At 42.3% G+C, this 144,179-nt stretch overlaps 3 protein-coding genes across 5 annotated transcripts; 2 read left to right on the plus strand and 1 right to left on the minus strand.

Annotated features, from left to right (window-relative positions):
* The first annotated feature begins 827 nt into the window (after nucleotides 1-827).
* Nucleotides 828-6,061, plus strand: GSTM4 (glutathione S-transferase mu 4). Its single transcript, XM_053454327.1, has 8 exons — nucleotides 828-890; nucleotides 1,032-1,107; nucleotides 4,210-4,274; nucleotides 4,360-4,441; nucleotides 5,208-5,308; nucleotides 5,385-5,480; nucleotides 5,677-5,787; nucleotides 5,877-6,061. Exons 1-8 carry the CDS (start codon nucleotides 858-860, stop codon nucleotides 5,967-5,969), a joined length of 657 nt encoding a protein of 218 aa, XP_053310302.1. The 5' UTR covers nucleotides 828-857; the 3' UTR covers nucleotides 5,970-6,061.
* Nucleotides 6,062-7,448: 1,387 nt separating this feature from the next.
* EPS8L3 (EPS8 like 3) lies at nucleotides 7,449-105,827 on the minus strand. Of its 3 annotated transcripts, none has more exons than XM_053454303.1 (20): nucleotides 105,635-105,827; nucleotides 96,167-96,208; nucleotides 81,785-81,861; nucleotides 81,235-81,299; nucleotides 80,046-80,201; nucleotides 79,818-79,961; nucleotides 79,648-79,724; nucleotides 71,452-71,564; nucleotides 69,933-70,045; nucleotides 55,492-55,567; nucleotides 53,614-53,684; nucleotides 44,477-44,551; nucleotides 44,247-44,395; nucleotides 42,828-42,933; nucleotides 40,229-40,263; nucleotides 40,027-40,117; nucleotides 37,707-37,805; nucleotides 37,527-37,612; nucleotides 36,287-36,419; nucleotides 7,449-7,645 (listed from the first exon to the last, which is right to left on the minus strand). In XM_053454303.1, exons 2-20 carry the CDS (start codon nucleotides 96,190-96,192, stop codon nucleotides 7,640-7,642), a joined length of 1,698 nt encoding a protein of 565 aa, XP_053310278.1. In that variant the 5' UTR covers nucleotides 96,193-96,208; nucleotides 105,635-105,827; the 3' UTR covers nucleotides 7,449-7,639. The 3 variants fall into 3 exon arrangements, with proteins under 3 accessions (XP_053310278.1, XP_053310279.1, XP_053310277.1); XM_053454304.1 differs by lacking the exon at nucleotides 7,449-7,645 and adding an exon at nucleotides 35,829-36,067 and having other exon boundaries at nucleotides 81,785-81,858; nucleotides 105,635-105,826; XM_053454302.1 differs by lacking the exon at nucleotides 7,449-7,645 and adding an exon at nucleotides 35,829-36,067 and having other exon boundaries at nucleotides 105,635-105,826.
* On the plus strand, nucleotides 27,663-31,820 carry LOC128472465 (glutathione S-transferase Mu 5-like). Its single transcript, XM_053454326.1, has 8 exons — nucleotides 27,663-27,789; nucleotides 27,931-28,006; nucleotides 30,017-30,081; nucleotides 30,167-30,248; nucleotides 31,001-31,101; nucleotides 31,178-31,273; nucleotides 31,470-31,580; nucleotides 31,666-31,820. Exons 1-8 carry the CDS (start codon nucleotides 27,757-27,759, stop codon nucleotides 31,756-31,758), a joined length of 657 nt encoding a protein of 218 aa, XP_053310301.1. The 5' UTR covers nucleotides 27,663-27,756; the 3' UTR covers nucleotides 31,759-31,820.
* Nucleotides 105,828-144,179: the final 38,352 nt, after the last annotated feature.

Here is a 144,179-nt window from a genome sequence, read left to right on the forward strand (position 1 = left end):
GGAGGGGAGGAGTGAAAGGGAGGGGGGGGGAGGGGTGGAGTGAAAGGGAGGGGGGGTGGAGTGAAAGGGAGGGGGGGAGGGGTGGAGTGAAAGGGAGGGGTGGAGTGAAAGGGAGGGGGAGGGGTGGAGTGAAAGGGAGGGGGGGTGGAATGAAAGGGAGGGGGGGTGGAGTGAAAGGGAGGGGAGGGGAGGGGTGGAGTGAAAGGGCACTTTTTTTTTAAATTAACCCTACTTTTCAAATGGAAAAGGTAATGTATGTAAAAAGTGACAATAACTGTATTACAAGGAACAGAAAATTAAACGCGCTGTTCAATTAATATCGGAATTCTAATATCTATAAAAGCGCATGCAGAAAAACACATTATTCTGAGGTATTTTCAAAATATAATCTTTCGTGTGGTCTAAAACCGGTTTGCAAATTTCCAAAGGACAAATGAATGTAGGGACATTACGTTTGCATGTAAGGAACTAAGTAAATATATCTGTACTACTGCAAATTGTCAACCCGAACTTTGTACGTTTCAAACATAAAAGTTGCATCGTCAGCACAGGGGTGTTGGATATGCCTTTAAAAAAAACGTGCACTTGTCAGATTTTAGATAACCTCCAGGAGAAAACAACAAAACCAGTACGTGTAATACTTATATCTATCCGTAATCCTGCCGCAATTACTTTTAACAGACTCGCTTCTCGGTGAAGCCAAGAGGCAGCTGGGGGTAGGGGCAGCTTGGCTTCAGCTTTCTTTCGCCTGATTGGCTCAGAGCCCAGATATCACATGATCTGTAATCGACTTTATTAACTGTGCAGTTTCACTTAGAGCTGAGAGTTCTCGGCCATCTGAAGGCGTAAATTTCACGATGTTGATACTAGGATATTGGGACATCCGAGGGGTAAGACATAAATAGATATATTGTATATAAAATGTGTATATATTTCGTAAGTTATACCGTGATAGTTAACGATTTGTGTGTGTAATTGACGTTTTCGGAGATACCGAAGCCCCTCCCCCTCATGTTGGTTTTTTTCTATAGCTGGCTCATGCTATCCGTCTTCTGCTGGAATATACCGAGACTCCCTATGAAGACAAACTGTATGTCACAGGGGACGGTGAGTTGATTTTACCTCTGCGTAAAGTAGTTAGTGTGTGTGTGAGAGTGATGTCTGGATCATGAACGAAACGTTCATTTGATCCGATTCTTTTTAGTGATCCGGATGAATCGGTTCAGTAGACTGAACGATTCATTTGTAGCAGTTCAGTCTGTGAATCATGCAGCTGTAACCTGATCCTAGAGTGAGTCAGCTGCAGAGCACTCAGACACAGACTCTGGGATCAGGTTACAGCTCATTACTGTATTTGCTCGATTTATAAGATGACCCCCCAAAATCTGAATATGAATTTATGAAAAAAAGCCTGAATATAAGATGACCCTATAGGAAAAAAGTTTTACCAGTAAATATTAATTCATGTAAACTATGTAAACATTTTTTTTTAATAAAAGCTATGATTGAGAAAAATATTTTATTTCCTTTTTTTTCAACCTGCCCCCCCCCAGTTATGCACATCTGCCCCCTGGCTTGCCACTCTGCCCCAGAAATGCCTTATACCCCCTATATGCCACTGTGCCCCATGATATGCCTTTTAACCCTCTAAATGCCACTGTGCCCCATGATATGCCTTTTGACCCCCTATGTGCCACTCTGCCTCCAGAATTGCCTTATACCCCTATATGCCACTCTGGCATTTAGGGGGTTAAAAGGCATATTATGGGGCAGAGTGGCATATAGAGGGTTAAAAGGCATTTCTGGAGGCAGAGTGGCATTAAGGGGGTTAAAAGGCACTCTGCCTCTGGAAATGCCTTATGCCCCCCATTTAACACTCCCTCCCCCTCCCTCCTCCAAACTTACCGGAGCTTCTGAGTCCCCGGTGCGTAGTCTCATTTGCTCTGGAAAAAACCTTGTCTTATAATCGAGCAAATACGGTAATTCACAGCGGAACAATGACTCGTAGTCAGAGAGTCGTTCAAAGATTGGAATGATTCGAATCCTACAGGGATCAGGATCTTACAGAGATTCGAATCATTCAGCGAATATTACTGATACCATACTTTTATAAATCAATACATTAATAATCTTCACTGCCCCAGGATTTAGATTCCCCTTAGTCCCCCCTTTTTAAATATAACTGCACCTTCAGTTAAATTAATTAAATTAGCCCTCAGTAATCAGCATTAAATTAACCCTAAAGACCCCATTAACCATAACTGCCCCTAAATTAATTGCATATACTCCAGATAAATTACCTAATAAGTTGGTATGGGTGATGGCGTCTTAAGTGTTAATTTAGGGGCAGTTATGGTTGATGGGTCTTTGGGGTTAATTTAGGGGCAGTTATAGTTAATGGGGTGTTTAGGGTTAGTTTATGGGCAGTTATGGTTAATGGGGTCTTTAGGGTTAATTTAATGCTGAGGACTGAGGGTTAATGTACCGTATTTGCTCGATTATAAGACGACCCCCCAAATCTTAATATTTATTTAGGGAAAAAAAGAAAGAAAAGCCTGAATATAAGACGACCCTATAGGAAAAAAGTTTTGCCAGTAAATGTTAATTCATTTAAACTATTTTTTTAATAAAAGCTATGATTGAGAAAAATATTTTGGTTTTATTTCCTTCTATTTTCCAACCTGCCCCCCAGTTATGCACATCTGCCCCAGAAATGCCTTATACCCCCTATATGCCACTGTGCCCCATGATGTGCCTTTTAACCCTATATGCCACTCTGGCACTTAGAGGGTTATAAGGCATATTATGGGGAAGAGTGGCATATAGGGAGGTTTAAGGCATTTCAGGAGGCAGAGTGGCGTATAGAGGGTTAAAAAGGCATTTCTGGAGGCAGAGTGGCATTAAGGGGGTTAAAAGGCATTTCACAGAGCACCCTGCCTCCAGAAATGCCTTATGCCCCCCATTTAACACTCCCCCCGCCCCACTTACCGGTACTTTTGAGTCTCCTGTCATGTAGCTGGGGCAGCGTGTAGACTCGCGCTGCAGCCGTAAGGAGGCGTGGCTAGCAGCGGGGGTTGTCTGCGTGCATCGTGCAGACATTCCCCGGCTGTCAGAGATCAGAGTTCCCCGCACCGGTTGAGACAGGAGGATCCAGATCCCCTGCAGCTGCGGGTAATCTGGATCTTAGTCGTCTCATAGTCAGACCCCGATTATAAGACGAGGGTTTTTTTTCAGAGCATTTGCTCTGAAAAAAACCTCGTCTTATAATCGAGCAAATACGGTAATTATTTTAATAAAGTTAACTTAAGGTGCAGTTAGAGGTAAAGGTGGGCAAACTAAGGGGAATCTTTAATCCTGGGGGCAGTGAAGATTAATTCTGTATTACTTTTATAAATAAATAGCGGTGTCGGTGAGAGTCTCTGAAGAGTGAGAGTCTCTGAAGGATTCTCTGAACGACTCTCTGCCTTCAGTGACATCACCAGAGTAGGCAGGCAGGAGGATTCATAGACTCTAATAAAAGGGGCGGGGCCAATCGTCCGTGTGATTGCAGGGAGGGACTGGGAAATAGTAACTCCTGTGAGTCACACTGAGTGATCCGAAGAATCGGATAATTTCAGTGAACGACTCGAAATGATCCGATTCACTTTACTAATCCGAACTTCCCATCGCTACTGGTTAGATAATGTGTATGGGCTCGCACGGACATAGCGTGTTTCGTATAGTCCTAAATTGTGCACCGTTGTTAGTAATGATGGCCCATTTTCTTATACGAGGTGCTGTCGGTGGCGTATTCTGCAGGGCTGGTTGGTACTCTGGCCACCTTTTTTTTGCATGCTTAATGCATGTAGAGCGGGTCCCTTCTCATATTTGGGAAGACAAATGGTGCTGTTTTGGGACTGGTTACTGGCAGTAGGCTGTGGATATCTAAGCATTGTGCTGTGCCTATGATATGGTCCAGGTGGGGGCACTGTGCATACTTTGTATAGATTTAGTAGAGTTTGTTACAAGTAACCATTCAGTGTTTAGCTTACAGAAGTAGTTTGCTCTGTAATGGAAATTGTGCATTTAACAATGCAATCCTGGCATGGCTGAACCACTGATACAACACATTTATTTTATAGTTTCCCTCTGTCGGATCTAAATAAAAAAAGATCTTACAAAACATGCAAAAAACAATGAGACTGATTTTACTATATCCTTTTTCGATAGCACCGGATTATGACAGGAGTCAGTGGTTGGATGGAAAGGAGACTTTAGGCCTGGACTTCCCTAATGTAAGTTACTGTGCCAGGTTGATATTAAACTTTATATGTGTTTAGACTTGAATGGATTCCTAACTGAAAAGTTATTTTCTTACAGCTACCGTATCTGTTGGATGGAGATGTCAAACTGACTCAGAGTAACACAATCCTGCGCTATATTGCAAGCAAGCATGGAATGTGTGAGCTACTGTTCAGCCCGTGCTATATATATATATTTTCTAATCTGGTCACCTTGATATGAACCTACCTGTATAAACTTTTCCAATTGAATTTTTTTTTTTTTTGTTTTTTTTTTTTTGAGTTGAACATTGAAATTGGTCATGCTCAGCAGAGGGGGAAGTAATTTCTATTCCAGACATATGCTGCATGGACTCAAACATTCTACCGTAGTGCCAAGCAAGAGAGCAGGAAGCTTACAGCAAATCAAGCTGGCACAGTGTAATTCTCCATGCAGGATCTGTGCAGCCCCAGGGTGTACATATAACAATTGCTAAATAACTGTCTGAGTGGTACAATGTGGAAATAATTTTGAGGACAAATATATATATATATATATATATTTAGAAGGGGCAGATTTATTTATTTTTTGTCACATTCTCTTTTCCATATTTGTGTCTATGTATATAAAACATTGTTACAAATCCCCACAGACTTCCTTGCAGTCTTGATGAGTGATCATGACAAATTTTAGGATTTTTTTAAAAAATATTTATGTATGCCTATACTTTGGTAGAAGAACGAGCTGGAAATATGAATTTAAGTAAAATGACACAGGAGATAGATGGTCTTCAATACAGTGTTCTAGTAGGTGATATTTCTTCAATTATTGTACTGTTTTTTTTTGTTTTGTTTTTTTTTTTACCTTTTTTAATAGTCTTTACACTATTCTTAACGTCATTTACAGACAGACTTCCTATTCTTTCACAATAAACTGACTCTTTCCAGGCGGTGAAACTGAAAAAGAGAAGATAAATATCTCCCTGCTCGAAAACCAAGCCATGGATTTTCGGATGGGTCTAGTTCGAATTGCTTATGACCCCCAATTTGTGAGTCTTGGGTAAGGGTAAAGGGATAAGCTATTATTTGTTTAGTTTTATTTATGCTGTTTTACTCTCTCTCCAGGAAACACTGAAGGGCTCGTACCTTGAAAATTTGCCTGTTGCCCTTGGCCGTTTTTCTCGCTTCCTTGGAGGCAGGTCTTGGTTCGCAGCAGATAAGGCAAGTCTATTTCATAATTTACCTGTGCTAAAACACATCCCCGATCACATACTACCATATAGTATTTCGCTAGCTGCCATCCAAGGGATTCTCCTGGCTACCATTTGGAAACCTGTGTAATTGTAAGTGCTTTTTATTGGTCTCACTCCTAATAGGCAGCAGACCCTGACTTTGATTGTCTTGTTTATTTTCACAGATTACCTTTGTTGACTTTGTGATGTATGATGTTCTGGATCAGCACAGAATGCTGGAACCTACTTGTTTGCAACACTTCCAGAACCTTCAAGATTTCTTGAACCGATTTGAAGTGAGTAGTTTCTTGTGCTTTGGATAAGGGAGTATTACATGTTTAGATAGTAGAAACTAACAGTTCTTCCCCCCCCCCCCTCCCCTCAGGCTCTTCCTACTATTGCTTCATACATGAAGTCACCACGGTTTATGAAGACTCCTATAAACAATCGAATGGCATCATGGGGCAATAAGAAATAAGTGATTTCATCCACTACTGTATCAATCAGACATTAGTTAAGTGGATAACCCAATTAATGAAACTACTAAAAATAAAGCCACATTACGTAGACTGTCTGCATTATCCTAAGTTTGTCACCCTGTGTTCAAATGGGGGCTGCTCATATTTTCTTTCATATGGCTGAATTTCTAGCAATAAACCAGACTGTTCTTGGCAGCCTCAAAAAGTGGGGTGCTGGTGCAAGCAATGTGGAAGGGCTTATCCACCATGCATTAAGGTAGGGGCAGGTGGAAACAGTGTACGTAGGAGAGCTGTGGCAACACTGGAAGGGGTTTCCAATAAGGAGCTGAGCTGGTCCTGAATAATATGGGGAAAATAAGACAATCATGGTGCAATATTGTATAAACACAATATTTTAAGGAAAAAAATAATAAAAAATACTCACAAGCATAGGACACAGTAAACATTCATTTTAATATCTTCCTTAAAAATCTGGAAAATCAACAGAACTCCAATGGTGCAATATCACAGTGAAAATATGAAATTAAATTGCACTTACAACAAACTTTGGCACAACCAAATGTTATGCACATCCACTTGGTGGTATAGGAATCCAGATGATCTAGATTACAATAATATAAGAATCCAAATGATCTCAGTCTCAACATGTTTTTTGCAAAACGCAGGTTTTGCTTCCTTAGGAGAGTTGTGATATGGAGTCCATTTGAAATAACACAAACGATAAAATATACGTATCTATGTTCCTGATTGGTATCTTGCCAGCTTTTATTGGTTGGGCACTTCCTGGTTTTACGTGATACACCCTCTTCTTTATGTATGACTTAAGACATATGTTGGGAAGGCAGACCGGCGTATGGCTTCATTAGAGTGCGTTCCAGCATCGGCGTAACGAAGGGAGAAAGCTGAGCATCCGCGTCATTAGAGAGGACCGCCCCGAGAAACACATTCCCCTGCACACTAGTCTTCTAGACAGTTGCTCAGAATGGGTCTTGCAGGGTCAGTAGGTGTGCACCATCAGTAAAGTGAAGGATATGCAGCTTTAAAATGGACAAGAAGAAGGGACACCAGCATATAATGTTGCATTGAGTTGCACTATTCTGCTGTGTGTGAATACTGGCTACTTTGGCTATAGAGGGAGTGGAGATGAATATAAAGGGGACATAATTCAGTCTCTGGTGTAATGGGATACAGTAAATCAGAAATATTTCCTGTAAAATTACAGCAATCAGTGGGAAGGATTATATCACAAAGTGCATAAATAAGGAAACTGATTAAAAATCCCCCTTTGTCATCAGATTGCTAAAGGGATATACTGTAGGTTCGTTCGGTGGTGGTAAGAGACCAACAGAGAAAGTCCAGCATGGGGTTTCTATGTGGTTTGGTTTTATTTTTTATGGATGGGCATTTCATTAAATAAGAATTTGTTGTTTTTCTACATATATTTTTATTCCCTAAATAAACTCATGAAGTGGTATTACAGATTAAAATAACTTTTGATCAATATCCACAAGCTGTAGGTAGGTTTCATAAATGAATTTAAGTAGAAAATACCCATTGTTAATATTTTTGCGGATTACATAAATCCATCGATATTAGAGTACTTCACTGACGCCTGGTTTCACTCAGTAGGAAAGGTTTTGTACAGCGTATTAGTTCTCTGTTCCGGATATCATATCTAAAAAGAAGAATGAAGAAATGACTGTCCGCTACAAAGTGATAAAAAATGTGTGCATGCTGTGGGAAAATAACGTAGTAGTCGTGGTACTGTAAATTAAAAAAATCAAAAACTAGATTAAGTGATAATTAGAGTTCGTATCCTTTATCCTATATGGGTATTTTTGTGAACAATAGGCAATGCCTCACCCCAAGAGCTGCTCGCACTGCATTTAGCTGAGTGAATACATGGCCCCCCTCTTCAGGAAACACACTTTTCAAGTTCTCTCGGCTAAGTTCCAGCAGCTGTTTTCCTTTCAGAACACCAAGACACCGCACTGTACTAAAATGAACCAGCAAGTGTACTTTGAATGAACTGTAAAATAATGTGGTAATAACCATTCAAAAAAGGAATGGAGAATAGACATGTGCTAAAGGGTAAAAGAGAATTTGGACACATTTTCCGGTTTGTTTTTGGCCCATTTGTTTTCGGGCAACGGATTTCGCTCCATGCCCATTAGGTTTAGCAAAAACTGAAAATTGTTGGCCTGTTCCCACATTCACACTCGTTTTCATTCGCTCTTTCTCACGCTCCGGCCACTTTCCCTACTCTCTGCCGACCTCTTCAGTTTCTGCATCTTCTTATTTAATCCTTAATCTGATATCTAATTCATCTGCATCTCTGCGGAGATAACTCAACGGGGAATTTCTGCCAAAATGGCCATGCTGTGGTGACGTCCTCCCCTATTGGTGCCAACTGGGGGCAATATGGCAGCACTTGTGGTGATGTGCGCTCACCGATCCTCCAATTGCTGAACCGAGGGCAATCTGGGGGCTCTTGCTGTGATGCCATCTCCCCAGCTCATAAAATTGCTTCCTAGTCAATAAATAAGACCGCTTTACCCTACTGTCCAGGAGGGAGGCCAGTTGTTCCCGCAAAGCCTGCGATTGCAACATTGTAGTCGCGTCTAACGTAACCTTATGCGATTGCTCCAAACGATGGATACGGTTAGTCAGGGCTGTAATGTCGGCTAGCCGTAGCTTCTTAAGGGTGGCACCAAGGTTTATAAGGTGTCCCCTGATAAAGGCTTTATGCGCCTCCCAAACTGTGGGAAAGGGAACCTCATCAGAGGTGTTATCTTTAAAATAGTTAGTAAGGTGGTCCGAAAGGTCAGCTAAGGATGAGGGATTATCAAGCAAATTTTCATTGAGCCGCCAGCACCAGGGTTTGCGGAAGGACTGAGACAGTTTGAGAGAGAGAGGAGGACAGGGGCATGATCACTAAACGAGCGTATACCAATGTCAGACGAGTGTAAGTGTAATAAATGATGATGGGAGAGAAAGAGCATGTCTATGCGAGTATAACGGTTATGAACCGCAGAGTAGAATGTGTAATCCTTCCCATGTGGATGTTGCGAGCGCCATCTACCAATTGACAGGCATGCAGGGCTCTTCTCACTTTCTTAATGTGTTTAAACGGTATGTGCGAGGATTGTGCTGAGGAGTCCCTAAGAGGGTCAAGAGTCATATAGACAACCATACCCTCCTGAAAGTCCGCAAATTTAGACAACATACGGCAGAGGAAGAGATGTTGGCCACGATTGGGCGCATAGACATTGCCAAGAGTAATTTTCTGATTACCCACAAAACCTTTCAGGAATAGGGCTCTACCGTCTGCATCCCTCCAGATATCCAACAGGCGAAAGGAAAGCGATTTGTGAAGCACAATAGCCACACCTTTACGACCGTTTAACTTTTTTAATGTTGGAGTAGGGGATAGATGAAGTGTGAGTGGAGGAGTCCCTATGCGGATCTAAAATCATATTGAGATGTTATGGAACTAGAATATATCAGCAAGAAACGCTTATTGCTTTAATGAACATAAGCTGGCCTCGACCAATAAAGGGTTACACCTCACGCAGATACGTGAGAGACGCAAGTAGCAGTGTATTCAGTTATCTATATTTTACTAACCGCAAGCGCCATCCTGGCTATATCTAGTTGCAGGAAAGTATCTAATATTTGCTTCTAACAGTTTTCTTCCTTTCTGCCTATTTCCGCATAGTTTCAGGATTAACCAATTAATAAGTTTTACGTAACCTGACGTCCCTCTTTCCGGGGACTATATAATCTATAATATAAACAAAATAAAGCAGAGTGATTTTGGACCTGACCCAGAGTGTGTCGTGTGTCTTATTTCTCTCTCCGTGCACGTACATTTATATTCATATAATTTGGAGCAGTTCAACAATTGAAGAAAGGCTTTATTGGAAAGCATCCAAAACAGTTGGCGCCCAACGTGGGGCTCGAGGAAGTCGTACCTGTCGGAGGTCCCTCCCGGGGAGAGTTCACCCCGTGAGCTGACGATTGGACCCTGGGACTGCAGCCCAGTTACAAGGTAAGATCGTTTCTTATCTACCTTGTGTGTCTCTCGTTACTCACATGTGTATTTGGAGGAGGGAACTCAGGTGGTTGACGCACCCTCGAGAGGCAATAAAAGAACCCCATGTAAATATACTGTCGTAGTCACTTGTTGAACTGTGGTGCCTCCCTTTTCTGGCAAGCACACTGTAGTAGGAAGGAATCGGTAAAGTGTTTCAAGTCTACACCTGATCAACCCAGTTGCTCTGATCCCAGACGGTGCCGTAAAACTAACACTATTTTGGACAGCCCAGTCGCCTGTCCCCAGTGCATAATATTACTACAGTGTGTGTGTGCCTCGCTCAGAAGGTTTCGGACGGTTGCGGACAAGGTTACGATACCGTTGCGGAATGGGGAACGATAACAGCGTTCCAAGTGGGTTCTGTACGCCCTCCCAATTAGTTGCTGACAGACGAGGGAAAAGATACATTAAGCAATTATCTAAGTTGGAAAAACAAAAGTACCCAGAGGAGGAACCTTATCAATTTGCACCTGGCAAAACCTCCTAAATGAAAAAGCAGGAAAATTAGACGACGACGGATTGAAAGATACTGTTAAAATCTGGCTAGATTGTAGCAAAGAATTTAAATCGTTAGATGGCGAAGAAATATATGATGAAAAGCACTCAAGATATCTGTGTAAAATTCCAATGTCTCATACGCCACCGCTCTATAATGGCGCCGAGTCGTCGAACAAGGGGTGGAGCTGCCCAGCCTGTAATGCAATGACGTCAGGAAGCCGTCGCCCCCTGTCTACTCCGGCTACCGTGTCTGACACAGACACCAGCGCCATCTTGTGACGCACTTCACCAACTGTCTTCAGTGGAAAATCCCCACCAATTGCCTGCCCCGCCTTCTATGTTATATCCGGTACAGGCATCGGGGCCATCTTTGTTAACTGACAACGCCCAAAATTCTGGCCTACCTCCGGCTCCGTTATCTTCTATGTCTATTCCCACAGTGTCATTGTACCCAGTAGTTAATCCGGATGGCACATTTGTATTACCTACCCAGACTACAGCACCCAGACATATGGTCCCAATCATGATAATGGCAAGCGGTGAGGAAACAAAGAAGGAAAATATATCTACTAGTGCTGTTATGCTTCCGGCCCAACACCAGGCTGAGGAAGGCCTACTACTCCAGGAAGGCAAAACACTAGAAAAACCTCAAGCAGTACTATTTCCACCCACTCCTCCTGTAGTTACACCCCCGGTACCTACACCCAGCACTACTGTCCCGTTAATGATGATGGGCCCGGACGACAGTGCAGAAGGGGAGGAAATAGATACGGCCGAGGGTGCAACAGCTGCCTGACCCAATCCGATGCTGACAGCGGTATGGTACTTAAAAAGGGAAAAAAGTTACCTAGACCGAAACCAATAACTAAACCCCAAAGAAGAACTAAGCCCAAACACCAGAACCAGAACACTCCTCCTCCACCTCCTCCTCCTCAGCCATAGGAAATAGGCGAGCAAATGGAGGAGGGGGACTCTATTTGCATGGCCGTCTCCGCCCCTCCTTCCGGCCCTTCCCCTAAGATCACTCTTGATGTAGCCGGAAAACCTTGCTCATTTCTTGTTGACACTGGTGCTGCTCGTAGCGTGCTTTGTGAGACGGATGCACACCCATCCTGGTTATCTGATATACAACTCCCCTGTAGTGGGTTAGAAGGCGTGGTTCAACACAACCCACTCACACGCCCCTTAACCGTCACAAGCTCTTCGATACATCTGCCTTCATCTACTCTAGCTCAATTTGTGGTCAGTGCCACTTGCCCTTTCAATCTTCTAGGAGCGGATTTTCTCAGCAAAATCCAAGCTAATATCTCTTTTACTGACAATGGAACTGTCACTCTCAATACTGCTCTCGCCCCTGAAGAAACCTGTATGCTTATGGCAGTAATACATGATCCACCTCAAGATGAGCCCCCAGACTTTCTAAACAAATTGCTTGACAATCTTCCAGCTATTTTGTGGGCCTCTGGACCTATGGACATTGGACGACTCAACGTCCCACCAGTACAAGCTGTGCTTAAGGATCCTAACGTTCTTCCATACAAGGCCCAATATCTTTTATCAGTGGCCCAACTAGATGCAATATCTATTCAAGTAGCTGCACTCCTAGAATCCGGTGCAATAATAACTACTACTTCTCTTTGCAATACTCCGCTGTATCCAGTCAAAAAGAAGCAGATCAAAGGCCAACCTCCAGTGTACAGGATGGTACAAGATTTACGCACTGTCAACGAAGCCACGGTTCTGGATACCCCTATTGTGCCAAATCCACATACTCTTCTATCCAGTATTCCACCTACGGCATCCTGGTTCACTGTAATTGATCTTGCTAATGCCTTTTTCTCCATTCCATTACACCCTTCGTGTCAATATCTTTTTGCATTCACACATGCTGGTCGGCAATACACCTGGACGGTGATGCCACAAGGAGCTCAAAACAGCCCGCCAGTTTCAGCAAAGCTATGTCTTCTGTGCTTTCTTCATGGCAAGACGCTCACCCGGAAGTTGAGCTCCTGCAATACGTGGATGACCTACTTCTTTGTGCTCCAGACCCATCCATGTGTCAAGAAACTACCCTGGACCTACTCTATTTTCTAGCTACAGCTGGCTGTAAGGTCTCCAAATCGAAACTACAGTTATGCCTTCAAAAAGTGATTTTTCTGGGACATTGTATTACCAAAGGCTGTAAACACCTTACAATGGCACGGAAAAAGGCCATCCTGGAGTTGGCTCCGCCAGAAACTCCACATCAGCTACAGACCTTTCTGGGTCGTCCCTGGATTCCCAACGCTTCTGTTCTAATGCAACCACTATATGACTGTATACCTCGAGAACTACCAGCAATTTTTTATTTAACACCAGAGGCACTGGACTCATTCGACGCTCTACAACAAATGATTGCCTCATCTCCAGCTTTAGGAATTCCGAACTATTCTCTTCCGTTCCATCTCTATGTTATGGAGTGGCAAGGCCATGCCACAGGCGTTCTTACTCAGATGCGCGGTGGTCGACATCGTCCCCTCGGATTCTACTCCAAACGATTGGACCCAGTTGCTCGCGCGACGCCTTCCTGTGTAAGAGCTATTCACGCTGCCAGCTGTCTTCTGGATGTCACTTCAGATATTGTCCTCGGACATCCCTTGACAATTCTAGCTCCACATGACATCTCAGCTATTTTACAACAGACCCAACCCAGACATCTCACTGCTCTTCGTCTCCAAGGGAGTCTGTTGTTGCCCGACAATGTTACTATTCAACGATGCAATGTTCTCAATCCGGCTGCCCTCCTTCCACTTCCAAGGGGGGAGTATACTGATATTCCGTCTACGGATTTTATTGATCTAGCCACAGAAGAAGATCTTCAGGAACAGCTACTGTGGCATACACAGTCATTAAATGTCGATTTTCCAGATGTACCACCCGAAGACAACCCATATGATTGTCTGACCATGATGCAAGCGGAAGTCGGTTCGCCTCCGAACATACAGGATACCCCACTCTCAAACCCAGAATGGACCCTATTTGTGGATGGCTCCAGATATGCCAATGACAAGGGTCGCTTCCATACGGGAATGGCGGTTACGACTGACACCACAGTACTCTACGACCGGCTCAGTCGGCTCAGGAGGCTGAACTAGCTGCCCTCACCGAGGCCTGCATTATGGCTAAAGATTCTACCGCAAATATCTATACGGATTCCAGGTACCCCTTCGGAGTTGTACATGATTTTGGAGTCATCTGGAAGGCAAGAGATTATATCACCGCAGCAGGGACTCCAATCAAGAACGGGAAAGCAATTGAAGCTTTGATGACTGCGGCCCTACTCCCGAAACAAGTTGCAGAGATCAAAGTCAAGGCACACTCACGGGCTGACACTATGGAAGCAAAAGGAAACGCCTTAGCAAGCAGCCCTCAATGAAGACTCAGCGGTCCCTTTAATGACGGTGACCAAGGAAGCACCAATGGAATTAGACTGGGATATTTTAATTCAATTACAACAACAAGCTTCAACCAAGGAACAAAATCAATGGATACAAGAAGGAGCATCTAAGGATGAGCGGGGAGCCTGGGCCAGAGGCCAATATCTTTGTTTACCCCGGACTTTATATCCTTTAGTCGCATCACTAGCTCATGGACTGACGCATCAGTCTAAAACCATTATGAAGGAGATTATCGACAAAATCTGGATCGCACCAGGAATCACCCCGATGCTAGCACGAACCACCGAATCATGTTTAATCTGTGCTCAGTGCAATACCGGAAGGATAGAACCTACACTATCCAAATGTTTACCAAATGCTCAATACGCTTTCCAACGGATTCAAATTGACCACATTCAAATGCCGATGTGTCAGACATTTCAATATGTACTGGTAGTGGTCGATGTGTTTTCCGGATGGCCAGAGGCCTATCCAGTACGAAACCAAACCGCACCCACTACCGCCAAGAAACTTATTCAAGAACTTATTTGTCGCTTTGGGGTCCCTGAGGTCATAGAAAGCGACCAGGGACCTGCATTCACTGCAAATATCACCCAAGAAGTGTGGAAGATTATAGGTTCACATCTTGCTTTTCACACTCCCTACAGACCCCAGAGTAGCAGGAAAGTGGAAAGACTAAATGGCATTATCAAGTCAAAAATGTTGAAAATGACACAAGAGACTGGTCTAGATTGGGTACAGTGCCTACCCATCGTACTTTTTGCTATCAGACATACGCCAAAGGCATCACACAAATTGATTCCACACGAAATACTTTTTGGAAGTAGCCCTAGGCTAGGACAGTACTTCCCACAACAGTTGCAAATGAATTATGAAACAATGGCAAAATATGTTATTGCTTTGACTACTCAATTATCTAATATACATGCCCAAGTTTTCTCTTCTATTCCAGATCCCAATATCTTCGAAGGTACTCACTCTCTATTGCCTGGAGAGTGGGTGGTCGTGAAGAAACACGTCCGATCTACCCTGGAGCCGAGATTCGAGGGCCCTTTTCAAGTGTTACTAACGACTTCTACCTCAATAAAAGTTGAAGGGAAACCCACCTGGATACACGCATCGCATTGCAAGAGAGTCAAAGGATACGACCCTCCAATCAATGACTCCTAGAATGCATATTCTGTGCATCCCACTATTATTATATTTTATTTTCCAACATACATGGGGAAAACCAGCCCAAGCTATCAGTCACCAGGGGGGTCGGGTAGCTATTACGAGAGATGCAAAACAAGCAGGTCCTCCCATTTTTTGGTACAACTCCAGTAGCACAACAGTAGCCATATACTTATTCCAATTTTGTCACATTATAGATTGTGTTTCTAAACGCTACACCAATGTATATACCGGTGTGATGACACAAGAAGGGGATACCACCGACAATTTTGACCCCGGGTATTGTGATGTTCAAATAGGAGAATGTGTTGGGTACATATGCTATGTTGGAGGGCAATGGGGGGACAACTGTAGGTATTGGGGCTCTGTAATAACTAATTCAGGTACCAAATGGGGATATAAGCTCCCTGAAGCCCTAGCCCTCAAAGATCAATATGGTAAATCATTGCACTCACGAATGACTCTCATATCCACCGGAACTGGTGATAACCAACGATACACCCTTACTATAGAGAATCCCCGGCCAACTGATGCTCGAAAATATATTTTCGTGATTTACAAATATGATTTTATGAGCGTCAAGGCCCCCTTCTATCTTAAAGATATGTACAATAGTTGAGAATGGAAAGAGCCACAAGGTAAACCATCAAACCAACCAGTTTCAAAACCACCGGAAATTCTATATAATGCCCTGCGCGCCATTCAATGTATGATAGCTATAGCGAATCCCATTTATGATGATACTGTAGCCATAGAAACTGGATATAATGATATTAATCTATGGCTCGAGTGGATGCAATATTCTGCTATTAAGCACAATAAGTCCAATTGCTATGTGTGTGGTAGAGCCCGTTCACATCTGGGTACAGTACCCCTACAGTCACTGTTATGTCTATTGAGTCTTTATACCAATACCAGTAACAAATTCACCGAATGTGAGAAATGGAAAAGAGAATATCCTCTATTAATCGAGGCTCCCAAGCTCAACGGAGGAATTACTATATATTCTGGCACATTTGTATTTCAAACACCAAAGGAACAGGCAAATTTCTTGGTAAATTCTCTAATGGTAATTGTGCTGAATACAGCAATTTGACCGGTTCCCCCACACAGAATCAAGACATCTATTGGCTATGTGGAGACATGAAACTGCGCACCAGATTAGAAGGTAGTTGGACTGGTGAATGTGCACTGGCCAAAGTTATAATGCCGTTATTTATAATGTCGGAAGAGCCAGAAGCTGTTGAGGCCCAGTCTACCCTGTTCCGTAAGAAACGCAGTGTCTCAAAAGCCCCCGAGGGAAGCTTCGACCCCCATGTGTATATAGATGCAATAGGAGTTCCTAGGGGGGGTCCCAGATGAGTATAAAGCCTGAGATCAAGTAGCCGCTGGTTTCGAATCCATTTTTCCCATTGTTCTAATAAATAAAAATGTTGACTGGATTAACTATATCTATTATAATCAGCAGAGATTTGTCAATTACACCCGAGATGCACTCCAAGGACTTTCAGATCAATTGAAGGCTGCAACCCAGATGATTTTTCAGAATCGTATGGCATTAGATATGATTCTGGCAGAAAAAGGTGGAGTCTGTCAAATAATTGGAGAAACTTGTTGTATTTTCATCCCAGTTAATACAGGCCCCGACGGAAAAGTGGCCGTGGCTATTAAAAAGTTAAATTCTCTAGGAGACGAATTAAAGCGCAACTCCGGAATCGATCATCCATGGGCCGAATGGTTTGGCTGGCTCAAAGGATGGAAACAAGCTCTGGTCCAGCTGGGAATAATTTTACTGATTATTGTGATTATTTAGTCCCTTGTCTTCGATGTCTATGCGATAAAATGCTGGCAGTAGGCGAGACTACCCCGTTAATGCTTATGTACGATGACACGATGCCAAGCTTTGCATCTTCTTATGAAACACCATTTAGTTCGATAGTTCCCCCTGACGGTAATCCCCGCCCCGTGTAGGGACATATGGATCCGAGGGACATGTCCAAGACCTGAAACCGGGATTTTATCCAATAGGGATAATTTGTCGCCACTGCAGGTGAAGAGGATGCGGGATTATGTCCGGTAGGATCTGTCAGGATTAGGGACAGTCGGCCATCGTATATTCAAGGGGGGACTGTTATGGAACTAGAATATATCAGCAAGAAACGCTTATTGCTTTAATGAATATAAGCTGGCCTCGACCAATAAAGGGTTACACCTCACGCAGATACGTGAGAGACGCAAGTAGCAGTGTATTCAGTTATCTATATTTTACTAACCGCAAGCGCCATCCTGGCTATATCTAGTTGCAGGAAAGTATCTAATATTTGCTTCTAACTGTTTTCTTCCTTTCTGCCTATTTCCGCATAGTTTCAGGATTAACCAATTAATAAGTTTTACGTAACCTGACGCCCCTCTTTCCGGGGACTATATAATCTATAATATAAACAAAATAAAGCAGAGTGATTTTGGACCTGACCCAGAGTGTGTCGTGTGTCTTATTTCTCTCTCCGTGCACGTACATTTATATTCATATAATTTGGAGCAGTTCAACAATTGAAGAAAGGCTAAAACAGAGATCACCCCCAAAAACATTAATGCCCTCCTGGAATGAACCAAATCTATTCAACATACTGCATAAGAAGGAAGTCTGGTTACGGTTAGGTGCATAAACGTTACCCAGTGTGACTTTGATTACCTAAGTAGCATTTCAGAAATATGGCACTGCCCTCAGGGTCCCTCCAGATATCCAAGAGCTTAAATGGAAGGGATTTATGAATGAGGATGGCAACTCCTTTCGTCTTCGACTCAGGAGCACTCGCCAGAAAGGCATGTTGGAAATATTTATTTGTCAATCGGAATTCTTTAGTAAATTTAAAATGTGTTTCTTGCAGAAAGGCGACGTGAGTTTTTTGGAGTTGCAAAGTGTATAGGACTTTCGATCTCTGTTGGGGCTTATTTAAACCTGTGAATGTCAGCAAGAAATCTGACGACACCAGTTCAATGAGTTGAGTAAGCAAGAGCTTCTTTATTCAAGTGCGCACAGGGGAGAGTCCAGTTCGCAGACTTCTCTCCCCCTCCTTAATTTTCTAACAATATATAGGCAAAGAAGCGCAAACAGTTATTAGCATATTGTCTAGCCATCTGTTGGTATATTTACTTTGATTTGCTGACACACACGGTTTAAAGAGGTGAAGAAAAAATAGCCCCCCCCAGCCATGTGAAATCTTTACTTACAGAAGGTCAAGAAAGGGACAACTTGTCCTTTGTCGTGGCGGACTCTGATTCTTTTCCAACAAGGCACTTAGAGCAAAGAAAACACACGAAAACATACCATATGTACACATTCTTCCGAGACACAAACAAGACATAAGTAAACTAAGAAATGAGGTAGACAGGTGATTGTAGTGTTATCTTATCTGCTATCAGCAGAATAAGCAATGAGGTAAAGATCATTGTGCTGACATCCAGAATCAGCAAAATTCTTCAACTTCCACACCTCTAACATTGAGTGAGGTAAATTTGATTAGATCAGGGACCATGAGGCGGATATCTGTAGGAACCCCGCCTAGACAGTGTCACCCCTGGAGCCAAAAGAAAAATAAACAAGAAAAACCATTAACACAAAACAAAACCACAACAGTAATCACATTCAACGATGCTTGATGCCGTAGCATCGAGTATTGAGCCAGATTACCTTAGGAAAGGTCAGAACCCGATACTTAAACCCAGGAAAAGGGTCAAGTAAGGATGCTCAGGGGGGTAGAGCAAATCTACCAGCTAGGAACCACTACCAAGGGTAGTGACAGTAGGTGTAGTCAGTGAGGGTGAAAAGAGCTGCATCCCGCTCCATCGAGCCCTGGGGAAGTGGTCCCCGACTCAGGGGAGCGTGTTCAGGTGCACCCCACTGGAGACAGCGGTGAAGTGCGTTCGAGACAACGTATAGGACCAACGTTTGACAATGCAGTTAAGGACCGTGTGTGCAGGCTTGTGAGTGTGCGGTGCAGTGGAGATGTATGGAAAAGTACAGCCGAAAGAAAATAGGTATAGAAAGTACCCCGGTCATCAGAAGGCGAATCGGTGCTGCATAGCGCCCACAATCCAAAACAAAAGTCTGTCTGTGGCCGTCATAACGGTACAGCTTCCAGAGGACAGAGAGGGTGAGACCCTACCGAGTGGGTATCCCCGCTCAAGGGGTGTCCTGTTGCTTGTGCCGCTTTCTCCTTTGTGGTCTGGGGGACCATTCCTGGGACGGATCTAGGAGAGTCGCTGGCGTAGTAAAGGATGGTTCCCAGTCAGTGACCTCGCAATCAGGTAAACCAAGGGCCTCAGTAAACTGGCGTATGTCGCTGGCATGTCGAATAATATGAGTAGTATTGCCTCGGCGGACCAACAGGGCAAATGGAAAACCTCATTGATAGGGGATGTTAGCCTCCCGTAGAGCTTGCGTGACGGGACGGAGCATCCTCCGTGCTTGCAACGTGAGTGGTGAGAGATCTTGGAAAAGCGTTATGGGGTGTGAGTCCCAGGAGCAGGCCGCATTGCCTTTGTAAGTGCGCATTATGTCTTCCTTCAAAGGATAACTTTGCAGACAGCAGATAATGTCTCGGGGAGGCGCCGCTCCCGTGGGTCTCTGTCGGAGGGCTCTGTGTGCTTTGTCAAAGTGGATGACAGTGTCATCGGCTTGGTCTCGCAATTGTGAGTTAAGCGAGTCTACTGTCTTGCAGATCCTCGGATGTGTATCTTCCAAGGAAGCCACGCGTCCCCAATATGGCGGATGTCCGCTTGTATGGCAGAGAGGCTCACGTGTATGCCCTGCGTAGCGTGGTCGATGATCGCCGTGATGTTGTCCTTGGAAGGTAGGGAATCAAGCTTGTCCTGCCATTACCGCTCCACCGAGTAGGCACGAGGTGGCTGCGAGGTGCGTTGATCCTCTACATCTGCTTCACTAACAGGACTTGTAGGCGAAGATAGCGGCCTGTCTGAAGAGTCGCGGGAATCTTGATCCGACGATGCATTAAAGTAGGAGCGCACGGAGGTAAGTGCTGACTTTTCTTTGGGTCCTGACGATTTCGGGGTGTAAAGTTTAGAATGTTTGCCCATTTTGAGGGACCTTGTATGAAACCGGAGCTTATTAACGGGCGCGATGTGCGGGAGCATAGGACTTATGCGTCCATCTTAGTTGCTGGTCGGCCACGCCCCCAGGGAAGTATATTTTTTATTATTTATCACTATCGTTTTTTTGGTAGTATCTTTGTTTGTCACACACTGTATTATTGCACGTGTACGTTCCATCACTAACATTTGGCATTTGAATATTATTTTTATTTACTGGAGCTCTCATTACACATACAGATACAATTATTAGTAACCTAAAGGGTCAATAATCAGCAATCAAATAGGATTTTATTAAATATATATTGATACCGATCAATAATCAGTGACCTAAAGTGTTGCTGATAAGTTATCATGTAATAATTATGTATTAAACAAATAGTAATGTTTATTTTGTATTAATAATTTGAATGTGATTTAACACCAATTGAACCAATTGACCTGGAAGTGCCTTTGACTTGTAGATCAGTGCAGTTTTTATTTACTATTATTTTTTAACTCTTTCAATGCTAGTTCTTCATAGGAGCATAGCACTGACAGTGATTTAGTGTAGAAACAAATATTAACCTCTAAAATTGCAGTCAGCCCAGCCCGTGAGGGGGCTTAGTGTCACTGTTACTGGTCTGCCCAGAATTCTGACAAGACAGCAGCAGTGCCTCGACAGTTGTGGCAACATGAGGGCATTTTTCTACCATGATGTACCTGGCCTGTCAACGGTCTTATCTTGTAAGTCTTTGGTCGCAAACAAACCTCCCTCCATCCCAAAGCACCGGAATGGGGGGGGGGTATCCGTGAGTAGTTGGGTCAAATGGGAATAGACACACAGGGTAGGGAAGAGGGCGGTAAACCCCCCCAGTCAATAGGGTATCTTGGGGTTTAAAACTGAGGGGACAAATTTGCACTTTTCAGGCAAGGAGTGTTAACATGTGAAGACATGCAACTGAAGTCACGTCAGGTCAGTCGAGTTAACCCTTACTTTGACTTGAAGAAGTTCCTCTTTTAGGGCTCACTTTTGTATGGACTGTTTTCAGGAACCCACTCAGAGGTGGCATTGAAGAAGCTAGGTATCTGATGTGATGTGTTAAGGATGCTTTGGGTTTTGCTATCAACTGATCTTGAGTTGGTAACAGGTTAATCTTCAAGACTGTCTCATGTTGATCCTCAGCATCCTGAAAGACTATTTCATTATTGACAGTATTGAGAAGGAATATTAATTACCCTTAGCCCCACTGTCCTGGTCCCTTTAGTCTTAATATGTTTGCTTTATTTCTTTCCACCTAGCCACTATTTACACCCCTAAAATTATTTGATGTTTTGCTGTTGCATCTTTGTTCTATGTTTCATGTTAATGAATGATTGCCTTCGTTTCAATTATTGACTGTACACAACAGCTGTGTCTGTACACGATTGGCTAGGCTATTGATGGTTGTGTTCTCTGCTCTGTGTACCTTACGTGTAATATGTATGTTTTGTCTTTGAATAAACTGAATTAAGTGGACACATGGAGCAGGACAGTCCCTGGCTCCCAGAGCTGGGAAATTCCCGGGTATGCAACAGTAGAATAGAGTGCAAATGGGCAAAATGGATGCCTTTATAGTGAAGTCCTGAACAGTGCTGCTAGGCATAAAAGCATTGGGAATTGTATACGTGCCCTAGGTAAATGTGAAACGTGGCAAATCAGCCATGGAGAGTCCTTGTAAATATGTGTAAAACACATAGTGTGTAAATACTTAAGGGGCAGCTTAATGCTCCTGATGCTCTCTGAGTAGTTTATCCACTTTTTTTTACTGAGGGTAATTTGTACTCCAAAACCTAGAACTTTTTTTATGTTTTTATGATATGTTTATTTAGTAATGATTCCCTTTTTTTCAATTTTACTGCAGCCATACACATTTTACATAATTTTTTTCAAGGACAGATCGGTCTTTCTTTTAATACCCCTTTAACTCCAACATTTACTATTAATAAAAAGAAAAAAATAAATACATGATTTTTGTATAACAACTGTCAGTAAAGGAGTTGACCAAAATACCACAAATATATTTAAATACAGTTGAATGGAAGAAAAAGTGCAAGCTCTTTGAATTCTATGGTTTTACATATCAGGATTAATAAAATCATCTGTTCCTTAGTAGGTCTTAAAATTAAGTAAACACAACCTCAGATGAACAACACATGACATATTACACTGTCATGATTTATTCAACAAAAATAAACTAACCAATCCCATTCCCGGGATCACAAAATACCCTTATTATAACCCCATCCTGAAACATAACTTTTATTAATATGTTTATTAAAAGGTATAACCAAAAACAGATTTTTAAAAACACCAGTGTCACCAGTCCTACCATGAAAGGTATATGTCACTGTAACAAAAGCTGTGTAACACTAATACCGTATTTGCTCGATTATAAGACGACCCTGATTATAAGACGACCCCCCAAAATCTGAATATTAACTTAGGAAAAAAAGAAAAAGCCTGAATATAAGACGACCCTAAAGGAAAAAAGTTTTACCAGTAAATGTTAATTCATGTAAACTATTTTTTTTAATAAAAGCTATGATTGAGAAAAATATTTTTTTTGTTTTTATTTCCTTGTATTTTCCAACCTGTCCCCCAGTTACGCACATCTGCCCCCAGGCTTGCCACACCAATATGGCACTGTGGCCCATGATATGCCTTTTAACCCTCTATATGCCACTGTGCCCCATGGTATGCCTTTTGACCCCCTATGTGCCACTCTGCCTCCAGAAATGCCTTATACCCCCTATATGCCACTCTGGCATTTAGGGGGTTAAAAGGCATATTATGGGGCAGAGTGGCATATAGGGAGGTATAAGGCATTTCAGGAGGCAGAGTGTTCTATTAAATGCCCCCTTAACGCCACTCTGCGTCCTGAAATGCCTTATACCTCCCTATATGCCACTCTGCCCCATAATATGCCTTTTAACCCCCTAAGTGCCAGAGTGGCATATAGGGGTATAAGGCATTCCAGCACTTACTTACCGGTGCTTCCAATTTCCTGCTGTATTGGCAGCGGGGGTTTGTCTGCGTCCGTCGCGCATACCTTCCCCGGCTGTCAGAGATCAGAATTCCCCGCACCGGTGCGGCACCAGTGACAGTCGGGGAAGGTATGCGCGACGGACGCAGACAACCCCCGCTGCTAGCCACACCTCCTTCCGGCTGCAGCGGACGTCAACCCGCTGCCCCAGCAATACAGCAGGAAGCACCGGTAAGTGTGTGTGTGTGGGGGGGTGTTAAATGGGGGGGGGAGACAGGAGGATCCAGGTCCCCTGCAGGGGTGCGGGGGATATGGATCTTAGTCTCATAATCAGACCTCTATTTGAGGTCTGATTAGAAGACGACCCCGATTAGAAGACGAGGGGTATTTTTCAGAGCAAAAAAAACCTCTGAAAAAAACCTCGTCTTATAATCGAGCAAATACGGTATTAGGTCATACATACTGTTGATGGCTGCAGTCCTAACAACAGAAATAATTCAATTATGACCAGTGACAGAGGCTTATTAAAAACTCAGACAAGTAGCCCCCCTGACATTTTTCGCTCTTCAGAGCTTCATCAGAGGTCTGGGCTAATAGCCAGCTAAAAAAACTTAGGGGCCAGGATTTTTTTTTAAACTAACAAAGTTTTATTTTCAACGAGAAAAATTAATGATGTCCCAAGGGAATCCCCCCCCCTTAAAAATAGGTCCACTTTCCTCTAACTCCTATTTTTTTTTTACATTTTCGCCTTTTTTCCCCTCTCTCCTCTTATGTGACGATCCTCTGCTCGGCACGAGGAAATCTTCTGTGAGCCCCGCCCCCTTGAGCATCACATCTTGAAAGGGGCGGGACAAAGAGCCTCACTGAGGCACTGCCACTCAGCAGCACGGTGTGTAAAAGCCGGCCGCCTAAAAAAATTGAATTAAATTTTATTTGGCGGCCGGCTTGCACACACCGTGCTGCATAGTGAGCAGGGCCAGTCTAGCCTTGCTCACGCGGGCCGCACATTGAAGTCTGCGGGCAGCAGCGGAGGTTACCAGAGAGGAGGATCCAGGTCCCCTGAAGCGCTGCAGGGGATCTGGATCTTAGTCTTATAGTCAGACCTCTATTTGAGGTCTGATTATAAGACAACCTCGAATATAAGACTAGAGGTATTTTTCAGAGAATTTGTTCTGAAAAAAACCTTGTCTTATAATCGAGCAAATACAGTATTTCAGCAACATAAAATTTGACTAAGGCTGGTGGTTGAATTAAAATACCAGCATCTGAAACACCCTGGGAAGTTTTTGATGGGGTAAATTGAATTGAGTGGCTTCAAAGGACATGGGACAGATTTGAGTACTTCTACTTCTACTGCTCTATAACATGCAAAAAAACCCCATAAAAACATTGGGTAATTCTAAACTCAGGACAAATATTAGAACCTATTTAGCAACTTTAAATTTTTTCTCCAAATGTTATTAGTTTTTTTTATAGTAAATTAGATGATACGCTCTTGAGAAAGCTCTTTTTGTCCTAAAAAAAAAACCCAGTATATAATTTGTGGGTACACTAAGTGAGAAAAGAAAATTACAGCTAAACACAGAAACGTTAAAAAAAGCCTTGGTCATAAAAGGTACAAAAATTTAAAAAACAGCCCAGTCCTTAGGGGGCTAAATATGCAAATATGCTCATGTGCTCACTCAAAACCTTTGCCCCAACTTGTCTGTGCCATCTGTTCCCCTTAAAAACATGTCTCTGGCATCTTTGCCCCTAGGCAGCTTTGTGCCATCTTTGTCCCAAAACAGCTTGTCTGGGCCCCCTAAACAGCCTACCTGTGCTATATCTGACCCTAAAGAGCATGCCTGTGGCAGTTCTTCCCCTAAACAGCCTGCCTGTAGCCCTTCTGCCCCTAAACACCCTGCATGTGCCATTTCCACCCCCATACATTCACTTATTTATTCACCCCACACACACACATTTCACCGGCAGATTCCCTTGGTCCGAGTGAAGCAGCACTGGGGCCGAGTTGATGTTTTTGCTGCCTAACACAAGCACATAGCTGTCCGCTGTGGCATTCGCACACTCTGTGAGAAAACTCTCTTTTCTCGCCCAGGGGAAACAGGAACCTGGGTGGGAAAAGATAATTTTTCTGTACAGAGTCTCCCTGTAGGCCAGTCTGACCCTGAATGGATAAATCTCTATTTAAAAGAAAGATGCATGGATTCAGTTGTATTTATGCAACATTTGCACATATGGATCCAGCTTTATATATCTGAAATATGCAAAGATGCGGCAGACTTAAATAAAAACAAATTATAGTGTCCTTCACTGAGTCCAGCAACTGTGTACGTATCCCCCAGGAACCATGTCCAAGCTATCCCTGTCCTTGAGTTAACCTCATTATGGCTTTTAGGGCTGAAGAACACTGCACTCTCATACCCAGCAAATATTCAGAGCTCTAAAGAGGGGTGGAGTTAAAGGGAGGGGTGGAGTGAAAGGGAGGGGGGGTGGAGTGAAAGGGGGGGTGGAGTGAAAGGGAGGGGGGGTGGAGTGAAAGGGAGGGGGGGTGGAATGAAAGGGCACTTTTTTTTTTAATTAACCCTACTTTTCAAATGGAAAAGGTAATGTATGTAAAAAGTGACAATAACTGTATTACAAGGAACAGAAAATTAAACGCGCTGTTCAATTAATATCGGAATTCTAATATCTATAAAAGCGCATGCAGAAAAAACACATTATTCTGAGGTATTTTCAAAATACAAATGCTCTGAAAAATACCCCTCGTCTTCTAATCGGGGTCGTCTTCTAATCAGACCTCAAATAGAGGTCTGATTAGGAGACTAAGATCCAGATCCCCCGCACCGCTGCAGGGGACCTGGATCCTCCTGTCTCACCCCCCCCCCATCATACACACACTTACCGGTGCTTCCTGCTGTGTTGCCGGGGCAGCGGGTTGACGTCTACGCGATCCGCGTAGACAACGTCCGCTGCAGCCGGAAGGAGGTGTGGCTAGCAGCGGGGGTTGTCTGCGTCCGTCGCGTAGACCTTCCCCGACTGTCAGAGATCAGAGTTCCCCGCACCGGTGCGGGGAACTCTGATCTCTGACAGCCGGGGAAAGTATACGCAACGGACGCATACAAACCCCCGCTGCCAACTCCACCTCCTTCCGGCTGCAGCAGAAGGCGACGTCAACCCGCTGCCCCGGCTGGACGCACCGGTAAGAGAGGGCTGAGAGGGGAGAGAGAGAAGGGCGGTGAGAGAGGGGGGGAGAGAGAGAGTGTGTGTGTGTGTGTGTGTTAGTTAAATGGGGGTATAGGGTGTGTGTGTGTGTGTGTGTGTTAAATGGGGGCATAGGGCATTTCTGGAGTGGCATTAAGGGGGCATTTAATAGAGCACTCTGCCTCCTGAAATGCCTTATACCTCCCTATATGCCACTCTGCCCCATAATATGCCTTTTAACCCCCTAAATGCCAGAGTGGCATATAGGGGTATAAGGCATTTCTGGAGGCAGAGTGCTCTATACAATGCCTTTTAACTCCCTTAATGCCACTCTGCCTCCTGAAATGCCTTATACCTCCCTATATGCCACTCTGCCCAATAATATGCATTTTAACCCCCTAAATGCCAGAATGGGATATAGGGGAATAAGGCATTTCTGGAGGTAGAGTGGCACATAGGGGGTCAAAAGGCATACCATGGGGCACAGTGGCATATAGAGGGTTAAAAGGCATATCATGGGCCACAGTGCCATATTGGAGTGGCAAGCCTGGGGGCAGATGTGCGTAACTGGGGGACAGGTTGGAAAATACAAGAAATAAAAACAAAAAAAATATTTTTCTCAATCATAGCTTTTATTAAAAAAAATAGTTTACATGAATTAACATTTACTGGTAAAACTTTTTTCCTTTGGGGTCGTCTTATATTCAGGCTTTTTCTTTTTTTCCTAAGTTAATAATCAGATTTTGGGGGGTGGTCTTATAATCAGGGTCGTCTTATAATCGAGCAAATACGGTATAATCTTTCGTGTGGTCTAAAACCGGTTTGCAAATTTCCAAAGGACAAATGAATGTAGGGACATTACGTTTGCATGTAAGGAACTAAGTAAATATATCTGTACTACTGCAAATTGTCAACCCGAACTTTGTACGTTTCAAACATAAAAGTTGCATCGTTAGCACAGGGGTGTTGGATATGCCTTTAAAAAAAACGTGCACTTGTCAGATTTTAGATAACCTCCAGGAGAAAACAACAAGACCAGTACGTGTAATACTTATATCTATCCGTAATCCTGCCGCAATTACTTTTAACAGACTCGCTTCTCGGTGAAGCCAAGAGGAAGCTGGGGGTAGGGGCAGCTTGGCTTCAGCTTTCTTTCGCCTGATTGGCTCAGAGCCCAGATATCACATGATCTGTAATCGACTTTATTAACTGTGCAGTTTCACTTAGAGCTGAGAGTTCCCGGCCATCTGAAGGCGTAAATTTCACGATGTTGATACTAGGATATTGGGACATCCGAGGGGTAAGACATAAATAGATATATTGTATATAAAATGTGTATATATTTCGTAAGTTATACCGTGATAGTTAACGATTTGTGTGTGTAATTGACGTTTTCGGAGATACCGAAGCCCCTCCCCCTCATGTGGTTTTTTTTCTATAGCTGGCTCATGCTATCCGTCTTCTGCTGGAATATACCGAGACTCCCTATGAAGACAAACTGTATGTCACAGGGGACGGTGAGTTGATTTTACCTCTGTGTAAAGTAGTTAGTGTGTGTGTGAGAGTGATGTCTGGATCATGAACGAAACGTTCATTTGATCCGATTCTTTTTAGTGATCCGGATGAATCGGTTCAGTAGACTGAACGATTCATTTGTAGCAGTTCAGTCTGTGAATCATGCAGCTGTAACCTGATCCTAGAGTGAGTCAGCTGCAGAGCACTCAGACACAGACTCTGGGATCAGGTTACAGCTCATTACTGTATTTGCTCGATTTATAAGATGACCCCCCAAAATCTGAATATTAATTTATGAAAAAAAGCCTGAATATAAGATGACCCTATAGGAAAAAAGTTTTACCAGTAAATATTAATTCATGTCAACTATGTAAACAATTTTTTTTTAATAAAAGCTATGATTGAGAAAAATATTTTATTTCCTTTTTTTTCAACCTGCCCCCCCCCAGTTATGCACATCTGCCCCCTGGCTTGCCACTCTGCCCCAGAAATGCCTTATACCCCCTATATGCCACTGTGCCCCATGATATGCCTTTTAACCCTCTAAATGCCACTGTGCCCCATGATATGCCTTTTGACCCCCTATGTGCCACTCTGCCTCCAGAATTGCCTTATACCCCTATATGCCACTCTGGCATTTAGGGGGTTAAAAGGCATATTATGGGGCAGAGTGGAATATAGAGGGTTAAAAGGCATTTCTGGAGGCAGAGTGGCATTAAGGGGGTTAAAAGGCACTCTGCCTCTGGAAATGCCTTATGCCCCCCATTTAACACTCCCTCCCTCCTCCAAACTTACCGGAGCTTCTGAGTCCCCGGTGCGTAGTCCGCCGCAGCCGGGAGGAGGTGCGGTTAGCGGCCGGGGTTGTCTGCGTCCATCTCGCATTTGCTCTGGAAAAAACCTTGTCTTATAATCGAGCAAATACGGTAATTCACAGCGGAACAATGACTCATAGTCAGAGAGTCGTTCAAAGATTGGAATGATTCGAATCTTACAGAGATTCGAATCATTCAGAGAATATTACTGATACCATACTTTTATAAATCAATACATTAATAATCTTCACTGCCCCCAGGATTTAGATTCCCCTTAGTCCCCCCCTTTTAAATATAACTGCACCTTCAGTTAAATTAATTAAATTAACCCTCAGTAATCAGCATTAAATTAACCCTAAAGACCCCATTAACCATAACTGCCCCTAAATTAATTGCGTATACTCCAGATAAATTACCTAATAAGCTGGTATGGGTGATGGCGTCTTAAGTGTTAATTTAGGGGCAGTTATGGTTGATGGGTCTTTGGGGTTAATTTAGGGGCAGTTATAGTTAATGGGGTGTTTAGGGTTAGTTTATGGGCAGTTATGGTTAATGGGGTCTTTAGGGTTAATTTAATGCTGAGGACTGAGGGTTAATGTACCGTATTTGCTCGATTATAAGACGACCCCCCAAATCTTAATATTTATTTAGGAAAAAAAGAAAAAAGCCTGAATGTAAGACGACCCTATAGGAAAAAAGTTTTACCAGTAAATGTTAATTCATTTAACCTATTTTTTTAATAAAAGCTATGATTGAGAAAAATAGTTTGGTTTTATTTCCTTCTATTTTCCAACCTGCCCCCCAGTTATGCACATCTGCCCCAGAAATGCCTTATACCCCCTATATGCCACTGTGCCCCATGATATGCCTTTTAACCCTATATGCCACTCTGGCACTTAGAGGGTTATAAGGCATATTATGGGGAAGAGTGGCATATAGGGAGGTTTAAGGCATTTCAGGAGGCAGAGTGGCGTATAGAGGGTTAAAAAGGCATTTCTGGAGGCAGAGTGGCATTAAGGGGGTTAAAAGGCATTTCACAGAGCACCCTGCCTCCAGAAATGCCTTATGCCCCCCATTTAACACTCCCTCCGCCCCACTTACCGGTACTTTTGAGTCCCTCTGTCGGATCTAAATAAAAAAAGATCTTACAAAACATGCAAAAAACAATGAGACTGATTTTACTATATCCTTTTTCGGTAGCACCGGATTATGACAGGAGTCAGTGGTTGGATGGAAAGGAGACTTTAGGCCTGGACTTCCCTAATGTAAGTTACTGTGCCAGGTTGATATTAAACTTTATATGTGTTTAGACTTGAATGGATTCCTAACTGAAAAGTTATTTTCTTACAGCTACCGTATCTGTTGGATGGAGATGTCAAACTGACTCAGAGTAACACAATCCTGCGCTATATTGCAAGCAAGCATGGAATGTGTGAGCTACTGTTCAGCCCGTGCTATATATATATATTTTCTAATCTGGTCACCTTGATATGAACCTACCTGTATAAACTTTTCCAATTGAATTTTTTTTTTTTTTGTTTTTTTTTTTTTGAGTTGAACATTGAAATTGGTCATGCTCAGCAGAGGGGGAAGTAATTTCTATTCCAGACATATGCTGCATGGACTCAAACATTCTACTGTAGTGCCAAGCAAGAGAGCAGGAAGCTTACAGCAAATCAAGCTGGCACAGTGTAATTCTCCATGCAGGATCTGTGCAGCCCCAGGGTGTACATATAACAATTGCTAAATAACTGTCTGAGTGGTACAATGTGGAAATAATTTTGAGGACAAAAATATATATATATATTTAGAAGGGGTAGATTTATTTATTTTTTGTCACATTCTCTTTTCCATATTTGTGTCTATGTATATAAAACATTGTTACAAATCCCCACAGACTTCCTTGCAGTCTTGATGAGTGATCATGACAAATTTTAGGATTTTTTAAAAAAATATTTATGTATGCCTATACTTTGGTAGAAGAACGAGCTGGAAATATGAATTTAAGTAAAATGACACAGGAGATAGATGGTCTTCAATACAGTGTTCTAGTAGGTGATATTTCTTCAATTATTGTACTGTTTTTTTTGTTTTTTTTTACCTTTTTTAATAGTCTTTACACTATTCTTAACGTCATTTACAGACAGACTTCCTATTCTTTCACAATAAACTGACTCTTTCCAGGCGGTGAAACTGAAAAAGAGAAGATAAATATGTCCCTGCTCGAAAACCAAGCCATGGATTTTCGGATGGGTCTAGTTCGAATTGCTTATGACCCCCAATTTGTGAGTCTTGGGTAAGGGGAAAAGGATAAGCTATTATTTGTTTAGTTTTATTTATGCTGTTTTACTCTCTCTCCAGGAAACACTGAAGGGCTCGTACCTTGAAAATTTGCCTGTTGCCCTTGGCCGTTTTTCTCGCTTCCTTGGAGGCAGGTCTTGGTTCGCAGCAGATAAGGCAAGTCTATTTCATAACTTACCTGTGCTAAAACACATCCCCGATCACATACTACCATATAGTATTTCGCTAGCTGCCATCCAAGGGATTCTCCTGGCTACCATTTGGAAACCTGTGTAATTGTAAGTGCTTTTTATTGGTCTCACTCCTAATAGGCAGCAGGCCCTGACTTTGATTGTCTTGTTTATTTTCACAGATTACCTTTGTTGACTTTGTGATGTATGATGTTCTGGATCAGCACAGAATGCTGGAACCTACTTGTTTGCAACACTTTCAGAACCTTCAAGATTTCTTGAACCGATTTGAAGTGAGTAGTTTCTTGTGCTTTGGATATGGGAGTATTACATGTGTAGATAGTAGAAACTAACAGTTCTTTCCCCCCCTCCCCTCAGGCTCTTCCTACTATTGCTTCATACATGAAGTCACCACGGTTTATGAAGACTCCTATAAACAATCGAATGGCATCATGGGGCAATAAGAAATAAGTGATTTCATCCACTACTGTATCAATCAGACATTAGTTAAGTGGATAACCCAATTAATGAAACTACTAAAATAAAGCCACATTACGTAGACTGTCTGCATTATCCTAAGTTTGTCACCCTGTGTTCAAATGGGGGCTGCTCATATTTTCTTTCATATGGCTGAATTTCTAGCAATAAACCAGAAATTCAAAAAGTGGGGTGCTGGTGCAAGCAATGTGGAAGGGCTTATCCACAATGCATTAAGGTAGGGGCAGGTGGAAACAGTGTACGTAGGAGAGCTGTGGCAACACTTAAAGGGTTTTCCAATAAGAGGAGCTGAGCTGGTCCTGAATAATATGGGGAAAATAAGACAATCATGGTGCAATATTGTATAAACACAGTAGCGTACCTAGCGGGGGGGGGTGGTCCGCACCGGGTGCCGCTCATCAGGGGGGTGCCAACTTGCCGGCACCCGGCACCCCTCCAGAGACGGACAGTAATGTCCGCTGCTGGAGGAGCAGACCTTTAACAGACCTCCGGCTACCTTGAGTGATTTTCTCCCTTGAACCCAGCTTAAAATCACTCAAGGGAGCCGGAGGTCTGTTAAAGACCTCCGATATCGCTCCCTTGCGATCCACGAGGCAACAGCTGCTGTGCGCCGGGGTCTGTTGTCAGATCCCGGCGCACAACACTGAAGCCGCGCCTACAGCTGTCAGTGCCCTCTCAACCGGAAGAAGACAGAGAAGACAGAAGAACTGAAGAAGAGGAGCGAAGAGGAGGCAAAGAAGCTGAAAGAAGAAAAGAGGAAAGGTAGGAAAGCATAGAGTGAGAGTGACAGTGTCAGTGTGAGTGGATTGGTGCGTGTGGATTGGTATATGTGTGTGGAGAGGGTAGATAGTTAGGAGGGGTAGAGAGGGAGAAGGGAGTGAGACGGGGTAGATAGGGCAATCATACTCCTATCATGCCAAGTCTGCAAGTACATCCTGGAATCTGGGTATGCCTGGGCATGATAGGAATGTGATTGCTGTTAACAATCATATATATATATATATATATATATATATATATATATATATATATATATATATATATATATGTATATAGTGATAAGTGTTATGCTGTACCACCATCAATGTCTGCCTCAGTATATAATGATAACAGTAATGCTGTACCACCTTCAGTGTCTGTGCTGGTATATAACGGTAGAAGCTATGCAGTTTTAAAGTGTGTGTGTGGGGGGGGGGTGCCACATACAGGATCCGCCCCAGGTGCCAAATACTCTAGGTACGCCCCTGTATAAACACAATATTTTAAGGAAAAAAAATAATGAAAATTACTCACAAGCATAGGACACAGTAAACATTCATTTTAATATCTTCCTTAAAAATCTGGAAAATCAACAGAACTCCAATGGTGCAAAATCACAGTGAAAATATGAAATGAAATTGCACTTACAACAAACCTTGGCACAACCAAATGTTATGCACATGCACTTGGTGGTATAGGAATCCAGATGATCTAGATTACAATAATATAAGAATCCAAATGATCTCCGTCTCAACATGTTTTTTGCAAAATGCAGGTTTTGCTTCCTTAGGAGAGTTGTGATATGGAGTCCATTTGAAATAACACAAACGATAAAATATACGTATCTATGTTCCTGATTGGTATCTTGCCAGCTTTTATTGGTTGGGCACTTCCTGGTTTTACGTGATACACCCTCTTCTTTATGTATGACTTAAGACATATGTTGGGAAGGCAGACCGGCGTATGGCTTCATTAGAGTGCGTTCCAGCATCGGCGTAACGAAGGGAGAAAGCTGAGCATCCGCGTCATTAGAGAGGACCGCCCCGAGAAACACATTCCCCTGCACACTAGTCTTCTAGACAGTTGCTCAGAATGGGCCTTGCAGGGTGTGCACCATCAGGAAAGTGAAGGATATGCAGCTTTAAAATGGACAAGAAGAAGGGACACCAGCATATAATGTTGCATGGAGGTGCACTATTCTGCTGTGTGTGAATACTGGCTACTTTGGCTATAGAGGGAGTGGGGACATAATTCAGTCTCTGGTTTTTTTACTACACCCTTTTCTTTTTATTTTTATTTCCATTTATATTTTTTATTTTATTTTCATTAGAATTAGGGTTAGTGTTAGGGTTAGTGTTGAGATTAGGGTTAGGGTTAGTGTTAGGGTTAGGGTTAGTCTTTTAGGTTACTGTTAGTGTTAGGGTCTAGAATTAGGGTTAGGGTTAGGGTTAAGGATAGTATTTAGAGTTAGGGTTAGAAGTAGGGTTGATGTTAGGTTTTTGACACATTATATATTATTTATATACACACATTTTATTTCATTATTTACACACTTACATACATTTATTATTTATATTTATTTCATATATTTGTTTTTATACATTTATTTATTTATTATATATCTATATATATTTATATAATTAATAATTTTTATATATCAATATTTTTATCAAATATGTATATACATATTTTATTAACATAATTATTAAATTATTTTATTATTTTATTTCCTACATACATTTATATATATTTATATACATTTATATATATTCATACATAATTCCACACATATATATATTACAGCATTTTTTAATATAATATAATATAATAATTTATTTTAGATATTTTATTGATACAATATATTCCTTATTTTTTATTTTCATCTATTTTACTGTTAGTATTATCCTGATTTCCAGGGGAAACACTTACCAGTTCTCCATTATAGGTCTGACCTTCTTTTTTATATCACATTTCTTTTTTATACCATATTTCCTTTTATTATATTATTATTCTTACACTACATTATTATTCTTACACTACATTTTTAAATAATTAGATTTTGGTATTTTCCATCCAGATACCTTTTTTCCTCTCACCTATATATTTATTTATTTACCGGTGTCCGTGTATATCGTTTACTAGTCAAAGACACACATATACTCATGTGTTGTTTATGTAGGTCTTTATTTATTTCTGTCTTCTGGTCCGCGGGTTCTTTTTTGTCTTTCCATATATATTCGAGCTCTATTCGTTATAAGAGAAGAACATAACGCTTGTTTTTATTTGTTTCAAATGAACTTTATTTATACGTCCTCGGAGCGACAAAGAACAAGTGCCGATAATGTGAAGAAAACAGACACAGCTACGTGATGATGCATTCGCAACACGTAGTTACGTGATGACGCAAATACACACAGACGCGAGGACGTACTTACAACCACTTTAAAAGCCGGAATTGGGGACATGAACCCACGGATTACACTTTGTTTTACCATTTGGATTTTATTTATTTGATTTTCTCCTGAAGAAGCCAACTGTGTTTGGTGAAACGCGTTGAGATTGCTGCTACTACCCTTCGTTGGAGTCTGAGACTACTACTTGCTTTCGCTGGACATTTTAATTGAGCCTTTTAGCATAACATTTTCGGTTATGCCAACATTTTTGTGAGTTTTACCAGCTTCTTTATATTAAACATAAGCTTTGTAATACTGCACCATTGGTCTCTTCATTTGCTTTCCAGATTTCAAGAAGATTACTTTCTATCTGATGGGCCTTCTATACTTATTACTTTTGTGAGTGCAATATATCATTTATCACATCACTATAGTTGATTGTATTACACTATTGTGTTGTTTTATTTTTTCCACGTTTATGCGCCCCTCTTTCTGATATTTCGTTGCTGTACACTTGTGAGGAGTGTTGTTCCAGGGAGCTGCAGAACGTGTAGGAGTATATTTTTCAGTATTATTTCACACTTCATTATTTCACTATTTATTTTCACGTGAAGGTGCTTTTTTCGTTCTTTGTAATGGGATACAGTAAATCAGAAATATTTCCTGTAAAATTACAGCAATCATAGTGGGAAGGATTATATCACAAACTGCATAAATAAGGAAACTGATTAAAAATCCCCCTTTGTCATCAGATTGATATAGGGATATACTGTAGGTTCGTTCGGTGGTGGTAAGAGACCAACAGAGAAAGTCCAGCGTGGGGTTTCTATGTGGTTTGGTTTTATTTTTTATGGATGGGCATTTCATTAAATAAGAATTTGTTGTTTTTCTACATATATTTTTATTCCCTAAATAAACACATGAAGTGGTATTACAGATTAAAATAACTTTTGATCAATATCCACAAGCTGTAGGTAGGTTTCATAAATGAATTTAAGTAGAAAATACCCATTGTTAATATTTTTGCGGATTACATAAATCCATCGATATTAGTACTTCACTGACGCCTGGTTTCACTCAGTAGGAAAGGTTTTGTACAGCATATTAGTTCTCTGGTCCGGATATCATATCTAAAAAGAAGAATGAAGAAATGACTGTCCGCTACAAAGTGATAAAAAATGTGTGCATGCTGTGGGAAAATAACGTAGTAGTCGTGGTACTGTAAATTAAAAAAATCAAAAACTAGATTAAGTGATAATTAGAGTTCGTATCCTTTACGACAACGCCTATTACACCCAGATTCCTTTATCCTATATGGGTATTTTTGTGAACAATAGGCAATGCCTCACCCCAAGAGCTGCTCGCACTGCATTTAGCTGAGTGAATACACGGCCTCCCTCTTCAGGACACACACTTTTCAAGTTCTCTCGGCTAAGTTCCAGCAGCTGTTTTCCTTTCAGAACACCAAGACACCGCACTGTACTAAAATGAACCAGCAAAGTGTACTTTGAATGAACTGTAAAATAATGTGGTAATAACCATTCAAAAAAGGAATGGAGAATAGACATGTGCTAAAGGGTAAAAGAGAATTTGGACACATTTTCCGGTTTGTTTTTGGCCCATTCGTTTTCGGGCAACGGATTTCGCTCCCTGCCCATTAGGTTTAGCAAAAACTGAAAATTGTTGGCCAGTTCCCACATTCACACTCGTTTTCATTCGCTCTTTCTCACGCTCCGGCCACTTTCCCTACTCTCTGCCGACCTCTTCAGTTTCTGCATCTTCTTATTGAATCCTTAATCTGATATCTAATTCATCTGCATCTCTGCGGAGATAACTCAATGGGGAATTTCTGCCAAAATGGCCATGCTGTGGTGACGTCTTCCCCTATTGGTGCCAACTGGGGGCAATATGGCAGCACTTGTGGTGATGTGCGCTCACCGATCCTCCAATTGCTGAACCGAGGGCAATCTGGGGGCTCTTGCTGTGATGCCATCTCCCCGATACTTCAATCGGGGGAGAGGACATTACTTCAAGCGCGATCATTTTGCCCTCACATGAACTAAGAGCAATAAGGTGGCACTTGAAGTGGAGGATCGGGAGAAGACGTCACCACAAGCACCTCCATATTGCCCTCAGTTGTCCCTTTCGATGATGTCCTCTTCCCCAATTGGAGGATCAGAGAGGACTTCACCGCCATTTTGAAAGCTCCCGCTGGGTCATGTCTGTGGAGATGCAGACAAAGATAGCAGATAGCAGATTAAAGATTGAAGAGAAGGGAGAAGATAGAAGATGGTCGGCAGAGAAGGTTGAGAAACAGAGAGCATGAGAGTGAACAAATGTAAGAGTTCGAGAGAGTGAGTGAATGTGGACCTCAGAATTTCAGAGCTTTTTTTCCTTTCGTTCTGGTCGGATTCGTGAAGGTCTGGCCTAATTTTCAGGGATTCGTACGAATAACCAAATTTACCAAACTTCTGTAAATTTGCAATTCGTATGAATCCAAATGCGCGATTCTAAAGGAGAACAAATGATAGCACATTAAAAAAACAGCTATCGTGATTGTGTGATGGCAGAAGGAAGAGACGAACTTACATAGTAGAAAAGCCCTTTTGTTTAAGCCATGCAGTCACATGCTCTGGGCTAGAGCTTGGCTGTAGTGACACAACACCTTCAGGAACCTGTTATTAAGAAAAAGGTAAAACATAACATCTTTGTCTTATATAGTTTCCCAGACAATGCTAGGTCCTGCCCTAGCTGCCATATTTTACCTACTTGTCCACTATCACCACTGTCCAGGATGTTACTTGGGATAAATCCTTTATGTTGCCGATTATTCTCTACCATCCACCACTGCCTTCTCTGGTCCAGGACCTTCAAGAAAGATTTTAGTATTATGATACAAGCAACCAAAAAACCTGACAATTATTTATATTTTGTGTACTAGCACTTTGTCAATATGTGTGATTTATTTGGTGATATTGTAAGTAATGTATGATTTCTGAGTAATGTGTAATTTCAATGTGTGTTTTAATGCTCTCCCCTTCTTACAAAGGCTGGTGTCACCAGAGGGACAGAAACAATGTGGAGGAATAATTGTAGAAATTAAGATCGCTGCTTCCATGGTAAACATTAGAGGTGTGTTTCTTATATCTACAACACACACATATATATGTACACCATTACTTTGGTTTATTTAGTCTATGAACTGCTAAATGTGGTATGTGGGAAAAGTGAGGAGGTTTTTCTGCAAGAATATTTTGGAACTGTATTACATGCCCTCACTATGCCAATGATTAAGTTGCTTCTAAATCAGTCAAATGCAAAAGCAAAACTTAGCAAATGAGTAGCCAGTAGAGTTAAGGGTTAGCGCATCTGAGTAGACTCAATTGAGGTTGCATGAGGTTGATTAAAGTCACATGCTACTACTTCCAAAATAACACTCCTATTTACAAATGCAAGGGTATGCATATTTAACCCCTTAACGGCCAGAGACGTGCCAGGCACAAGGAGTAATAAAAACATCACAGGGAGTATATTGCTCTACCTACCCACTCCCATGCTTTGCTCATTGGGTTGGTATTATTAAACATTATTAAACAAATCCGCCTATGGAAGGCAGAGACCCAAACTCGTGCCTCGCTCTCATCCAATTTCAGGTTAGACAAGAAGTTAAATTATTACTATTACTATTATTTGTTGTTTTACATAGCTCCATCATATTCCATAGTGCTGTACAATGGGTTGACAGGGCATAACAAGTAGCATATTACATAACAACTTGACTTACAGAAACAGCAGGGGACAAGGGACCGTGTTAGGGTGTATTACACAACAGGTGAAAGTGCCACTGCTAGGGATAGACCAGCCACACTAGTACTAGTACTAGTGTCTACTAGGATTAGGAAAAGTAAGGTAAGGAATATGGAAGGAAGGGCATTAATGTGGTTGTAGGTGTCCTTAAAGAAGTAGCTTTTGAGGAATTTTTGAAGGACTGAAGGCAGGGGGAAAGAGAGAGGCTGAGAAATGGCATTCCATCTGCTGGAGTTAAAAATAATTTGCCTTGCTCCATTTCAGGCAGCTGCTGGAATTAGGCCCTTCCACCCCGCATTGTACCTCAAAGTACTGCTAGAGATTAGGCTCTGTTACCCCACATTTCCACACCTCTAATTGCAGGATACTCTGGGGACTGAGTTTAGCTGCTGCACATACCTTAACCAGGATCTGTGTCAGAACTCTGTTTTAGCAGACCCTATCACCAGTTGCCACCCCAAGTACGTTTCTTCTACTAGTACCGAGTGTAATTTAAACAAATATTTGGTTTTGTAAACACCAGGATGGGAAGGTGATTAACTTATAGGCTTTAGAACAAATTAAGCAAAAAAACAAAGGGACGTGCACAAAACAACCAATTGGAAGAGGGAGATCATTGCACACTATCATGGTGGGGAAATGGTGGCTCATGGGGGAGGGGGACTTAAAATTAAACCTAAAAAAATCCCTGCTGACCTCACCTACTCCTAAAATCCCTGGCTAGGTTAGGAGGATGAGGTCACTATAAGCCCCCTTTGTGCACCTTAGGGTACAAACTGTAAGAAAAATAAATCACCTTTTCAGCACAGGGTGGGGAAAGAGCTGAGGCAATTGTCGTCCCTTTTCTACTTAATGAGGGTCCTGGGAACCCTGTTTCTTTTTTACTATTTATTTTTATATTACCTTGTAAAGTGAGAGGGGTTTTTAACGCATTACAACTAAGCTTCATCCTGCATTTTAACTCGCACATTAATGATTTTAGGAGTTGTCTAGTTTTCAAACACTTGCGTACATGTCCTCTCCTGAATGTAAGTTTTGTTGTAAATTGTGTTTAGTAAATCAGCAAGTTGAGTTTTTGTCAAACATCTGACATTTTTTGCAAGGACTTGCAAACACATGTAGGAGGTGAGTTGAACTTCTTAACGAAAAAGGAATTTGCAGAAATATGTTACTTATTGGTATATTCACGCTTAGCAGCGCTTAATCGTTGCCACGAATAGACATGATTGTCCCTTGAGTTGTTAAGAACTATAGCATCCTTACTATTACACGTTTGTCTTACCTTCACAGTGTCTCCTTTCCTCACAGACAGCTCACGACTATTTCTTGCCTCAAAATCACAGAGAACGTGCATTATAACTGGTTGAAATTGCCTTTGAGGGAGAGAACATAAATATTAGAAAGATGTGATACAAAGCTGCTGTTGGGTCTAGAGTTCTTGTGATGTTCAGAAGAGAATAGTGAAATAAGTTAGCTGCATTTACCTTTTAGTGGATTGAGTATGCCTGTCTTGCTGGATCTAAAATTAAACAATAAAGGTATCACACGTTCTTTTTAATAATACACAAGATACAAAGTACCGAACAACATAAAAAAAATGATCAATATCACCAAGAAATAAAAATACTTCCACCAGATGTAAATTGGTACATGGTTAGAGGGTAAATGTGTGAAAACCACCATTACAAAGTAAAAGAAGTGAAAGAGGTAGGAGGAAGAAAATGTGGATTCAGGGAAAAGGGCAGGTTAAGGCTGGAGAGAAGAGGTATTTTTCATTTAAATAAACAGATTTAAATTAATTAACCTTTCTTCATAACTAAAGTGCTCCATTCTGTTAATTAATTTTGTAGCCCGCCTCCGCACCTTTTCCAGTGCTATAATATCCTTCTTTAGAATAGGTGCCCAAAATTGCACAGCATACCATTGCATTTATAAAGGGGCAAAATTACCGTATCTGCCCGAATATAGGCCGCACTTTTTTCCCCCACTTTAAGTCTTTATATATTCGGGGTCTAGCATAGGAATGCGCAATTCGTATCGCCCGCCGCCCGGGACATGCAGTTCCGGGCACCGGGCAGGCAGCAGGGTTAGGATACAGATCCCCCGCAACGCTGCAGGGGACCTGCATCCTACTCTCCAAGACGCTGAGACAGCCTCCCCTGCCGGCACTTTCCACGAGGGGAGTGCCGGCACGGGAGATTGTCTAAGCGCATCGTGCAGACCTTCATCGGCTGGCGCGATGCACGTAAACGACCTCCGCTGCCGGCATGTCTGCTCGATGTGCTTTAACAATATCCAGTGCCGGCGCCGGAAGTTGTCTACGCGTATTGCGTAGATGTCCCCTGCCGGCCCCGCAAGACACGCAGGAGTCTGCTTTGGTAAGTCGGGGGGGGCACATCTTGGGGGCAGAGTGGCAGCATATCTCGGGGGGGCAGAGTGGCAGTATATATCGGGAGGAGGGCAGAGTGGCAGTATATATCGGGTGGAGGGCAGAGTGGCAGCATATCTCGGGGGAGGGCAGAGTGGCAGCATATCTATTCTACATTTTTTTTTAATAAGAAAATTTTTTCTTTAGAAAAGAACCTAACTTTTAGGGTGCGGCCTATATTCAGGGGCGGCCTATAATAGAGCCAATACGGTATATTTTTATCCCACGAATTGATGCCCCTTTTTATATATGACAATACTTTACTGGCCTTAGCAACTGGTGACTGACATTGCACATTGTTTCCTAGTTTGTTGCCTATAACAATTCCCAAATCTTTCTCGTTTGTTGTTATCCCTGATTACCATTTAGGGTGTAAGTTGCTTGTGCATTCCTTACCCTGAAGTGCATAAATTTGCATGTATCTACATTAAATTTCATCTGCCATTTGTGTGCCCAGTCTCCCAGTCTAAATCCCTCTGCAGCAAAGTAATATCCTGCTCACAGTGTATTACTTTACAGAGTTTAGTGTCATCTGCAAACACGGAAACATGACGCCTATTGCAAGGTCATTTATAAATATGTTGAATAAAATTGGTACCAGAACAGAACCCTGAGGAACACCACTTACCACTTTTGTCCAGCTTGAGGATTTACCATTTATAACAACTCCCTGTACTCTATCACTAAAAAACAACACTCCAATATGTGTTCAGCAACATCTCCTGAGTACAATGATACCCCACATGGGTTTGTCGGGTTGTTTGGGGGCTAAAAGGCCACATTTGGGACGTGTGAATTTTTCAGAGTGGAAATTTGACATGTGGTCATTCTCCCCTCTCTGTTAATTGGGACATTGTTGAACCTGGTCAATTCAATTTACCCCATCAAATCATACCATCAAAGTAGCCACCCCATGGGAGAATTGTTTGAAGATATAGCACTAATTTTAGGACTTGTTCATAAAAATAAATGTTTATATATATGAGACCCTCTTGGAAACGTTTTCAACTTGTTAATTTTTTTTAAAAGGATGCGCCGCCATCTTGCGAGTGGCAAAATCACTCTGGAGAGCGGTCACAACCACCAATACGAGTCGTGGGTGTTCAGTTTTGCAGGATGCCTCGCTATCGACGTTTTTCAGAAACACTTTTGAAATTTGGGAGGCAATTAACAATCTCTTTTAAAACGGGCGTCCACCTCCATACAGTGTATTCAAGAATCAGAAGTTAATGGCAGAGCATAAGGAAATCGAGAAATGGATTATAACAAACAAGCATAAAACAGAAGGAAATACAGCAAAGGGGGAACTGTAGAGAGACAGGGGAACTGTAGCGAGACAGGAAAAAAAACAGAGATAAGCAGCTCCGCAGCCTGGATGGAGCCTGACAAGACCAAATGTTATTTAACTATAGACATGTTGTTTAGCAAGATTGTAGAAACTATAGTTCAGTAATTGTTGGGACACACTAATTCAAATATGGTTATATTAAAAACAATTGATTTCGATTTTGATTTAAGAAATGAACAGCTGCAACGTGAAAGGCAAAAAAGCTTTCTTATGGAGCCCATTCAGTTCCTTGGAAAATTAGGATTGTTTGAATAATTATAACATATAACCATACCAGCTAAGCTAAGTGTAATGTCGACAACAATACCTGTGACTGTCCATTATTAGGGGACATAGGCAGCTCTGGCAGGATCCACCCATCAGAGAATGTAGGAATGTACTGAGGGATGTTCTTTCCATTGGGCCAGTCAGCTCTAAAAAAAGAAAGGGAAATCACAGTAAAGATTAGTGTGAATTATATTTGTTTGTTTTAACAAATGTTGTCGAAGATGACATTGCTATCCTTTGATATGTCCTCAACCCCTATCAATGTCCTCTTGTGTCTTCTTACATATAGTTACATAGTTATATAGGCTGAAAAAAGACATGCGTCCATCAAGTTTAGCCTTTCCTATATCTGTTAATTTGTTGCTGTTGATCCAAAAGAAGGCAAAAAACCCTAGTTTGGCTCTTTCCAATTTTGCACTAACCAGGAAAAAAAATTCCTTCTTGACCCCAAAATGGCAGTCAGATTTCTCCTTGGATCAATAACCTGTTTCCCCATAATTAAAGATTATATCCCCGAAATGTCTTCTGCATTTAAACATTTCTCTGTTTTATTATACGAGGGATGTTCAAAAAGTTTTCACATTTTTTTTGACTCTATATCAAAACAAATTACATTAAAAACAAATTACATCACTTTTCTACATAGTCACCTTCCTTTGCAATGCAAGTTTTCCAACATCATACCAACTTTTTTCCAAAAGAAGGTCAACATCAACTTTCCTGCTGACGGTTGTGTCTTGAATTTCTTTTCTACAGGAGATGATGGATGCTTCCACTGCATACTCTGCCGCTTGCTTTCGAGCTCGTAATGGAGAACCCAGATTTCATCACCAGTGACTATCTTCTGCAGAAAATCATCATCTTCGGGAAAAAACGTCTAAGCAATTGCGCTTATGCTCCTCTGTCAGCTGCTTAGGCAACCACCTGGCACACATTTTACTGAACTTGAGGCTGTCATGAATCAGGGCATAGGCAGATTCAACAGTTACATTCAGCTTTCCTGCAACCTCTTCAACTGTTATTCTTCTGTTTTCGCAAATCAGTTGCAGGGCTCTTTCTTCATTCCTCATGGTTGTGGATGTAGCTGGACTTCCGGAGCACTCTGCATCCGTCATACCAGTACAACCATTTTCGAACCCACTCATAGACGACTCTACGAGAACTTTATGCCCATACTGAGCCCACATGCGAAGATGAATTTGTGATCATGGCACACCTTCTGCCTACAAAAAGCGTATGACGCTGTTCCTCTTTGGTGCAATTTATACATTTCGCAGCCACCTTCACCCCAGGATGAAAACTCTTATACTAAACTGCAAGAGCAGACTGAACTAATCACATGACCCGCTATGACATGACCAATTATTACTCCTCCCACCTTCACCGTTTCAACGATAATATAAAAGTGCAGAAACTTTTGAACATCCCTTGTATATAATGCATCTGATATTTCTTTTACCTTGTTCTCATCCATGCATCTCCCAGGCTTTCCCAGACTTGCCTCTCCTTGTCTGTGACACACGAGCTCAGTAGCAACAAAGCCTTTTGTGTAGGTAGGGGGGACACTACAGATGGAGATATGTTTTTCTTTGGACAACTGGATAAGACCTGAAACTCAGAAAGTATAAGGTATGGTGTACTGTCAAAAGAAAAAAAAATACATCAGCAATCGCTACCCATAATCCTCACCACGGGCACTACACTGAAAAGCATGTGGACTAGATCGAATGGGCTTGGCTGCTGCATGTGGTCTTGGAGCTTCCCCTGTGGAAGAGACAACAAAATGGTGTATATAATAAGTAATGTTACCAAAAAAGTCATTCAAATTGTATTAACTACTAATCCGCAGAGCCATCTTTAATGAGTGGACCTTGTTGGATAGAACACCAACCAAATATATATTTTCTGCAGTCTTTTATTTTCAATTATTTGGAGTTCCCAATTCCTCTTCTCAGCATACAAAGTATTTAGTACTGTTACATTCACAGTGATATAAAATAAACAGGTTGCACATATAACAAAACCTCTCTGCCGCTTAGTTATCCCTCCACTTAAGGGCAAAATAAAAAGCTTCCAAACAACATAAATGCAGGCTGCTTAGTGTTGTCAATGCCTGCATGAGATCCACAAATGAACCTCCTGTTCAAATGAAGGCGAGTTTCTTTTAAGCCTCAGTAACTGCTACAGCAACAGATAACAATCAACTAGATTGCAGTACTGGGCTTAAACTCCTGCAAGCTGTGGCATCAGCAGGGAGGGGCAGAGGGGGCCATGGCCCCCCCTACATCATGCCCCCCAATTGAAACGCCGTCTTTTATTTTTTGTAACAGACGCGGAGGAGAGAGATAGGCGCCTCTCACTCTTCTCCGCGAGGCCTCTGCCTTGGTCGCAGAACAGGGAGACAGAGGCCTCGCGATCCCACCCCTGGACTTCTACAAGGTAAAAGAGGAGAGGGTAGAAAGTGAGGAGGGGGTAGATTGTTTGTGAATCATAGGTGTATTATTGATTTGTCAAAAAAAGCAAAGATAGTATAAGCAGGGTGTTTAAGCACTGGGGACAAAGATGGCACAGGTAGCGTGTTTATGGGACAAAGATGGCGTATGCTCAGCTGTTTGGGGACAATGTTGACTCATGCTGGGCTGTTTGGCCACAAAGATGTCCTATGTATGTGTAATTTGGGTGCTGGTCGGGTTCTATGTGGGCAATGTGGGTGCCAGGGTTGGCTTTGGGGTGTGCGACCTGTGATCTATGCCTGTAATTTAGGGGATTTAATCTATACCTTTAATGCAGAGTTTGTATGTAATTTCCAATTGATATATACCTGCAAAGCTGGGTTTTGTGTTATTCTGTTGATCTGTATCTGCTATGTTTCCATACATTATTTATGTTTACCTGCAAATATAGGATTTGTATGTCTTATTCAGTTGATCAATACCTGGAGTGCTGTTTCCATGTGTTGTTTATTTGATCTATACCTACAGTGCTGAGTTTACATGTGATTTCCAGTTGATCTATATATCTGGGTTTGTGTGTTCTGTTGGTTTATACCTGCAATGCTATGTTTCCATACATTATTTATGTATATGTTATGGTCTAGCTGCTTTTCTGCTGCATTGCTGGAGGCTTACAGCCTGGCTGGGTTGCCATGGCTACACTCCTATCACTCCTGTGACTCAGCCCATTGTCCAGCCCACAGCCAGCCCCTTTTGGCTATTTAAGCAGCTAAACTTCACTTCCTCCTTGCCCTTGTGTTGTTTCCGGTGTTCCTGTGTTCCTGTGTTCCTGTGTTCCTGTGTTCCTGTGTTCCTGTGTTCCTGTGTTCCTGTGTTCCTGTGTTCCTGAATTCCTGTGTATGACCTGGCTTTCTCTGACGTCCATCCCGGCTCTTGATTCCTGGCTTGTTCCTGACTTCGCTGATCTCTGTATTCCTGACCCCGGCTTGTCTGAGTACCTGTCTTGGTTCCTGACCCCGGCTTGTCTTTTGGTATATGCTTTTGGATCACGATTTGGCTTTGTTCACTATTGTCATTACAATAAAGGTGATTGCATTTTACGTTTTGTGTCCGTCTGGTTCCTGGTCCCTAACAGTATACCTGCAAATACAAGGTTGTTTTGTCTTATTCAGTTGCATGTGCTGTTTCCATGTGTTGTTTATTTGATCTATACCTGAACTACAGGGTGTAAGTAAAAGAGCGGTATGGTTTAGTGAATGAGGGGACAAAGGGACTCTGGGGATGATTACAGGGGAGAGGACCTCTCAATGTCACGGTGCAGTCAGAAGGACTAACTCTCACGGTCTTCCCCTGATCTGCAGTCAATGTGGCAAATATATATTTTTCGGTGTGGTAGCGGAGGGAGTGATTGCATGCAAGGGAGCGTTGAGCCGGGCCCAAGGAAATGCTTGGGTAGGATCCAATTTTTTCACTATAAAATATATTGGCAACAGGGTCTAATATTTATATATATATTGGCAGCAGGGGCAAATATTTATATATATTTTGGCAGCAGGGGCTAATATTTATTTATATATTGGCAGCAGGGTCTAATATTTATTTATATATTGGCAGCAGGGTTCAATATTTATATATATTGGCAGCAGGGTCTATTATTAATATATATTGGCTGCAGGGGGTAATATTAATATATATTGGAAGCAGGGACTAATAATATATATATATTGGCAGCAGGGGCTAATATTAACGTATATTGGCAGCAGGGGCTAATATTAATATTTATTGGCAACAGGGTCTAGTTTTTATATTCATATTGGCAGCAGGGTCTAATATTTATATATATCGGCAGCAGGGGCTAATATTAATATATATTGGCTGCAGGGGCTAATATTTATATATATTGGCAGCAGGGTCAAATGTTTATATATATCGGCAGCAGGGTTTAATATTTATATATATTGGCTGCAGGGGCTAATATTAATATATATCGAAAGCAGAGACTAATAATATATATATATATATTGGCAGCAGGGGCTAATATTAACATATATTGGCAGCAGGGGCTAATATTAATATTTATTGGCAGCAGGGTCTAGTTTTTATATTCATATTGGCAGCAGGGTCTAATATTTATATATATATATATATATTGGCAGTAGGGGCAAATATTTATATATATATTGGCAGCAGGGTCTAATATTTATTTATATATTGGCAGCAGGGTTCAATATTTATATATATTGGCAGCAGGGTCTATTATTAATATATATTGGCTGCAGTGGCTAATATTAATATATATTGGAAGCAGGGACTAATAATATATATATATTGGCAGCAGGAGCTAATATTAACATATATTGGCAGCAGGGGCTAATATTAATATTTATTGGCAGCAGGGTCTAGTTTTTATATTCATATTGGCAGCAGGGTCTAATATTTATATATATCGGCAGCAGGGGCTAATATTAATATATATTGGCTGCAGGGGCTAATATTTATATATATTGGCAGCAGGGTCAAATGTTTATATATATCGGCAGCAGGGTTTAATATTTATATATATTGGCTGCAGGGGCTAATATTAATATATATCGGAAGCAGAGACTAATAATATATATATATATATATATATATATTTTGGCAGCAGGGGCTAATATTACCATATATTGGCAGCAGGGGCTAATATTAATATTTATTGGCAGCATGGTCTAGTTTTTATATTCATATTGGCAGCAGGGTCTAGTATTTATATATATCGGCAGCAGGGGCTAATATTAATATATATCGGCAGTAGGGGCTAATATTAATATATATTGGCAACAGGGTCTAATTTTTATGTATATTAATATTTATTGGCAGCAGGGTCTAGTTTTTATATTCATATTGGCAGCAGGGTCTAATATTTATATGTATCGGCGGCAGGGGCTAATATTAATTTATATTGGCTGCAGGGGCTAATATTTATATACATTGGCTGCAGGGGCTAATATTAATATATATCGGCAGCAGGGGCTAATATTAATATGTATCGGAAGCAGGGTGTGATATTTCTATATATCAGCAGCAGGGTCTAATATTTATATATATATTGGCAGCAGGGGCTAATATTAAACAATTAAAAATAACTTCCAGTTCAGCTGTTATTTTGAAATCATATTTCAATCACAGTCTTTACTTCAAAGAGATAAGTACATATTATGTAGTTAAAAATGCACCTCTAACGCATATATATATATATATATATAGTGTATATGTACCATTTTATAATTGTCCCCCCTACTTTGGTCACTGCAAGCAGTTAACTCTTTATTCAGGGAAACTCATACACACCATCACAGGGCCCCAAAGGTGGGAGCTTGACATGGGTCACATTACGTCAGAAGTCAGCCCAACCCTTCTCTGCATATTTGTGAATGTTCATGTAAAACTAATAGTCAAACATTGAAAGGGTTCTATTGAAACACTTAGGAATGGTTTATATCAATAGGATTTTGGATGACATAGCTTGAGACTAATTACTCCAATTCATCTCCTGAAAAAAGTATAATACTACTGTGCTACACACCTTTATTGTTAGGGTTTCATATAGCTGACACATTCACTCACATGTGATGAAACATACAGCCACATTGACACCAAATAAAATGCTGTGACCCCATGCAGGGGTGTGACGTTCTGTCCACAATAAAGCTGATGACACACCCTATTTATTTAATAACTAGACGTGCAAATGGGCCAAAAACAATCTGTGGACAGTTTGTATTTGGCCAATTCATTTTCGTGCAACAAACAACGTTCCCTGCCATTTCGGTTCAGACAAAATTTGTGGTCACATTTTGAATCTGGGAATGAAATTCCTTTCCTGATGCACACATTCACTCTCATTTACTTACTGCCTCACACTCTCATTCTTGTTCACTCTCTCACGCTTTCTAAATGTTTCCCTGTCTTCTCTGCAGAACATTTCTGCTACTGCTGATCACTTCTACGTTCTATCATCATCTCCAGGTTATGTCCGTGAAGATGCGGACAAAAATAGAAGATGAAAGACAGAAGGTAGAAGATGAAGAACAGGAAGATGCTGAAGCGTCAAGTATTGTTGACTTACATCTTGCGTTTCCCTTAAAATGTTAGTTTTCGCTTTGAGACAAGATTGCTTAATGGACTGGGTGTAAGCTCCTGTTCTTGGGTCACATCGTTTTCCTAGTGAATTGACGGAAACTTCCTTCATTTAAATCACTGTAAGCAGGCCATTCATCTGAGTGTATTACGGAGCCTATTGCACACTCCTGAAGTTTTCCATTTAAATCTGTGAAATGGAAAAATGCACTACCACTTTTTACTGAGCATCCTTTTCCTGGACAGCGTAAAACATGAAAAAGATGGCATGGCTCTGTATCCATCGGCTCTTCCAACAGATAATGGTGTTGGAGTCATGTAACTGCAGTTTACATTTCGTTTAATATTATGTTGCAATATAAATCTTTGGTCCACACAATAACTAATAATAACTGCTTCCACCTGTAGCATCGTTTAGCTAATAGCTGCCAATATTAAAGTGGCACCAAAGCTGCTTCAAGTGATGGAGTGCAAAACTACCTGCCTCAGGTAATAGAGTGTAAAATCCAGTAGAGCACATACTAAAGTGGCACAAAGAGACAGTGATAATAAATCAAAGGTGAAACTTTATGTCACTCACTTTGAAAATAAAAATGAAAAAGTTAAAAGCTAGTGTAAATTTCAAATTGCTGAGGTTATTCAAAGCATAAATGGTCTATGTCATGTGCTCACTAACATTCTAAATGTATTTGAGGTGCCTTGATGTAATGTGCAAGTTAATGTGTTTTTTAGCAAAGCATGTTGATGTGTAATATTATTAGTGTTCTTTTCCAGGGTATAAATGGCCTGGACCTATGGTGATCAATCATGGTCTTTTTTCCATCTAAGTGATGAAAAGAACAAAATGTTACAAGCACACTTTCACCATTAGATGCCAGCACTATAGTAACAATAATTATGGTTGAAAACAAGATGCAACTCCATGAAGTTCAACCCTGCTGTTAATCCAGAAGAAGGCAAAACTTACATTAGGTTGATTTCCAATAAAAAGGGAAACCGTACAATTTTTTTTTATTTCTTACAGCATCCAAATAAGAAAAAATAGATATTGGTATATTGGCGTTGATAGCTACATAAAAAGTATTAACTTTGACTAGACTCCATTCACCGGATCAACAAGATATAATTAACCATGCCCATATTCACATTTATATTGATGTATATTCTTCTTGGTTAAAAAAGCATCCAGCCCTTTTTAAAGGCATTGACCAAAATATATATAATATTATATCAAATATATAAGTATTGCCCTGATTTTGGGAACACCTTATATGCCTCACAATTGCAGTAACTGCTCAGTCTCCCTCTCTCGATGCTAAACAAGGCAATCTTTGCAAACACTGCACTAGGCAACATGCAAGTGCTCCTCGAATGGTCACATGCATGGAAATCCCTCTGGTACACTCTTGATGGTCTGCCTGTTGTGTCTGGAAGCCAGCAACAGCATTCCCTATGCCAAGTCCAACACTATCTGGGGCTAAGCTGCACTTTCATTTAGTTAATAATAATAAGTGCATAATTCTGTTTAATTAATCAAACAGTCTTGATATATATAATTACAGTTAGGGTTATTCCTGGTTTGCGTGTCTAGGGAATAATTATATTTAAGTATATTTAGTAGTTTTATCTTGCTTTATTAAGCTCTTTGTGGGCAAAGACCTTTTTGAGAGAGACTGTCCCTTCTCCACTTTATGTACTTTGCTGACAACAGCAAAAGCTTATCCAAAGAAAACCATCATTTAAACAGACTTTATCAGGGCCCACATGCACCCCTTAAACATATTTGCCATACAAAAAACATTATTTTTATCCCATTATTTGTATTAAAATGGCAGAAAGCAAAAGTGTTAGAAGGCCCTAATAAATTAAATACATCAAACATAATGGAATAAAAACATTTGCTACTGCAAAAATTTTTAGATGAAAAAGTTCCATTTTACTCAGTGGAACAAAACAGCGATCACCCAGCGGATCATCATTTCCTGTGCCTGACCAGGACCTAGCCGCAAAAGTCATGGAACTATGCGGCGGCTAGGACCTGCAGCGATACCCGCCAATAAATGAGACTGTGTCACTACAGATGCCCCTTGTCGGGCAACAATTGCTTTAAGGAGAGGGAGCTCGTTTGGGAACCCCAGTTCTATCTTTAGGACCGGTGTTTACCCAGCCCTTGCTATGGAACTATGGCCTGGCTACAGCGTGGCTCCATTGGATCTACGGTCCCACCCCATCTTATCAGCGCTAGACCTGTCCAGCGTTGAAAGGCGGGCTCGGATCGTGGGAAGCACGTTTTGACAGGTGTACCCCGTCGGAAAGATGCAGCATTAATTTTAGCAGTTGCTCATAAAAATAAACTTTAATTTTTTTATTTTCTATATTTTTGGACATTTTTTGGAACTGGATGGTTCCTCTGATGGTGACATCACTGTATAATTATTTTTCTCTTGGAAACCTGTTTATTATTTAATGGGAGCTGCCATCTTGCGAGAGGCAAAATCTCTCTGGAGCGGTCCCAGTGCATTCTGGCTGAATGCCTTGCTATAGAGACATTTCAGCAAGACCAGTTAAGCTCTTTTAAATACAGCGGTCGCCTCCGTGTTGACACCCAGGGGAGGAAGCATACGGTTGCTTAATGCCTCGACATTAGGCATTAACAGCAATACCGTTTAAGAGAATAAAGGGATCTTAGCTAGATGTGCCAAGCTTATAGAGAGGTAACCTGAGACTTGCTGCTGTAATTGCTGCAAAAGGTGGCTTCACAAAATATTGACTTGGGGGTAGGTGAATAGTATGCACGCTCGAGTTTTCTGCTTTTTTGTCTGTATTTTGCTTCTTCAAAGTGTTAGGCATGTTATATACAAACTCAGGGAAGAAGCTAAAAAGAAGGCTCTGAGAAGGTAAAGGGAGGGAGGGAAGGTAGAAAGAAGGAAGGGCAGAGAGAAAAGGCAAGGGAATTAGGTAGGAAATCAATGTTAGAGTGAATGTGTATGTGTGTGTTAGCTTGGGTGTATATGTGTAAGCTTGAGTGTGTATGTGTACATGTGTGTTTATGTGTAAATGTGTTGGCATGCGTATGTTTAAAAGTGTGTGTTAGCCTGAATGTATGTGTTAGCATGAGTGTTTATGTGTGTTAGCATAAGTGTGCATGTATACACACGTGTGTTAGCATAAGTGTGTATGTGAAAGTGTGTGTTAGCATGAGCATGTGAGTGTTGGTTATAGTACTGTGTAAAAATTTTAGGTAGGTGTGAAAAAATGCTATTATTATTATTATTTATTGTTTTATATAGCGCCATCAAATTCTGTAGCGCTGTACAATGGGTAGACAGGACATAACAAGTAGTATGTAACATAACAAATTGACTTACATAACAAATTGACTTTCATCAGGACATCCTGTCCTGATGAAAGTCTACAATAAATAGACTGAAACGTTGATTGGAAAACTGGAGTTTCTCGAGTAACTGGAGTTTCTCGAGTAGTTATTTAAAGAAGTCCCTGGAGTGTACTTGCATGTACTGGCTGACTTACCATGATAGGAGTGTGACTGCTGTTAGCAATCATATACATTTATTAATATTGGACAAAAAAATCAAAAACAATATATATATAATTGTTAACAGCAATCATACTCGTATCATGCCCAGGCAGCCAATACAGGCTGGAACCTGGGCATGATAGGAATGTGATTTCAGCCTCCCTATGCCTTGCTACCCCCCCGCACTTACACATCCCTGCTATCACACACACACACACATTCACAAACATTCAGCATAAACTACAGCATAACACCCATAACTCTCACACACTTACTAATCCACTCTCACAATGTTTTTCTACCTTTTTTCTGTTACTGTCACTTTACCTCCTCCTCTTTGCTCTTCTTTTTCTGTGTCCTGTCCTTCCAGTGCAGCGAGCGCGGAAGGTGGTGGGTGCGGCTTCAGATATGACGTCAAATCCCGACACACAGCATCAGTTGCCGCGCACATCGCAAGGGAGCAGGATTGGAGGTCTGCATTAACAGACTTCCTGCTCCTTTGATTGACTTTAAGCCAGCTAGAGGGAGATCCTTGATCTCCCCAACCGAGCCTGCTCGGAGGGGTGCCGGCGTGGTGGCACACCCTTGATGAGTGGCACCTGGGGCCGTTGCCAGGTACGCTACTGGCATTACCAGAATGCCACTTACCTAGCAGAATGTATTAAGTAATTGAATTGATGAAGGATGCATATCTTTTGTGTGGGTTTATTACTTACCAGTAAATTAAAGGCATATTTTATCTTCTGCAAACATTCTATAAATTCTGCTTCTGAAAGTGTACCTTTTCCTGCAGAAAAGAAAACAGAAGAAGGAAGGGAAATGCATCAAACATGATTTGTGTTCAGCATGGATGGTGTAAACTGCACAATAAAGATGTGTCAGACTAGTATCCATACCTAGGAGCTCTCAGGACTTACCTTCAGTCAGAGAATTTATGGCCATCTAAGCTCACATTGCCAGCTACCTATTTTCTATGGGTTTAACTGTACTCAGTGGCCTAACTACAGCGGTCACAGCTGCAACAGGCCCGTGTCTCTCACGGCTATCACGGCTATTTTTGCGCCAGGGCCCTGTGGTTTCTAGTTACACCCCTGACCGGACTGAACGCAGTAACCTAAATAAGCAGAAAATTAAGTATTTATCAATCTGTTGGTACAAACGACAAAGTTAAGGGCAGGTGGGGGGTCCTTAAAAATGAGTTTAGGGCACTAGGTCAGAAACTTAGGCAAAGGACCTCCAAGGTAATGTTCTCCGGAATATTACCAGTACCACGCGCTTAGGGAGATCAATGCGTGGCTAAGAGCGTGGTGTAAGAAAGAGGGATTTGGGATTTTGGAGAACTGGGCAGACGTTGCAGTCGGCTACAGACTCTACAGCAGGGATGGACTGCACCTCAATGAGGAGGGGGCTGCAGTGCTAGGGGAGAGGATGGCTAGGGGAATTGAGGATCTTTTAAACTAGGTTCTGGGGGGGGAGATACAGATAGAAATGAAGTGCTAGCTAGAGTAGACTCGGTAGGGGGTCTAGCTATGGGAAAAGGGGGTGAGAGCACTGGGGGGGGGGTTAGCACAGACAATATGGTGTTGCATTGTACAAAACCTGCTGTCAAGAATTATTTGTCAACTATTACACCAGAAATGGGTAGTAACCTTAAATGTCTTTTAGCAAATGCGAGAAGCTTGGCAAACAAAATGGGTGAGCTGGAAATATTGGTAAGTAATGAACAATATGACTTGATTGGTATCACGGAAACGTGGTGGGATGATACACATGACTGGTCAGTAAACTTACAAGGATATTCACTTTTTAGAAGGGACAGAGTAAATAGAAAAGGGGGAGGGATTTGTTTATATGCAAACTCTAAACTTAAGCCCAGTATTAAGGAAGATGTGCATGATGACAGTAGTAATGTGGAGACGCTGTGGGTAGAGATTAACCTAGATAGTAGAAAGAGTCACACACTACTTGTGGGTGTATGGTACAAGCCACCCAACATTAGCAATGAGGGGGAAGATCAGCTGCTATTTCAAATTGAAAAGGCTGCAAATAGAAATGAAGTTTTGATCGTGGGAGATTTTAATTACCCAGATATAGACTGGAATAGTGGAACTTGTTCCACTAAGGGCAGCAAGTTTCTGAACCTGCTTAATGACCAATTTATGTCGCATTTAGTAGAGACCCCAACCAGAATGGATGCCTGTCTAGATCTGGTAATAACTAACAATGAGGAACTTATCTCAAACATTAAAGTAAGAGAACACTTGGGAAATAGTGACCATGGTTTCATTTGAGATTTATTCCAAAAAGCAAATGGGTAACTGCTCTACCAAAATAGAATAACATTAATATTTTAGAGCTTCTTGATCCAGGGAGAAATCTGATTGCCTCTTGGAGTCAAGAAGTATTTTTTTCCCCTGATGGCAGAATTTAAAGTAGCTTAATTAGGGTTTTTTTTGCCTTCTTTTGGATCAAGAATAGGAAGCTTAGGTAGAAGGGTTGAACTTGATGGACTTAGGTCTTTTTCAACCTTATGAACCATGTAACTGTCCAGTCTTTAATTCACCATACATAAAAATGTTCAGTTTTTACCTCACCTTTTTTTTTCTTCTGTCCATTATTCAACTTCCCGATAAATATCTCAATGTCTTGGAGCACATGATTCAAAACCTCCTGTATCAAAGGGAAGGGACATAGATAAGTAAGTAGTTGGTACAATGATAGTTGTAGTTCTGAAACATATAATGGCTAGGTTTTATTTAAGGAATTTGTAGGACTGGTACCCAAATGGTACTTTGCTCCTTGGCCATTATGTACGTGTGCACACATGGTAGATTCTGTAAACGGCACTAATAAGTGTGACACTAACTTCACCTTTCTGTTTACTAACAATTTTTAATAGGAAAGTCACTGTTAAGATTTTGTTAATAATTATGTACAAGATGTATTATAAACTTCACCTTTACAGGATCACCAAGAAGGTCAGTAAACACAACAGAATGCAAGCACATTTATTGAGTAGTGCTTTTTTCATACAAACAAAACAGAAAAAAAACAAAAACTCCCACTTAGGGCACTGACTAAACAATATTTTCATAACTATCTGGTTGAAAAGTATGTTTCTCCAACCTGCTAAAAAGCACCACAAAGCTTTATAAGAATGTGCAGATAAGGTTAATAGCTTAAGGGTCCTACATAGAAAGGCTGCCTTCTCTTTCTTCCTCCCTCCTTGCCTACTCTCTTATGTTTTCTCTTAAATATTTTTCTCATTCTTTCTTCTCTCTCTATATATATATCAGGGGTGTCCAAGTTTTTTCTGCAGTGGGCCACTTCATCAGAAATGTATGTGTGCGTGGGCTGCACTAATTTTTCACTGAGAGAAAATATGGCATTTTAGCTTTATAACGCATATTAATACAGGGTTAATTTGGCGATAATGAAAAAAGCAGTGGAAAAGTTTTTTTGATCAACTTGTATATGTCATTCTATCAATACTAAATTACTTAAACAGTAAAACAAAGTCAGTCCACAAACCATTTAAAACAAGTTTAGCCAAATAAAACTGTACAAGGCTGGGGCACACTGTAGGTACAGGCTGGATTTAAGATGGTAGAGTAGATCAGGGCCGGATTAAGAGGGTCACGAGCCTAATGCTGAGGATGTTGGTGGCCATTTTATGGAAATAAGTAAAACAGACAGAATCTTAACTCATCGGCATCCATGTATACTGCATAAAGATGACATCAGAGCTCGGCAGATATTATTGGATAGAATTTTATGTGATGGGATTGGGAGTAATCAGTACATTAAAAAAGTCATCATACACGGGATGCCTGAAGCCACAATTTAGTGCCACTAATCCTTTTTAATAAAATATGCAGATTGAAACTTAAATTACACAAAACCTTTACTTTTCCTCTCACTGATTTCTGGGCCAAGAAAGTTTTGTCCTCTGAAGTGACTACAAACTCAGGAGGGCATTTTATCTCTGAATAAGTAAAAATTAAATAGTTTTATTTATTCCTGCAGTAAGTAAAGTGGCAGGAAACAGACAACCAAATACACACCAGGAAAGGATCTGCCACACCGACACCCAAACACACACACCAGGACAGGCTCTGCCACGCTGACATCCAAACACACACACACCAGAACAGGCTCTGCCACACCGACACCCAGACACACACACCAGAACAGGCTCTGCCACACCGACACCCAGACACACACACCAAGATAGGGTCTGCCACACCGACGCCCAAACACATACACCAAGAAAAGCTCTGCCACACCGACACCCAAACACACACACACCAGGACAGGCTCTGCCACACCGACACCCAGACACACACACACCAGGAAAAGGCTCTACCACACCGGCACCCAAACACACACACACCAGGACAGGCTCTGCCACACCGACATCCAAACACACACACCAGGATAGGCTCTGCCACACCGACACCCAAACACACATACACAAGAACAGGCTCTGCCACACCGACACCCAACCACACGCACCAGGAGGGGCTCTGCCACACCGACCCCCAAAAACACACACAGGACAGACTCTGCCACATCGACCCCCAAAAACACACACCAGGACAGGCTCTACCACGCCGACACCCAAACACACACACAAGGACAGGCTCTGCCACACAGACACCCAGACACACACACACCAGAACAGGCTCTGCCACACCGGCACCCAAACACACACACCAGGAGAGGCTCTGCCACACCGACACCCAGACACACACACACTAAGACAGGCTCTGCCACACCAACACCCATACACACCAGGACAGGCTCTGCCACACCGACACCCAAACGCATACACATAGTAGGTCCCCTCTACTATTGATTAATGTCCCCCCCATAAGCTTGTGTATTACCCCCCTTTGTGCATTTATGCCCCCACACCCTTGTGTATTGATTGATGGGATGCCCCAGCCAACCCCCTGCCTTGTGTATTGATGCCCCCACCTCTTTTGTATTGGTTAATGTGATGCCCAACCACCTTCTTGTCTATTGATACCCCCACTGCCATGTGTATTACCCCCCAGCCACACACCCCTGTTTATATTTATTTTGTAATGCCATAACCCAGCCACCTGCCCCCCTTGAATATGGGTCTGCTTATAACCCCTAGCTATTTTTTTGGTAATTTTTGTTTTATAATTTTTTTATGCTCTCCTCCGATGTGATGACCCTCTCCTTGCCACAAGGAACACCTTCTGTGAGCCCGCCCCCTCGAACGCCACGTGTTCAAAGCGGTTGCCCGGAGGTGGTCTTACAGACGCACGACAGCCGCTTTGAATGTGGTCTGGCGGACACATTTGGCTTGCGGCCCACACGTTGGATGCCCCTGCTCTCTCTATATATATTGTAAATAAATTGTCAGTGAGTGAGAGTGGCCAATTATTTGAAACTGGTTTTGAATGGATATATCCTCCTCCCTCTGTAGTGGAAGCTGATTTGTGCCTCTTATTCGCCTGTAATTATTGACGTCTGGTAGCTTATTTTAAAGTTGTTTGGGCTGACGCCCAAGTGGAATTGATGGTGTTAAGCCTCTCTTCCAGAGCCGGAACTGTAAAAGCAAATATAGCCCTAGGAAAAGTTTGGAGGAGGAGGAGGAGACTCCGGTGGATTCTTGCACAGAGTTGTTGCATGCGAATTCCAAGAAGTGTTAGAGGTCAACCCAGTCTTCCTGATGGTTGTTGTAATTATTGCTTGAGGTATTTATCAGCCATAGTCCATAGCATAGTCCATACCTGTCTCTCTCCTCGGTGTGTGGTATGCACATGTGTGCACGTATCTGTCGGGTGCATAGACGCATGCTCTAGTTCAAATGCACCCTATAGTCAGTCTTGTTGCCATGACAATACAGACATGGCTGTATTGGATCCCCAGTTAACAAGGCTTGCTGCTGCCTATATAGGTCTGCCGCTTCCTCTCCTCCAGTGCTCAGATATACACTGCTTCCTATATCCTGCAATATCTGTGTTCCTGGTTGCTGATTCGGATTGCTTTGGACTCTGCTGCTTTTCTGGTACCCTGACTTGGCTTACTCCTGGACTCATCTCTGGCTTCCTGACCTGACTCGTTAGTTTGACCCTTCTTATATCCGGCTCCCTGATTTGGATTGTGTTTTTGGACTACGTCTCCCTCCAGCTTCCTGAACTTCTGGATTATGTGTGGTACTCCTATCATTCTCAGTGCACTCGTGCTTGTGGCTGCATGTAGTTAGGTCTGTCCCATTTCCAGACCTCCAGCCCACCTGGCCTTCCGAGGATTGAGGCATTTGGTAGATTTGATATACTGGAGATTCTTGTGATACTTCAGAATCAACAAAGGAACTGGAATGCCCTCCAGAAGATGCTGCCATTCCTCCAGGGCAAGGATGACGGCAAGAAACTCGTTGTTCCCGAGGTCTTAGTTTCTTTCTGCAGGAGTAAATTTCCTTGAAAAATAACTACAAGGATGCAGTGTACCACTGTACAAGGCACTTTGAGAGATAACTGCTCCAACCCCGGACTCTGATGCGTCAACCTCTCAGACAAACGGCAATTGTGGATCCAGATGTGTCAATACAGGAGCGGTAATAAACTTATTCTTGAGCCGAGTAAAAGCAGAGACGTCTCCCTTTTTTGTTAAGGCCGTTAAAGGAGCAGCTATCACAGAGTAGTTGTGAACACAATGTCTTTAATAATTAGTAAACCCCAAAAAATGTTGAAGGGGTTTTAGGCCCACAGGATGAGGCCAGTCCTTGATGGTTGCACCTTGGAAGGATCCCTCTCAAAACCCACCGGGGTTATGACGTATCCTAAGAATGTGACCTTCCAGACCTCAAAAGCACATTTTTCCAGTTTTGGCATAAATGCAAGGGTGCAACGCTCCATCCTTTTTATGAACAGAAAAAACCCGTGCTCCGGCGGATGACGTTGATCAACGGCTAAAACCCGTCTGAGAGTCTCCTCAATGTACAACTTCTTTGTCTGGGATGGGCAGTGGGTAGACCCGCTCTCTGGGTGGTATGGTCCCTGGGAGTAAGTCAATAGGGCAATTTTAATGCCTGTGGGAAGTAGTTTTTCTGCGCATTTTCTTGTGAAACCTTACCAGAAGGGAAGTAGCTGGTGAGGTCAAAATTAGCGAGGCGTGTCTCACCAGCTTGAGGCAATGAGCATCACAGGAATTGCTCCAGGCAACAATCTGTCTGGTACTCCAGTCTTCAGTTGAGTTGTGGGACTGTAACCACTGGAACCCCAGGATGAGGGGAATGAAGGGAGAACAGATCATGATAAATTGCAGTTGCTCCCTGTGAACTAATCCGACAGTGGGCGTAAGCTGTGATGTGGTGAGGGTAATTTTTTCAGGACAAAGTCAATGGCTTCAACAGATACAAGGTTTGGGAAAAGTGGGAATTTGTTGTTGGTTGCAGAAAACAGAGTCTAAAAAAATTACTAGTGGCTCCAGAAATCAAGGAAGACATTAGTTATGATGGACCCCATGGACCAGACCAGACACACAGGAACAGTCTTGTGGGTGAACAGTGTTTAGGAGGAAGAGTCCAACACACCTATAGCAGGTCCCCCTAGCCTACCTAGGTCCGGGCGTTCTCCCGACCTCCTGGGACAGGTCTTGAGAAGGAGACCAGAGAGACCTCGGTACATACACAGTCCCTCTCGTCGTCTCATGTTCGGTTAGTCTGGCCGCTCCCAACTGCTTTGGCTCCTCTGTAGGGTCAGAAGAAGCGGTTGAAGGAGTGAATTGTGGGGCAAGACATATATTGGGTCATCTTTCCCTGTCACAAAGTCCTTGACTCTCCCTCTGCAAGTCAATCGCAAAGGTGTAGATCAATTTATGACACATACACAATCACACTGTCAAGCTCTGTAGGTTAATCTCTGGCTGTGATCTCATCCTTCAGGGTATCACAGAGTTAATTCAGAAAGGCAGGGACCAATGCCTCATTAGTCCATTTCACCTCTGGCATCAGGGTACAGCACTCTATGGCATATTCCAGAAGCTGACAGGAACCCTGGCAAATGGTGAATAATAAGGATGATGCAGTGGTCCTCCTTCCTGTAACATCAAAGACAGAGCGTAAGGCAGCCACAAACTCAGAGTAGGACTGGACAGCTGAGGTGTTTCTCTCCCAGAGTGGAGAACCCCATGCCAAGTCCTTGTTAATAAGGAGTGTCATGACTAATATGGAGACAGTTCAAAATGTATTTCGCATTGATTCGGGAAACCTCGACATGCTGCAGGATCACCACCATAACGTTAAGGGAGATTTAGTTAACCTGAAGCTGAGGCTACCGGTGCAGGTTTAGGTGTAGGAGCCACCATAGGCTGGGGTGTATGTTGGACAGGATAAGTACTCTGCAGCAGAGTCTGGAGGGCTTAAGTGAATTGATGCAACCAGTGATCCATTTCATCCAGATGAGCCTCGCAGGACCCTTGTTTTCCCACTGATTCAGGACTCATGATGGCCTTCTGATACTGTCACGCACGGAGAAGACACAACGGTATCAAGCAGGACTGCAAGACATAGGCTCAAGGTTAGACTAGTCAAGGTCAGGGTTCCAGAGAGTAGAAATGTTGTGGAACTAGCCAGCCTCAGGGTACCAGAGATCATAAACAACAAATAAACAAGCAACGGGAAATCAAGTAGAACGCATACTGAGGAATAGGTCCTATGACATAGGCACAACCATCTGAAGGCAAAGTCCAAGGGTTTCTGAGTGCTTAAACAGAGGACGGTTTTGGTGCCAAATTTCAGTCTGTTACATCACTTCTGTTCCATCCGTCCTGTGGAAATCTTGAGTGCGGTGAGCACGTAACCTCCCTTTGGGTCTATGTCCCTCTGTCCCACCTATCCCTTCCTCTGTCCCACCTTGCAGGGGCAGAGGAAGGGCGAAGCGAGAGCCATACTTACCTCAGGTGCAGCTGCGGGGGGGGGGCTCACAGCAGCTGCAGCCTGCAGACTACCTAGGAGATCGCAATCTCCCTCTAGTTGGCTCAACATTAGGGAGTGCGAGATCTGTCACTTCAGACCTCGCTTTACTGCTCCCTAATCACTACGTGCCGGCAAATAATGCTGAGTGTGGGGATATGACGTCATCCCTGCGCTCTGCAGCAATAGCCGGCACGAAGTGATGAGGGAGCAGTAAAGCGAGGCCTGAAGTGACAGGATGCAGGATACAGGATGGAGACTGGAGGAAGAAGGATGGAGGAAGAGGTAAGAGATGTAAGGGCAGTGTATATGTATGTATGTATGTGTTTGTAAGCTTTATGCCTATCCCATGCTTGCTTAAATGTCTTCACTGTATTAACATCTACCACTTCTGCTCGAAGGCTATTCCATGCATCCACTACCCTTTCCGTAAAGTAATATTTCCTGATGTTACCTTTAAACCTTTGCCCCTCTAGCTTAAGACTTTGTGCTTTTGTTGTGGTACTATTTCTCCTTTTAAATAAACTCTCTTCCTTTATCGTGATGATTACCTTTAAATATTTCTATCATTTCCCTCCTATCACGTCGTTCTTCCAGGCTATATATGTTAAAATCCTTTAACCTTTCCTGGTAAATTGTATCCTGTAATCCATGAACCATTTTGTAGCCCTTCTCTGAACTTTCTCCAACATATCTATATCCTTCTGGAGATATGGTCTCCAGTACTGTACACAATACTCCAAGTGAGGTCTCACCAGTGCTCTGTACAACGGCATGAGCACTTCCCTCTTTCTACTGCTAATACCTCTCCAAATATAATTCTGCTAGCATTTCCTGCTGCTCTATTGCATTGTCTACCTACCTTTAAATCCTCAAGAAATAATTACCCCTAAATCCCTTTTCCTCACTCTGTCCTTGGGTTTTTATACTCTAGATGCATTACTTTGCATTTATGCACATTAAATGCCAGTTGCCACAGCTCTGACCATTTTTTCAGTTTACCGAAATAATTTGCAATCTGGTTTATCCCTCCAGGAATATATACCCTGTTGTTTGTGTCATCAGGAAAAAGACATACCTCTCCATCAAGACTTTCTGCAATATCACTAATAAAAATATTAAAGAGAATGGGTCCCAGTACAGATCCCTGAGGTATCCCATTGGTAACAAGACCTTGCTCTGAATATACGCTGTTTTCTGTCACTCAGCCTGTCCTTAATCCATTCAACAATATTGGGATCTAAACTCAGAGATTGCAATTTATTGATAAGTCTTTTATGTCAAAGGCCTTATTGAAATCCGGATATGCAATGTCTACTGCACTACAATGATCAATTAATTTAGTCACCCAATCAAAAAAATCAATAAGATTAGTTTGGCATGATCTTCCTGAGGTAAACTCATGTTGTTTTTGATCTTGAAACCCATGTGACTTCAGATGTTCAACAATCCTATCCTTTAACATCCATTAATTTCCCCACTACAGATGTAAGACTTACTGGCCTGTAGTTGCCCGATTCTTGTGAATGGGCACAACATTCGCTAATCCTGGGACGACTCCCGTTACCAATGATTAGTTAAATAAATCCGTTAACGGTTTTGCAAGTACACCACCAAGCTCTTTTAATAACTTGGGGTGTATCCCATTAGGCCCCATCGAGTTATTTGTCTTTACCTTAGACAACTGATGTAGAACCTCTGCCTCGATAAACTCACATGTATCAAATGACTCTCCCTCTCTTCTCTGTTCTATCTTCAATACTTAATCTAGAATCTTATTTCTTTGTCTGCATTTCCGCAGACATAACCCGCAGCTTCCGCCAAAATGGTGGCGCTGTGGTGATGTCTTCCCCGAGAGTGTGACTGGATGTGGACCCACAAATTTCGGACGAAAATTCTGAGCTTTTTGCTTCATTTTCATCTGATTCGTAAGGGGTCTGGCCTTGTTTTCAAGGCTTTGTAATTCTTACAAATCTGAATGCACAAGTCACTACTGAAAATGTAATATCCAGTTAGGATTCAAACAACACATCCCCACTAAACACTCCCGTTAGGAGGTTACATTTTACAAATTGTGTGAGAGTGGTAGTGGTTACACACATTCCAGGTATATGAGGTGAAAGATGTCCAGCTTGATCCACCAGGTTGCCCAGACCCTCTTGGCACAAGTGAAAAAAATTGTCTGGGACCTTTTATGCCCCTTAATGAACAAAGGGTACTGAAGGGTAATAAACAAGACAACATCTACAAAGGTCCCTTTGTTCAAGTTGCTGTCTTGCATGGATACTGTGGCTTGTGGTACCATAAGGCAAAATAGAAGAGGCCTCCCACTACAGCTTCAGCATACCAAATTAGAAATTGGGGCATCCTTAGCTAAGCGCCAAGAACTTTTGCCAGTAAATTACATGTTAAGCACCACCCATGATGATGCCACAGTGCCTGTTTCTGTTGAGGGCAAAGCACAGGTCTGTAGGATGCCAGTCTGCATTAAGGCCTACAACAGGCATATGGAGGGAGATGATTTGGCCGATCAGCTTTTGCAGGCATACCTCATCATAAGGAAAATAAACAAGTAGTATAAGAAAGCAATCTACATAATGCAGATTGAAACTAGACTTGGGCACGACCAACTCTTCGTGTTCGTCTTCGTCAGGAGTTAGGGCCATAAGAACGACTATGTTGGTCGGTGTTAGGGCCCCTACAGGTAACCAATAGAGTCGGTCACATGCAGGGCCGGCCCAAGACTTAATGCCGCCTGAGGCGAAGTTTAAAATGCCGCCGCATTTTAAACTTCGCCGATGCGGCATTTTAAACTTCGCCGATGCCATTATCTACCCTTACACCCCCCCCCGTTTAAACGTACTTACGTTTAAACAGTCCTGCGGCGAGTCTCCCTGCTCTGCCACGGTGCCGGCTTGTAATGCAGAGCGCTGTAAATTGACTCCACTTCCGGCGCTCAGCATTACAAGCCGGCACCGAGACCGAACAGGGAGACTCGCCGCGGAGGAGAGAGAGAGGGGCGCCGAGCGGGTAAGTGAAAACCACTCGGCGCCCCTCTCTCTCCTCCGCTTAAAAAAAAAAGCGCTTGGGGCGGCCCCAGTCGGCTCCATTGTAGGGCCGGCCCTGGTCACATGGCCCTTTAACTCCTGATGGGGAACTTGGCCTGGGGAGGCCATTGGTCTCCCCGCTCCAAGAGCTAAAGGTCTGTACGAGCGACTTTATTGGTCGCCGGCAGGGAGCTCCTTTGCCATTGGTTGATGGCAGATGAGCCCCCTGCTGGCGACCAATAGAGTCGTTCGTGCAGACTTTTAAAATCCTGGTGCCGCAACTTGGCTCTAAGAATTAAATGTCCGTACGAACGACCAATAGAGTAGAAGTCAACATGGATTTGTGAAAGACCGGTCTTGTCAAACCAACCTATTAGCATTCTATGAAGAAGTTAGTAAAAATATAGACCTGGGGTTGGCTGTAGATGTGATTTATCTGGACTTTGCCAAGGCGTTTGATACGGTTCCGCATAAAAGGCTACTCTATAAATTAACAGAGATAGGCTTAGGGGCAAATGTCTGTATGTGGATTAGAAATTGGCTAAAAGATAGAATGCAGAGGGTTGTTGTGAATGGATGTTTCTCAGCCTGTACACAGGAATTAAGTGGAGTGCCTCCGGGGTCTGTCCTCGGTCCTCTTCTTTTTAATTTATTTATAAATGATCTCCCAAGCTGCATTAAGAGCCATGTCACAGTTTTTGCTGATGACACAAAATTAGGCCGGGTAATTCAGACTAATCTTGATGTTTCTTCATTGCAGGAAGATCTAGACAGAGTTGGGGACTGGGCGTGCAAGTGGCAGATGAGGTTCAATATAGAGAAATGCAAAGTTATGCATTATGGTAAAAATAATAAAAATGCAACCTATTCTTTAAATGGAATATCCTTGGGGGAAATTACCAGTGAGAAGGATTTAGGAATAACGGTTGACAACAGACTTGACAACACTGCGCTATGCCAGCAAGCAGCTGCGAGGGCCAATAAGGTTTTGGCATGCATAAAAAGAGGTTTTGATTCAAGGGAGGAGGATATCATCTTGCCTCTGTACAGGTCGTTGGTAAGACCTCACTTTGAATATGCGGTACAATTCTGGGCACCCGTCCTTAAAAAGGACATTATGGAATTAGAAAAAGTGCAAAGGAGGGCTACGAAATTAATAAGGGGATTGGGAGATACTAGTTATGAAGAGAGACTAAAAAAGTTAAAATTATATACACTGGAAAAACTGCGTCTCAGAGGGGATATGAGAACATTATATAAATATATGCAGGGCCAATATAAAGAGCTCTTCAGTGACCTGTTCATTAACAGAAATATACAAAGAACAAGAGGTCACCCTCTGAGACTGGAAGAACGCAGGTTTCATAGACGACAAAGGAAGGGATTCTTCACAGTGAGGACAATTAAGGTATGGAATTCACTTCCAAGGGAGGTAGTGTTATCCAATACATTAGATACCTTCAAATGGGGCCTCGATATTTTCTTAGAAAGGCACGATATACAGGGATATAAATAGAATAATATTAATATTTTAGAGCTTCTTGATCCAAGGAGAAATCCGATTGCCTCTTGGAGTCAAGAAGGAATTTTTTCCCCTGATGGCAGAATTCGAAGTAGCTTAATTAGGGTTTTTTTGCCTTCTTTTGGATCAAGAATAGAAAGGTTAGGTAGAAGGGTTGAACTTGATGGACTTAGGTCTTTTTTCAACCTTATGAACTATGTAACTATGTAAGAGTTGCTCGTACGGACCTTTAACCCAGGCCAAGTTGCGCTGTCAGGAGTTAAAGGGCCGTGCGAGTGAGTCTATTAGTCGCCTGCAGGGGCCTAGTAAAATACCCTGGGAAGTCTACTTCTTAGCAACATATGGTGTGGTGTTTTGATATCTGTGACCACTATTGCAGTTATTGGCCAATTAAACCAAGTTTGAAAAAAATGCAGTTTGGAAAATGTGATATGTACCGTGCAATATTTATCCTATAAAAAATAGAAGGCATAGATGAAATAGATGAAAATATTGTGGATGGTTATAATGACCATCCTTATGTCACTCTATACATGTTATTGCTCTGTTTTTTTTGGTTATCTATTTTGGCCCTTGTGTCGTGTGCTTGGATGCCTGTGAAACAACCATTAAGGTAATAAGGTACAACATGAGGGGTCTTAAATCCCAGCAGAAATACATAGAGGGAGCAGACAGTGTTCTACCACCAGAGCCACATTGTAAGAATGAGACCATTCCTAAAGATTGAGAGAGGCAATATTTTCATGCTACAGAGAAGACCAGAAAAAGGGGGTATTTATTTGAACAGACTGGCTATGGAGGTAGACTGTACAGAAGCCGATTCTTACTGGAATGATACAAGAAGTGGAAGTTGACTTGCGTAATACGGTATTTATGCCCCCAATGACAAGCAAGCATCATTTTTCTTGTTGGTAGCAGATAAGCTATTTACACGGAGGCAGGTTAGGCTAATCCTGGTGGAGAATTTGACAGGTCCTGTCCACGGACATCCTTTGGACCACTTAAGATACAACATCAGTTTAAACATTATCTGATCTGGGGCTAGTGGATAGAGCTTAACATACCTTCAGGAAGCTGTAAATTTATATGATATAATGGCTATACAGAAATCAGACAGCACAATAACCTTAGATCCTAGGGAAATAGTTAGATTATTTGCTGATTATTGTTCCTCTCTATATGTAAGAAAGACAACCCCACCCCCAGGGGGACTCCCAGGGATTTATAAACAATTTTGAAGCAACCGCAAAGATCCCACTGTGTTTGAAGTAGATTTGGAAAAATTGAATCGTCTGATAATTAAAAAAGAGCTAGAGGGGATGAACTTATTTAAGAATAAGGCCCTGGGTCCTGATCAATTTCCAGGAGTATGTTGTAAACCCTTTAAACATTTTTACTCAAGCCAAAGAATACGGTATATTCAAAAGAAGCCCTTGTTAATAGTGGAGTACCTCAGGGATCAGTAATGGGCCCCATACTTTTTAATGGTGCGATACCAAAAACGTCTCAAAGTTAATGTTTAATGATCAAAATTATTTATATCATGGATGGTTAAGCTGTCAGCTTGCAATATGTCATTGCTTCCCAAGCTCCTCTGCTGCTTTTGGTCTCTGCCAGTGGTGGTCCCATAATCAGAGCTAGTTTCCCTTTAGCGATTAGTAACTTGCTCTATTTTGAATACCAAGAAACATAGTATGTCAGGCCCGATCTGGGCTGCAGAGCTGCATGTCTTTAGTTTCCCTGTCTTGCTACAGCTTCCCTAGTCCTTGCTACAGCTTCCCTAGTCCTTGCTACAGCTTCCCTAATCCTTGCTACTGCTTCCCTAGTCCTTGCTATAGTTCTCCCTTTGCAGTAATCCGTTCCTGGATTTCCCTATGCTCTGTCCTGTACCTCTGATTCCTTCATTCCAGTCTTGCTCTTTGTGTTTGCTCTGTTTCCTTTATAAGGTGTGCCCCACCTGTGTGTTCTGTTTGTACTAGTCTGCAGGTATGTCTCTCTAATATGTGTTTGGGTTTCATGTTTAGTACCTCTTTAGGCAGGTTTTAGCATTAGGACCCACCGTCATTGGAGTACTTTGGCGTAGTGGTGGGCTAAGCATACTATGGCCATAAGATGTGACGGAATCTCCAATAGTTATCATATAGTCCTAGGCTAGTTCCTGTATTTGTGTGTCAGTCTGTGATGTCCTGTCTTGTATCCCCGGTAGAGGGGTGTCCTGTCTTGTTCATGTCTGACCTTGAGTATTCCTTGTCTTGTTCCATGTAGTGCCCTGTACCATGTATGTCTTGTCTGGTTATGTTTCTTGCTGGGTCTCCCTGCTCCTTACTCTGTCCCCCTTGCTTGCTATGTTTCTCCTGTACTCTGCTTTGCTTCCCTACTCCCAGACTGCAGCATCCTGCCCATTTCTATGTTCAGTTATGTCTCATACCTGCTCTAGGGTGCATGCAGGTTATTGCTGTGTTTGGAACTGGATAACATCCACTGATATGTCAGGGCGCTGGTACGTGGCTGTACAACCCTAGGCGCTCAACACCCTGGAGAGTGCGGTTGCCCTGCATCAGGCCCTGTCCATCTCCGCTACTGCGCAATAACTCCTGAACTCCATCTTTGGGCGCTCTGGGTCCTGGTAGCTGTCTGACCATGGACCCGGGTCCTTACATAGAATTAGTAAGAAAACACTACACTTGCAGTAGTAATTTAATATGGGTACAAATTGAGGGGCACTCTCTTTAGCTGTGTCCAGACAGGTGATACTTTGGATAACCAAATGGCAGCATGGGGCATGAATTCAATCCTTTGCTCTGTGGGACTTGTTCATGTCCATGATTGGTTTGCAGTCCAATTCTGACCCATCTGAGAAAGTAATTATAGAGTCTGCTTATCCCTTGAGATATATCAGAAATTAAGGGCCTACATAGGATTGTGTTGAAGAAGGGGGAGCTGTTGGACCTTTATACCATGAGAGCCAAAGTGAGACTTGCATTGTATTTCCAGGTGCAGGATATGCACAATAAGATTAGCGGTATCAACCCGACCGGCCCAACTACTCCTCAAGAGGATTTGTGTTTGGAAGATCAACCAAAGGATTCTATATCAAGGCCCTATTTAATCAACAATGCCCCTCAGCAGAGAGTAAACATAAGCAAATGCAAGATTTACAACACAAATGTTTGGGGGAACAATAGTTATAGAACCTCTATTTTATGGGTCCTGCTGCAGGTTGTTGGTGATAAAGAAATGATTAGTTATACAGAAGGAGGGGGTTATTGCTGTACCTATATATTACATTTATACATGTAGTACTACAGTAAATCAAGCAGAGAACCCTAAAAAGACATTGCAATATCCACAAAACCTGGTAACAGAAATACCTGGGGATTTCCCAACATGAAAAGACAACTATACAGTGCTAGTCACAGACTTATCATTACATCCGCAAGGGTAGCATCATCACCCCATTTTATACAATAGGAAATGTCTGCAAGGTGTTTCAGAATAGAAGCATAAACTTACAATATCACGCTGTGTTTCAAATACTCTGGATACTGATTGAGGCTGGAAAGTTGGTTCTGCATTTAGGGACTGCAAACTCTCTTGGTCAAATCTCATCAGGGAAGTGGGTGAATCTGCAAACAAACATAATAAGCACATGTCTGTCTATCTACTGTATCTATGTGGTGGTAGTATGTGTGAGCGTATGGTTCAAGAGCAGGCAACTGCTCCCGGGCTGGTCCAAAATTGTTCACAAAGGGCAGGTCCAAGTCAGAGAGCGTATGTGTTTGTGAGCATCAATGTGTATGTGTCAGTGTGTTTGAGAGGGAGTACAAGTGTGTGTTAATGAGTATGTGTAAGCATCAATGTATATGTGTGTTTGTATGAGTGTGTAAGTTTGTGCAAATGTCAGTGCGTGTAGCAATGTGTACCAGTGTGTAAATGTTGCTGTATAGAATTAGCATGAGTGCGTCAGCATTTGGTCAGCATATGATGTTAGTATGGGTGTGTCTTAGTGTATGGTCTTAGCATGAGTGTGTGTGAGTGTATGGTTAGCACACATTGAAAACAAGAGACAGCGCTTGGATAAATGTAAAAAAATGTTTATACGAAGACAAAATAATATACAATACGTTAAATAAAAGAAATAGAGACAAAAAATATATATATAAAAGACCTCAATAATTGGGTACAAATATATAAATAAAAAAAGAGCAGTGGAGTGATGTTCAGCCTGCCCCAATGTTAGCATGAATGTGTCTCTATGATATGTTAGTGCATGTTGTCAAGGTATGTTGTTAGAGTGTGGGTTAGCACAAGTGGGTGTATGTTAGTACTTGGTGTTAGTGTGTGTGTGTTACGGTATCAGCATGAGTGTGTGTGTCAGTGTATCATGGGGGAGCCTAGAATAGGTGGCTCCTGGGAGAAGGAGAAGAGAGCATGAGAAAACAATACATGTGTCTATGTCTTTGTAAGCATATGATGAGTTGCATGTTAGTATGTGTGCATGTTAATTACGGGGGCAGGCATGAAAAAATGACTAACCCAAGGCTCGCCCCTGGAGCCAGAGATGGGGGACATACCAAACGCATATAGAGCACTTTCAGAAATCAGAAGGTACAGGATTGTGAGGTACGGGGAGCTATAATTTCCTCAAAGTTAACACTATTGACCCATTTGGTCATGAAACAAAGGATGGGGAGAGACATTAAGTTTAGATTTCTGTTATATAGATAACAGAAATAATATATACTCAATGTCTCTCCTAATTGTTTGTTTCATGACCAAATGGGTCATGTATTAGCTACATGCATTGTGGCCCAGCCAATTAGTAATAGGTTATGTGTTGTATATTAGCAATGATATGGTTAGTTTAAGTAATAAGAATTACTGTTTCTAGTCACAAATGGCAAATAAGACAAGCTTAGAAACATTTTACTGAGCTAATTACAAAACAGAAAGCATGCATTAGTGAATAGACCACTTAGTTAACTGTTTCTCTCTTTTGCACAAACACAATAGCTTGAATATCATGTCATACCATTGGGAAGTTCTCCGCTAATATCCTCTGATTTAGGACTTTCCCATCCTACACTCTGAAAGGGAAACTGTCCCATTTTCTGATTCTGTGTCTGGAGACTCCCCATATTGTTCCTAATTATAGAAGAACACGAAATAAAAAGCTCATTCAGAAATAATTATTGGCTGAAATATAGAATTCTTGCAATGTTGGGGTACATACAAAATGATTATAAGAATATAACAATTATCTATCTATCTATCGATGCTGTATCACCATCAATGTGTGCCTCAGTATATAGTGATAGGTGCTATGCTATGCCCCCGTCAATGTTTGGCTCAGTACATAGGTGTTATGCTTTACCACCGTCAGTGCGTGCCTCAATATATAGTGATAGGTGTTATGCTGTATCACCATCAATGTTTGGCTCAGTATATAGTGATAGGTGTCATGCTGTACCCCCACCAGTGCGTGCCTCAGTATATCGTGACAGGTGCTATGCTGTACCACCATCAATGTTTGGCTTAGTATATAGTGATAAGGGGTTATGCTGTATTATTGTTGATGTCTGGCTCAATGTATAGTGACAGGTGCTATGCTGTACCACCGTCAATGTGTGCCTCTGTATATAGTGATAGGTGTTATGCTGCACCACCGTCAGTGCGTGGCTCAGTATATAGTAATAGGTGTTATGCTGTACTACCGTCAGTGCATGCCTCAGTATATAACAATAACAGTACCACCATCAATGTTTGCCTCAGTAAATAATAACAGTTACGCTGGGGGGTGCCACATACAGGATCCGCCCCAGGTGCCAAATACTCTAGGTGCGCCCCTGCCTCACAGGGTGAATCCCTGCACCCTGAGTTGCATTGGTTCTGTATTGCACACCAAAGTTTAACCTTAGTTATATAGCACTAACAAGTTTAAATATTAAAGGAAACCATGATTTGGCAATAAACCTACAACAAATCAAGAATGGTTATTGTAAGGAGCCGATCACAAAATACATAATAAGGTGGACAGGGGGCTGGCAAGGGGGGCAGTTTGTTATTTTGAGTTAATCAAGGGTTAAGTTTCACTCCTTCCCCTTTGTTTTGATGTGGAACAGCGAGTTCCGTCAGTGTGGTAGACTGGTTGGTATTCTCTGGACAGTTCTGTATTTATGTTGGGGCAGGACATAGCTCCAGCTGGGATTCTTCTTCCTCAAGCTGCAGATCCTCAGTGCTGAGAGTTTAGTCTTGACATTATATTGCAATGATCCACCTCAAAGGATACATGGTGCTGGGAAAAGGTACTGTGATGGATAGGCAAATCCCTGATCATTTAACTAAGCACCGATCTGCTCTTAGTAAAATGGCACAAGGGCCCTGAAGGACACACATGTTTATATGAGCTGTATTTTAATCCTTTAAGTGCTGAGAGCCATGCTGCATTTTTCCCAGTGGAAGTCCATTTTAGGTGACAGCTTGTATAAGCAGTTTACAGTTTCTCAGGAGAAGTTAAGCTTTGCATAGACACCTAGGTTAAGGCACACTAATCATGGTATAATAGTAAAAATATTTTTTTAAAACAAACCTTCCCCATATATATGCCAAATCAAATAATAAAATTATTTTTATAAAAACCACCACCACCCTTACAAAATGTTAATTTAGCCTCGGGATAAGTCAATGGTAAGACCCTACCTTTAACATGCAGTGCAAGTCTGGTCACTTGACATAACATCATTGATCAAAATTAATGAGTAATGGATTTTTTTAAGACACGGAGGCTTCGTATTATGCTATTCTTTCTTTATTCCCAACAGCAGCAATGAGATATTAAACAAGGAAAACAATAACAGCCAATAAGCAGATAGTGCCTCTAATAACATCACGCCCCTTCCCATAATGCTCCTCAGAAAGGGTCTTGAGTTTTCTCTAAAGAATTGCCAGGACAGAGTATTGGATTCACTGGGTCCTGTCACTAAGTTGTATGAATTGCTGGAGGCCGCCAAAATGGGTGATCAACTTCTGGATTTTGATACCGCTTTAGGGTGGGTTCAGCGTTTGGTGTGCCTGCTGGGGAACGCTAATTCCTCCCTGGCTATTGAACGGAGGAAAGCCATCCTCCTCAAGATAGAGCCTAAGTTAGTCAACATGGCTGATAATGAACCTGGTCCCTCGGCCAAAGGCCTATTTGGTGATTCTTTTATTAAGAATCTGGGGTCCTTTGTGAAGACCTTCACAGCCTTGGATAAGGCTCAAAGCTCTATGAAGCGTGTTTTTACGCCTAAGGTTTTTGGAGGGGCCGGCAGAGTTAGGGGTCGTCTGGCCGGCCGTGGATTTCACGGTTCATTCCGCCAGAATCGAGGCTCCTTCCCCAGTAGAACGGCATATGCAGAACCCAAGACTACTCCGTTACTTCCCTTCCAGAGGGTGACCATGGCAGTCTCGCAATACCAGAGGAGCTTTTCCTGGGAAGAGAACCTACGGTAAGTACCTGGTTTCAGCCTTTTTCCCATGTCAAAGTGGGGGGGGGAGATTAGCTCTGTTTGCTCACATATGGTATATTATGACACAAGATGTTTGGGTTCTAGAAACTGTACAGGCTTATCATTTGGAATGGGCAACCATTCCTTTTCAGGTGGCTCCTGCGAGACCTTTCGTGTTTCCAACAAAGGATCAAGAAATGATATCTGGCCATTCAGGAGGTTCCTTGGGATACCCCAGGATTCGTCAGCAACCTCTATCTTGTTCCAAAGAAAGGAGGTGGAGTACGTCCGGTAATCAATCTGCGGCCTTTGAATTCCTTCCTAGTGTATCATCACTTCAAGATGGAAGGTATCCATTCTCTTCGGGATCTGTTGCTCCCGTCCGATTGGATGGTCAAGTTAGACCTCAAAGACGCTTATTTCTCAATTCTCATAGCCCTCGAGGACAGGTATTTTCTTCAGTTCACATGGCACGGGAAGAAATGAAGGTTCACGTGCCTCCTGTTCGGCCTTTCATCCTCCCCGTGGTGTTTTACCAAGGTTCTAAAACCGGTGGTATCATTCCTAAGAAGTCGGGGAGTACGACTTATTATCTACCTCGATTATATCCTGATCATGTCTCAGTCAGACACCGGACCAGTACCGGACTTAATAATAGAGTCAGACGCAAGCTTACGCGGTTGGGGCGCGAGCTGCGGGAACGTCTCTACAGGTGGGCGATGGTCTCCAGACGAATCTTTCCTCCACATCAACTGCCTGGAATTGCTGGCGGGTTCGTTCACTGGTCGCAGCCTCTCTCCCGCTCAAGCTTGTTGTTCTATCCTCCTCAGGATGGACAACATCTCTGCGGTTCGTTACATCAACCATCTGGGAGGTACCAAATCAAGAGCCTTGGCAGTCCTGGCACGGGATCTTTGGCACTATTGCCTTCACAACAACATCTCTATAGTGGCCGAATATATTCCCGGCCTCTCCAATATCAGGGCGGACTGGAATTCCAGATATCTCCGAGATGCGAGCGATTGGCGTCTTCATCCGGATTCGTTCTATCAGATAAACGACCTTTGGGGTCCCTTGCATACCGACCTTTTTGCTTCCCAACTCAACACTCAGCTTCCTCGGTTCGTCAGTTGGAGACCGGATCTGGACGCCCTGGCTACGGATGCCTTTCTCCAAGACTGGTCTCAGGGCAGGCATTATGCTTTTCCGCCATTCAACATGATTGCCAGAACCCTTCTCCAGCTCCGGACCCGAGGGGACACTCTAGTATTGATCACCCCGTTTTGGCAGTCTCAACCGTGGTTCCCTCAGTTGTTGGAGATGTCCATAGATATGCCTTGGATGCTCCCGGACCGTCCGGATATTCTGACGGATCCAGAGGGGAATTTGCACGGATTCGTGTGTTCTGGCAATCTTCGTCTGATGGTCTGGCTGCTTTCCCGGGACCATGTTCTTTCCCTGGAGTTCCGCAATCAACTCTGTCTTATGGCGAATGCATGGGCGCCTGGTACCAGAAGAGCTTATCGTTCTGCATGGGATTCCTGGTCTAAGTGGTGCATGGGGAGACACGTGGATCCCGTATCTGCTCCTTTGAATAAGATCCTCGGATTCTTCACTATGCTGTTTGAAGAAGGGAAAGCTTATCGTACGGTGAACGTATATAGATCGGCTATCTCGGCTGGCCATGTTCTTTTCGAGGGTGTTCCCATTGGTCGTCATCCTCTTATATGTCGACTTCTTAAGGGTATTCGTTTTTATCGTCCTCCTGCTTCGCGCTATACTTCCTTCTGGGATGTCAATTTAGTCTTGGATTTCTTAGATCAGTGGGGTCCTAATGAGGATTTATCTTTGAAGCAGTTGTCGGCTAAATTAGTTACCTTACTTTGTTTGATATCTTGCAAACGGGTTTCCGATGTTAGAGCATTGGATATTACTGCTCGTTCTTTTGTGCCGGAGGGTGTGCGGTTTGATATTTCTCGCCGTACCAAGACTTCTATTTCATCAGTTTTTTATCCGGCTTTTCCTGATCGGCCCCAGCTTTGTCCGGTGCGGTGTCTTTGTGCTTACGAGGATCGTACTGCTTCCTTCAGGGGCGTCAATGTTGCGCCTTTATTCTTATTTTGTTCGCCTCATCTTCCGGTCTCTACTGTTTCTCTCGCTCACTGGGTCAAGTGGCTACTAGCCCAAGCGGGTATCGATGTTACTGCTTTTGCGCCTCATTCTGTCCGAGGTGCTATGGCTTCTAAAGCTTCCTCCTTAGGGTGTCGCTTGGAAGATATCATGAAGGCGGCTGACTGGTCCTCTGAATCTACATTCCGTAATTTTTATTTTCGGCCCATTCAGCACTTGGCTTTATGAGTAGTTCATCAGCTTTGAACTAGCATAATACGAAGCCTCTGTGTCTTAATAAAATTACCAGATTTTACTATTACATGACGCAAAGTCATAATTTTATTAATGACATGGAGGCAAGTATTATTCCCTCCCTCCCATACCCTTGTTTTTTCTAGGGTGGTTGTGTTTTTCCACCATGTGGTAAGTTCTGTTGTTTGACGGTGAGTGATTTTCTATGTGGTGATTATTGCCTTTATTGCGGTGTGTTATATTATTTAGCCTTCTATACATCTTTTCTTGACATACATCTATATTGTTGTTTATAACCTGACATTTGGTTTCGGGCCCGTTTTACCGTATGTCTTTCCATTTTTTCACCTTGAGGCGTTTTTCTGGAGGTTCTTCTGTTCCTGTTTCTACGCTTGTGGATGTGCTGTTCGTGTTTTCAGTCTTCGGGATCTTCGGTTCCAGCAAGAAAGAGGAGCATTATGGGAATGGGCGTGATGTTATTAGAGGCAATATCTGCTTATTGGCTGTTATTGTTTTCCTTGTTTAATATCTCTTTGCTGCTGTTGGGAATAAAGAAAGAGAATAGCATAATACTCGCCTCCGTGTCATTAATAAAATCATGCCTTTACGTCATGTAATAGTAAAATCTGGTAATTATCTTAGTTATGAAGAAAGTCTATAAAAGTTGAATTTGTTAACACTCTCTATATTTTACATCTTTATTGTTCTTACTGTAAAGAACCATTTATGCTGCTTTACGTGAAAATTCCCAAAGCCTGAATCAATTACCTTTTTTTTGTACAGTCCCATAAATGGACAGGTCAAGATAGGATTGTTATTTTATGATATCAAGTGTCATCTAAGATGCCTTTTTAATGTAAACAAACTAACTTCCCTAGACCCTCTTCATTAACCCTTTAATGACAAGACTGTTTCTTTCTCGAAGTACATTTTGGGACAATGGCTCTTTTAAAATTTTTCAGTGTTGCTGTTTAGCTGCAATCAGGCAGCAGGGGGATGTTGTGTCAGGTGCCCACACTTGTGTGGGGACCCAATCAACACACAACCCTCTTCCCTGAAGCTGCCTGTGGCAGCTGAAAACGCGATTGCTGGTTTTCCGGCAATCGCGTTTTCAGCCTACAGAATCACTCCGTGGGAGTGATCAAAGGCTCGGGGGTGGCTGTGCTGGTCTTCCCAGACACCTGGGCAGACAGCAGCAGCCGCGTCCCCACGATCACCATGATTGTGGCGATGTGGGGGCATTTTTTTGGGATGACGTACCTGGTATGTCCCGGTCTGCAGGGAACATGTAGCCAGGAAGTACCAGGTACGTCACCGGTACGGAAGGGGTTAAAGGAGGAGTCATATCACCAATATACCCTTAATTAAATAACACATTGCATAAATGAATAATCATAAGCTGTATGAACAATTAAATAAACAAATAAATAAAATACATAAAGAGAGAATAATGATAAAATGTATATGAGCTAATATCAGTTAACATATAAATTGACCAACCTTGATAATATAATGTCTAAGGTGTACATATGTGCTGCAAACTAGAAGACTGAGACTGACTGCCGATAAAATTAGTTTACTTGATCATCATCTAATAAGATGAAAAATGAAGAAACATTTTATGCTTTAATCAAATTAAGTCAAACAAGCACCTTCACTGTCAAATAGCTCTAAATGATGTGATTTAGAGCTATTTGTCAGTCTCAAAAAAGGGTTAAACACAATGTTGTTGTTTAGAGCTATTTGGCAGTGAAAGAACTTGTTAGACTTAATTTGAGTAAAGCATAAAATGTTTCTTTTTTCATCTTATTAGGTGATGAGCAAGTGAACTAGTTTTATCTGCAGCCAGTCTCATAAGTGGTTTCTAGTTTGCAGCACATATGTACTCCTTAGACATTATTTTTTCTATTCCCTGTCTATTGCCCCCCTCATGTTTAAAGTTACCCAATAAAGTCTGCTTAAGTATGGTTTTTGGTGGAGTTATTTGAATTTGAGTTGGATTTGGCGGTCTCGGTTTTGCAGAGTTGGATTATTTTCTCTGCATCTTCGTTTTGTATTGATTTTTGGCATGGATGCCGGATCTGAAGTCTGCTGACCGGGTAAGCCTACCCCCCCTTATATTTGGAGGGATATATATTGTTTAATATAGACACCCTAAGTAATTTCAAATGCTGGTATTTTAACCCATTCCATGTATTAATTCTACTACCACCCTTTGTCCAACTTTGTGGCAGTAATTTAATTTGTGTTATTAATCACATAAATTGTACTTCAGGTGTGAATTTACTGCTCCTGGTATATGTCACTGTCACACAACATCCCAATATGTGTTCAAAAACAAAAAAAAAAGTGATACCACCCATGCATGGGTTTGTCGGATTGCAGAAGGACATTTTGTCCTTCTGCCACCATGTCCTATTTGGGGCATCTTTGAAGCCAGTCAGTTCAACTTATTCCATCAAATCATATATTTTTGAAAACTAGACACTCCAGGGCATTTTAAACGGTGTTATTTTAACAATTTCCCTGCACTAATTTTACCTCCAGCCTTTGTCAAAATTTGTGGGGATATTTGTGTTCAGCAACATCTCTTGAGTACAGTGATACCACCCATGCATGGGTTTGTCTGGTTGTATGAGGCTAAAGGGCCACATTTGTGAAGTGCACTTTTTTCATTTTGGTCAGTCTGCCTATGCCCTATTTGGGACATCTCTGAACCCGGCCACTCCAATTTACCCCATTAAACCATTCATTTTTTAAAGTAGACACCCCTTGGATATTTGAGATGCTAGTATTTGTACTCTTTCCATGTCAGGATTTTTGGTAAGATAAAGCCCTAATTTTAGCACTTGCTCATAAAAATATAATTTTTTTTATTTTTTTTTTATGTTACCACATTTGTATAATTTTTTTTTAGCTATTTTTATTCCATTTTTTTTAAATTATTTTTTTTTGATATTTTACTAATCAGATTGTGATTAGAAAGCTGGGCTCCATTGACTTGCATGGTTGAATGCAGTACCTGCAGTACCAGATTTCTCAAGAGGTTGTGGAGAGACCTTCTTGGAAACTTGTTTATGTTTTTAAAGGAAGCCGCCATCTTGTGAGAGGTAAAATCTCTCGCAATGGTGCTTGTGACCACTCTCCACAGCGGTCACAGTGCGTCCTGGGGTGGATGTTTGGTGACGCTGAATGCCTCGCTATTGAGGCATTTAAGCAACACCATTAAAGCTTAGAAGGTGTTCGTTTAATAAAATGAGTACTGGTGTCCATATATTGTTATGCACAAACCTGACAAAAAGAAAGGCAGAGAATAGGTTGTCAGATAATAATAATGAGTGAGGAGGTCAGTGAGTTTGAAAGACAATTATATATACCTGAGAACATCTTTGTATTTGTGGTTTCCTTTCCATTGTGTCAGGGCTTTCTCTAGGTTTGTGTGCAAAATGTCAGCCTAAGGACATAGACAAGTGGTGAGAGATTGTAGTTTCTGTACCTCTGCCAAAGCCTATTATTCCCTACATTTTGGTTGCGTTGCCCTGCTTACCGGATGTTCATCACACTGGAAAAGGAATATGCTTGATTTTCTCTTGTCTTGGATAGTAATAGTGAGGATTGAATTATATGTTGAGTACCCCATTACTGAACACGAGCTCTGGACATTCTGCAGGGGAATTCTTTCTAGACTGTCCTGTAATACATAATTAATATTATAAATATGAAGTGTTGATTGAAGTTCACAGTAAAGTATCTTTAATATTGAGGTTCCTTTTACCCGGGTCTCCATGTCGTTTAGCATCAGTTCTCCATCTTTCACTTGTAGGAGCAAATCTTGACCCCATATTCTACCTTCAGCATCAAGCAAACGAAGATGGTTCAGACACTCCTCTACATTGTGAATATTGTCATCCAAGTCATATGTTAAGAGATGCTAAAAACAAAATGGTGCTAATCAGAATTATTGGAGTCATACAAAGATTTTTTTGCAGTGGTAGGCCTTTTTAGAATTAGACTAATAATGGTGATTACATAATTCAAAGTTCCCAACTGAAGAAACAAATCTATTACACCATGCAATTCTATCAATGTCAAAAATGACATGTGGCTGTCTCATCCAGGCCTCAATGTAGACTGGGGAAAATATTTGTTCTGTTTGGCAGTGCCGCTTTTAGGCATTGAGGTATTGTAGTTAATACAGTACTTCGATAAAGCACTAAGTTTTACCAGCCAGAAGCAAAAGTTAACTGTTAGATATATTGCAAATTGTAGCTTCTGTCAGGAACCATGGGGGCTTGAACAAGCAACCCTGTGTATCATAGGTGTTAAATGTAATATTTATGTCACCAAGTGACTTGAGTTGCTGGACTCTCTGCCACCCCATGGACATATGATGTCTCCCTGTTCCTGTCATACCTGCCTGTCTTTCTCACAATCAAGGGCCTATATAGACTGGGCATGCTCCCAGCCCCTTTGTTAGAGCATTGCAGTTCTTGGTCTTGTTTATTGATTCCTTGGATTTTGATAGCATAACTGATTCTCAGGTTTTGAACCCTGGCGTGAACTCTGACGACCATGCTGATTTCCCATTTGCCTGTGAACTCCACTTTACTGTCTAAGAAACATTTGTATCTATCTGCTCCTAAGTTCCGCAGACAGCAAAGATCTATCACCATCCTGACTAGCTTCTACTTTTGCTTCTCTAGACCATATTGCCATCTGCCTGTTTCACAGACCCCGTTACTGTCTGCCTGTTTCACAGACCCTTTTGCGGGAAACCTATTGTTTCTTCTTGCTGTTTCTACAGATGGTGCTAAAGCGAATGTCTAAGGATACAGCAGACAACTGTCTGCAACCAGGCACATTACCACCCAACTGTCTCCAGCAGAGTTCTGAGCCCGACCCTGCTCCTGCACTGAGACTCGAACTTGACCCAGAACATGCAGTAGTGACAACATTGTCCTTACTTCCACACGATGTTGAAAGTTGTCTTCAGCCTTAGTCAAAGACTGAGCATATTGTTTTCTCTGTTCTGCATAGGAGACACAGGTATAACATGAAATCTACAAATATTTATTAACATTCATGAAGAACAGTTCAAAGCTTTTTCTAGATATGTGCATGTGACTTTCCAAATGAAATTATTACAAAATATTTAAAGTGTGCTATTAGAGGAGAGTGGGGAACAACTTTTGATTTGTTTAATTAGCAAACATGGTTTGCATCTAAGGTATGATGGTTTATAATGTAGAATGACTTTCCTATTACTATTACACTACAGTATATATATTTGTGGAAGGTTTTTGCTGAAATGTATAGGACCACCAATTAGCGGTGGCTAGAGGAGGAGCCTTCACTGGCAGAGGCGTCGCTAGTCTCCCGTGGCATCTACATGATGCCTGTGTGCTGGTACTGGACATGATTTTTTGATGTGATCAAGGGTGGCATCAAAAATGCTGAAAATAATGTAAGGTGCATTCTGTAAGGAGACTCCAGTGGAATATAGGAAGCCCTTACCATAAATATTCTTGGCAGATGGTCGACTGCTTTTGATACTCTGTCTTGAGTAATCTGCTTTTTGTCCAAGGGCACTACTATAGGAAGAAAGAGATTAAAATATACACAATATAACATACTGTTCATACGCATTACCTGTGAAATAATCCCAAATATCACAGGTTGTATGTCCTAAAGATAGGTGAGCTGATCATTGTGTCGTGCTCAAACCAGCAAAAGTCTGCACCGTGGCATTGCTCTGTGAACTGTTCATGAGCCAAACTGGACTTGCCCGCAAAAGTCCTTTCAAGCATTTGCTCTGATGGTGATGAGAACCGTTCCACTAGAACATACACTTTCATTAGTTAGAATATCTAGCTGGCTGATTAACAATGAGCTATTGTATTGGTTACTACAGGAGGTATGATAAGGAGTCTAGGTGTTTGTCTAATAAATTGGTTTACTAGAATAACATAGCTGGAACACATACAGCTGCCTGAAAACATTTTATGCAAAAACTAGAACTGGAAAAAAATGGCACAATATATTTATGAATTTATTTTTAATCTCATATTAGTAATAAGAGAAAATGATGGGAGTTCTCTTAAACATCAGATTCCTGTAATCCTCAACACAATCTAATGTGCTTAACACACTCATCTAGCAAGGTAATCACTCTGTAACCTTATTGTATACAAAATGTGTTCCCAGTAAGGAATATCATGTAGTTATATTTAAAAAAAATATCCTAGGCTGTCTAGGACATCATAAAAGTGTCAGCATGTTGCGGCTGGCACCTTTTGGCTCAGGGCCCCCCAGCCCCTTGTGCCCTCCCAGTAACAAATGCACTGAGTGAATCCAGGTAAGAAGTACCTTTTCTAAACAATATGTATGTTTATATGCATGTGAGCATTAATGTGTATGTAATCATGAATGTCTATGTATAGGAGTACGTAAGCATGAATGTCTATGTATAAGTGTATGTGAGCATCCATGTATAAGTGTATGTGAGTATCCATGTATAAGTGTGTGCGAGCATCAATGTCTATATTTAAGTGTATTTGAGCATCAATGTATATGTATACGTATGTACTAGCATGAATGTATTAATGGTGTGAGGTGGGTGTTAACATGAGTGTGTAAGTATTCATGTTAGCATGAATGTGTATATGTTGTGTTTATGTGTAGTGCTTGCTTGTTGCCTTGCTTGGATGGATGACACTGGCTTCTGTACAAGCATGATATCATCAACTGGGTGGAGCTGGCAGGTACATAAAAAGGCAGTTGACAGTTTTTCTTGGTAACGGTTAGCAGACAGTATAATAAAAGCATCAGTTACATATTGAAACCGTCATTGCATTATTACATAATTAAGAACATTACAATTGGTGATGAGGATTCAACAACAAATTCACACTATAATGCCTTTATTTGGAACAGTGGAAGAGTTTGACCCTGAAATTGGATTTCCTGGACTGAAAGGTTAGAGCAATATTTACTCGCTAATGGCATTGGAGATACTAAGTCTGTTGCTGTCTGTCTCACAACTATTGGTAATAAAGCAAACGATATTCTAAAAGTCCTGATATACCCAGACAAGCCGAGCAACAAGTCTTTATCTGAAATAGTACAGATTTTAAACCAACATTTCAAACTGCAGCCATTACAAATTGCTGAACGTTTAAGTTTTATAATCGACACCAAGGGTACATGAGACTGTGTCTGCGTTTGCACTCAGCTTGAAGAAATTGTCTAGCTCCTGTAGGAGATGAATATGGCTCTTAGAGATCAGTTTGTTATGGGTATTGCTACAGAATCGTTACAAAAGAGTCTTTTGACAGAAGAGAGCCTGAGGTTTCATAAAGCATTAGAGCAGGCATGTCCAAAGTCCGGCCCGCGGGCCAATTGCGGCCCGCGTTCCGGACTGATGCGGCCCCCTAGTGAGCCACGGGACTTGGCGTCATCAGCCGGCGCAGGGAGAAGGAAAGCGCGAGATCTGGGCTTTCCTTCTCCCTGCGCCGGCACACACAGCCACACAGCGGTGGGCGCGGCTTCAGTGTTGTGCGCCGGGATCTGTCAACAAACCCCGGCGCACAACAGCTGTTGCCGCGCAGATCGCAAGGGAGCAGTATCGGAGGTATTTACCGGACATCCGGCTTAAAATCACTCAAGGGAGCCGGATGTCCGGTAAAGACCTCCGATACTGCTCCCTTGTGATCCGCGCGGCAACAGCTGTTGTGCGCCGGGGTTTGTTGTCAGATCCCGGCGCACAACACTGAAGCCGCGCCCACCGCTGTCCGTGCCCTCTGAACCCCGTGCCCTCGGAAGAAGACAGAAGAACTGAAGAAGAAGAGGAGCGAAGAGCATGAAAAGGAGCTGTAAGGAGAAAAGAGGAAAGGTAGGAAAGCATACAGTGAGAGTGGATTGGTGTATGTGTGTGGATTGGTATATGTGTGGATTGGTGTATGTGTGTGGATTGGTGTATGTGTGTGGATTGGTGTATATGTGTGGATTAGTGTATATGTGTGGATTGGTATATGTGTGGATTGGTGTATATGTGTGGATTGGTATATGTGTGGATTGGTATATGTGTGGATTGGTGTATATGTGTGGATTAGTGTATATGTGTGGATTAGTGTATGTGTGTGGATTGGTATGTGTGTGGATTGGTATGTGTGTGGATTGGTGTATGTGTGTGGATTGGTGTGTGTGTGTGGATTGGTGTATGTGTGTGGATTGGTGTATGTGTGTGGATTGGTGTATATGTGTGGATTGGTATGTGTGTGTGGATTGGTGTATGTGTTTGGATTAGTATATGTGTGGATTGGTATGCGTGTGGATTGGTATGCGTGTGGATTGGTGTATGTGTGTAGATTGGTATGTGTGTGTGGATTGGTGTATGTGTGTGGATATGTGTATATGTGTGGATTAGTGTATATGTGTGGATTGGTATGTGTGTGGATTGGTGTATGTGTGTGGATTGGTATGTGTGTGTGGATTGGTATGTGTGTGGATTGGTATGTGTGTGTGGATTGGTATGTGTGTGGGGATTGGTGTATGTATGTGTGTGGATTGGTGTATGTGTGTGGATTGGTATGCGTGTGGATTGGTATGCGTGTGGATTGGTATGCGTGTGGATTGGTATGCGTGTGGATTGGTATGCATGTGGATTGGTATGCGTGTGGATTGGTGTATGCGTGTGGATTGGTGTATGCGTGTGGATTGGTGTATGCGTGTGGATTGGTGTATGTGTGTGGATTGGTATGTGTGTGTGGATTGGTATGTGTGTGGATTGGTATGTGTGTGGATTGGTGTATATGTGTGGATTGGTATGTGTGTGGGGATTGGTGTATGTATGTGTGTGGATTGGTGTATGTGTGTGGATTAGTGTATGTGTGTGGATTAGTGTATGTGTGTGGATTGGTATGCGTGTGGATTGGTATGCGTGTGGATTGGTGTATGCGTGTGGATTGGTGTATGCGTGTGGATTGGTGTATGCGTGTGGATTGGTGTATGCGTGTGGATTGGTGTATGCGTGTGGATTGGTGTATGCGTGTGGATTGGTGTATGCGTGTGGATTGGTGTATGTGTGTGGATTGGTGTATGTGTGTGTGGATTGGTATGTGTGTGGATTGGTGTATGTGTGTGGATATGTGTATGTGTGTGGATTGGTGTATATGTGTGGATTAGTGTATATGTGTGGATTGGTGTATGTGTGTGGATTGGTATGTGTGTGTGGATTGGTATGTGTGTGGATTGGTATGTGTGTGTGGATTGGTATGTGTGTGGGGATTGGTGTATGTATGTGTGTGGATTGGTATGCGTGTGGATTGGTATGCGTGTGGATTGGTATGCGTGTGGATTGGTATGCGTGTGGATTGGTATGCATGTGGATTGGTATGCGTGTGGATTGGTGTATGCATGTGGATTGGTGTATGCGTGTGGATTGGTGTATGTGTGTGGATTGGTATGTGTGTGTGGATTGGTATGTGTGTGGATTGGTATGTGTGTGGATTGGTGTATATGTGTGGATTGGTATGTGTGTGGGGATTGGTGTATGTATGTGTGTGGATTGGTGTATGTGTGTGGATTAGTGTATGTGTGTGGATTAGTGTATGTGTGTGGATTGGTATGCGTGTGGATTGGTATGCGTGTGGATTGGTATGCGTGTGGATTGGTGTATGCGTGTGGATTGGTGTATGCGTGTGGATTGGTGTATGCGTGTGGATTGGTGTATGCGTGTGGATTGGTGTATGCGTGTGGATTGGTGTATGTGTGTGGATTGGTGTATGTGTGTGGATTGGTGTATGTGTGTGTGGATTGGTATGTGTGTGGATTGGTGTATGTGTGTGGATTGGTATGCTTGTGGATTGGTATGCATGTGGATTGGTATGTGTGGATTGGTAAATGTGTGAGAGTGATGGGTGTTATGCTGTACCATTTCCAATGTATTTTTCATTATATAATTATGCTCTAAAGTACATCATAACTCCCATCACTCTATACTGTTCCATACAGTGGCAGAGCTGGGAGACAGAGGCCTTGCACCCCCACCGCAGGACTCCTGAAAGGTAAGTGAACTTCAAAGAGGGAGAGGGTAGATAGTTAGGAGGGGTAGATAGGGAGAAGGGAGTGAGAAGGGGTAGATAGGGCAGAAGGGAGCGAGAAGGGGTAGATAAGGCAATCATACTCCTATCATGCCAAGTCTGCGACTGCCTCCTGGAATCTGGGTATGCCTGGGCATGATAGGAATGTGATTGCTGTTAACAATTATATATATATATATATATATATATTGTTATTTAATTGTTTTGTCCTATTTTGGTGTGTTACTTACTTTAAATAAAAGTGTTAGATTTTTTTTTATGGTGTGTGTGGGGGGTCATATTCAGTTTCGGCCAGGTAGTTTTAAAGTGTGTGTGGGGGGGTGCCACATACAGGATCCGCCCCGGGTGCCAAATACTCTAGGTACGCCCCTGCCCTCCCCTACACAATTTCTTCATCAGATGCCCTTGTGGCTGTGTGTGCCGGCGCAGGGAGAAGGAAAGCCCAAATCTTGCGATCTCGGACGTCGCTAGATTTGGGCTTTCCTTCTCCCTGCGCCGGCACACACAGCCACAAGGGCATCTGATGAAGAAATTGTAGGCAGTGGCGGAACTACCGGGGTCGCGACTGCGACCGGGCCCTGGAGTTCTGCCAGTCAGTGGGGCCCAAGGGGTGCCGAGCGGTTGCTGAAAAAGGAGAGTGAGAAAGGGATAGATGTGGTATGCCGTTTTCAATAAACTTTGCATAAAATAGTTAATTTGCATTTCATTTTAAGGGTTCAGAAAATGTCAGGCAAAATGGTCGGCCCTCGCACATGTTCACTTCATCAAATCTGGCACTCTTCGAAAAAAGTTTGGACATGCCTGCATTAGAGATTGCTTCTGTTTTTGAACAAGCCACATCATTTTTGAACAAGCAACATACTTGTTCATTACAAAAACAAACATTACATGTTAACTGTTACAGATGTGGAGCACATAATCCTGGAGCTTCTGAGTGCAGATTTAAAAATGCTTGTTGTCATGCCTGCGGTAAAATAGAACACTTAACCCCTTAATGGCAAGACTGTTTCTTTCTCGTAGTACATTTTGGGACAAATGCTCTTTTAAGATTTTTCAGTGTTGGTGTTTAGCTGTAATTTTCTTCTTTCTCATTTTGTGCACCCACACACATTATATATTGTTTTTTTCCAGGGCAAACAGGGCTTTCTTTAGCCCCTTAACGACAATCCACGTACATATACGGGGTTGCCGTGCAACGTGTTAACGACAATGCCCGTACATGTACGGGCTGACGTTAAATAGCTGCCGTGCTTGTTCACAAATGTTAAAAAAAAAAAAAAAATATGGTAACGTAAAAATCCCCACTGCCACCAAAAAAAAAAGTTTTTAATAAGCAAGTCCTAAAATTCTTTATCTTTACAAAAATTCCAGCATGAAAAGAGTTAAAATATTTGCATTACAAATGTTTCGTATTAAAACATTAAGTTCTACTTACCGAGAGCTTCTTTTCCCTGCCAATCCCTGGTGACACTATGAGAGACTCCTCCTCCGTACCTGAGATAGGGCAGGACTCAAAACATTTAAAAGGCCCCTCCCCTCCTAGCACCCTCAGTGAATATCAAAGACCACACAGGAAAACAGAATCGCTGCAAAAACAAACATTTATTGAAAGGAAGGGAGGGAACAAAACGTGTCACCAGGGATTGGCAGGGAAAAGAAGCTCTCGGTAAGTAGAACTTAATGTTTCCCTGCCATCCCAGGTGACACTATGAGAGATATAACAAAGAAGAAGGGTGGGAAACAAAGAAACTCAGGGGGAAAACACCGCCCCAAGAACCGTACGACCGAACAGGGCATCCTCCTGAGCCATCTGATCGAGTCTATAATGTCGAACAAAAGTACTTAGAGATCCCCACGTAGCTGTTTTACAGATGTGTTCAGGCGAGACAAGACATCGTTCAGCCCATGAAGTGGAAACTGCGCGGGTAGAGTGGGCACGAATCCCTGGAGGGGGAACCCCGCCAGCTGCTGTGTAAGCTAAACAGATAGTAGACACAATCCATTTCGCCACCGTACGCTTAGAAATGCCAAGACCTCTACTGGGACCAGAAGAGGCTACAAACAAACTAGATGATTTGCGCACAGGCTGCGTGCGTTCCAGATAAATAGAAAGACATCTTTTTAAGTCCAACGTATGGAGCGCTTCTTCTTCTGCCGATTGAGGGGACGAGAAGAACGTAGGCAACACAATTTCTTGGTCCCTGTGAAACGCCGTCTGTACTTTGGGTGAGAATTCCGGGGGCAAGGCGAGGATGACCTTATCCGGAAAAAAACGCAGAAACGGTTCTTTCATAGAAAGGGCCTGGAGTTCACTGATACGCCTCGCAGAGGTAATGGCCACCAGGAAGGCCGTCTTCAGAGACAACAGGTGTAGGGACACTGATTGAAGAGGCTCAAAAGGTGGCAACATGAGCCTGCGAAGGACCAGGTTCAGGTCCCAGGGAACCATCTTGGAGACAGGGCGAGGACGAATACGCACCATAGCCTTGGAAAAACGCCTGATGATTGGAACAGAACTCAAATCAAAGCCAAGTAAAGCACTAATGGCAGCAATCTGAACCTTGATGGTAGAAGGCTGAAGTCCATGGTCAAACCCCGTCTGCAAAAATTCCAGAATAGCAGCTGGAGAACACTCTGAAGGAAGAATTTTCCTGGATCCACACCAGCTACAAAACTTCTTCCACACTTTAATGTATCTGAGGGATGTAACCTTCTTACGACTGCGCAGAAGAGTTTCCGTAACCGACTCAGAGAAGCCTCGAGACCTCAGAATTCTCCGTTCAACCTCCAAGCCGTCAGCTGAAATACCGCAGGATTTGGATGAAGGAACTGACCCTGGTGAAGCAGGTTTTCCCAGGCCGGGAGCCGTAGGGGTGGTGCGTGGCTGAGTGAGACTAGGCCCGCGTACCAGACACGTCTGGGCCAGTCCGGGGCAACCAGTATAACTGATGCCCGGTCGAACTTGATCTTTTGCAGAACCTTGGATATCAGAGGCAATGGAGGTTGAAACTTCAAGTCTGAGCGAAGGCATCCACCGCCAAAGGCTGGTCCCGAGGATTGAGAGAAAAGAACGCCGGAACTTGAGCATTGTCCCTGGAGGCCATGAGATCTATCTCGGGCATTCCCCACCGTTGGACAATCATGTGGAAGGCTGCCGGATGCAAAGCCCATTCGTGGCTTTGAACGGGAGTTCTGCTTAGAAAGTCGGCTTGGGAATTCAAAGCCCCCTGAAGGTGAACCGCAGACAAAGTCATGAGACGTGATTCTGCCCAAAAGGAAATCCTGAGAGCTAGACGCAGTAGGCGAGGACTTCTTGTACCCCCCTGCTTGTTGATGTAGGCGACAACCGCCGATTGTCGGAACGAAGCAGGATGTTGCCGCCAAAGAGATGCTTTTTCCAGTGATGAAGGGCATTCTCCACCGCCAGCAGCTCCAGGCAGTTCGAGGGTAGGAGCTGAGTGGCAGGCGACCAGAGACCTTGAGCAAAGTCGTCCCGATAAGTTGCCCCCCAGCCTGTACTGCTTGCGTCCGTCGTCAGGAGCTCTTTGGATGACCAGGCCCATCGTCTTCCCGAGGCCAGAGTATCTCGTAGGAGCCACCAGGAGAGGGATGCCTTGACATGCGGAGGAAGACGAACCAGTCTGTCCAGGGCGAATGGGTTCTGTTCCATCAAATGAAGAATATGGTTCTGAAGGACCCTCATGTGAGCCAGGGCCCAGGGAACTGCATATCTTGCTGAAGTCATCTTGCCGAGAAGAGACATACACCGCCTTAGTGGACTTTTCCGTGCAGAAAGCACCTTGCAGGTTAGGGAATAAATACCGCTGATCTTGCTCGAAGGAAGAAAAGCTTTTCCTTCGCAGGAATCCAGGCGAAGGCCGAGGAACTCCAATCGTTGAGAAGGAACTAACTTGGACTTCTCCCAATTTAGAATCCAGCCGAGATCCTGAAGCGTCTGGACCACCCGGGAAAGGTGAGACTGAAGGAGAGTCGCTGAATGCGTGTGAATCAGCCAATCGTCTAAGTAAGGGATGACCGAAATGCCCTGACGTCTGAAATGGGCCACCACCACTGCAAGGAGTTTTGTAAACACTCTGGGGGCTGGAGACAGTCCAAATGGCAGGGCTTGAAATTGAAGATGACTGATTCTTGAACCCCAAGGAATAGCTATCCGCAGAAACCGATGATGGGAGGGATGCATAGGAACATGAAGATACGCATCCTTTAGGTCTATGGAGACCATGAAGTCCTGAAGGTTTAGAGAGTCCAGTGCTGATCTTATGGTCTCCATCTTGAACCTTAGGAAACGAAGGTGACGGTTCAGGAAACGTAGGTCTATAATGAGACGAAACCCCTTTGGTGATTTTGGAACCAAAAAGACCCGAGAATAAACTCCTTGACCCTGTTCCTGCCGGGGCACAGGAATAAGGACTTCTGTATGTACAAATTGATGGACAGCAGACAGCAGGAATCCCCGCTGTTCCAGGTTCTGAGGAAGGTGGGAGATCAAAAACCGGTCTGCAGGTTTGCTTTCGAATTGCAGTCGATAACCCTGGGATATGATGGATCTCACCCAGGAATCCTTGGTGATGAGGAACCAATAGTCCACGAAATGCCGAAGTCTTCCTCCCACTGGGATGACTGACGAGTCATGCAAAACCTTTGGGATCCTGGGCCGCTTTGGGGAAGGCGAACCTGTCGTGTCTAGCTCTCTCACGATGGAATCTGCCCCGGAAGGCATGCTCCCTTGCAGGGCGAAAGAAACCGGAACCATAATCCCTGGACTGGCCTGGAAAGTATGGACGAAAGGACTGCCGCCTCCTGGAAGCAGTTCTGCGTAGAGGCATCCAATGTTTATCACCAGTCGTCTTCTCAAGCAGGGACTCCAGCTCCTCGCCAAACAGAGACCCTCCTTTAAAAGGGATATTTAGCAGTCTGTTCTTTGAGGCATTGTCAGCCCCCCAGGCTTTAAGCCATAAGGCCCGTCTGGCCGCCACCGAAAGTGCAGAGGCCCTGGCTGACATCCTGACATTTTCAACCGAGGCATCGCAGAGAAAATCCACTGCCAATTTGAGAGCAGCAATGTTCTTGAGGATAGTTTCTCTAGGCGTTTTTGCCGCAACCTCTTCCTCGATCTGTGACAGCCAGATTTTAACAGCTCGAGACACTGAGGCAGATGCTATGCCAGGTTTAAAAGCAGCAGAGGAAGCTTCAAAAGATTTCTTAACGGCTGCTTCAGCCTTCTTTTCCATCAGATCCGAGAAATGAGAGCCATCCTCCAGCGGCAAGGCAGTCTTTCTGGAAACTTTCATCACCGCGGTGTCAACCAGCGGAGTTGCACAAAATTTTTCAAAGTCCTCCTCAAACGGAAAGAGGCGTTTACCCGCCTGGACAGGTTAACCCTCCTCTCTGGATGATTCCACTCCTGCTTAATGATGTCGGATAAGGCAGGGTGCACAGGAAAAGAAGGTGACTGCTTGGAGAAGCCGGCAAAGAAGTGATCCTTCTTAGGCGTCGCTGTTTCCTCCAAGTTCATGGCAGACTTTACCGCAGAAATGAGAGTATCAATTTCTTCCACCGGGAACAAATAGGAACTTTCCTCTCGGATTTCACCTTCCTCAGAAGAATATTCCTCCAGCTCAGGATAATCAAACTCGGAGTCAGAAAACTGCTGGTAACCCAGGAGCGATGGTTCCCGAACTGCCGGAAAATGGGAAGGAGCCGATTGACGAAAAGCCGAAAAGGTGGACTGCATCTCCTCCTTAAGCCAGGCCAAAAACTCTCTCCCACCAGAGGCTTCCGAATCCGCAACGGACTTTAGACAGGCAGAACAGAGCTTTTTCTTAGCATCCTGCAGAGGCCTGTGACAACCAGAACACTGCGCATGTTTTGATTTAGTTAAAGCCTTTTTTGGTCTCTCCTCAACAGAGGGAGGCTCAGAATTATCTGGAGCAGACATAATCAGACAAAATGCAACAGCACCGTCAGAAAATATATAATAACCCATTGTCAACTCACCACACCGCTTAAATAGCTCCAAATCAGGCTACAAGCTGCAACAGCAGCAAATCTGGCGCCAAAATTTTGAATTGAAACGAAAACGAGGCTTGGAACGCATACCGGACATGCCTGGCGAACCGAGCCGGAAAAAGCAGAGACGCCATCTTTAAAAATGCTGAGACGCCGAGCCGCGGCGTCTAGGAACAGCGAACGGCAGTGGAAGCAGCGGGGAGCTGAGGGAAGGAAGCCGGACGGATCACCGCACAGCCAAGGTAAGTAAGCGCCGGGCCGCGCGGCACCAGCCACAGGCTAAGGTGCAGAGACTACCCCCACCCGAGGGGGCTTAGCCCTAGGGAGAAACGGCTCAACCTAGAGCCGAAATAAAATAACAAACGGGAGACGAGTCCTCCCTACCTGATGTAGGGCAGGAAAAAACACTGAGGGTGCTAGGAGGGGAGGGGCCTTTTAAATGTTTTGAGTCCTGCCCTATCTCAGGTACGGAGGAGGAGTCTCTCATAGTGTCACCTGGGATGGCAGGGAAAAATGCATGCGTTGATGGGGTAAATTGTATTGGCCAGGTTCAAAGATGTCCCAAATATGGGACATGGGAGATGTAGGATCAGATGTCTAAATGGCATAAAAATACACACCTCACAAAGGCGGCCTTTTACCTCCCAAATAACCCTACAAACCCATGCATGGGGGGGTATCACTGCGCTCAGGAGATGTTACTGAACACATATTGGGGTGTTGTTTGACACGGACATATACCAGGAGCGATACATTTATACCTGAAGTACAACATGTGTGAAAAAAATACAAAAAAAATGTACTACCTTAAAGTTTCACAAATGCTGGTGGTAAAATTAGTGCATGGAAAGGGCGAAAATACCAGCATTTCAAATACCTTGAGGTGTCTAGTTTTAAAAATGATAAAATGTGACTTTTTGATAAAAAATGACTTAAAAAAAAATATTTTACTCATCTGCAAAAACTAATGGAAAAACGTTCTGCCCCATGTGCTATTTCAGGTATCTTTGAGGCCGACCAATGCAATTTACCCCATCAAACCATATCTTTTTGAAAACTAGACACCCCAAGGTATTTCAAATGCTGGTATTTTAACCCTTTCCATGCACTAATTCTACCACTAGTCTTTGTCAAACTTTATGGTAGTCAAAAAAGTTATTTGGGAGGAAAAAGACCACCTTTGTGAGGTGTGTATTTTTTTGCCATTTTTTGGGAAAGATATAGCGCTAATTGTTGGACTAGCCTCAATGAAGAGCCAGATTTGCATCTAGCTCCCCCCGAGTTTAATGGTCTGTTGTTTAAACCGTGTGAATCACGGCGATCGGAAGGTCTGAAAGACTTTTTTTGGTTTGCCTGGACAGCCTCACTTGTGAGGCTTCCAGGAAAACCGTGATGCCGCCGATCGCAGCGAAAACGCCGCCATCAACAGCAAATAACGCTACCACGTACATGTACGGGCATTGTAACTAACACATTGCATCGTGACCCCGTACATGTACATGGATTGTCGTTAAGGGGTTAATGAAAACTTGCAGAGGACATCAGCAGAATGTACCTAACAAATCACATAAGAAAGGAAATTATCACATGGCTTATAGAGAAAACAAATCATATTCAGAAGGGTACCTGAATTTTCAGCTGTTAACTGTATACACCATGGTAGGAAGGTCAGAGCCTTTGACTATCCTGGTTAATATGGAAGGGAAATACTTAACCATGGACATAGATACTGGGGCTGCAGTTTCAGTTATGACAGTCAATGACTGGATAAAGTTAAATATTCCAATATCTCTACAGCCAACTACTTTAAAGCTACAAACATATACTAAAGAAATATTGACACCGGTAGTATGTGCATCTGTGCCTGTGTGTGCAAATGGTAAAACTTCTAATCCTACACTGTACATACTTAAATCAGGTAGACCACCTATATATGGAAGAGACTGGATACGGGCCCTTGGCATGCCTGAGAGTCTCAACAAAACTAAAGTCCATCTTATGGAAGTTGATCGTTCTCAATGGATTGAGAACATTAAAATCAAATATGCCCCTGTGTTTGAAGATGTTCTGGGAAAAGTTAAGAACAAAAGGGTTCGGTTACAATTAAAACCTGGAGCTAGGCCAAAGTTTTACAAAGCTCAGACATCACAGTACCATTTACTTTAAAGGCAGGTCTCTCAGGTGGTTGGAGTCTCAGTTGCTCTGAGGCAATGGTGGCACATATTCTTGAAGTTTGTGAAGAACGCTGGCGTACACACTGAAGCCATGAACACTGCCAGGCCAGATCGTAAAGAAGAAAATTAAGAAAACAGAAGAGGAGAAGAAAGCAAAACAGACTAAGACAAAAAAAAGAAAAAGAAGAAGATGGAGGAAGAGAGGGAGGAGCTGCAGGAGGGGAGGCAGAGAAGCAGGAAAAGTTAAAGAAAAAATTGTACAATTGTTAGAAATCATTCGCTTAAACTGTGTTGCTTTAATGCAGCGATGTTGAGGCATTCAGCAACACCGAGATCAGCATCAGGGGCCATGTCTGGCCCCTCCCCGGGGCGTCAACATCCGCTATACACTGTATGACGGTGGACGGCAGTTTTAACAGTTTAGGAGGCAGTCAAATAATTTTGACTACCATAAAGTTTGACAAAGGCTAGTGGTAGAATTAGTGCATGGAAGGGGTTAAAATATCAACATTTGAAATACCTTGAGGTGTCTAGTTTTCAAAAATGGTTGGATGGGGTAAATTGCATTGGCCAGCTTCAACAATACCCGAAATAGCACATGGGGCAGAATGACCAGATTTGAAAAAAAAATGGTTTTAAAATAGCAAAAAAACATAAAAACATTGGGTATTTCTAAACTCAGGACAAATAGTAAAATCTATTTAGCAGGTTTTTTCATTAGCTTTTTGGATGAGTAAAAGATTTTTCAAATAAAAGTGAGAGAAAGTTTTTTTATTTTATTTTTCATCATATTTTCTTTTTTTAAATTAGATAATGTGATCAGAAAAAATGATATCTGAAGAAAGCCCTTCTTGTCCTTAAAAATATATATATATATAACTTGTGTGGGTACACTAAATGAGTGAGGAGAAAATTACATCTAAACACGAGCACCGCAAAAGTGTTAAAACAGCCTGGTCCTTAAGGGGTTAAAGCACTTACTACTGGTTATACTATTCCAATTCACTGTATTCAAAATGGCTTGTACTACACATTGACATTTTGGGGACATTTGACAAGATTATTTTGGGCCACATATGCCAATAAATACCTTGAGAGCTAAATTAGAAAAATATACAAATACATACAGTTTCAGTGTGGTACTGAAACAACTTGTATGAGGTTAGCAGGGTTTAAATGGATTGACCTGAAATACAGAAGTTCATTGTTTTGTTCTGCATTTTTTAAATCTGCAATTTTTGATGGACATAACAAATGTCATGGTGGGTTAAAGATGATGGAAAACCCTTCCACTTAAAATTAAGGGGGTAGCAGAAGCATTAGTAAACACTAATCTACATCCGCCAGGCTTGTTTTTCCCACAGAAATCTTGTGGCGCTGCCACCACCACACGGGATTCTGGGTAGGTGTATGCAAATAAGGTTAACACATCCACTTTAAAAATGGATTCCAATTTGTGATGGTGCTCAAAAGTCAATTAAAAAAATAAAGGAAACATTATTAATGGATCTTTCTTATGAACTTAACATCCGTTAGCTTCTATAAAATGTATATGCAAAGATTTAGTTAAGAGAATAAATAGTAGTACTTACTCATGTGAACTTATGTAATCATTCATTTTAACGTGGGCAATACTAAAAGAGAAGAAATAATATATTACACATTGGCAGTTTCAATATATTGCATATTACACTTACAGTACATGGTCTGTTAGTTAAAAATAAACACAAAATAGCAAAAACAGGAAGCAATCAAAATTGTTCCGTGAAAAATATTGGCTGCCTTATCTGCTTTTATGTAAGGCAACATTTCAGTATCAGCTTGCATATACCTGCTACAAAACCGGATTTAAGTAAACATACTTAGTGATAATATGTCTATTCAAATGCAAAAAACAGAATGTTGCAGAATCTTGTAATACCTTTTTTATTGGACTAACAGTATTAAAAATAATAGACGAGCTTTCGGGAGTCCTCCCTTTATCAAGTCAAAAGCATTTCTGACCAAGCAAGTGAAAAAACACAGTTTAAAACTGACCAGTACATGTTCTGATACAGGGTTAAAACAGGGGTTAAAACAACAAGGTAGAGAATTTGCAGACAAAAAACTAAGAGGGTCGTAAATAGTAAATAGTGGCATATACTGCACAGATAAGGCGGGGGGGGGCAGGGGTAAACGTGTAGGAGAGAGAGAAGAAGAGAAAAAAACAAACAAAAGCACAGGTCATAGGAAGTTTTGATAGTGTGCTAAGAAGCTCAAATCCACATTAAGTCCTCTGTTTTTACAATCATAAAAATGTATCATTTTGGCTTCAAATGTCTTTCTTTCTTGGGTGTTTTTGAAATGACCTCTCAGTGTTTTGATTTTAAGGTCATGTATGGAGTGACCGGTTTGGGTAAAGTGGTGCCCAACTGGGGTGCAAAAGTTTTCTTCATCATGATGGTTGATGGAGTATCTGTGCAGATTCATCCTTTTATTAAGTTGCTGGCAGGTTTCACCGATGTAACACCCTATTGTACATTTGGTGCATTGAATCATGTATACAACATTCTGTGAAGTGCATGAGTATGATCCTTTAATATTGTATGTCTTGTTGTTGTGGGTGGCTGTGTTGCTGGTACAGATGTGTTGGCAAAGTTTGCATCTAGCTTTGTTGCATGGTTTGCTTCCATTATCTGTGTGTGTAGTTTCAGTGTAGTTTCAGTATGTATGCTACTCACCAGCTTTTGTTTGAGATTAGCTGGTTGTCTGAAGGCCAAGATGGGGGGTTCAGGGAAAATTTCTTTTAACACCACATCCTCTGCTAGCATTGGCTGCAGATCCTTGATGATTTTTCGGATTTCTTCTAGGGTAGGATTGTATGTGGCTACCAAAGGTATGCGTAAGGATGTTTGTTTGTCTCTGTATTGCAACAGGTGTTGGCGTGGTGTTTGTAGCGCAGAATTAATTTTCTTATTGATGATCCTGGGTTTGTATCCCTTTTGTTTGAATGTCTGAGATAGTGTTTTTAGATGCATGTCTCTGTCATCAGTGTTGGAGCAGATGCGGTGGTACCTGGTGGCTTGGCTATGAATGATGCCTTGCTTTGTGTGGGATGGATGGAAGCTGGATTTGTGCAGGTAGTTGGATCGGTCTGTGGGTTTTCTGTACAGGGATGTATGTAGTGTGTCCTTGTTTATTGTGACAGTTGTATCCAAGAAGTTTACACTTTCTGTGGAGAAGTCCATTTTGAGTTTGATAGATGGGTGAAATGTATTGAATGAGTCATGAAACTTTCTGAGGTTTTCTTTTCCGTCCGTCCAGACAATGAAAATATCATCAATGTAGCGATAATATTTGTAGGGTTTGTGAAGTTGTTTCAAAGAATCGTTGTTCCAGGTCATCCATGAATAGATTGGCATATTCTGGTGCCATTCTCGTCCCCATGGCAGTGCCCATGGTTTGCAGATATATATTGTTGTTAAAACTGAAGTAGTTGTGTGTGAGGATGAATTCTATGAGTTTGGTAATGGTTTGAGGACTGTATTTCTGGTTATGAGTATGTTCTGAGAGGAACAGAGAGCAGGCTTCAATTCCATCTTTGTGTGGGATGTTGGTATATAGAGATTCCACATCCATGGTTACAAGTATGGAATTGGCAGGCAAGTTTGTAATTACAAGATTCTGCAACATTCTGTTTTTTGCATTCGGACTAATACGGCTACCCCAAACTACAGAACTATGTCTATTCAGAAACACAACTGAAGAGCTTGCGATTTTAACTGAAAAAAATAAATATAAACAACATTATGCTTTACGAACTTAATACACCCAAATAACCTTGTTTTTCTCAATCTCTGTATAATCAAAGATCAGGACCCTCCAACTTCCCTCTTTGAAAAAAAAGGTATCCAATATTTAAGATTATGCAGAAATTGTTCTAGTATGCAGGACTACATTATCAAATCAAAATAAATAAGACAATGATTTAAAGATAGGGGCTACCCTAATAGAATTCTCTAGAGGGTATATCAAAGGGCACTCCACAGTAACAGATAACAGCTCATCACAGATAAAGCCTCATTACAAACAACATATACAATTATAAGATGTATAGGCACCTATGATGCAGTCTGGGATCAAATAAAATCAATCCTCAACATGGAATGTACAGATTGGAATGTACTAGCTTATGTACTTATGTACCTTAGGCCCAAGTATAGACATAACTCCAGGAAGAACAGCTAACTTGAGAAACCTATTAGTTCACTCTTATTTCCAAGAAAACAAGACAGTCAACTGGTAACCAAAGGAACATAAAGATGTAGAACATGTAAAGGATGTGATTTTGCGAGACCCACAATATTTTTAACAGCTCTATTGCCAAAGAAACTTTTAAAATATTAATATCCCAATTAATTACAAAAGCATATGAGTATTGTATCTTATTGCATTCTCTATACAATATGTAGGGAAGACACTTGTAGGGAAGACACAAAATCTAGAAGAGAATTACTCAAACATATAGGAGCATGTCGCAACAATCTGGATACATCAGTCTCCAGACATATAAGAACCTTTCATAATGGTGATATAAAATGTCTCAACTTCACACCTGTAGAACAAATCATGTTGGGTAGGAGGAGGAGAAACCTTGATAATTTTCTGCAAAGAAACAGAATGGATTCATAAATGAAAAACCCTCAGTCCCAGAGGACTGAATGAGGGGTTCACATTCACTCCATCTATTTAATACAAAAAATAATTATACCAATACATTTGGTCTATGATCTCAAGTCTAGCCTACACTGATACTGTCTGATCCTGATTGACAAAAGGGGTGCATGGACATGTGGAGAAAAATAACAATACAATAGTGTAATAGGTTCAGAAATATATCTGTGTGGTGAATAAATATTGCACTCACAAGAGTAACTGGTAAAAGAGGCTCATCAGATAACGGCTGTTCTTCATAAATTCTGTAATGTAGATAGTTACCACGCGATGACGTAATCGCTCGAGGACGCGATTGGGCCAGAACTGTCACGTACCTATACCCCGAAACTTGAAGAACCGCAACTTCACCCTGGGAGGTACCGAATGGGAAGGCCCAAAGGGAACACCCAGGGCCGAAGAGATATTGAGCAGCCAGAGGACAGGGTATAGGCAAAATAATTAAGGCAGTCTCTGAGGAGTAGATGGCAGTAGCGTGGACAGTGAAGGTAGCACCGGAACTGCAAAACGGAATGACGAAGTCAAGCCAGGATTCGGTACACGGAGGAGTTAGTCAGACAAGCCAGGATTCGATACACGGAGGAGTTACTCAGACAAGCCAGGATTCGATACACGGAGGAGTTACTCAGACAAGCCAGGATTCGGTACACAGAGGAGTAAGTCAGACAAGCCAGGATTCGGTACACGGAGTAGTAAACAAAGCAGGAGCAGCTAGCAGCACGTCAGACTCAAAGACCACACAAGGGTAAAGTGCAGCAGACCAGCAGGCTTTTTAAATTAGGAGCCACACCAAGCCACGCCCCCGGAACTGCACAGGAGATTGCTCAGGCAGCAACACCCCCAGTCATCTCCCAGCCTGGGCACGCCCCCTCCTATGACTCACACGCAGGTTGCTAGGAGACATGTGGCTCGAAGCAGCTACGCTAGTTTTGCTGCTATGCCGCAAATGTGAAGAACGGCGCCCTGACATGGATTCTCCGGAGAGGTAAGTTGTGACAAGAACACCACCGGGAACCTTCAAAAATGGGACAAACGGACGAGGACTTATAGACTGCAGCTTTATTTTACTTTATTTTATATTTGTATATTATCTGTATTTTGCGCCTGAATAAGTTTGGTGAAACGCGTTGAGATTTTTTCCATTTCTATACGGATACTTCCTATTTCGTTGGATGCTTGCTTCTATACTGCGCTTTTAGCGTAACAGCCGTTATCTGATGAGCCTCTTTTACCAGTTATTCTTGTGAGTGCAATATTTATTCACCACACAGATATATTTCTGAACCTATTACACTATTGTATTGTTATTTTTCTCCACATGTCCATGCGCCCCTTTTGTCGATATACTGTTGTGATACACTTGTGAGGAGTGTTGTTTTGGGAGCTGCAGAACCTGTGGGGAGTATATATATTATTATATTCTTTTCACTTTCAGACACGTGAGGGTGTTTTTTGTTTTCTTGTATTATGATCCTGATTGACCCTGCCTGGACTTCAGATTCTGGTATCAATCCAGCTTATTTATAATTTATTTGACTCTGCCCCAGATTGCTCTACTGTGTATGATCTCTGCCCATCTAGTCTACGTTGATACTGTCTGACCCTTGTCTGGACTTCCTATTCCGGTACCAATCCAGCCTATTGCTGACTTGCTATTTTATTCTACTTCAGATTGCTCTACTGTGCATGACCTTGACCTGCCTAGTCTATGTTCATATTCTCTTACACTGCCTTGACTGCCGATTCTTATTTCGATCTGGTCTGTTCCTGACTTGCTATGTGATTCTCCTCTACTGTGTAGGACCTCAGCCTGCCTAGTCTACATTGCTACCGTCCGACGTGCCTGTATTGCTGATCCTAGTCCCTGATCCAGCCTTTTTCTGAGAGCAAGGAGAATTTGTCATGCAATTCTTGCACATGTCAGAAGAAGTCGCATTCTCATTGATTCTGAAATCTATGGGAGTAGCGGCCGCCAAACACATGTATGCTATCTGTATACATCTGCTAGCATGTGTGATTTGTTTCTGCTTCTATGACTTCAATTGGAGCACTACTTAGCATATACAAGAAGTTTATATAGTGATACTTACTGGTTTTAGTAGAGGCAGGCAGAAGAGAATTCAAATTATACAGAAAACAAATTTGCATGCAGTAAAATGACCGCTGACAATTTGAACTGCGTTGCTACGGACATCTGTTTTCCCATCATACCAACAACACTCGTGGTTACGGAGAGGAAGGTCATTTAGAAACCCTGGTTCATTTTTAGGACCGGGATTCACCCAGCCATGGTATTGGAACTCTGGACTGGCTACTGAGCAGGCTATTACTGGGGATGTAAAACAATAAAAAAAGAGTATTTCTCTAACCAAGTGCTTATAAAATATTAAATCTAGACATTGCACTGGCTGAGGAAGTCATGGACTGACGAAACGCGTCACAGTGAACGTATTGAGCACTTTTTATCACAATTTATCTTAATTAAAGTGTTTATTATTTTTTTTTAAAAAAATAATTACTTGAAGTATCAATAAATTGTTTAAAAACTTTTAAATTAATACAAAACATCTTGAGTGATTATTCTCAGAAAGGGGCTAGAACACCACCTTAAGAGTGTCCATATGTGTCTTTTATGAGCCTACATTTTTAATTTGGCTCTGAATACGATGAGCAGACTGTGTATAGGTTTTAACATTTTCATTTTATACAGTGATTTTTTTTTTGCACTATGATGTCTCTCTTTGCCTTTTATATTTCATACGATATCTGCATTTGAGAGACATCGATTGAAAACCGCTGACCGACCTATGCACGTTTGAATTTAAGTATTTTAAGGTTACTTTATAATCTATAGATTTAATATTTTATAAGTGCTTGGTTAGAGAAATATTCTTTTTTATTGTTTTACATTTGTACTATTGCATATTTAGTTCTCACCATAGCAGCTTATTAACTATTATTGCTTATCTTATATCTGTTATTTTAAGAGCAGCCTTTTTTTTTAACCTCTTTTAGATCTGTATATTACTGGGGATGTTTTCGATGCTGACACTCAGGTTCCCAACGTCGAATCAAGTTGCTTTTTGGAACATAACATCCTCGGACCCTGAGCTTTCCATTGGTACCCCAGGATTGATGCCACTCCCTCTGCATCACCCCGTAATTATGACTTTGTTGGTTGGGCATTGCTGGCCATAGAACCGTATAAAGGTGTCGGGCTGCCTGGTAGTTGATGGGATTATATTCCTGATCCAATTACCGTATGGGCCCAAATATAGGCCGCCCACCGACGTCGAGGGGAACACCCCCATGTAAATGAAAAAATTGGTGGGGAACGGGGCGTGTCAAGACCCCGCTCCCGCGACCCGGAGGATTCGGGTCTTGACCCGGAGAACCACCTAAGGCATTTTTACAATTGTGGACGACACCAATTTCTCATGTCGTATACCCACACAAATTATAGGGTTTTTTCAGTACAAGTGGGGATTTCTTATAATATGATTTTCATATGTATAGTTCATCATTTTATCTTAAAGATTTTTTTTTTAACTGTAAATCATACTCAGCTAGTGCAAATAAGAAATAAAATCCCAAAATATATACATATACATGTCCTGAGTTTGGTTACACCTCATATGTCTAGAATTTATTTTGGCAGGTATGATGCAAATATTAAACAGTGTATATATTTTTCCCAAATTGTAAAAAACTTCACTACCACTCTCACATCTCAAACAGCTACATAAAACTATGTGTTTCTTAACAATAGACAAGCTAGGATATTTGACATATTTTGTGCATTTGATTCCCCACCAAACTGGGTGTCTGCTTTTCAAAAAAAAACAAATTTTTGAACATTTTTTGTTCAGCAACATCCTCAGAATGCCTCACATGCATATATTTGGCATGTGTTAGGGCCAAAATTGGAACATGCTTATATGGGTTTTCAAATTTGGGACCCGATAGGAGCCCCCTATTCAAATTATCCCCAAAAAACACATAGGAGAAAACCCAAGGGATTCCATTAAAATTCACTTTGGCACATATATTGCTATGTCTCCTGGATTTATTGCGCAGCATATGCATAATTACACAAAATGCCCCTAATTTATGATACATGCATAGGTTTGGTATGTTTTGGGACTGTTATGAGACATGCACATTCTTTTATTATTTTATAGTTTAAAAGAGTGCATTGCACTCATCCCAGATGGTGTCTCTTGAATCTCTTTTAAAACAGAGGAAACCTATGTGACATAGAGCACTGTACATGTCTGTTTCTCCCTCTTCTCATACTCCTGCATATGAAGATTTAATTGGAGAATTAATGTTAACCATATATCTTAATCAGTCCAGGATTTATGCAAGTATTATCAGGCAGCCCATCTCCTGCAGCGTCTAGAACGGATTTGCAGCTCCCTCAGAAGACTAGGCCCCTGGGAATCAGCATAGCTAAATAGACAGGGAGCATGTATGTGTGTGGGTGAGTGCATGCTTGGGGCATGGGTGTTTTTGATTGGGGTATGTAAATGTAGGGGCGGGAGTCCCTAGGGGATAAAGGGTGACCCCGGTCACTGTCACTTTTTTTCAGAGACAGCTAACAGACTTACCTGCTTCCCACCCTCCCTCCCTAATTTTTATGTACTAACTTTCTTTTCTTTTGTCACAGCTGGCGGTTTGTGTGTCCTTGCCGGTCGGGTTTTGGTAAGTTAAGGAGTTTGGATGCTGGAGTGAAGGAAGGCTCAATCCTCCCCTGACATCTGGTGTTTTTATTGGACTTGCTCACCGAGCTTATGGTCGGCTGGTGGTTAGCATTGGTTGTGGGACAGCGGAAGTTAGCTGTCATTTTTGTTTGAACCGGGAGGGAGGTGAGTACCTGTGGTTTGGATTGTACAGTGGTGAGTGGCCGGCAAGGACGGGGTTAATTCAGTTCCTGTGTTGGTTATGTTTGAATGTATTATGTACCGAATCGTAATATTGTTTGATGTCATAATGCACATTACTACTGTTATTTCATATGACACCTTCCCGATTAATAAAGAAGTTTAAAAAAAATAATCTTGTGGCCTGTTTTATCCAGTTTCAGTCCCTGTGTCGTTACTTGGTGGGTTTAGGTGGTAGTTGGTTTGTGGTGCACCGTACACACTATCTACATACATGGGTTTTTCTAGCGCAATCACTTCTTTAGATCTTCAGTGCTGTCTATGGATCCGTGGCCTCGCCCATTTGTTGAGGGCACAATGAGGGTATGGGCTACTAGGGGAGTGTTTTATCTTCCTTCTCCTCGTGGTTGATGCCTCTAACAGGATTGGGGTTCATCTGCCAAACAGGATTTCTCAACTGGTAGCGATGGGGTTTGAGGCTTTAGGACATTTTCGATTGGTAGGAGAGCTTACAAGGCTCAAACATCACATGTACTTTCAGCTCATTCATCACATCTATTCCCGGTATATTTTTTTTTCTGTGGTAAAAGCCTCAAACCTTATTTGGTCTTATAATTACAATAACCTTATGTCTATCTGACATGTTTAAACATCTTCACTGTTTAACTTTCTACCAGCCCCTCAGTGACCTAAAACTTCTTTACATTATGTCTAAGCTGCTAACCCTCTGGTAATAGACTAGGACCAATTGTTTTCTCCCTCTTTGAAATACATTCCCCCCTTTGTTAAATACTTTTATATTTTAAATGTTTATACCACATTCTCTCTTCCTCTTCTTTTCCTGAGCTAAAAATGTTGAGATAATTTGGTATTTCCAGATTATTTTATTTCTGCATTCACTATTTCAGTAGCCCTTCTACTAATTATATCCAAATAATCTATATCCTTATAGATATGTCTCCAAGACTGTACACAATTCTATATGTGAAGTCTTACAAGAGATCTGTAAAGCGGCATAACCACCCCGGTCTTTCTGCTACTGGTGCCACTAGCTAGCTCACTCCTCTTAAAGGTTCAGTAATACTAAAGTACAGTTTCCTATGGTACACTAATGAGTTGGGGAAATATTGCACACAGTTACTTAATTTATATAAGTGTAGTGGGGTTATGTTTAAAGAGCAAGCCATGTGTAAAGTGCTGCAATCCCCATAGAAACCAATGGAATGCTTAAAATGGCTCAATTTTTACTACTATGAACCAGAATCATCTCAGTGTTCCTAGATCACATCACTGAAACTGCCAACTGATCTATCTGATCTGTCTGTTTCAGATCATATGATTTTTAAATTGACTAGAAGCCACCCAAGGACCACAGAAAGAGCTGTATCTTGTTGCAGCAAACTGTACTTATACTAACCACTTTTATAAAGTTTCCTTGAGAAAATAAAATCAGTATATACATACCTTCCTATATGACGCAAGGTGGTTTTCTTGTTCCTTCTTAGTGTTTGAGTGAAGCTCTTGAAAAATCAGGGAAGACTATAGTATGGTAAATCTGCGCAAGTATCCAGGCAGGCAGCACCTTTGGGTTTAGTAGTCTTGCTGGTAATCACTCTTACAAAGAACACTCCTTTTGCTCTTTGCCCAGGAATATCACACCCCTTCTGTGCTCCACCTCATCTATATTTATGTAATATAGTAATAAAAAGAATTACACCAAGTTATTTATGCTCTTCCTCTTGATTTGCGCATGTCTTTTATATCTTTGTCATACAGCACCCACCATTATTCTTTGTTACATAGTCACAATACATAGCCTACATTGTCTCTTCCACACATGCTCAACCACACAAATGAACAATATTTTTAACACACCAATCTCTGCAAATCATAGCAGAAATGCAAATTCACAGTGAATAGGTTTGGTGTTGGTCATGTTCCATGCTACTATATCCTTTAATCATTAGTCTGTAATCTACTGAGCAACATGCAGGTGCAGTAATAAACGTAAATAAGTGCCATCTGTTATGTATGTCTAAACTCAACAAAAAAGAAAAATATGGACTTTGAACATGACGTATAAGAACACATAGATAACGGATTAGCACTGCTTAATATGCTGTTTTATAACACAGTTTTTCAAGTTTCAAAGTCATGACTGGCTTGAGGCCCCAGGCACCCTTGAATATAAATACTAATCATGGTTCTCCAACTTCTCAAATATGAAACATACAAATACAACATTCCATCAATTCTGAGTGGATCATATTTATGTCACTAGTGAACCTAAATGGTAGGATCTTCTTTCTTCGCAATGCAAGGTGCAAACCCAGGTGTCGAAGATGATGCATTAAAACTCCTTAACATACATAGCTCTTTTATGCTCTTGTATGCACTGTTTGTATTGTCAGTGACAGTGCAAGGATATGATGTTTGAATCAATTACAGTAAATATTGCACATCAGTCAAAATTGTTATCCAAAATTCCATTTAGAAGAAGCCTGTTAAGCATTTTACAAAGTTTGTGGCAGGGCTTGGCTGCCTTACCTGAATAATGGAAAATCTTGTAGGTTATGTTCCATGGTCTGGAATCTGGCCACATCTTCCACATGAAATCACCTAAAAAAATCTATAGCTGGCTGTGGGGTCACATAACATCAGGAGGAGTGTTGCAAAAATGTAAGCTGCTTTAAAATGTGGAAATCTCCGTGCCCTGGGCTCCTGGAGGGGACTGAGGGCCAGCCTCCTCCCTACAGACTATGGGCCCTGGAAGGGGTTCTGTTTTTGGTACAGGGGGTCCGTTTGGACTACTTCTTCCCTATAGTACAGAGTGCAACGTTTCCCCAATTACTAGAGACTCTAAAGACTGTGGAGCTCGGACACAGAGTTGGGGTACCTCCATTTTGGGATGAGGTTTTATGTGTGGTGTTATGCTATCCATCAGGTCAGGACCTACAGGACAAAGACCTCTATGGCAAGTATTTGCACCAAGATTTGATTTCCAGACGGTTTCAACCAGAAGTCAGGGAACCACCTGTGTTTACCATCTTCCCCACAAACTATTTTAGCAACCCCCTACTGGGTTGCGGATTTCTTTACACTTTTTATTTTTGTTTACTTTTTATATATATTTTCCCTTTTTTAATAATTAAACACTCATTTTGAGCACTCTCACATTAAATCTCTGAACTTGGGGCCATACATTTTGTTTGGTTTTTAGCTTGAAGTAGAAATGTTTGAAGGTTCCAGAGTATTCCATAGTGCTGTTATTGTTGAAATGTAGTGCTTGTTTACTATAGGTGTCTAGTGATTACATAATCCTATACCCTGCAATTAATGAGAAGACTTCTTAGTTCTTAACTTCTGTGCTAACTAAATCTAATATTCAATGATAAAATTAATATTTTACTCAACTGAACTTTGTTCAATCAGTGTTTAATGACAAATCTAATCTTTGTTCTCAGTTTTTAAGCTTACATCCACTTTACACTTTCCTGTGACACTGTTGTAATCCCTCTATGAAAATCATTTTTCATTCAGGCAACTCTGCAAGTTGAAATAGTTAAGAGGTCATTAAAAATAATGTTTCAGTAGGGTCAGAGAAATAGACAAAGTATCCATACACAGACACCAGTCTATGACAAGTCTCATTGTTGTGGAAGTGATTGGTGCCTATGGGGCTTTAGATGAATAATTAGGTGAATAACTCGACCCAGAAAAGATCCATGCTGTGATAATAGATAACATTGTAGCAATCGAGCTAGAAAACAAAACAAAACTTTTTTTTTTGCCAGAAATACTTGGAAAATCAAAGTTCATTTACTTAGGGACGAGAAAGCGAAAGAGGAGCTCCTGATACTAACTAAAAGATTATTTGATGATTCTGTTGATACCTTTCCAATAAACAATTGGTGTGCATTCAAAGCGGTATGTTGAGGTCTCTTTATAAAGCTAGAAATTCAAAGAAAAACCGTTGCCGTCTACCTCTGACTGTAAGAGTTCTGATATAGTTCTGTTTCCAATATTTCCATGCGTTATATTTGTTGAATGTTTCTTTCATGCAGGATTTGAGTGGAATTAAAAAGTCATTCTGGATATTTTCACTGCTCTCCCTAACAAGTCCTATTTTATGACAACATGAAGGTCCGAGTCACTGACGCCTGGGTGCAAAAATGTTTTTGGCGCCCCCAGGTAGGTGTGGCAATATTGCTAACGTCCCCCCTAGCAAACATAACCCCTCTAACCAGATCCATTTTCTAAGGCAACCACCCCACTTCTTTGGGCACCCCAACTTCACCATGTAACATGGCACTTTCCACCCAGCTTTGTCCAAAAACAGTCCTTCAGTGCCATCTTTGTCACTGCCATTTTGGGCCTAAACAGGTCATCAGTGAGATATTTGCCCTCCCCAAACAGCATTACACTAAATGTATCAGTGACATCCGACACTCTGACTTTAAAAAAGCTTCTCAGCGAGAGGGACAAAGCCGTAGCTGGCTCCTTTCATGCCCCAGAACAGAAAATTGTGCCCCCACTATATCTTTGCAGAGGTTATTTTGAGGAAAGCAAATAAATTGGAAATTCATGATATTAGAACTAATGATATTAGAACTATTAGAAAATTAAAAAAATTAGTAAAGCAAATTTCCCCAAACCCAACTGACAGGGGTATACCACAACGTCCATCACTACAACAGTATAACATATCATTATTTAGTGATCCAGACACTGAGAGTGGTACAGTGCATCTCTTATCATTATAGCAGGACAGATACAGGCAAATTTACGGCATGTCTTCCGTCACTATATACTGAGCCAGGCTCTGACGGTGGTACAACATAACTCACAATATCACACCAGTAATATCACTTTTTACACCACGTACTTGTAGGTAAAACATGTGTCCAATAATTATACATTATGAAAGGCCGGTTTAAATATATAAGGTGACCAGCTAGTAGAAACTATAAAAAAGGTTGGCCTATCAGAATGCACAATTAAGAAGGGCTCAGAGGACTTGCCCCAGCACCCAGGTTGCACTCAGAGGTCTTGCCCCAAGACCTAGGTTGCACTCAGAGGTCTTGCCCCAGCAACCGGACTGCACTCAGAGGTCTTGCCCCAGCACCCACATTGCACTCAGATGACTTGGCCCACCAACCAGGTTGAACTCAGAGGAGTTACCCCAGCACCCAGATTGCACACATGGTAACTGCCATCTTTCTTTCTCCTCATTACCGCATTTGCTCAATTATAAGACGACCCCCCAAATCTGAATATTAATTTAGGAAAAAAAGAAAAAGCCTGAATATAAGACGACCCTATAGGAAAACAGTTTTACCGGTAAATGTTAATTCATCTAATCTATTTTTTTTTCATAAAAGCTATGATTGAGAAAAATATTTTGGTTTTATTTCCTTCTATTTTCCAACCTGCCCCAGAAATGCCTTATACCCCCTATATGCCACTGTGCCCCATGATATGCCTTTTAACCCTCTACATGCCACTGTGCCCCATGATATGCCTTTTAACCCTATATGCCACTGTGCCCCGTGATATGTCTTTTGACCCCCTATGTGCCACTCTGCCTCCAGAAATGCCTCATACCCCTATATGCCACTGTGGCATTTAGAGGGTTAAAAGGCATATTATGGGGAAGAGTGGCATATAGGGAGGTTTAAGGCATTCAGGAGGCAGAGTGGCGTATAGAGGGTTAAAAAGGCATTTCTGGAGGCAGAGTGACATTAAGGGGGTTAAAAGGCATTTCACAGAGCACTCTGCCTCCAGAAATGCCTTATGCCCCCATTTAACATTCCCCCCCCAAAACTTACCGGTGCTTCTGACTTCCCTGTCATGTAGCCGGGGCAGCATGTAGATCCCACGCGAATCGCGTAGACATCTACCACACTGCCCCAGCTACACACCGGGGTGCCAGAAGCACCGGTAAGTGGGGCGGGGGGGGAGACAGGAGGATCCAGGTCCCCTGCAGCTGAGGGGGATCTGGATCTAAGTTGTCTCATAGTCAGACCTATTTGAGGTCTGATTATAAGACAACCCCGATTGTAAGACGAGGGGTATTTTTCAGAGCATTTGCTCTGAAAAAAACCTCGTCTTATAATCAAGCAAATACGGTAAGACAAGGTTTTTTTCAGAGCAAATGCCCTGAAAAATACCCCTCGTCTTATAATCGGGGTCATGTTACAATCAGACCTCAAATAGGTCTGACTTTGAGACTATGATCCAGATTCCCCGCAGCGCTGCAGGGGACCTGGATCCTCCTGTGTTAAGGAGGTGTGGTTAGCAGCGGGGGTTGTCTGCATCCATCACACAGACCGTTCCCGGTTGTCAGAGATCAGAGTTCCCCGCACCGGTATCAGAGATCAGAGTTCCCCGCACCGCTGCGGACAACACACCGGGAGTCATAAGCACCAGTAAGTTTGGGGGGGCATAAGCCATTTCTGTAGGCATAGTGCTCTATGAAATGCCTTTTAACCCCCTTAATGACACTCTGCCTCCAGAAATGCTTTTTAACCCTCTATACGCCACTCTGCCTCCTGAAATGCCTTATACCTCTCTATATGCCACTCTGCCACATAATATGCCTTTTAACCCCCTAAATGCCAGAGTGGCATATAGGCAGAGGCGTATATAGGGTATGGCAGCTATGGCACGTGCCATGGGCGCCATCTCAAGGGGAGCGCCGGTGAGCGGCTTTTAAATGGCGGGTTTTTTTTTTGTTTTTTTTGATGCAGAGGAGAGAGAGGGGCGCCTAGGAGGTGTGGTTAGCAGCGGGGGTTGTCTGCATCCATCACACAGACCGTCCCCGGCTGTCAGAGATCAGAGTTCCCCGCACCGGTGTCAGAGATCAGAGTTCCCCGCACCGCTGCGGACAACACACCGGGAGTCAGAAGCACCGGTAAGTTTGGGGGGGCATAAGGCATTTCTGTAGGCATAGTGCTCTATGAAATGCCTTTTAACCCCCTTAATGACACTCTGCCTCCAGAAATGCTTTTTAACCCTCTATACGCCGCTCTGCCTCCTATTTATACCTCTCTATATGCCACTCTGCCACATAATATGCCTTTTAACCCCCTAAATGCCAGAGTGGCATATAGGCAGAGGCATATATAGGGTATGGCAGCTATAGCACGTGCCATGGGCGCCATCTCAAGGGGGGCGCCGGTGAGCGGCTTTTAAATGGCGGGGGTTTTTTTTGTTTTTTTTGATGCAGAGGAGAGAGAGGGGCGCCCCTCATTCTCCTCCACAAGCCCTCTACCCCCGTCCTGGTTCCGGCATTTCATGCAGTGAAGCAGCGGGCACCAGCGAGCGGCTTTTAAACACTGATGCGGAGGAGAGAGAGGGGTGCCTAGCAACCGCTCGGCACCCCTCGTTCTCCCCCACATCAAAAAAAAGAAGACAGCGTTTAAAAGCCGATCGCTGGTGCCCGCTGCTTCACTGCTGGGCGCCGAAATATGACGTCATATTACGGCGCTCAGCAGTGAAGAAGCGGGCACCAGCGAGCAGTGCAGGAAGACAGCAGCATCGTGCTCCCGTCGCTGGACTTCAAGGTGAGAGGGGGGGTATAAGGCTCAAACCTCCTGCTAGTGCCATCTTTGCCCTTCTACAATTATACATCTATGATACACAAACACTTTTACAGTCACTCACTAATTCACACATATTAACTCATGCTCTCCCTCATTTAGACAATACATTCACATATTAACTCATGCTCTCCCTCATTCAGACAACTCATCCACACATTAACTCATGCTCTCCCTCATTCAGACAATACATTCACATATTAACGCATGCTCTCTCTCATTCACTCAATGCATCCACATATTAATGCACACTCTTTACTTATATCTACCCCCTCTCCCTCCCTTATCACTTTCTACCCCCCTCTCCCTCCCCTATCACTTTCTACCCCCTCTCCCTCCCCTATCACTTTCTACCCCCCCATCTCCCTCCCTTATGACTTTCTACCCCCTCTCCCTCCCTTATCACTTTCTACCCCCTCTCCCTTATCACTTTCTACCCCCTCCCCCATCACTTTCTAACCCCCTCTCCCTCCCCCTACTCACTATATACCCTCTCCCCCTACCCACTATATATCCTCCCCCCCTACCCACTATATACCCTCTCCCCCACTGTAAAAGTGTTTGTGTATCATAGATGTATAATTGTGGAAGGGCAAAGATGGCACTAGCAGGAGGTTTGAGCCTTATACCCTCTCCCCCCTCTCACCTTGATGGCACTAGCAGGAGGTTTGAGCCTTGGGGACCAAGATGGCACAGGCAGGGTGTATATGGGACAAAGATGGCACTGGCCGGACTGTTTGGGGACAAAGTTGACTTGTGCTGGGCTATTTGGGGACAAAGATTGCAAATCTTATGTGTGTAATCTGGGTGCTGGCCAGGTTCTATGTGGGCAGTGTGGACGCCAGGGCTGGCTTTGGGGTGTGCAACCTGTGATCTATGCCTGTAATTTAGGGGGTTTTAAATATACCTTTAATGCCGTGTTTTTATGTGAATTCCAATTGATCTTTACCTGCAAAGCTGGGTTTTTGTGTTATTCTGTAGATCCATATCTGCTATGCTATGTTTCCATACATTATTTATGTGTACCTGCAAATACAGGGTTAATATGTCTTATTCAGTTGATCTATACCTGCAATGCTACATTTCATATATTATTATTGTATACCTGCAAATACAGGATTTTATGTCTGATTCTGTTTATTTGATATATACCTTCAGTGCTGAGATCACAAGTGAATTTCAATTGATCTGGGTTTGTGTGTTGATCTATACCCGCTATCGGCAGCAGGGACTAATATTTATATATATATATATATATATATATATGGGCAGCAGGGGCTAGTAAATGGGTTTTAGATATTTGGACAGGGGCGCAATTTTAGTGCTTGCCATAGGCGCTATTTTCAGTAGATACGCCTCTGCATATAGGGGTATAAGGCATATCTGGAGGCAGAGTGGCACATAGGGGGTCAAAAGGCATATCATGGGGCACAGTGGCATATAGAGGGTTAAAAGGCATAGCATGGGGCAATGTGGTATTTAGAGGGTAAAAAGGCATATCATGGGGCACAGTGGCATATAGGGGGTATAAGACATTCCTGGGGCAGAGTGGCAAGCCTGGGGGCAGATGTGCATAACTGGGGGGGCAGATTGGAAAATAAAAGAAAATAATATCCAAAAATGGCCGCCACCTTACCAATCATCAAAGAATCGCTTCCTAAGCATAAATGGTGTTGCTTACATGCCTCGATACTGAGGCATGTAGCAACACAACCCCCCTACCCCGATAGCCTTGTGATTGCTCCGAAGAGCAACCACAAGTGCCATCACGCAAATGACGTTGCCGCCATTCACAAGATGGCATCAAAAATAGAAAAATGAATGCGTTCACAGAGGGTCCCTCTTGAGAACTCTCGAGCTCCTCCTGCAGGCCTAATGTAGGTACTGTATTCAACCATGCAAGGTCAATGGAGCCCAGCTCACTAATCAGTGAGATAAGTAAAAAAAAAATGTTTTAAAAAAAATTGAAAAAAATATGGTAACATGTAAAAATTCCCCACTGTCACCAAAAAATCACGCTATAGCTTCACAAAAATTCCCGCATGGAAAGAGTTAAAATATTGGCATTATAAATGCCCATAGGGTGCCTAGTTTTAAAAAATGTATGATTTGATGGGGTAAATTGAATTGGCCGGCTTAAAAGATGTCCCAAATATGGGATGTAGGCACAGACTGACCAGATGTCTAAATGGTAAAAAAATACATACCTTACAAAGGTGGCCTTTTACCTCCCAAATAACCCAACAAACCCATGCATGTGGGGTATCACTGCACTCAGGGACATATACCAGGAGCGGTAAATTCATACCTGAATTACAACCTGTGTGAAAAAAATACAACAACAATTTACTACCATAAAGTTTGACAAAGGCTGGTGGTAAAATTAGTGCATGGAAAGGGTTAAAATACCAGCATTTCAAATACCTTGGGGTGTCTAGTTTTTAAAAATATATGGTTTGATGGGGTAAATTTCATTGGCCGGCTTCAAAGATACCCGAAATCGCACATTGGGCAGAATGACCAGCTTTGGGGAAAAATGGTTTTGAAATAGCAAAACGCTACTGGTACTGATTGCCCCATAATGTGCAGAAAAAAGCAAAAAAACACAAAAACATTGGGTGTTTCTAAACTCGGGACAAATAGTAGAATCAATGTAGCAGGTTTTTTCATTAGTTTTTGCAGATTAGTAAAAGATTTTTTTTTTAAAAGTCATTTTTTTAACAAAAAAAAACACCATATCTTATCATTTTTTTTATAGTAAATTAGATCATATGATAAAAATGGTATCTAAACAAAGTCTTGTTTGTCCTGAAAAAAAACCAATATATAATGTGTGTGGGTGCACAAAATGAGAAAGAAGAAAATTACCGATAAACAGCAACACTGAAAAATGTTAAAAGAGCCATTGTCCCAAAATAAGAAACAGTCTTGTCATTAAGGGGTTAAGTAACGTGGTTTATTCCGGCTTTCTCGGAAGGTAGAGTTTGGTTAGAGCACAGAGACAGAAACTGGATTAATATATAGTTGAATCTGACAAATGTCACAGTGTTTATGTACAAAAATATCAAATAAGGTGATAGCAATTTAGACACACAGTATACCATACAGTTGGTAAAAATAAAACAAGAAAAACCTAATTATACAAAACCTATATAGGTCATCTGCGGGAACCTCAATGTTCTTGTTGAGGGTTTTCGGTGATGTTCTAAATCCATAGAAAGTTCTAGGAGAGGTTCTCTGATTTTTCAAAAAAAAGTCAATTTTATCCCCTGGTGAGATGTCCCACCCCTCCAGTGTCACAGAGAGATGTCCCAGGCCTAGCCCTTAGTGTCACACATATATACTCTTAACATACATCTGTTAAGATTGACAGATCCCACTGTTTTCAAGATGACCCAAACCCAGCATAGAAGACCAACACCCTAAATTCCATATCATAGGGGAGTCACCACTAATGGTCACTGAGGCTGAGCCTGAAATAATTTATGGCAGGGCTCTGGTATGTAAAAGGGGTGGGTCAGTCTGAGTGGCTTAAGAGGGCAAGTTGTTGGCTGTAAAACACATCTTGCTAGGTTAACCCTTACAATCAGGCCCAGTGGGCCGGGCGGCCCAGGACCGGATTTACCTAGGGGCTGATGGAGCTGCAGCCGGGCAGCCCCCACCAGGGCCAGCCTGCCCGGGACTTAAATTAAAACAACGGGTTTTTATGTTTGTTTGTTTTTAACTTTATTTAACATCCTCCATGTTAAATAAAGTAAACCCCCCCCCCGATGTTTTAATTTAAGTCCTGGGCAGGGGCACTGAGCAGTCACTCGTGAAGTCTTTAGCAACCGCTCGGCGCCCCTCACCCTCCGTGACTCCGTCGCGGTGCTGACGTTTCATGCTGAGCACCGGAATACGATGTCATAAGTGTGCACCGCGGCAGAGCGGGAAGACTGACGCCTCCCGCTCCCACCGCAGGACTCCGGCAACGAGGTAAGTAGAGAGAGGGGGTAGATAGTGAGGGGGGGGTGCAGTGAGAAGGGGCAGGGGGGGCATGAGGAGGGGCAGAGGTGGTAGATGGTGAGAAGGGGCAGAGGGGGGAGGCAGTGAGAAGGGGGAGGGGGTTAGAAAGTGAGAAAGGGGGAGTGGTGATAGATAGTGAGAGGGGGTACATATTGAGAAGTGGGGAAGGGGGTATATAGTGAGAAAGGGGGGAAGGCAGTGAGAAGGGGAGAGGGGGTACATAGTGATAAGGGGGAACATAGTGAGAAGGGGCAGATAAGAAAGGGAGGGGTACATGGGGAGAGGGGGTAGTGTGAATGCATACGAGAATGAATGAATATGTGGATGAACTGTGTGAATGCGTACGAAAATGAATGAGTAAATGCGTGGATGAATTGTGTGAATGCGTACGAGAATGTGTGGATGAATTGCTTGAATGATTTGTGAGACTGCATTAATGAATATGTGTAAATTATTTGTGTGAATGAGTGAGTAACTGTGTAAGTGTTTGTGTCTATCATGAATGTTTAAGTGATTTGGGGAAATGCAAAGATGGCACATGAAGGGTGGGCTGTTTGCCGACAATGAAGTCGTCACTGGGCTGTTAGGGGACAAAGTTGGCTCAGGCTGGGCTGTAATATATGTGTAATCTCGGTGCTGATCAGGTTCTATGTGGGCAATGTGGACAACAGGGCTGGCTTTGGGGTGTGCAACCTGTGATATATGCCTGTAATTTAGGGGGTCATCTATACCTTTAATGCTGAGTTTATATGTGAATTCCAATTGATTTGTAGCTGCAAAGCTGGGTGTGTGTTATTGTGTTGATCTGTATCTGGTATGCTCTGTTTCCATACATTATTATTGTATACCTACAAATAGAGGGTTTGTATGTCTGATTCCGTTTATTTGATCTATACCTTCAACGCTGCGTTAACATGTGATTTTTCAATTGATCTATACCTGCAAAGCTTGGTTTTTGTGTTGATTCTCTTGATCTATACCTAGTATGCTATGTTTCCATACATCATTTATGTATACCTGCAAATATAGGGTTTGTATGTGATCTATACATGCAAGTGCTGTTTATATGTGTTTGATCTATAGTTCACAGGGAGGAAGGAAAGGAGAGGTATGGCTTAGTGAATGAGGGATAAAGGGACTGGGAATGATTTCAGGGGAGAGGACCTCTCAAAGTCATGGTTCAGGACTCTCACAGTCTTCCCCTAATCTGCAGTCAGTGTGGCAATTTATTTTTTGCATGCTAGGAAGTGTGGAGCTGGGCCCAAGGAAATGTCATTTTTCACTTCCGACTCAATAAAAACTAGTAAATATTTGTAGTAGGTAACTGGTCTAAAATAAACAGAAACTGAGAACAGTAGACTGTTTTTCTAATATTTTATAGCTAAAAGTTAAATTTATTAGACTATCACAAAAGACATCTTTAAATTTAATGCATGGCTGCCATCAATTAAACAGCTCTAGCTGCTCGGGATGTTAAAATATGCAACAAAACTATATATTTTTAGAAACTACACCCCCAGCAGCAGCAAGTGAGGTCTTAGTTGTATTTGTATCACAAATCTGACGTGCACAACAAATAAGTGAATATCACACTTCTAAAAATAAAAAAAAAATTAAATTCAAAGCGACAAGTTCATTTATGTCTTCCAGGCAGACCACCAGCAGCAGAGCCCCGTACAAAACGGGAATTAACCCCTAAAATGCCGATCACAGCATTGAAGAGGTTAACGCTGCACTGTCGCTCTCATGGAGCGATCAGGCAGCAGGGGGATGATGTGTCAGGTCCCCGCACTTGTGTGGGGACCAATCAACACTCAACCTCCTTTCCTGAAGCTGCCTGTTTTCAGCCTACAAAATCACTCCGTGGGAGTGATCTCGGGCTCGGGGGCGGGCTTGGAGTGGCTGTGCTGGTCTGCCCAGACTCCTGTCTCAACATTGAAATTCGGGGTCCATGGCCAGAAAATTCTCCAGACCTTAATCCCATTGAGAATTTGTGGTTAATCCTCGAGAGGCAGGTGGACAAACAAAAACCCACAAAGTCTGACAAACTCCAGATCCCCGGCAGCGCTGCACGGGACATAGATCCTCCTGTATGGGATCTGATGAACTTCTGCGCGATGCACACAGAAAATCTCCGCTGCTGCCGGCACTTCCACCGGGGCTTCTAGCGTGACAAGACCTTCCTTTACTCCATCATAGAAGCCCCGGCAGAAGTGGCAGGCAGCTGCAGAGGTTGTCTACACGTATCATGCAGACGTCCACCAGCTGCCCCCACTAGACAGCAGGGAGTCTTGCCATGCTTTGGTAAGTCTGGGGGGTCAGAGTGGCATATCTGGGGGGGGCAGAGTGGCATATCTGGGGGGCAGAGGGGCATATCTATAAGTAAGGTGCATTATGACTTAAGGGGGGGGACCTTAAATTGCTATTGGTTTTCCTAATTTCTGTTTGTATATAACATATCCTGTCAAAATCAGGACTAACTGCATAATAGATACCAAACATGTTACAATGCATGTATTCCTGTTTATTAGGTAAAATACTGTTTTACCATTCCACTAATGTGTATTTTTTTTTTTAAATATATATAATTTTCATTAAAATAGCACCAAAATATGGTGCGGCCTATATTCGGCCCAATACGGGTTTTATTCAGAATGGTACAGAAACAAAATGTACCAATACGCATCAGTAATATACATACAGAAATAATGTACAATAAACAAAATAGAGAAAAAATGTCAGCGACAGGAGAGCTGTGTCATGGAGATCCCCAATGTTTCAGCTAGATGCCCTTATCCAATATATTTTCAGGGTATGAGCTGAAAATGTTCAACGTATAGTTTATGGTCTCTACAATAATATTTTAACTTGCATTGTATTTATTAAACACACGTCAAAACAACATTTTGTCATGTAAAATATCTTTAAATTAAAAAAGGTATAAATTACAAAATAGTTGTGCCTTGAGATCCTAGTAAACATTGAGGTACACGCAGCAGTGCTCATAATTATTTAGCTATTCTGTAACTGAGGCTTGCAGAAAGTATCGTATTTGCTCGATTATAAGACGACCCTGATTATAAGACGACCCCCCAAATCTTAATATTAATTTAGGAAAAAAAGAAAAAGCCTGAATATTAGACGACCCTATAGGAAAAAAGTTTTACCAGTAAATGTTAATTCATTTAAACTATTTTTTTAATAAAAGCTATGATTGAGAAAAATATTTTGGTTTTATTTCCTTCTATTTTCCAACCTGCCCCCCAGTTATGCACATCTGCCCCAGAAATACCTTATACCCCCTATATGCCACTGTGCCCCATGATATGCCTTTTAACCCTCTAAATGCCACTGTGCCCCATGATATGCCTTTTAACCCTATATGCCACTGTGCCCCATGATATGCCTTTTAACCCTATATGCCACTCTGGCACTTAGAGGGTTAAAAGGCATATTATGGGGAAGAGTGGCTTATAGGGAGGTTTAAGGCATTTCAGGAGGCAGAGTGGCGTATAGAGGGTTACAAAGGCATTTCTGGAGGCAGAGTGGCATTAAGGGGGTTAAAAGGCATTTCACAGAGCACCCTGCCTCCAGAAATGCCTTATGCCCCCCATTTAACACTCCCCCCGCCCCACTTACCAGTACTTCTGAGTCTCCTGTCATGTAGCTGGGGCAGCGTGTAGACTCACGCTGCAGCCGGAAGGAGGCGTGGCTAGCAGCGGGTGTTGTCTGCGTGCATCGCGCAGACATTCCCCGGCTGTCAGAGATCAGAGTTCCCCGCGCCGGTGCCGGTGCCGGTGAACTCTGATCTTTGACAGCCGGGGAATGTCTGCGCGATGCACGCAGACACGAGGAGCAGCACTTAAAGAATGAAGACAGAAGAACAAGAAGGGTATCATGGATAAACAAACATACTGTATTGTGAAAGTAATTTAGTATTCTGCCTTCTCACAGGATTAGAATAAATACAAGATATGTATGCAACATTTCTGATTTTGTTGTTTGTCCAGAACTAGAGGACTGCACTGGGAGGCGGGTCCCGCGGTACCCACGGGACCCGCCAAAAAACTTGCGGGCGCGGGCGGTCTTGCTGGGGCTGCGGGCGGGAGCGGGCGGTCAGGCACTGTACCTGCGGGTCCCGGTAATGCCGCGCAGTCCCGCAAGGCTGCCTTCTTGCTGCTCCCTTACAGCGTCTCCTAGCTTGCTCCGCCCAGGAACAAAACGGAAGCACGTGATGTGACGTCACTTCCTGTGACTCCGCCTTGTTCCTGGGCGGAGCAAGAGAAGAGACGCCGTAAGGGAACAACTCGAGGGCAGCCGCGAGGGACTGCGCGGGAAATCAGGTAAGGAGGCGGGCATGATTGGCCACAAATGTGGCGGGAGCGGGCGGGAGCAGAACACCCACATTGCGGGAGCGGGCGGGAGCGGGCGGGAGCGGGATTAAAAACCGCGGGAGCGGGCGGGAGCGGGATTAAAAAAGTAGTCCCGCGCAGGGCTCTATCCAGAACCATTGTTCACTTCTTAAAATGGCAGTATACTGCAAAGAGAATGCAAAAACAGGATGCTAGATATTATAAAATAAAATTGTATATTTCTTCATGACTCTAAATATAAACATATATTAGTACATATGCTAATTGACATATAAAATACGGAAGAGAAGATTTTAGAATTTTTATTACATACAAATAGGCCATACAGTAGATTACAAACTACAGATTCTGTCTTTATGGGAAGTGATTTCTATCAGTGACTACAAGTAAAGTCATCACTCAATTTTTGTGTTCCTCAGCCCTTTTTGCCAGTGTTATCATAACCTGGTCAGATCCTGTGGGTTCCTCTCGTTATAGTGGCCTGTGTTTCTTGCTGTGTCTAACTAATAAATCTAGTTTTGATTGTTAGCAGATGTTGTTGTAGGACAAGTTACGGGGCCCATAATGTATACAATATAGATGTTTAAACGTAACTTTTCCATTTTCTTCCCCGCAAGAGTACTAGAACCACAGTCAGCCGGATGAGAGGGTACGTCACAAGGACCAGTCACAGGGAGTTGAGGTTACCGAAGACTGTGGTGTGCCCACAAGAACTATGTCAATTTAAAAAAATACACATTGAAATAATGTTCCCAAAGTACACTGCACATGGAAACTATCTGCCCACAAAATAGTGTATCATTTGCAGCTATGTAGAACTTGTTCCAATTGTATCAAAGTGGATATGTCACTTAAGACATACTTTAATTATCTGTTCCATACACTAAAATAAACCTATGTAATGATTTTTAAAATAAGCAATATGTCTTCTAGATAAATAATTTTACAAAATATTCAATATTTTATTTCCTATGTAAAATATACACACATACATATGCACTTTTTAACTTAACCCCTTAACGACCTTTGCCGGTTCAGGACCGTCACGGAAAAACGGTCACTTAATGACCTTTGACGGTCCTGAACCGTCAAAAAATTAAATAAGCTTAGAAAGTGATCAATGATCACTTTCTTCGCTTAAACGGCGTTACTGTAATGCCTCGATGTCGAGGCATTCAGCAAGGCCGAGATCGGCATCGGCCGAGATCGGCATTGTATGGCGGCGGACGCCCGTTTTAAAAGCGTTTAGGAGGCGATCAACGATCGCCTCCTAAACTTAAATGGTGTCGCTGGAATGCCTCGATCAGGAGGCATCCAGCGACACCAAACACTTACCGGTCACAGCAGCGGCTGCCGGTGATCTTCGCCATCAGCAAGATGGCGGCGGCCCGGGAAAAAAAAAAAATAAAGATGAAAGAGTTCACTAGATGGTCTCCAGACCCTCTAGAGAACTCTGGCTCCACTTGCAGGTTGAATACAGGTACTGCATTCAACCATGCACGTCAATGGAGCTCAGCTTTCTAATCACAATGTGATTAGTAAAATATTAAAAAAAAAAATTTAAAAAAAAATGGAAAAAAAATAAAATAAAAATGTGCTAACATTTAAAAATAATTATGCAGTGATGTCACTAGATGAACCATCCAGTACCAGCAAAATGTGTAAAAAAAAATATAAAAAAAGTATTAAAAAAATATAAAATAAAAAAATAAAGTTTATTATTTTGAGCAAGTGCTAAAATTTCTCAAAAATCTCAACAAAGAGTTAAAATAAAAGCACTTAAAATACCCAAGGGGTGTCTAATATAAAAAAAATGGCTGATGGGGTAAATTGGAGTGGCCGAGCTCAAAGATAGGGCATAGGTACAGACTTTACAAAATGGAGAAAAAAAGCGCACTTCCCAAATGTGGCATTTTAAGTCTCAAACAACACGACAAACTCATGCATATCGGGTATTACTGCACTCAGGATATGTTCCTGAACACACATTGGGGTGTTGTTTGGCAGTGACATATACCAAAACCTGTATATCTATAACTAAAGTACAATTTGTGTGAAAATAAAAAAATTACTATTACAAAGTTTGACAAAGTGTAGTTGTATAATTGGTGCATGGAAAGGGTTAAAATAACAGCATTTGGAATATCCTGGGGTGTCTAGTTTTCAAAAAAATATGGTTTGATGGAGTTAAATTGAGTTAACCGGCTTCAAAGATATTCCAAAGAAGAGATGGAGGCAGAATGACCAAATGACCACCTGAATTACGCATGCCCCAAAAGTGGCCTTTTACCAGCCAAACAATCTGACAAACCCATGCATGTGGGGTATCGCTGTACTCAGGAGATGTTCCTGAACACACATTGGGGTGTTGTTTGACAGTGACATATACCAGGACCTGTATATCTATAACTAAAGTACAATTTGTGTGGGGAAAAAAATAAAAAAAATACTATTACAAAGTTTGACAAAGTGTAGTTGCATAACTGGTGCATGGAAAGGGTTAAAATAACAGCATTTGGAATACCCTGGGGTGTCTTGTTTTCAAAAATATATGGTTTGAATGGGTTAAATTGAGTTAACCGGCTTCAAAGATGTTCCAAAGAGGAGATGGAGGCAGACTGACCAGATTTGTTAAAAAAGATTTGGAAATCATAAAAAGCTGCTTGTACTTATTGCCCTATAACTTACAAAAAACAGCAAAAAAACATAAAAACATTGGGTATTTCTAAACTCAGGACAAGTAGTAGAATCTATTTAGCTAGTTTTTTTACTTGCTTTTTTAGGCGAGTAAAAGATTTTTCAAATAAAAGTCATAAAAAGTCATTTTTTTTATAGTAAATAAGATGATACGATCAAAATAATGGTATCTGAAGAAAGCCCATCTTGTCCTGAAAAAAAACAATATATAACTTATGTGGTTACACTAAATGGGTGAGGAGAAAATTACAGCTGAACACAAGCACCACAAAAGTGTCAAAACAGCCTCGGTCCCACAGGGTAAAATACGAAAAATGAGCCCGGTCCTTAAGGGGTTAATACATATTGGGATATCAATTTCTTCCATTATAAGATAACATCTCTTCAAACATTTTGTAACAATCTCTCGAGAGAACAATTCATTAAACTGTATGATTGAGTATAGATGCGTATAGATGTTTATAGATGTTTACTTAAATAGTACTTAATCCTTACTAAAGTGAAGGACTCAGTGTTTGTTAAATTGAACTCCTCGAGAATTTGATTGAATGATTTCATCTCATTTACATTCAGTATGTCTAATTCTTTTATTTCTAAAGTTATTCCATTTCCTAAAATTCAAAAAGGAGATATTATTCTGTAATGTTTCTAAAGGCGCTGATGGGATAATTTTATTTCTCATCCCTACTCGATGTTTAAAAGAATACCAAAATATAATTGAACTTTTAAGAGAAATGGGAAGATATTCTGAAATTTTATGAAATGTATCATGATGCATCTATAATAGACATTCTAAATTAGGCAATCCTATTAGTTCTTGTTCTATGCGAAACCAATCTTCGTTGGTACTATGTTTATATTGAATCTTTAATGTATGTAAAAGTAGACTGGCCTGTACATATCTCCCCAAAGAGGGCACGTTTAGACCCCCCTTGATTTTATTTGCATATAAGATTTTCCTGGAAATTCTAGGTTTCCTATCTACCCAAATAAATTTCTCTATATTTTTTTGAAATGTTGTATCCAATGTTCCGGGAGCTTAATAGGGATCATTCTTAACATATAAAGCCATTTGGGGATTATATATGATTTTATAATATTTATTCTACCTAGCCAAGACACAAAAAGTCCCTTCCATGCTGAAATTTGTTTTAACAATTCCACTCGCAATTTATTATAATTAATTTCAATGATGTTAGATATCTTAAGTGGGATAATAATGCCTAAATAATCAATTTATTCATTTCCCATGAAAAATCATAGACTTCTTCCAAATTTTTTCTTATCGAATCTGGGATGTATGACATCACGGCTTGTGTCTTTCTTGTGTTTAGCTTATAGTTAGAAAATTTACTAAAATAAGATATTTCACCCATTAATGCATTTAAAGAAAAAACTGGGTCATATAAATATATCATAACGTCATCTGCATATAAACTAATCTTGTTTTCTATGTCTCCGATCTTGATTCCCTTTATATTACCATTGTTCCTGATCCTGGATATAGCACATATAGCAATGGTGCTAGCGGGCAGCCCTGTCTGGTAATGTTATTAATATTAAACCATTCTGAACTAAATCCTTGGCTTATTACTCTTCCAGTCGGGTTTGTATATAATGACAATACAGAATCAATAAACCCTTCACCTAATCCATAACAGCGTAAAGATTCTTCAAGAAAAATCCAATTTACTCTGTCGAATGCCTTCTCGGCATCGAAGGCCAGGAACAAAGAGGGAATTTTATATGAGGATACATATTCCACTAAATCGATTATTTTGCGAGTCGTTAGATTGTCTTCCCTTAATAAAACCTGTCTGGTCTTTATGGATTAATTGGGGACAGATTACCTTTAGACGTTCGGCTAAAATGGCTGAATATATTTTTGTATCCACATTAATTAATGAAATCGGTCTATAGTTAGCCATATCTGTGTCATCTTTGCCGGGTTTTGGAATTGGGAGGATAGAGGCCTCTAACATACCATTAGGAAAATTCTTGGTGTTTTTGATATGATTAAATATATTTGTTAATTGGGGAGAAAATAATTTAATAAACTTTTTATAGAATAACGCTGTAAAGCCATCTGGTCCGGGGGCCTTATTTAATTTTGATGATTTTATCGCCTTCCAGACCTCGTCCTCTGTGAAAGGTTTGTCTATCTGTATCACATGTTCTTTTGAAATTTTAGGTAATTTAGAGTCTAATAGATATTTCTTAATAATTTCCCTATCCTGCTCTTGGTCAGAAATATTATATAGGGTTGAATAAAATTCACCAAAGGCCTTTCGTATCTCTTTCGGGCTGTACAAGTGATTATTTCCATCTTTAATTTTAAATATGCGAGGTTTTAAATTTCGTATTTTTAATTGATTGGAGAGTAGTTTATCCGCTCTATTAACAACATAGTAGAATTTTTGTTTCATTTTAATTAGATTGTAGTTCCCTTTAGAAATAAGAATTTCTTCAATATCTTTTTTAGTTTGTATCATGTTAGCAATAGATCATTGGGCTGTTCTATACACTTTCTTTTTAAATTACTCAGTGAAATATATAATTCTGACAATTTTTTTTTCCATTGTTTCTAATAAAGGCGGCTTTTTCAATTAAGAGTCCTCTCATTACGCACTTATATGCTCCCCATACATTTCCTAAAGTTATATCTTCTGTCAGGTTTTCTTGAAAATATTGTTCAGTTTTTAGGGAGAGGTGTTCACAGATATCTTTTCTTGCCAATAAAAAGTTTTGCAATCTCCAAGATCTAGGCTCATATTTATATTTCTTTGACATTTCAAGAATAGTTGAATCATGATCTGACCAGGCTATGTTATTGATTAGAATGCTTTTACATTCTTTAACTGATTTAGTCAGTATTAAGTCAATTCTTGAAAAAGATTTGTGTCGGTGAGAGAAAAAAGTATACTCTTTTTCAGTTCTCCAGTTCTTTTTTTAGTTCTCCATATGTCATATAATTTGTATTTTCCCAAGGTCTCCCTGAATGCTTTCGAGAGGGCAAGCTGATTGTTGTTCTGACTAGATTTTATAACAGTTTTTTTTATCCATTTCAGGATCTATGACACAGTTAAAATCTCCCATGCATATAAATGTTCCCTGAATATATTTTTCGATCCTCTGTAAGGTGCCATTAAGAAAATGAATTTGCTTTGAATTAGGGTAATATATATTTAGTATAGAGTATAGTCTATCCTCCAATTTACAAACAATGAAGGCGTATCTGGCACTATTGTCCTTCTGTGTATATAATATCTCAGATCTAATTTTATTAGAAATTATAATTGCCATGCCTCGTTTCTTTTTATGTAATAAAGACGAATATTCTTTTACTGTATATTTTTTATTATTCAGTCTGTTAATATCCCCATTTAGCAAATGAGTTTCTTGAATTGAGCAAACGTCAATATGCTGTTTATTCATGTAATCAAATAAAGAATATCTTTTTTTGTGGGGAGTTCAAGCCCTGAACATTTAATGTAGTAAATTTAATCAGTTCTTTCATTGGCTATATAATATTTTCGTTGTAAAGTATTCGAGCTCACAAGGATAAACTATTTCCTAACACATACATTCACATTCATACATTCAACATTAATTATGGAACCCAAAGTACCATGTATTAACCAGAGAAAACAACGTTGTAACTCTGAAATCATAGTACCACCATAAAAAGAGCAAGGATCGGCACGTAACGAAGGGAGAAAAAAAAAGTAAATTAACCCCTCATATCATGTAGATATGAGTTTTTATCCGGCCTATAATTGAGAACTTTATATAATCATCACAAAAAGCCCATTATATCATATTCTCTTAGGTTCCCAACTGTTAACAAAGCTAATCTTCATACATATGACCAAGGTAACTTAGATTATATATTCGTATTAATAATCACACGCAATTTAAATGCCCTTCTTATATACTTTTCTGACATTTCATAGCAGATCACCCACAGTAAACATAATACAGTGCAGAATTAATAAAAAAAACCACATCTGTGTATTATATGTGTATTGTAAAAACCTGTTTCTATTAATATAATATTTCATATTTAGTATCAAACATCGTTATTAAAATTGATCAAATCTAACACAATTTTCATTTTCATTGCAAATTGTAAATAAATAAAGTGCTTATATTTATATAAGAAGGGAGTAAATTAACCCCCTGTGTCCTGTGAGTATATTTATATAAAAAGGGAAAAAATCAACCCCGTGTGTTCTTGTGGGTGTAAAAATATGTCTATTGATGATGAGAAACTACATATAGTCCTCAAAAAAAAAAAAAAGGGGCTACCGTTGTAAACATATAAGAGCGTCTTGTATCATATGTTCTCTGAATAGTTCTCAAGAGTTAACCAATGAGACCAGTGTGATGAATCTTTCATATAAATAAAATAATTATAAAAGAAAAAAAAAAATCTTATAGATTTTATTAAAGTAAAGTTCGGCTATCACGTATATCTATTTCCATCTTCTTTCTCATTGAGGAGGATTCTCATTCAGCCATTTTCTGGCGCCTGTTTGCCAGTTCTTATTATCAGTTTAACTGGGAATCCCCAAATGTAATTCATATTCCTGTCCCGCAAGATCTTAGTTATATCTTTAAATCCTCTTCTCTTTTGTCTAGTATCAGATGATAGGTCTTGAAAGAAAAGAAGATGTTGGAACTTATCTATTTTGGATATGTACGCACTTGAGGCCCTCAGAATTCTCTGTCGCATGTAAAAGGAGGAAAAACGAATAATTATATCTCTTGGTTTTGCATCCGTGATGGATTTAGGCTTAACTGTTAAATACTTTCAATTATGTCTTCTTTTTCTACATCAAGGATACCCATATCCCTAAATAGATCTTTCAGGAAGGGTCTCATAGCATCTTGTTTTATTTCTTCAGATATGCCTCTGACTCTTAGATTTTTTCCTACGGGATCTATCTTCAAAATCTATTATTTTTTGCTCCAATACCCGTATCTTACTTTCTTTCTGGATACAATCATCTTTTATAAATTTTATCTCAAATTCCAGGTACTCATATTTTTGTTCATTTAGTTTAAGGCTTTCTTCCATTTTTCTAAATTCAGTTTTCCATTCATTATGTATTTTCATTAATTCCTCTTTAAATTGAGTAAGCTGCTTTTCCATGCATTGTTGAAAGTAGTCTTTGGTAATCTGTTGTGTCATTTGAGGGCTAGGGTTTATAGATTGTCTTCCTGATTCATCTATAGTAACATCTGAAAGATATAGGGATTCCTCCATTTTTTTTGGTCCCTGAGGAGAAAATAGTGTGGAAATCTTTTTTTCTTTCTTTTGATCAAGTTTGCGCTTTTCCCTTTTCTTATATTTTGTTTCTTCCTTTTTGGAAGCCATATTGATTATTAGAGCAGAAAATGGATTATTATGGCTTTATAGTATAATGGTATGTCCATTAAGTTATGTACTATCTTGATGTATTTCCTATGACACAAATATTGCAGATGAAGTCTACGTGGACATTAAGGTATATAACTTTGTTTTCCCAGCGTTTATTTATTATTCGGAAGGTTCTCATGAGAGCATGAATAGTCCTTAATACACTTAATTCATTCATATTCATTCATATTATGTTGAATCAGTGTTCTCAGCTTTATACTAAGAATATTTGTAGAAGAAGTATATTAGACCAATAGTAACTTGGTATAATTCATAGTGCAATAATTGAGTGCTTTACATCATAGGTAGTAAATATATAAATAGCAAATCTCAATTTCCAAGAGAGAGAAAAAGTAAGAAAAACCAGGAAGAGGCTGGTACTTGCGTTTTCAAGTGTCCAAATACCTTTGTTGTCAGCTTATTAGTGATGCAGTAGAGATCATAAGTTTCAGAGGATCTGGATTTTTAACTCAGCATGTTTATAAAATGGTCAGTATGGCAGAAGGGTCTTCACCGGATTTCACCGGAATACTTCGTGTCAAAATAGGCTGGAACAGCTGGGACGGCTGGGGCGCAATTTCCCGGCAATACCGTCGCCCCCAATCGGGACCTCTCCACCGACCTCAGTGCGTCCGGGACCCGCCAAGGAACCGGGAACAGAGCAGCATGAGACGCCGACGAAACGCCAACGCCAATGCCCCGGGACCTCAACTCCTCAGGGCAGCCTCCTTCACCTCCTCGTGGTCCAATAGCCGCAACCGCTGCGTCATCACGCCGTTACGTGCCTTACGTGTCACCCCCGGCACATCAACGCCTTAAAATATTAAACACACCCCCATGTGCCAATCTTTTTAACATTTTATAGAAATTTTTCACACCCAAGTACTACCCCCTTCCTGGAAATCATTATTTTAATGTTTAAGAAGGGTGACCGGTCAAATTTAGAGAACTGATGTGCCTATCACCATAGTCATTCACATGGATCAAGTCTGTAGTGTCCCAGGTTGTGCTATATGCAAAACCTTGTAATTGAGAATTTGATCTGGTATTAGAAATATTGGAAATAAAAATTAGCCATTTTATTTGTTGATTTAAAAAAAGCTTTTGATTGTGTATCCAGTGATTATCTCTTTAAGGTTTTAAAGCAAATGTTTTATATCAGTTATCTTTTAGTGTCAGGATCTTAGGTAGGAACCCACTTGCAACTCTCAACAGGATCAGGTATAAAGTAAATTTACAATGGTTCAGGCAGAAAGCATAGTCAAGCAGGTTCAGAGGTCATAAATCCAGGCAGCAAAGGTTCATAAGCGGAATAGGCAGGCCAACAGTCAGTGGCAACTCTAGAAACAATATATAGGGGGGGCACACAAGATACCACAGTCAAACTGGGGGGGGGGGCATTCATAATTTCCAAAAGTAATGTGCTATGGAATTATACTTTTGTTATTGGGCTAAAATAATACTTGATCATTCAACATGGGAAGCCTGAAGTCACAATTGAGTGTGACTAATCCTTGAAATAAATATTATAACACAATAAATAACTTTTCCACTAAATGATTTCAGGGCCTTGAACGTTTTGTGCCCTGAAGTCATTACAACTTTAGGAGGGCATTTTATCTCTGGATAAATATAAATTAAATAATTCCTACTGTAAGTTAAGTGTCAGGAAACAGATGACCAAACACACACACCAACACAGGCTCTGTCACACCGACACCCAGACACACACACCAGGACAGGCTCTGCCACACCGACACCCACACACACACCAGGACAGGCTCTGCCACACAGACACCCACACACATCAGGACAGGCTCTGCCACATCCACATCCAAACACACACCCTAGGACAGGCTCTGCCACACTGACAACAGAACACACACACCAGGACAGACTCTGCCACACCAACACCCAAACACACAGCAGGACAGGCTCTGCCACACCAACACCTATACACACACACCGAGGACAGGCTCTACTACACTGATAACCAAAAACACACAAATAGCAAGACACACTCTAGGATGGATTTTTCACACTGCATTGTCGTTTATACCCCCCTTAGTGTTTTTGCCCCTTGTGTAGTGATGCCCCTGCATATATACCGTATTTGCTCGATTATAAGACGACCCTGATTATAAGACGACCCCCCAAAATCTGAATATTAACTTAGGAAAAAAAGAAAAAGCCTGAATATAAGACGACCCTAAAGGAAAAAAGTTTTACCAGTAAATGTTAATTCATGTGAACTATTTTTTTTAATAAAAGCTATGATTGAGAAAAATATTTTTTTTTTGTTTTTATTTCTTGTATTTTCCAACCTGTCCCCCAGTTACGCACATCTGCCCCCAGGCTTGCCACTCCAATATGGCACTGTGGCCCATGATATGCCTTTTAACCCTCTATATGCCACTGTGCCCCATGGTATGCCTTTTGACCCCCTATGTGCCACTCTGCCTCCAGAAATGCCTTATACCCCTATATCTCATTCTGGCATTTAGGGGGTTAAAATGCATATTATGGGGCAGAGTGGCATATAGGGAGGTATAAGGCATTCCAGGAGGCAGAGTGGCATTAAGGGAGTTAAAAGGCATTATATAGAGCACTCTGCCTCCAGAAATGCCTTATACCCCTATATGCCACTCTGGCATTTAGGGGGTTAAAAGGCATATTATGGGGCAGAGTGGCATATAGGGAGGTATAAGGCATTTCAGGAGGCAGAGTGCACTATTAAATGCCCCCTTAACGCCACTCTGCCTCCTGAAATGCCTTATACCTCCCTATATGCCACTCTGCCCCATAATATGCCTTTTAACCCCCTAAGCTAAGTGCCAGAGTGGCATATAGGGGTGTAAGGCATTCCAGAAATGCCCTACACACACACACACACACACACACACACACACACATATATACACACACACACACACATATATACACACACACACACACACACACACTTACTTACCGGTGCTTCCAATTTCCTGCTGTATTGCCGGGGCAGCGGGTTGACGTCTCATTCCGCGGCAGCCGGAAGGAGGTGGAGTTGGCAGCGGGGGTTTGTATGCGTCCGTCGCAAATACCTTCCCCGGCTGTCAGAGATCAGGAACTCTGGAACTCTGATCTCTGACAGTCGGGGAAGGTATTTGCGACGGACGCATACAAACCCCCGCTGCCAACTTCACCTCCGGAAGCACCGGTAAGTGTGTGTGGGGGGGGGGGCGACGACAGGAGGATCCAGGTCCCCTGCAGCGGTGCAGGGGATCTGGATCTTAGTCTCCTAATCAGACCTTATTTGAGGTCTGATTAGAAGACGACCCCGATTATAAGACGAGGGGTATTTTTCAGAGCATTTGCTCTGAAAAAAACCTCGTCTTATAATCGAGCAAATACGGTATTAATATTAGCCCCAGTTGCCGATAGCAGGTATAGATCAACACATTAACACACAAACCAAGCTTTGCATGTATAGATCAACTGAAATTCACTTGTGATCTCAGCACTGAAGGTATATATCAAATAAACAGAATCAGACATACAAATCCTGTATTTTTAGGTATACAATAGTATATGAAACGCAGGTATAGATCAAATAAATACATGGAAACAGCATTGCAGGTATTAATCAACTGAATAAGACATACAAATACTGTATTTGCAGGTATACATACATTATGTATTGAAATATATAGATATGGATCTACAGAATAAGACAAAAAACCAGCTTTGCAGGTATAGATCAATTGGAATTTACATAAAAACACATCATTAAAAGGTATATTTAAAACCCCCTAAATTACAGGCATAGATCACAGGTTGCACACCCCAAAGCCAGCCCTGGCGTCCACACTGCCCACACAGCAATCACACTCCTATCATACCCAGGCAACCAGTAAATGCTGGTACCTAGGCATGATGGGACTGTGCTTGCTGTGATTGCTGTTAGCAATCACACTCCTATCATGCCAGGTCAGCCAGTACATGCTGGTACAGGGTGGCTGTAAGTGATGTGTAGACCCCATACTGCTGGCAGCATCAATACACAAGGGGGGCAGCTAGCTAGGTTTCAGCATGTACTGGCTGACTTGGCATGATAGGAGTGTGATTGTTAACAGCAATCAAAGTCCCATCATGCCTAGGTTCCAGCACTTACACATCCAACCAGTAAATGCTGGAACCTAGGCATGATGGGACTGTGATTGCTGTTAGCAATCACACTCCTATCATGCCAGGTCAGCCAGTACATGCTGGTATAGGGTGGCTGTAAGTGATGTGCAGACCCCATACTGCTGGCAGCATCAATACACAAGGGGGCAGCTAGCTAGGGTTTAGCATGTACTGGCTGACTTGGCATGATATCGTTTGCTTGAAGGATAATCAATTAAAGGAAAGTCACTAAAAGCAGGCAGTAGTAGTGCTGCTACGGAAAGCCTAAAGCACCGGAACCACGTTCATAGTTAAAGGGTAGCACAACTAGTACTTCTACTAGCCCAGTGAGTAAAAAGAAGTGCCTTTTGCCCCAAGCAGCATCTTCCCCATCCATGAGCAGCATACAAGGTACCAAGCAGAGCAAAATTAGCAGCAAGACTCAGAGGGGTTTTCCCAAACCAAAGCGATCTCATTCCTTCGTAGGGAAAACCACCACCACCACCACCACTAGTGCTGCGCCTACTGTTCCCAGCGGTACCGCCACGCCATGTCCTCCTAGCACCTCCAGCAAGCCACCAAGTCCTCACAATATTTTTGTAAAGACAGTTAGAGAGAGGGCTACATATAGTGGAACTCCACCTAGCGAGGTACTAGAGGAGCCTGAGACTGAGAGGCCAAGTGCAGAGTTAGGATATGTTCTTCCTGCTTGCACTACTAATCATGATATCAGTCTTAGCTCCAGCCTAGCAGGAATTCCATTTGATCTGGCTAATGAAGAACTTGACTATGAGCCAGAGGAAGTAGAGGAGATGAGTGGTCAGGAATCAGATCCCTCAGGGAGCAGTGTACAAATGACTAGTGCACAATTTTCCCCTGAGCCTCCACCTTCTCCGCTACGATCATCACCACCACCAGCAGCAAGACCTACCAAATCTGCTAGAGTTAAAGCAATTAGCAGTCCCACTATGGCCAGTACTGGTACCACCAGTGCCACCACCACTAGTTCTGCTGCTGTTCATCCACCCCGAGCAGTAGAAGCAGCACCCAAGGCACAGTCCAAGGCTCTCCGCGCCCCAATTTGGGAGCACTTTAAAAAATGTCGAAGAAGTGCACTATGAAAAGTGCAAACATTGTGAGAAGATAATAAGCAGAGGGAAAGTGTCTGGGCATTTTACCAGTGCTAGCATGAAGCATCACCTCAGCACTCAACACATGGCTGTGCTATTGGGGAAAGATGCACAAGCAGAGCTGGTGGCCGTGGTACTACAACTAGTATCATCTCCAGAGAGAGTGGAAAAAACCCCAACAGCTGCTTCTGAGCCAATAGCAGCAACACCTATTGTTGACAGCCAGAGACCAAGGCAGGTTGGAGCACTGCATGTCCAGCCCACCCTGGAAGAATTTGGGGCATTCTACTCCAAGAGGTCAATGCCCAAACAGCAGGCCAATAAAGTAACCTGACTTATTGATCAGTTTATTGCTGTTGGAGGAGCATCCTTCTCCATGATTGAAGGGGAGCCTTTCAAACAATTGATGGCAGCTGTGGCTCCACAATACACAGTTCCGTCACGTTCCACTTTCAGTAGGAACATTGTCCCCTCTTTGTATCGGTCCTCTGTTTCAGCAGTGAAAGCGGAGCTTTCCAAGGCTGCCGGTCAGTGTGTTCATTTCACAACAGATTTGTGGAGTGCACCTAGCGGGCAGCATGCCTTTCTTTCTTTCTTTGACAGCACACTGGTGGCAGCCTGGTGTGTCTAAGGAAGCTGCTGCAGCAGGCTACCGATCATTCCTTCTCCATGCAGAAGCGATGGATGAAAAGCACACTTCCGAAAATATTCTGCATGCAATGAGGAAAATATTTAGCCTTTGGGTGGGAGCAGAGGCGGGCACCAATGTTGAAGTTGGTTTTGTGGTAACTGACGGAGGTGCCAATATGGTGAAAGCGCTGCGAGATGGTCATATTGTTGCTGTGCGCTGTGCAGCTCACATCATCCATCTTGTAGTCAAGGCAGCAATGTCAGAAGGAACTAATACAGCAGCAGTAGTTCTGTCACGCTGCAGAAAGATCGCTGGGCACTTTCACCATAGTGTTAAGGCTAGCCAAATTTTGAGGGAAGAGCAAAAGAGGGCAGGTCTTCCCGTACACTGCCTATGACATGATGTCAGTACGCGGTGGAACTCCACTTTAGAGATGCTGAAGAGGATTTTGGAGCAGCAGAGGGCAATCCATAATCTTGCCTCAGAGCATAATATTGGGATTACATCTCCATTGAATAGGGGGGATTGGACAGTGATCACCCAGCTAGTGGCAGTCCTTAAACCATTCAGGGATGCCACAGAAAATGTAAGATCAAACACTGCCAGTCTGGCCCAGGTAATCCCAGTGTTCTCCCATCTAGGCAGCAAGGTGGATGTGTTCCTTGAAAACCGTGAGGCTGTTCAAGGTGGCACTCTACATCCTGACGTAGCAACCATAGTCAGGAAGCTGAAGGATCTGCTAAAAGTACGCCTTTGCAAACGCATGGAAGAAAGTCCCAAAATGATGCTAGCGTGCCTTTGTGATCCAAGGATTAAGGGAAAGCTAGCAATGAAATTCAATGTTCTCAGTAGCTACCGGGAGCAATTGGTTCAAAAGGTACGTGACTGGCAGCGTAAAATGGGAATGCTGTCCGATGAGGGAGAGGTGCAGGAGGAGGAAGAGATGATGTTGTCTGCTACTCCTATCAGCAGCAGCAGTGCCACAAGCAGCACAACACAGATGAGTGGAGCAGCTTCGTTTTGGGAAGAGGCAATTGGGAGTAGTTGTACCATCTGGAAGAGCTAGCAGCAGAAAGGAGAGTAGTGCTGCTGAAACGGTCAAACTTTACCTCTGTGAAATACCTTCTGCACCTAATGTTGATCCTGGGATGAAAAGAAGAGTGTGTGGTGTGCACTCTCATGGGTTGCGCAGCAGCTACTATCATGTCCGCCAACCACTGTTCAAAGTGAGCGCGTGTTTTCTATGACTGGAAACATACTGAGTCCACAGCGCTCAAGCATGGCACCTCATCTGATGGAGCAGATCGCCTTTCTTAAATTCAATCTGCCCAAGTTGGGGTACCCAGCTCTTAGCTTGGAAAGTTAATTTTCCCTAATGGTAAGGGTAGTTTCTCCCCTGGTTGCACTTGTTTGCTGTGTGGCAACGTCTGCTACCTCCGCCAGTGTAGCCAATTTATGCTAGGGCCTAGTGTCTGAGTTCTGAAAGTCCGCTCCCAAACACCATGGACTGACAGTCTTTGGATGCTTTGCCCTGGGGTGAAACAGGTGAATTGCCCACTCATTCACCTTTTCCATTTTTCAATGCTGCTGCTGGTGGTGGTGCCAGCGTCTCTTCTCTGCCAGATTGCTTCCTGGCTAGAGTCATGCCCAAAATGTCCCTAATGGTAAGGGTAGTTTCTCCCCCCTGGCTGCGTCTGTTTGCGGTGTGGCAACGCCTTCTACCTCCGCCGGAGTAGCCAGCTTACGCTAGGGCCTGGTGTCTGAGCTCTGGAAGTCCGCTGCCAAACGTCTAGGACTGACAGTGTTTGGATGCTTTGCCCTGGGGTGAAACAGGTGAGTGGGTCACCAATTGCCCACTCATTCGCCTTTTCCATTTTTCAGTGCTGCTGCTGGTGGTGGTGCCAGCGTCTCTTCTCTGCCAGTTTGCTTCCTGGCTAGAGTCATGCCCAAAATGTCCCTAATGGTAAGGGTAGTTTCTCCCCCCTGGCTGCATCTGTTTGCGGTGTGGCAACGCCTGCTACCTCCGCCGGAGTAGCCAGCTTACGCTAGGGCCTAGTGTGTGAGCTCTGGAAGTCTGCTGCCAAACGTCTAGGATTGACAGCGTTTGGATGCTTTGCCCTGGGGTGAAACAGGTGAGTGGGCCGCCAATTGCCCACTCATTCGCCTTTTCCATTTTTCAATGCTGGTGGTGGTGCCAGCGTCTCTTCTCTGCCAGTTTGCTTCCTGGCTAGAGTCATGCCCAAAATGTCTCTAATGGTAAGGGTAGTTTCTCCCCCCTGGCTGCCTCTGTTTGCGGTGTGGCAACGCCTGCTACCTCCGCCGGAGTAGCCAGCTTACGCTAGGGCCTAGTGTCTGAGCTCTGGAAGTCCGCTGCCAAACGTCAAGGACTGACAGTGTTTGGATGCTTTGCCCTGGTGTGAAACAGGTGAGTGGGTCGCCAATTGCCCACTCATTCACCTTTTGCATTTCCATTTCCATTTAATTTTTTCCGTCTGATACACAACCAACCAAACATAACATAACACATAACACACATAACACACACACGTACATTTCACAAATCACATGGACCTTTTCTCCTGTTATTTGCCCTGGCCTTCACTTCTACACTCACTAGCATTAACGCTATAACTCACACTTCACCCTTTAAAATTTTGCCATCTGCATACCTGCCAACAGACCCAACTTTTTCAGGGACAGTCCTGCTTTTTTCCAGTCCTGTCCCATAAAATTTTGCTAAACTAGATATGCAAATGCAGGTAGGTAGGTATAGCTAGGTAGGTAGCACTATAAACATTAAATAAATATAATAAAAGTAAATAATAAATATAACTTTAAAATAAAATATGATAAAATGAATTAAACCCGTATTTTTTTTTTAACACCCATTAAAATTATAATTAAATTATTTAGACATAATACATCTTTAACCAAACCAGTGCACTGCTACTACTCTTAAACATAACCGTACATTAAGCCTAAGCTATTTTTAGTTCCTGTCCCACATTTTTCCATCCGCATACCTGCCAACACACCTAACTTTTTCAGTCCTGCTTTTTCCTAGTCCTGTCCCGTAAAAGTTGGGTTGTTGGAAAGTATGCCATTGTAAATAGGTAGCAAATGTTAGGCATGTATTTAAAAGTGGTCTAAAATCGATTTAAAAATTTAAAATACCTATTCTTTTATTAAACATCTATGGATGTGTGTGTATGATAAATAAGGCCAAGTTCCTCGGCGCGTTTGTCTAGGTCTCAGACAAGACAACTGCTCAGACGAACATGGCCCTCAGTTTAGGGCAATGTGTATTGTGTACACCTCGCATAGCACCATGAACGTACGTGTGTGCGACTGTATTGGTCGTTTCGGCAGGGGGCCCGCCTGCCATCAATGAATGAAGTGCATTCTGCAGTTCTGCAATTCATTCGTTGATGCCAGACGAGCCCCCTGCCGGCGACCAATAGAGTCGCACACACGTACCTTCACGGCGCCAAAGCATCTGCTGCTGCTGCTCCGATGTGTTCTTAACCCCGTATTAACCCCTGCTAGGCAACCGGGAGAAAACGAAGATAAAACGAGCATGAAGAATGTCCACGAATATTCGCCTGAAGAGAAGACAGGGACGGGCGAATATTCACGGAATACGAAGATCCCCCCCCCAAAGACGAGCATGAAGACGAAAACGAAGACCCCCTGGTGCCCAAGTCTACTGAAAACCCACCTGTTCAGGGAAGTGTACAACATTCCTTTCCAGTACTCCCAAACATCATAATCAAGCCGTCTGAACAATCAACAGCTTCAACACATCATTGAAACTAGATCAACTCATCCCCATCCAAGCAGTCCTCTCCCATTGTCTCACTTGTCTCGCAAGAGCAGGGCCCTCCTCTCCTTTGCAACAGTTTGTTATTATATGTTTGTTGTATGTGAAATTGTTCTACTGACTGTAACAGCGCTACCTTATCTGCCTGCACTTTATAAATAAATGTAATGTAATAAAGAGTTGCCAGCTGAAGTTCACAGGCACTGTGAGGGAGCGCATATTATATCCAGGGCCGCCTTGTGCGGCGAATCCTGTGGCGCCCCCCATCATCACCCAGTGTTTTTGTCCCCTTCTTCACTGTGCCACCTCTCTTTTCCTTCCCTATATAGATCAGACATAGATCATATAAACAACACAGGGGAAACACAGCATTGCAGGTATAGATCCACAGAATAATACATAAAAAAACATGTATTTGCAGGTATAGATCAACTGGAAAACCACATACAAATTTGGCATTGAAGGTCTAGATCAAATAAATAGTGCATGTAAACCTTAAATTGGAGGCAAAGATCACAGGTCACACACCCCAAAGGCCCGCACTGTCATCCAGATTGCACAGAACTCTCCCAGAGCCCATATCATATCCACAGAACTTGCCCAGCCACCCAAACGGCATGCATCGGATTTGCCCCAGCTCGCAGATTGCATCTATACACTTGCTTGTCCTTAGACATACTTTAAAAACACACTCTCTCTTTCTCTCCCATGTGTCATAATCCCCCCCCCATGTCATTATCTCTACTCTTTCTTATTATCTCTGTGCTGGAGCTTACTGACTGTAAGTATATGATGTGCAGAAAGATGCATTTGGCGGAACACATCTCCTGCACAAAAAATAAATGAGGGGGAGGTGTAAAAGCATATGGGGGGATTCTGCAGAAGCAATTCTGCATTTTCAAAAGGAAAATCATAACAATTGCAGCTTATAAGTGCATATTACGTTTGTGTCACTTTAAGCTACCTCTTCTAAGATTTAATGTGTTAACATTTAGCATTAGATAAAAAAAGAAGAAAACATGTTGAGACTGAACCATGCAGTGATGTTAACAGAGTCATTGTTTCCCAAATCACATGACTAGGAATTTCACAAACCTTCTCGTAAAAGAATCATTTACAGCCAGCACTGGGTTGGCACAGATGACAATGTATGCATTCAGCTGACAAAGTTGGCTGGGTGCAGCAATGGCACATGACACTAAAATACATCAGAAAACATCCACTGTTGTATCTGGCCATGCATTTTCTGTATTCTCTCTGATATGATTTCATTGCCCAAACATATAATAAATGGTGCTAACCATGTCAAAAATAGACAATAATGTAGTACAGGATCTGTCCAGGCAACAATAAGGTGTTATTAGGAAAATAGTCCAAGATTAGGAAACCAGAAGGCAGAGATGTCAAAATACAGTCCAAGTAACAACATGAACCACACGAGTGTTCCTCAAGGCATGTGGACCACACAAGGACAAGGTCCAACCAGGTCTTCTCACTCAAAGTCATGTGATATGCAGATCTGCTCTGTGTGAAACCCATAAAGGAAGGCATCAGACATGGATCAGCGAGTGGCAGGATTGATGTGATTAGATAACACTGTGGTTGCACAGCATCAAGTATGCACCTGCATTGTGCAACACTTGCCATTGTGAGTCAGGACACCTAGTCCTTATATTTTTATTATGTTGGATCTATAACGATTGTGACATGAAACATGATATGCACTCACTTTATATTTAATACACTAAACACAACAACTTCTGTCATAACCACTGGGGCGGATAATAAATCACTGTTTTAGTGCACCTACTAATAATAGCCAGAGTAATAATGGCAGCACAATGTAATCAGAAATGTTTTCCTGTAAGTAATAAGCAAACATTAGGTACAGTTTTGCTTGTTCTGTAAGAAAAATTGAGAAATAGAGCTTGCTTCAGAGATTTGTTGGGAATTTTTTAGCATTCATTCCTGCTATGATGATGCCAGACAATATCAGTGTGGGCAACAGCTAGATATACATGGTCACACATTTTTACAGTCTGGGCCTGGCCATCGGTCAAGCACACTGTGACACTCTAACTGTTCCTCACAGATACAATTTGGTCCAATCAATAAACAATAGTACAATTTTAGTGCAAATAATTTGACTCATTTGACAATGACATAACCATACTTCATCCATCATATGATATGTATACCTATGAATGAACTTGTTAAACATCGAAATGATTGCTGTTCTTATTCTAATTTGTGCCTACCTCTTAGTCCCATTAACAACCCTGATATACAGTAGATGTAGAGCATGGTTGGAAACACAACTGGATTTTCATCACCAAGGCCTGTATACCAAGAGTAAGGACATGTATGAAGAAGTGGGGATCATGCTCTGGGAAAACAAACAGACACTGACCACTTACCCAAATAATACACAGACAACTGTATAAGATGTAAACAGACCACAGCTTTATTACCAAAAACAAACCATACTGTGTTAGAATATGTTAAGGAAAAAACACACTTATAACAAAACATTAAACGTAAATAATTTTACCAACAACCTCCAAAAACTAACACAGTACTGATGGTTAACTCCGTCCTTGCCGGCCCAACTTCCATACTTGCAACCACCGAGGTACTCACCTCCCCCATCGTCCAATTCTATAAAACAGCCCATGTGCTGCCATCTACCAGTGCTTACCACCAGCCGACCATAAGCTCGGTGGGCACGACCAAGGTCATTGACCTTACCACAAGAGGTTAGGGGAGGATTGAGACCCGCCTTCCATCCTTAACACCACCTTCCATAACCACATCAACAACTCCTGACCGGCAAGGACACGCCACCCGCCACAGACCAGCTGTCTTAAACCCTTAAATCAGCGGGGACCCCCACACCTAAGAGCCATGGCCTGCTCAACTGCTTCCTGCAGAGCGAAAAAACATTGCAGCATCTCTCTCAAATACCCGATGCCGCACCGGGATACCCCGAAACCCTGCCACAAATTTGGACACCCACTTGTTAACCTTAATTCTAGACCTCTCCATAGCCTTTTGATGAAGGGCCTGCCGCCAATAATCCCTGGGAACCAATTCTGACCAAACTACCGTTACGTCGGGGAACAAGACCATGACCTGGGCAATATCCCGTTTTATGGTATCTCCCAGGGAACGCACCGGGATTAAACCTAGGTCGTTACCCCCCAAGTGGATCACTAGGACCGAGGGAGGGCCTAAAAGCCTAGCTAGTTGAACTAATTCAGGGAGAAGCTGTACCCACCGCATACCCCTCTTCCCAAACCAGCGCACCTCAGCCTCTGATGGAGAAAAACCAAAGTGAGCCCCTGACGGCCTCACCATGGCCCGCTTCCTGGCCCAAAATATGTAGGAATGCCCGATGAGCCACACTTGGGGAGGAACATGACCTGAAAGAAACAAGACATAAACAATCTCATAGAGGGGCGCCCGGCCGGACATATGATAAATAGCGCCTAGATTGCCACCTACCAATGCGCCGCACAGCTGCTTCCGACAAACCAAGTCTGGAAGCCTCTGTTGCTGCTCCTATACAAAAGCAGTGACCCCCGTACCAGCGGGTAGGGAGTCCCAACAACTCCAAGGCCTTTTTAAAGACTCTGATAAATTGAAAATGAGACAAGAATTGCCCATTTTCATGCACCAAGAGAGGGCCCATGCCTTCTGGGCGCACTTGGAGAAAATCCCGTGCCGCAACCACTGGACAAATCGCCAACCCCTCCATGGCACCCAGCTGAGCCCAAGCCCCTTTACCGAAAATGTCCGTTTTGGACCGCCGGATCTTAAAACGTAAAGAATTCTCCCCTAGGGTAAGATCCTCACGGAGAATTCCCCCAGGAGCCCCTTTACTCGGGCTGACCAGTTCCCCAATACGCAAGGCCCCGAAGAAGGCGAATGAAAACGCGAGACGGAACAATCGACATTCAAAATCTGACAGGCAAACCGACTGCAATACCGTAAGGAGGCGAGACAATAGCTCAACCGATACAGGTCTTCTGAGGTCAACCGACCCCTTGCCTTTTCTCAAACCTTTCATGGCCTGCCGGACAATAAAGTCTTTTGTGGCATCGGGCCAACCAGACAACTTGAAAAGGAAACTGATACCAGACCACTTTGTGGACGCCGACGACGGGGTAACCCCGTCCGCTTCCCACCGACACAGCAATGCCAGCAGCCCCTGCACCCGACTACCATGGTCCCGAAAACCACCACTAGCGGCGTCAAATGCAGCCCATTCCTGCCAGACCTTCTCGTACTGTTTCCACGTGCTCACCGACACCGAGTCCCGAATCCAGCGTCCTACTCTTCCATCCCAAGGGCCCATAGCTCCTCCGGACATGGGGTTCCCACCGGGTCTGCCTGCGGGGCTGCAGCTCAAAACTTCGCCCACTGAAAGCGAGAGAGACCATCAGCCGTTACATTGCGGACACCCGGAATGTGCACAGCCTTGCAGGTCACATTAAGACGCAGGCACTGTAGCCACAGACAGCGCAGAAGGCGGACAACCGGAGGAGAGGACGCTGTCAAGTTATTAATTGCTTGAACCACTGCCATGTTATCGCAGTGGAACATCACCCTCCTATCTGCTAGCCTATCGCCCCATAGTACCACAGCCACTACAATGGGATAGAGCTCCTGGTTAAACCAGCATCCCTCCAAGCGTCCGGCCATTTTTCCGCACACCAATGCGACCCTAAAATTGCGCCAAAACCCACGGAACCAGCTGCATCCGTGTACAGATGCAGCTGAGCATTAGACACTTCTGCCGCTTGCCAGTAAGTCCGCCCGTTGTTCTGCGCCAAGAAGGACCCCCACACTGCTAAATCATCTCGCAGAGAACGGGTTAGCCTAATATAGTGGTGCTGCCGCAGCACCCCCGCCGTGGCAGCCGCCAAGCGTCTGCTGAAAACCCGGCCCATCGGCATGATTCTGCAGGCAAAATTCAATTTGCCCAGCAGTGATTGCAGAGCACCCAATTGAATCTTTTTGAGGCTGCGAGCCCTAGCCACCGCTTCCCTGAGGTCTGCCAGCTTGTCTGCAGGCAAGCGACATTCCATGGCCACGGAATCAATTTCAATACCTAGAAAACTGAGACACGTGGTTGGACCCTCCGTCTTGTCGCTCGCAAGGGGGACCCCAAAATTGTGCATGACCTCCTGAACAGTGGCGAGCAAATGCGAACAGACAAAAGAGCCCGCTGGGCCAATGCACAGGAAGTCGTCCAGGTAGTGGAGGATGGAGGACTGACCAGCCTCCACCCTTACCACCCATTCCAGGAAAGAGCTGAAACACTCAAAGTAAAAACAGGATATAGAGCACCACATCGGGAGGCTCATATCGACATAGAAACCACCCTCAAAATAGCAACCCAGAAGATGGTGACATTCCGGGTGAACCGGCAATAGCCTGAAGGCCGATTCAATGTCTGTCTTTGCTAACAGTGCCCCACGGCCTGCTATCCTGAGCATCCTGATAGCTTCATCAAAAGAAGCAAAGGACACCCTGCATAACTCCGCCGCAATATCATCATTGCCGATTCTCCTTTGGGATACGATAAATGATGGATCAGCCTGTACTTTCCCGGTTCCCGTTTTGGAATCACCCCCAGCGGGGATACCCGCAAATTCGCCAGCGGGGGGTCCTGAAATGGACCCGCCATACGCCCCAGATCTACCTCCTTATGTAACTTGACCCGAACAATGTCGGGAAACTGAAAAACCGAACGCAAGTTTTTAAAACAACGTTGCAAGGGCCAATCAACAAACGGTATCCAGAACCCATGCGTAAAACCATCCAACAAGATTTTGGCGGCTTTCCGATTTTTATATCGGTTTAGCCATGGCCGCATCGTGACGACGTCCACTGGTGTCGTCGCCCTTCGCCCCCACGTCCGAGCGGTCTCCGCCTTTACCACGCTTGAAGCAGCGGGAAAAGGGGTGTGCTCCCCCGCAACCTGAACACTCGTGTTTAAAATGACAGGTGGCCCCCCATCTGCAGTGTCCATCATTAAACTGGTAGCAACATCCCGGACGACGTTGCCCGGCCGGAGAGGCATTATTTGATGCCCCTCCGGCCCCCCCGAGAAAGGAGGAGAAACCCCCTTGATGGGTAGCAGGACGCGTCATAATGGACAACCAAAGGCCAATGT

This window comes from Spea bombifrons, chromosome 2, assembly GCF_027358695.1.
Source record: "Spea bombifrons isolate aSpeBom1 chromosome 2, aSpeBom1.2.pri, whole genome shotgun sequence".
In the NCBI taxonomy this organism is placed as follows: domain Eukaryota; kingdom Metazoa; phylum Chordata; class Amphibia; order Anura; family Pelobatidae; genus Spea; species Spea bombifrons.

What these genes read in the sequence shown, in the direction of transcription:
- LOC128472465 (XM_053454326.1), top strand. Translation starts at nt 27,757, where the DNA reads ATGTTGATACTAGGATATTGGGACATCCGAGGG. An exon ending in ACTGTATGTCACAGGGGACG is followed by an intron (nt 28,007 to 30,016) that starts GTGAGTTGATTT and finishes CTTTTTCGGTAG; the next exon opens with CACCGGATTATGACAGGAGT. An exon ending in TGCAAGCAAGCATGGAATGT is followed by an intron (nt 30,249 to 31,000) that starts GTGAGCTACTGT and finishes GACTCTTTCCAG; the next exon opens with GCGGTGAAACTGAAAAAGAG.
- EPS8L3 (XM_053454303.1), bottom strand. Translation starts at nt 96,192, where the DNA reads ATGAATGATTACATAAGTTCACATGA. An exon ending in TAGCGGAGAACTTCCCAATG is followed by an intron (nt 70,046 to 71,451) that starts GTATGACATGAT and finishes GTTTGTTTGCAG; the next exon opens with ATTCACCCACTTCCCTGATG. An exon ending in CAAAAGGGCTTTTCTACTAT is followed by an intron (nt 36,420 to 37,526) that starts GTAAGTTCGTCT and finishes GGTTCATTTTAG; the next exon opens with TACAGTGCGGTGTCTTGGTG.
- GSTM4 (XM_053454327.1), top strand. Translation starts at nt 858, where the DNA reads ATGTTGATACTAGGATATTGGGACATCCGAGGG. An exon ending in GATATTGGGACATCCGAGGG is followed by an intron (nt 891 to 1,031) that starts GTAAGACATAAA and finishes TTTTTTCTATAG; the next exon opens with CTGGCTCATGCTATCCGTCT. An exon ending in ATTTCTTGAACCGATTTGAA is followed by an intron (nt 5,788 to 5,876) that starts GTGAGTAGTTTC and finishes CCCTCCCCTCAG; the next exon opens with GCTCTTCCTACTATTGCTTC.